This window comes from Thrips palmi, unplaced genomic scaffold (assembly GCF_012932325.1).
Source record: "Thrips palmi isolate BJ-2018 unplaced genomic scaffold, TpBJ-2018v1 HiC_scaffold_15, whole genome shotgun sequence".
Lineage (NCBI taxonomy): Eukaryota > Metazoa > Arthropoda > Insecta > Thysanoptera > Thripidae > Thrips > Thrips palmi.
Genome location: NW_023144624.1, coordinates 10,666,353 through 10,782,200, shown reverse-complemented (window position 1 = coordinate 10,782,200; position 115,848 = coordinate 10,666,353). Strand labels below are relative to the sequence as shown.

Sequence of the window (115,848 nt, the reverse complement as noted above, 5' to 3'; positions counted from 1 at the left end):
TGCATTATTTTTTTTTTTGAGAGTTGTCCTGTCATGATTTTGAGCCAGGCTTCGTGCTGCTCAAGTTCCGTCCCGTTGGCGTGTTCCGCAGGATGCTTGTGCAGTGGCTGCACTGGTAGAACTCAAGCGTAGTTTTACGCCTTTTTTCAAGCGTAGTAGAACTACGCTCGGCTTCAAGCGTAGTAGAACTACGCTCGGCTTCAAGCGTAGTAGAACTACGCTCGGCTTCAAGCGTAGTAGAACTACGCTCGGCTTCAAGCATAGTTCTCCATTTTGCCCCTCTCCCGCCTATCTAAATGCATGGGAGAACTTCTTCTCTACGCTTGACGTCAAGCGTAAAGTCTTCAAGCGTAGTTGTATGCTTGAATCAAGCATACAACTACGCTTCAGTTTTACCGGTGTGGTGCTGCGGCTAGCGCTGTCGGGGAGCGTCATCAGGGCACAGCGTCCGGGCAGCACTAGGCACTATATGCGCACCGCTGAGTGCACTTCCGCGTTAATCGAGGTCGTTACGGGGCAGGTGAACGCCTCGGTGAGAGCGCGGCGGGCAGTGCGCCCCTTCACGACGCGCGGGAGGGCTCGTCGCGCCGTCTCCCTCGCACCCTGACGGACGCGCCGTGAGTGCGAGAGAGCGACCTCTCTCTCGGAGTCACCAGTTCGCTGGCGGCGGTTGGGGCAGGTCGTCTGCTCACGCGCCGGCCGCCGCGAAGGGGTGACGCCGCTGGCGGAATCGCCGTGTCCACCGAAATTACGTCTGTCGGGGTTGTTTTTGTGTTGGTCTTCTTCCCACCCAAACCACTGAAAAACTCTATACCATATTGGACAAAATTCGTGAATTTCATCCAAATCTTTAAAAAATCAAACACAAATGTTTGAGGAAATATATGTAACGTGAGCTACCTTCTTTCACTCCTTGAATTTAACTGAAACAACATAACACCGCGTAAACATTGGATTTATTTTATTTTATTGTATAGCGAGGCACCGCAGCGCGCGCAGCTTAGAGAGAGAGATAATGTATTCGGCATTGATATAAAACCTCCGCGCAATTATACGGCCGGATTGCGACACGACCAGGTCCGCCGCGAGGTCCGCCCTTAAATAAGCGCTATCTCATGTATGCATACGAACCGCACACATGTTGGAAGGAGACGCAAAATGGAATAAAAATAATCGCGGTGTGCCAGTCTGTCGGGCACACATGCACACACGCACACACACACACACACACACACACACACACACACACACACACGAGCGCGCGCGCACGCACGCACACAAACACACACACAGCGCACCGCCCGTCTCCAGCGCGCGCGCCCCCATCGCGGCGGCAGCTTTTTTCCGTCCCCGCTCTGCAATAAAATGCCCGGAATGACACTGGTTGGCGCCATTTTTAATTGGCTGCTTCCCAAGTGACCCCTAAAGCGCGCCGGACGGACGGGACGGACGGACGCGCGGGGCGGACCGCGCCGTCTCGGCGCGCAGACCGATGATTCCGGAGAGTCGCTTTTGGTCGCTCTGTCTCTCTCGCACTCACGCGTGGTGTCCCGTGTAGGTGCGAGAGAGACGGCTCTCGGGATCTGCCTGGCTTTCCCTTTTGGCCTTCCGGCCTTTGGGCTGCGCAGGCCGCGCCCTCAGGTGACGCAGTGACGCGTCGATAAGGACGCCGCACTTTATTTGGCGTGACGCGCTTTTATTGCCAAAATAAAATAAAAACGACGACGACGACAACAACAACAACAACAACAAATGACCGCCGCACCGGAAGAACGACGACCAAGACGTGGGCATGGGCAACCTGTCGTCCTGGGAGAGCGAGAAAAAAAAAGGCCGTAACTGTCACACGGAAGTCGCACACGGTTGCGTCTCTCTCTCTCTCTCTCCTCTCTCTCTCTCTCCAGGTTAATTACCCCGAGGACTGCAGCGAGTTGATAAAGCCAGGAGGACTGCAGCGCACTTTGCCGCTTCGCCGCGGAACGGCCCAATAACGCGCCGCAATTAAACGCGTCATAAAACGGCGACCCGAACTTTGGCCCGCACATTCCGGAGCTCTTTTTGTTGTTGTTTTTTTTTCATCCTGTCATTTGCGAAAGTGTACTTTAGTTGTTGTCTTTTTTCAGGACGACGGAACTAAGATAAAATTGGAGGCCCGCGCGACAACTTACTCATCTGCCCTATCGCCAGGAGGGTGGGCTACGCACGAGCGCGCGTGTTGTGTGTGTGTGTGTGTGTGTGTGAGAGAGAGAGAGAGAGAGAGAGAGAGAGAGAGAGAGAGAGAGAGAGAGAGAGAGAGAGAGTCGCGCGCACCGTTTTATGCGGCCCTATGCTAAACGGGCGGCCAGGGGTGTGGGAGGGAGGGAGGGAGGGAGACACACAGTGGGGCGGGGGGAGGCTGACCTTGTCGGCGGCCAAGTGGGGCACTCCACTCCGGCCAGGTACACGGAGACCGCGCCATGTTCGCGACACCTGCGAGTGACGGGGGTGGGGCGGGGCGGGCCGACAAGGCCGACATGGTCCAGGTGGACATGACCTTCCCCAGGTAGGGCGTACGTCATCCGCAGCGTCAGGTGGGCGTGGCAGCGTCACTGTTAAAAAAAATCTGAAAATTCAGACCACTTTTGTCAGACTAGGTGGTCTGAATCTATTTTTCAGACTTGTTTCAGACTGCTTGTCTGAAAATTTTGCCTTCCGGTATGAAAATTGCGACCGGATCGTCTCAGAACCTGAATTCAGACCAGCGCAGTCTGAAAATTTAGATGGTTAAGTCTGAAAATTCAGACCAACCCAAGATTTCGTTTGTCCGCTAGATGGCGCGCATGTTGTGGAACATACCTACTTCTGTTTAAAAGGCTTCTAATGTGAAAATATATTGGTTCAAAAGTTTCGAATTGATAGGACTTAATCGGCCATATGAGAACCATTCTCTGCAGCAAGATTTATCTCCCTAATATGGGTGGAAGTTGAACAATTCACATTCTAATTTACCTCTCGCGGGTGGCTCCGTGTCGCCATTTCCTTGGGTGCCACAGGCCGGCCTCTCGAGAGTCAGGGAAAAGGACAGAGGACCTTCTCCCTCATCACAATTTTTACTCAATGTTGTCCTCTCTGGAGGTTCACACACACCTGAGATTCTTTCTATGTCATATTGAATATGTCACGAACCTTAAAGTTCACAATCTTCGTACAGGACTGAATTTTCAGACCACAAAACTCTTAAATGTAAGACTCTCGAGTTCTGAATTTTCAGACCATCTAAATGGTCTGAATTTTCAGACCTCAAGTCTGTTAATAACTTCTTACCAATTTGGTCTGAATTTTCAGACTTTTTTTTTAACAGTGGTGGCAGCCTCGAGTGCCGGGGAGGGCGAAGAGGGAGGGGGCGGCGGACAGACATCGACGCGCTAGCGGAAAGAAAAGGATGGAAATCCATCCACTTTTTTCTGGATATTTGTTGAGCGTCGCACCGTGTTGTGTGTTATATACTTCTTTCGCCGTTTTCTGTTTCGTTTTTTTTTTCAGGCCGCTGTTTTCCGGGATTGCTGGCGACAACGACTCCGGAAATCCCAACCAAACAAGGCCGCGATTGGCCGCCCGGAGCAGGCCTGGAGCACGGGGAGAGTGGAAGCTCCGGGGGGGCTTGTTGTGGGCCAGCGCCGCCGGGCTGCCGGGCTCCGCGCCGCCACCTTCCAGCAAACACGGCCGAGTCGCCTGGCAACATTAGACAAGTCAATATGACGTTTGGCTGGCCAGAGCCGCGGCCCGCCCCGCCAGGCACGTTCCCACCTTCTTGTAGCGTCTCGGGTCGCCGCCGTCCTGGGTCTCAGTGCCGCCCTCGGTGCCGCCGGCCGGGCGCTCCGTCGCTCTGTCTCTCTCCCACCGCCGCCACGAGTGCGACAGAGACAGAGCGACGGAAGAATAACCGGTCCGCAGACGCCCGGATGCAACGTCCACGCGGCCGCACGGCGCCTGTGGCTCCGGGGGTAGGCAACCCGCCGACAGCGCCGTCCCCGGGACTGCCTGCTCGCCATTACCATTACCATTAGGGGCGCCTTGGCCGCCACCGCACAATGGGCCAGAAGACCGGTGGGGCGGCCAAAATGCTTGACGCGTTTTGAGCTCCAGAGTCGCTAAAAGGGACTCGAACCGAACGTGTGACCCCACCAATGGATTCCTCGTTCGGAGAGCAATCCATCGGTGGGGTCACACGTTCGGTTCGAGTCCCATTTAGCGACTCTGGAGCTCAAAACGCGTCAAGCATTTTGGCCGCTCCACCGGTCTTCTAGCCCACTGTGCACCGCGGCCGTCGTCGCCGTCGCCAAGGTGCGGCTGGAGCACCTCGCGGCGCCGAGGACTCCGCCGCCGGTATTTCCGTCGCCACGCGTCGCCGACGTGCGGGCCGCGGACGCCGCGGACGCCGCGGACGCCGCTTCTCCGTCAACCGGGCCGTTCCTCTCGTTTGTCGTCGCACTTGTTCGCCACCTTGGCCGTCGCCACATTTTTAGAACGGCGCGGCGGCGCGCGTCGTCTCACTCACGGAGCAGCAGGTGGGATTTATTCAAATCGCCGTGAGCACACTCTCAAAAATAAAGTAGCGTGGGACGAAAACTCGCGCCGCTGCTGGCGCCGCCGCCGTCGTCGTCAGCCACCTCGGGCCTCTCCCTCTCCGCCACCGTAAAGTACACTACTTTGGAGTCACCTGACACGGCCGGCTGGAGTGCTCTGTCCCTCCCCACACTTGTCTTTCTCGGCTTACCTCGCCTGGAAGTGACTACCTTTTCGACTTGGACCGCGCCGGGGAGCCGCAGCAGCGAATCAGAGTCCTGGAGGGAGGGCGCTGCAGGCCGACCCGCAAATGGTTCCGAACGGTGCCGCTCCGTCTCTCTCGCTCTCACAGGGCGTCCCGCATGGGTGCGAGAGAGACGGAGCGACGGAGGAGCTCTGCGGCCTGGCTAGCCCGGTGCCAGGCCGGCATAGGTGTATGATCCATCATGGCCTGACAAGTCGACCTCGTGACTTTACTCCCCCTGCTGGCAGCCTCGCTAGCCGCCCCGCCCGGCCCGGCCCGGAGGTTCTTTCGGTCGGCCTCACCTTTTGAGGCCCACACTACTCCCCACGTAAACATCCTGTTGACGGTCGGGGCCGCGTCGCGATTCAGAGAGCCCAGCTTTGCTGCGTCGCAATGATGGATCGCGCGATTTGTTGTGCACGCACTATGCGCCCGGCGTTACCACGCCCTCACTGGAGGAGCAAGAGCGCATCCGTGGTCGCCTTGTTTGGGTGGAACGGAACGGGAACCCACGGGGTTTTGCAGATAGACTCGTTGGCCGGCAGTGCGGCGCCGTGTAACTCTGTAGCACTTGCTGGGTGACACCACTGGTTGTGTGACACTACTCCGTGAAACTGCTGCGTGTGACTCTGCCGCTGTATGACGCTGTTGTGTGACGATGCTGTGTGACACTGCTGTGTGACGCTGCTGTGTGACACCACACCGCTGTGTGACGCTGCTGTGTGACACCACACCGCTGTGTGACGCTGCTGTGTGACACTGCTGCGTGACGCTGCTGTGTGACACTGCTGTGTGACACCGCTGTGTGACGCTGCTGTGTGACACTGCTACGTGACGCTGCTGTGTGACGCTGCTGTGAGACGCTGCTGTGTGACACTGCTGTGTGACGCTGTCGCGCCGTACGTTACAGGCTGGAACGAGATGGAAACGTAAGCAGCAGCAGGACAAGTGCCCCGCCTGGGTCGGACAGCGGGTCCAGGTAGCGAGGCACTGCGGGGAGGAGGGAGGGAGAGAGAGGGGAGGCGGGCGGAAGGGTCGCAAGGCTTGGAAATGATGAATGGCCAACTTTCTGCGTCCGTCCGGCGGGTCCGGCCCCCGACTGCCCCTCGCCGTCATCCTGGTCCAGGCCCTGCTCGGCCTGCTCCAGGTGGCGGCCGGCGGCATGGTCGTGGCGTTGTCAAGAGCGCCTGCTTGGAGGAAGGGGACGTCCAGGAGGGCACACACACACACACACACACACACATACTCACAGCTACTCCCTGCGCGCATGCAAAAGCGACCCCTAAACCAGACGAGGCCCGGCCAGACTCGCAGAAGTGAACCTCCAAACTCTCTACGGTTCACGGCGTGAGCGATTCACGCCCTGCCGCCCGGCCGGCTGCTGTTTTCGCCTTCATTTTATTTACCGCCGCGTGTGGCGAGGTGGAGGCACTCACCTCGTCCTCACCTAGGGCCGGGCTAGGGCCGAGTAGGGCCGAGTAGGGCCCTGCTGGGACACACAAAGTCTCCTGGAGGGCCGCGCTGGGGCCGCCGGACCCGCCGTGCCCTGCCGTGCCCTGCTGTGCCCTGCTGTGCCCTGCCGGGCTGCCTTCTGCCTGACAGTCGCCCTCGGCCCTCCCACTGGATTAGGCCATACTTACGATGTGGTGGCTTTTATGCCCCCTGCCCAATTAAGGGGGTAGGTGTGGCGTGGCGGGGCTTGGCGTGGCGGGCGCGGCGCGGCGGCGGGGTGAGGATCCCAGGTGGGTTGAGGGGCTGTGGGTTCTGCTTTTTGTCCTCGCTGGAGCGTGGCCACCCCGGCGGGGCTGCCAGCACTGCCAGGGCCGCGCGCACCCACGCCGTGGCGCGCCACGCCGCCACGCCCCGGGGATAAGGTGGTCGACTTTAGTGTTTGACGGCCCCTCCGGGGCGCGGGCTGCGGCACCGTGGCCGCCCTGGCCGCCCCGGCCGGGGGTCGCGGGGGTCAAGGGGAGTGGCTCGTGGGGAGGATCTCCACACAATCTCAGGTGGCCATTTTTTGCTCGGCTGAGTGTCCTCCCCAGCGTGCTGCTTCCTGGGGGCTTAGCGTGGGCCTCCCAGGGCCGACCAGGGCTTCCCGGGGCTGCCAGGATGAAGCTTGCGACGGCATATTAAGCCTGATCCGTTGCCTGGCAGCCTGTCCGGCGTGACGGCCTCCACGGCCTCCACGGCCTCCAGGTTCTCCTCCGTCTCCACGGCCTCCACGGCCAGAATGCACACGGTGAGGCGCACTCATCGCGAAGATACTCTGTATCGGGACGGTGCGTCGGGAGGCTCGGCCGGGGCGGGGCTCTCCGCCGGGGCGGCGGCGTCGAAGGCCGTGCCTGGCGGTGCCTGGCGGTGCCTGGCCGCGCCGGGAGCGGCCTTATGGCTCCCCGGACACCTCTTGCCGCTCCTCATTGATTAAACGGAGCCGCAGGGAGAGCGAGGGAGAGCTGGCGGCGTCCGCGCGTCCGCCAGGAGTGCCGGCCGGGCCAGGTCTTCGGCCTCGGCAGCGCCGCCCCTGGCCTGGGCCGCCCCTGGACCCTGGACGCCGGCCAGCAAGGTAGGGTCGGCAGCCAGCAGGGCCTTCATTAGGACCTAGCGTTATTCCCAGGTTTACTCGCGGGAAAGAAATTAGGATTCTGATGTCGTCGCAGTGAGGTAGTTTTTGAACTCCTCCCACTTCCAGTTTTAATGGCAAAGATGACGTCAGCTCCACCGCCGGCATGAGCGGGCGACCCGCACTTTGGCAACACTGGACCAACTCAAACGAAGGTCCGCTTCACGGTGTAGCTGCGTCCGGCATTGTTCCATTCGTTCCGTGCAAAGCGGGCGGCAGCGAAACGGCAAACGGTGCCCCGCGTGGCCGCGCGCACCGCGACGCACGGCGCCGCGATGGACGCCATGATGGACGCCGACGCGGCGTGATTTAGGGGGCCGTCGCTTAATTATCAATCCGCTTGAATGCGCAGCCCGATTGACACGCCGGCAATAGAATTAAGTGGCTTTTGTTGGGCGGCGTGTTGCAGAGCAGTCCGGCCGAAATCGGGACCAAGGTAATGGCCCTCGTAATGAACAGTGAGGTACGGCCACCGCGACCTGGCGGGGCGGGGCGGCGCGGCGCGGCGCGGCGCGGCGCAGTTGGGACGAGGTGGGAAACAATTAATTCGCTATCAGTGATGAGTGGGGCTGGGCCCCGCTATGCGTCACCGTGCCAACGCCGCTAGACACATCGACGGTCGCGTCACATCGATTCGCGACAAACGCGCGCGTTGTTGTTTACTGATGTCCTCGGGTTCAAATACGCACCGATCCGATTTTGTTCATTTTTACCGAGGGGGCAACCACTCGAGAAATCCTGTGTCCCCTGCAGCCCTAGAAATCTCTGGAAATCTGGAATATTTCCCCCAAAAGGCCAAATACAGATACGTAGTTAATTTAGGCTGAAAAATGGACGAAATCCAACGAAATCTCTTGTGTGAAGCGAAATCTTGTGTCCCCAAATTTCGTACGTGGTTGCCCCCTCCATTTTAATCCTTAAAATCAATTCATCCTTTTGATTTCCCCTGTAGCAAAGGGTCACTTGTGATCCGATCCGAGCTGTTCAAGTCAGGTGAATAATGGGAGGTGCGCTAGGTAACCCGGTGGCGTCCCCGCCGAACGCTACCGACAGGTTTATTGGATCGCGGCGGGGCGCGGCGTGCCGAGGCGTGCCGAGGCGCGCCCTGTGCCGCGCGGACGCGAGCCAACTTGCCGGTATTAAGGCGGCCATTAAGCGGCGAGATGCAGCCGTCGGTGCGCGGGCCGACAGCGGGCCGACAGCGGGGCGACAGCGCCGCGCAAATCGGCGGGAAATTGTCAATTGCGTTCTGTAACGCGAGGGGCGGGGCGGCAGGTATGACAGTTATACGCGCTCAGCCGTTTCCCGCGGCAGTGCCCTGCCAGCCACGCTGCCAGCGACGTGCAGCGGGCGGTGCAGGGCGCAGGGCCGCTGTGGGTTTGCATCGCGCACACGGGCAGGGCGCCGGTGGGATTTTCGCGGAAAAGTTTTTTTTGTTTCTTTCGCCTGTGTGTTCGCTGCCTCAGCATTGCTTCCCTGTTGCAGGAGGCGCTGCTGCTGCTGCTGCTGGAGGCTGGCTGGAGCGGGCCGCGGGGTTCCTCGAGCATCCTCCAGCGGATATCGGCATTCCAGCACCTTCAACCTGTCAGCCTTCATTCGACGCCCACCCCGCCAGCCCCGCCAGCCCCGCCAGCCCCGCCAGCCCCGCCAGCCCCTCGGCTTCGCCCTTAATCTTTCCTTCTCCTGGCTCTCCTGGACGGCGCGGGACGCCTCCTTCGATAGTTCGCAGCAGACGCCGTCTAACACCTTATGAGTAGATTTATTTAATAAGGACAGGTCCTTACAGTGACCCCTTTCGATTTCCGCGCTTGATGGCTTGGCAGATTGCTTACCTAAGTAGATGTCCAAAAATAAAATATTAGGTCGGTCGAAGCCTTCTTGGCCGAGTAATAGGTAACTTTGTTTTTATTTCTGAAAAAAGCTGGGTATTTTGGGTATTTTTTATATGAGACGTAAATTTTGAGCCAGGTGGATGAAAATTTGTTTTCTGGTGCAAAATTAAATAAGGAACACGTTGGTGCCCTCGGAATTGATCTACGACCAATACTTTCGGAGATATCGGCCTCCAAAGTTGAAAAAAGGGGCCAAAATGAAGCAAAATACCCAAATCTTGGGATTTTGGCAACCATTGGACCTTTTGACACGATTCAACGCTCATTTTGTAGAAAAAAAGACGCGGAATCCAATGAGCATACGCGCAGGTCTGTACGACGAACCGTTCAGGAGATACGCGGCTCTAAAGATAGCCATTTTTCGTGGGGTGCCGAAAATGTTGTTTTTGCACCTTTTCAGACTGTTGAGCCCACAGAGACACGTATCCTTCCTTTGCGAAGTGCTCGGCTCAGGGGAAGGCGTTTCTTTGGCGAAACGCAGCACCCCACTGACAGATTAGAGAGAAGGCGGGGCTCCCCGAGGTGCTCAGGAAGAAAAACACCACTGAGGGTGCCGTGGATGTGGAGAACCCACCATCCACGCAGTACATAAGCCCGTCCCGATTCAGCCCCGATGACATGTTTCCGGGCCAGAGCCCCGGCCGAGCCCGACTGGAGCCCCGACTGATTTCCCGATGGCCCGAGACTCGACCTGAGCCCGTTGAGCCCCAACCTGAGCCCCACTTGACCCCCGCGCCAAAAAAAGTAGAAATTTTGACCCAAAATCTTCAAAAGAACAGTTCAAACACAGAATTTTTTTTGGCGTGGGGCCCAAGAGGGGCTAAAACCCGGGCCCAGGTCGGGGCTCTGACCATCGGCGCTCGAGTCGGGCTCGGCCGGGGCTCACCTTCACTCCGACGAAGTCGCGGTCCATAGGCCCCGCCCCGGCTTGGCCCCGGGCCGGAGCCGGTCGGGCCGGGCGACCCCCGGTCGCCCAGGGCTGAGCCAAGGCTTGGCCGGATTCCTATAGGGCGACCGGGGGTCCCCCGGGCCCCGACCGGCTCCGGCCCGGGTCTAAGCCGGGTCGGGGCCTATGGACCGTGACTTCGTCGGAGTGAAGGTGACCCCCGGCCGAGCCCGACTCGAGCGCCGATGGTCAGAGCCCCGACCTGGGGCCCCGGGTTTTAGCCCCTCTTGGGCCCCACGCCAAAAAAACTTCTTTTTTGAACTGTTCTTTTGAAGATTTTTGGGGCAAATTGCTACTTTGTTTTTGGCGCGGGGGTCAAGTGGGGCTCAGGTTGGGGCTCAACGGGCTTAGGTCGGGTCTCGGGCCATCGGAACTCAGTCGGGGCTCCAGTCGGGCTCGGCCGGGGCTCTGGCCCCGGGAAAAATGTCATCGGGGCTGAATCGGGACGGGCTTGTGTACTGCGTGGATGGTGGGTTCCCCACATCCACGGCACCCTCAGTGGTGCTCTACAAATCATTGAGTGTACATAGTATGCTCTAACTGGAGCATGCCTGCAAGCACGCTCTAGCTAGCGCATGCCTGCCAAGCATGCACTAACTGCATACATGCCATGTACACGCTTCCTGATGCAAAAAACTCCCTATCCCTTATGGAATAAAGGTCTCCTTCAGTTAGCGTGTACATGGCATGCATGCACTAGTTAGTGCATGCTTGGCAGGCATGCGCTAGTTAGAGCGTGCTTGCAGGCATGCTCCAGTTAGAGCGCACCATGTACACTCTTTGATTTGTGGAGTGTTTTTCTTCCTGAGCACCTCAGGTAGCCCGCCTTCTCTCTAATCTGTCAGTGGGCTGCTGCGTTTCGCCAAAGAAACGCCTTCCCCTGAGCCGAGCACTTCGCGAAGGAAGGATACGTGTCACTGTGGGCTCAACAGTCTGAAAAGGTGCAAAAACAACATTTTCGGCACCCCACGAAAAATGGCTATCTTTAGAGCCGCGTATCTCCTGAACGGTTCGTCGTACAGACCTGCGCGTATGCTCATTGGATTCCGCGTCTTTTTTTTTTACAAAATGAGCGTTGAGTCGTGTCAAAAGGTCCCAAAAGTTGCCAAAAACCCAAGATTTGGGTATTTTGCTTCATTTTGGCCCCTTTTTTCAACTTTGGAGGCCGATATCTCCGAAAGTATTTGGGCGTAGATCAATTCCGAGGGCACCAACGTGTTCCTTATTTAATTTTTCACCAGAAAACAAATTTTCATCCACCTGGCTCAAAATTTACGTCTCATAAAAAATACCCAAAATACCCAGCTTTTTTCAGAAATAAAAACAAAATTACCTATTACTCGGCCAAGAAGGCTTCGACCGACCTAATATTTTTTTTTTGGACATCTACTTAGGTAAGCAATCTGCCAAGCCATCAAGCGCGGAAAACGAAAGGGGTCACTGTAAGGACCTGTCCTTATTAAATAAATCTACTCTATATTGCCGGAGACGCGCGGCGCGTCGACGACGAGGACATGGCGGACAACTTTCCGTGCATTCGCTGTCTTCGCTTCCGATCCCCTCCGCAGCGATCCTGTCCTCGTTCTCCGATCCCCTCCCCGCCGCCCCGCGCCGCGCCGCCCCGCCGTGCACCTCGCTTCCGAAAACACACGTGGATCTACACATGTAAAGCGAGCCGTCGGGGCGCCCGATCAATCAACGTCACAATAAATCAATTAGAGAGAGACGGCGGCGGCAGCGCGGCGCGGCGCCGTGGGTGCGACGAGGACGCCGAGGGGTGGGGCCGGGAGGCCGAGCGGGCCGAGTGGGGCGCAAAAACAAAACAACCACATTAGCGGGCGATCTGTGACGCCAAGGAGCACACAGGATTTGCCTCCGGGGAGGGGCGAGGCGAGCCTGGCTACCCTGCGGGAAAAGGCGATACTCCCTGCCCGGTTTTGTTTTAGTGGAAATACTTTTTTGCCGAAAGGGGAAAGTAGGGAGGGGAGTGCACCTTGGGAAGGGCTGGCTGCCCCTTTCCTGTCCGGCCGTCCAGGCGGGCAGGCGGGCAGGGGAGAAAGAAATTGATAAACTGTCAACATTTATCTCGGCCCGATGTATTTCACGGCAAAGCAGAGAAAAGGTTGTGATACAGTGTGGGCGTGTGATGGGGGAGGGGGGGAGGAGGGTAGAGGAAGGGGGAGAGGGGGAAGCATCATCAATAAAAACAGGCTTAGCGGCGTCTGAATAACGCGCCGGCCTGCAACCTGCGCGGCAAGGTGGCGAGGTGCGCCGAGCAGCGCGGAGTGGCGGCGGCCGCCGGAAATAGAAAGCGAGAGGGAGAGAGACAGAGAAGTATAAAAAAGGTGAAATATTGGCTGTCCAGTTCTCACGCCGCCCCGCATCGCCAATCGCTCGTCGCGTTCGACAGCGCGGATTAGAGCCAGGACGGCCGGCCCGGGGGTCGTTCCCGTCGCTCGTTCTCTCTCGCACTCGAGGGGCGTCCCGTATGGGTGCGAGAGAGACATGGCGCGAAGAACGCGACTTGGAGTCGGCCTGCAGGAGCACGGCGGGGCGCGAGGATCAGGTGGACGGGGAGGACGGCGCAGGGATTAGGAGCCCCAATGAGCAGGATCAGGAGCCACTGGGCGTGGGTTCGAGTCCCGCCGGGGCCCGTCAGCCGCGGAACGCTTTGCTTTCTCTCTCACTCTCCTTCCTCTCGCGTGCTTTGATTGGCACAATGAGGGGCGCGTGTGTTCTCGATCTTCCAATTTCTGTAGTTTCACTCACAAACAATCATTTTGATTTGTTTTTCTGAAAATTTGGTTGTTTTATTTTATTTATTTTTTTGGACGAGGACGACATATTACTACTCTCACAATTAACTTTTTTTTGTCACCGGGCTCAGTTACAGTGTATCTAAACTCAAAAGAAGTGTAAATTTTGAAAAGAAAAATTGTCGATGAAGATTCAGAGTGCACAAGGCGAGACAACTACCAAGAAAGAAACAGGGAATTCACAAAAAGGCCGTTGGGTGGATGAACTTTTCCCCCTGCGGCCCCCCTTTCTCCCCGCCGTGCCAAATTCACCGCAAAATTAAGGAAATTGAAAATTAGCGAGGCGACACTCCTCGCGTCGTCGCGGACGGCGTCCTTTTTCTTCCGAAACACCGCCCGAGTCAAATTTGTTGTCCGCCCCTGAGTGATGATGACACTCCAAAGGCCATAATCGCTTTTTCAAGAGCGCCGCCCGGCAGCAGCCCGCGGCAGCCCGCGGCCGAGGCAGATCAGGTGGAGAGATTGATCGACTAATTATGCCTTGTAATTGCAGCGCCATGATAGCGCTGCACAAAAATTACTGTCACGACAGCAGTGACGCCGTGTTTTTGTTGCGACCTTTTTTTGTCCTTCTCATTGACGGCGAGGTACCGCTGGTTTCGGCCGCCCCGCTCCAGGTAACGAGGCGCTGCAGGTCCGGCCCCACACCGGAAGTGCCGCGCGGCCCGGACACCGCTTCCGGGCCCGCTGCATAAAGGGGGTGGAATCACATATGGAAATCCACGCCGAGGTGCCGGGCCGCCGGGGCAGCCAGGCCAACCGGGCAGACGGGGCAGCCAGGCCAACCGGGCAGACGGGGCAGCCAGGCCAACCGGGCAGACGGGGCAGCCAGGCCAGCCGGGCAGACGGGGCAGCCAGGCCAACCGGGCAGACGGGGCAGCCAGGCCAGCCGGGCAGACGGGGCAGCCAGGCCAACCGGGCAGACGGGGCAGCCAGGCCAGCCAGGCCCAGCCGGGCAGACGGGGCAGCCAGGCCAGCCGGGCAGACGGGGCAGCCAGGCCAACCGGGCAGACGGGGCAGCCAGGCCAGCCAGGCCCAGCCGGGCAGACGGGCAGCCAGGCCAACCGGGCAGACGGGGCAGCCAGGCCGGCCGGCAGACGGGCAGCCAGGCCAGCCGGGCAGACGGGGCAGCCAGGCCAACCGGCAGACGGGCAGCCAGGCCAGCCAGGCCCACCGGGCAGACGGGGCAGCCAGGCCAACCGGGCAGACGGGCAGCCAGGCCAGCCAGGCCCAGCCGGGCAGACGGGGCAGCCAGGCCAACCGGGCAGACGGGGCAGCCAGGCCAGCCGGGCAGACGGGCAGCCAGGCCAACCGGGCAGACGGGCAGCCAGGCCGCCGGGCAGACGGGGCAGCCAGGCCAACCGGGCAGACGGGGCAGCCGGGCCAGCCAGGCCCAGCCGGCAGACGGGGCAGCCAGGCCAACCGGGCAGACGGGGCAGCCAGGCCAGCCGGCAGACGGGGCAGCCAGGCCAACCGGGCAGACGGGGCAGCCAGGCCAGCCGGGCAGACGGGGCAGCCAGGCCAACCGGGCAGACGGGGCAGCCAGGCCAGCCGGGCAGACGGGGCAGCCAGGCCAGCCGGGCAGAGGGGGCAGCCAGCCCAAACCGGCAGACGGGGCAGCCAGCCAGCCGGGCAGGCAGGGCAGCCAGGCCGGCCGGGCAGACGGGGCATGCAGCCTCCCAAATGACGGCTCCAACCGCACTGACGAGGAAGCATTCTGCTACTACACTACTACACTTACTAGCACCGCGACAGTTCCGTTCGACCTAATCTCAAATTTCAGGAGAATAAACGACTAAGTGTCTTATAGGCACGAAGTATAAGAAATGCTGGCCTTGTATTCAAACCTTCTGTCGAAACGAGAACGAGAAACGCAATCGACTTGTCACCGGGATTTATTCGTTAAATCAAGAGATTTTTATTTCGGGTGGCGTGGCGGTGGCGGTCCGCGAGCCGCAAGGTGGCGCCGCCCCGGCTAATGGCCGAGCGAAGCTGCGCGATGCGAAGCGGGAAAGCCGAGGACGCCGTCGTCGCGAGGACGGGACGGGCGAAGATGGAAGACTCTCTCATCCGGTGATGAAGTATTATTCTAATTGCGGTTCATTAAGGTGCTCGGCGTGGTGCTGGGCGGGGCGGGGTGGGGGGGGGGCGGGGTGGGGCGGGGCGGGGCGGGCGGGGCGGGGCGGGGCGGGGAGGGCGGGGGGGAGGGGCGGGGGGGCGGGGGGGCGGGGCGGGGCGGGGCGGGGGGCCGCGCATGAAACTACTCGGCGTCGCAGGTCGGCCGGAGCGGGGCGCGGGGTGCCGCCCCAGAAGCCGGGCGAGCGCGCGCGTCTCCAAAGGGGACTTCTTCGCCGCGCTGCCAAACTTTTAATGCATAATTATTTGGATACGGTGGCGACGCCGCGGCGAACATTGCCGTGACGAAGATTGATGGAATGATGAACACAGGCTCCACACACCTCGCCCCGTCATTTCATTACCACGCGACTCACCATCCATCTGCCACGAACCGCCGAGCGCGCCTACCGCCTCGCGGCGCCCGATTCGCGGAACGCCGTGACACACTGCGACACACTCCAAAAAGCCGGGAAGCGCCGTGGAACGCCGCCGGGGAACGCCGCCGGGGAACGCCGCCGTGGAACGCCGCCGTGGAACGCCGCCGTGGAACGCCGCCGTGGAACGCCGCCGTGGAACGCCGCCGTGGAACGCCGCCGTGGAACGCCGCCGTGGAACGCCGCCGTGGAACGCCGCCGTGGAACGCCACCTTGGAACGCCAAGGAACGAAGCGGGCGGGCCGCACCAATCCGCCACCGCCATGTTGATCTTCGCATTGGTGATCGCTAGGAGCCTCATGTGCGAAAAAGAAAAGATGGAAAATTCGATTTGGAAATGGAGTTTTATGCCCTCATCTCTCACCGTTTCGAGCGTGCATGGTGGGTCACTGGATGCAAAGCTCAAAAAGTTTGCTTGAGCTGTTAGCCTATCTGAAGCATGCCCACGCACAGTCACCTGAAATCTCAAACTTTTGCGTTGAATGGCGGCCACTGCTTGTAACAGAAACTGAGTCTTTCCCAGCCGATCGAAAGCCAGGTCCTCCAGCCTGCTGCTGCTGGAGGTGACGCTGGCTGTGGAAATGACCTGGAGCAGTGCAGGGCCCTGCCTAGGCCTGCCTGCCTGCCCGGCGTTCCGGCGCGCCCTGTCGGTGCCAAGTCAACTCATGATCCGTGTGGAGCACGACGTGGAGCACGACGCCGAGATAAGAGGCTGAACGGAACACAAGGCGGAGAGGAGACACGGCGAACACGTGGCTGCAGGGAGGAATTACAAGATTCGAAGGGGAGCGCGGCAGATAGCCGATAAGGACTCACTAAGGGGCGGGCCGAGGACCGGGGGGGGAGGGGGAGGGGGGAGGGGGTCCTGGAGGGGACGCAGGCAGATTAGAGCCTGGCCGGGCGGATCGCACAGTGTAATCCGCAGCGTCCTTTGCTAATCACAGTTGGCAGTCTGTTCTTGCGGCGGAGCGGAACGGCGGAGCGGCGAAGGGCCGGACAGGTGGGGTCGGGGCCCTGGGCCTGGAGGGCCTGGGAGCGGAGGGCCTGGAAGTGGAGCCCCGGTGGCGGTCCCGGCCGTCCCGCTGTCCCGGCTGTCCCGGTGCGGCGCGACTGCGGTCGACCGAGATTCAGATTCGAATTCGGCGGCGCCGAGGACGACGAGGACACAAGGACTCCCTGCGCCGCCTTCCAGACTGCACTCGATCCATACCACCGCGAGGCACCTTGCGCGTTTCACATGACTCTGCCCCCTCCCTTCCCTTCGCTCCCCTTCTCCTGGCCGGCCCTTTCTCCCTGAGCCGCAGCGGCAGATAGGCTGCCAGCAGTGCCGGTCCCGCCAGGCACGCCAGCCCTGCCAGCCCTGCCAGGGAGTCCTCGCCGCCGGATTTCCGTCACCCACACGATCGGCAGACACCCGCGCCACCCCGGCACTCCCCGCGCCGCCCCGCGCCCCCGCAGGTCCCTGTCCAAAACCGCGGCAAAGTCCTCCGCCCGCCTGGCAGCCCCGCCACACCCCGCCACGCCGCGCCACGCCCCGCCACGCCCCGCCGCCCTTACACATCTGTATACGGCTAGCCAGCCGACACACGACACCTCCTCGCCCCCGCCCCCTTCCCCAGCTCCCTGGTCCTTCCGGCGTCCTTCCCCTTTACCTTTGACACACACGTCGCGCGCAGGGACGGCGGCGGCGCCCCGGTTTGGCCGAAACACAAAAAACGCGAGTCTGAAAACGCCGAGCCGAGCCGAGCCGAGCCACGCCGGGGCGGGCCGAGCCGAGCCGAGTGCAGCGCACGTGAGCCGGATGGCCGAGATGGGCCGCGCCGTGTAGAGTGCGCTGCCGCACCGCCAGGCCGCCACAAACGGGATAACGACCGCATTGACGGACGCGCCGACACGCGGCGTGGCGACACCTCGACTGGAGCGGGGGCGGGGCGGGGCGGGGCGGGGCGGGGTGCGGCTTGGCAGTGGCGGCGTCGCGAAGGTTCATCAGTCCCTCTTGTGGCGCGCGGACGACACGGGGCTGGCCAGGAGCACGTGGCCCCGAAGGGTGGCGAGGGAACCTCAGAGGGTCCTCACCGTCCTCGCCGTCCTCGTCGTCCTCGTCCTCCTGCGGGGGTTGGCGCCCCACCGCCCGGCCCACCTCGCCGCCGGGGTGGCCGGGATGGCCGGGCTTAGCCGCGGACTAAGACTGGCATTAGCCCACCTTGCGGACAGCGGGCCGGGCCCAGCCAGGCCCGCACCCTGGCCCAAGGCCGGGCTCACCGTAATGTTACCGCCCCGCACACTGCCAGTCTTCCACTCTGCCAGTGTAGCGCCAGAGACAGCGCGGTCCGGGGTTCGAAGACCGACACGGGCCTCCGAACAACGGGGTTCCGTTCGCCCCCGAGGAGATGCAAACAGCATTACGTCAGGAATCAGTGGCAAGCCGCTGGCGGGGCGTGGCGGGGCGGGGAGAGGCGCCGACGCCGTCCTTCTGCTCTACCCCCCGCGCGCTCAACCCCTTTCGGGCCAACTTCTAAACAGATTATGAACTTGTTAAAGTGGGCTGGGTCGCACGGCGCGCACGGCGCGCGGCCCCGGCGCTAATGATGCCCGATTAACCTGTTCTCCGGCGAGGAGGCCGAGCAGCCCGAGGTGCGCGGCGTGGGGCGCCACTTGAGGGGCCATTGTGAGCGCGCCCCCCGGGGCCGGCGGCGGCGGGGCGCGCGAAAACAAACCAGGAAGCGAGAAATCAGCACCTCGGGCGGGGCGTGGTGGGGCGGCGTAGGTGAGGTGGGCTGGGGTGGGGTGGGGTCGGTGTGCAATCACGTGTTGATGCCGCGCCATGGCGCCGGCCACCACCTCTTGATGTTACGGCCCAGTAATGCTAAACTGGAGCCTGCCCTGCGGGGCTGATGGTATGGCTCTGTACATCCGCGGCCAGGCCATGGCTGCCGCGGCACCGGGTAAGGGGAAGGGGGAGGGGGTGGTTATGGCGCCCACTTACAAGTGGCCATGACGCGGCGGCGGCGAGCTCCAGGCCCTCCAGGCAGTAAAGGTGGAATGGTAAGCAATGCTGAGGTCAGGTACTTACACGTGCCCCGGAAACGCGCGACCGCGACCGCCGCCGCACCGCGCCACGAGGGCGTCAGCCAGGATGGCGGTCGACGGGCACCTCTCGAGCAGCTTTACGACACCTGCTCTAATTATTGACCCGAGGAATCACTTGGCGGCCCTGGGGCCCTGCGCGCGCCAAGGGAGGCCAAGGGACGCCGAGGGACGCCGAGGGGCAGGACCCTCCTCGACGCCGTGCTCGTCGTCACGTGCCACGCATCACGGCGCCCACCCCTTACCTGGCACCGCTTATCCCGGAGGGGCGAAGCGAACCGGGCGAGCCACCACTGTACCAGGCCCTAACATACTACAGCCAATATATATTGGGACCCTTTTTTTGGGGGCGCCGCCGCGACGACCCCCGCGCCACCTGAAGGGCCCCGTGGAGGGTCTGGCGCCCCTGGAGGGTCTGGCGCCCCTGGAGGGCCTGGGGCGGCCGGGGGCCGTTTACCTGGCACACACCCCGGTCGTGCCCGGGCATGGCTCGCCCTTATTCAAATCCTTTTCTTGCGCGCGTTCCATCGGCCGTCCGGGCCGTCCTCCGCTCCGTCCTCCCGGGGCAAGTCGTGATTCCGCGCGCCGTCATCCACGCCCCGCGCCACGACGCGCCCCCATGCCGCTGCCCCCTCCACCCGCCCCTTCCGCCACACCGTGCCGCTCCCCCCTCGTGTACCTGTCAGGCCCAGTCCACACGTTTCAGATCTGTCATGCTCCCCGGATTAAATCCAATTTCACTGTCCGTTGCCCACTTGGCTGCCACCTGCTCTCGTGTGCCGCCCCGCCCCCCTCCCCTCTTCCCCTCGGCCAGTGAAAGGCCCCGCGCGCCACCTCATGCCAGCCAGCTAGCACTTCCCTGATGTGCATCCCCGGTGCTTGCGTTTGACAGGGGCCCGGCCCGCCCGCCTCGCGCCAGCCAGCGCAGCTAGCGCCAGCCTGTGCGCGCACCGGGTCCGGGTGCGGGGTAGGGCAAGGGGAGGGGACCCTGTGGTGAATCACTAACCAATACGTCCCTGGCGCTTGCCGGCGGCCCGAGCATCCTAATGACAGTTTTTGCCGTGAGACCGCGCCGTGCTCGCGGGCCTGCGCGCACCCCACCCCCACCCCCGGCCCGTGACACATACCATCAGGTGGCATGTCGGCTGCAACACTCACACTAATTACGCGGCGTGGGCCTCGGCCGGCTGGATGGACCACTTTCAGCGCCCCGCCATGACGGTGTGGCGGCGCGGTGCCGTGGGCCGCCCCTCCCATATTGGGCGGACAGCGTTTCATTTGTTGGTCGTCGCGCGTCGCGGCCCGGACAGCCTGCAGGCCGACGATTCCGAGTGGCGTTGTTGTTGTTCGTACCGCTCTGTCTCTCTCGCACTCCCACGGAACGCGCTCCGTGCGAGAGAGAGAGAGAGAGAGAGAGAGAGAGAGAGAGAGAGAGAGAGAGAGAGAGAGAGAGAGAGAGAGAGAGAGAGAGAGAGAGAGAGAGAGACTCTTCGAAAGCAGCCAGCAGGGCGGCCCGCCGCGGACAAACCTATAAAGCGACACACCTAACACGTGGGCCGCACGGCCGCACCGTGTCGCTTTCATTTTGGCTTTATTCGCTGGCAGCGGGGCGGGGCGGGGAGGCTCGCTGTGGAAAGGGGGAGGGGGGGCGTTGGCTTAAACCGGGGTGGAACAGGGTTAAGTGTATATGAGGAACGCCCGGGCACACGCCGCGGTTCACTCTCGAAACCTTACAAACTATTTTTTCCGATTTTTTCCGCGCAAAGAAAAGTCGTTTGATGTAACAAATTGTTTTTAGCATAATACATAGGCTTATACTTTTTCGTTCTATACGAACTAACTAATTCCTCGCAGTTTGTATTCTCGAATGTTCTCGAATATGCTTTGCAAGGTTCGAGCTCCGTCTCATTTTGAGTTTATTTTCGCAAACTATAATCCTGCCATTGTTGCCGTTTTTTCGTGTTTTTTTGCATTTTAGCCGAGGCTTGGACAACATTGACGTTGAATAGGTGAGGTTAGATCAGGTAACGTTGAAACAGAGTGTGTCTTCCTGCGCAGCTAGCCTACTGCTGCCCCGGCTGGCCGCTAGCTGGCCGCTCGGAGCGCCTGCGAGGTGGGCACTCCTCGTGCTGCCGCGTGCGGCGGGCCGGCCTACCCTCTCCAGTGCAGGCGCGCGGGCTAGACGCCCAAAAAACGGGAAAACGTCCACGCGAGGCGCTTCCGTTTCGAAAACACGGATCGGCATGAGAAATGCGACCCCCTGGCAGGGACGGGCGATTTTGCAATTAATCGCAGGTGCAATGCGATTTTTTCAAAAAATCGCGATGCGATTTTGGTTTTTGAACCTTGGCGATTAATCGCAAAATCGCAAAAATTCGCAAAATCGCAAAAAATCGCTAAATCGCAAAAATCGCACCGTGCATGGATTTCGCGACCACTGCACCGAACGAGGCTGGCGCGTGTTGTCGTTGCCACTAGCCTGCCATTTGACCACTCAGGAATTTGTTTTAACATTTTTTTTTAGGTTTGGGCCATAATGGGTAGTACATAAGTTTTGTTGTTTGCGATTCTTGCGATTTTTGCGATGTTTGCGATTTTTGCGATTTTGCGATTAATCGCATGAAATCGCGATATGTGAGAAATCGCAATCGCGATACTAAAATTTGGAAATCGCCCGTCCCTACCCACTGGCCACGCTCACCGGTTGGGGCCGCGGCGTTGCGGGCATGGCTCGGTAGCAGCGACAGCCCGCGGGACAAATCACGGGCCGCCAGGTTAAGTGCTTCGCCGGCAGGCAGGCGGGCAGGCAGGCGGGCAGCGCCCCAGCGTTGGAGCAAGCGCTGTCGTAAACATTCGCCGGAGAAAAATGTGTGTCAGGACCCCCGTGATATCAATTAGTTATAGCCACCTGATACTTTATGGCGACACGACGAGCAGGCCGGAGGGGAGGGGACATGTGTCGGGCCGGCCGTTTTGTTGTGGGCTTGCACATGTCGAACGCGGATTCAAGGAAAAAACAAGTCGGCAATTCGTCACGGCGGCCGAGCAGCGGCTCGATCGCACAGCGGGTACACTCGTACAACGGCCGCGCGGATTAACGGAATGCAGTGGACCAGCTGGGTGGTTGAGCACAGGGATGGCCTTGGGACTGGGAGCCACCCCTCCGCGGTTACCGCGTTACCGCCATCCAAACAGGCCCCAGTCAGTCAAGAGTCGAGCGGTTGGCTGCCTGGTTGGCTGCCTGGTTGGCTGCCTGGTTGGCTGCCTGGTTGGCTGCCTGGTTGGCTGCCTGGTTGGCTGCCTGGTTGGCTGCCTGGTTGGCTGCCTGGTTGGCTGCCTGGTTGGCTGGCTGACTGGCTGCCTGGTTGGCTGCCTGGTTGGCTGCCTGGTTGGCTGCCTGGTTGGCTGGCTGACTGGCTGGCTGGCTGGCTGGCTGACTGTCTGTCTGTCTGTCTGGGGTGCAGTCGGGGCTCTGAGGGTCTGGTTCCGAACTAGTTTGTTCGTGGCTCGCCCGGTCGCCACGGTCGCCAGGGCGCGAGGACTGCTGTATCCAAGGCTGCAGCGCCGCGACCGCGAGCGGCTCCTGACCCACTTTCACCTGACTGCAGTGTATCGCAGGTCCGCCCCGCCCGCCCCGCCCCGCCTGGTCGGTCCAGCGGCAGCAATCTATTAGCGCAGATAAGTGGAGTCGCAAAGTGGATGCGACATTGAGTAATGGCGGGCGGGGGCGGGGAAGGGTGGGAGGGGGCGGCCGGGGGCGGCGCACCGACATCTGTGTTGCTGGCTGAGCCCGTCTAATGCCTGGCGGCAGTGGACTAGACCTGTCCCGGTGCGTCGGCCCTCGCGGCGCACCGGTGACATCACCTCCAGACACACGAACACGCGCACGCACACCTACACACACAAACGCACCTCTTTCGGTGTGCCGGCAGGAACGGCCCCGTGCGCGCGGCGGACGGCTCGGCTCGGCACGGCTCGGCACGGCTCGGCTCGGCACGGCGCGCTGCAGGTCATTATTTCGTATTTTATTTTAAATCCACTGCAGGTGGCGCCACCTTGACGTATCTTTCCCGCATTACCGGGGGCGGCTCGGCGCGGCTCGGGCGGGCAAGGACTGGAAGCACTGCGCGTTGCTCCTGGCGACGATACACACGGAAACGAAAAAAGTAAAAGAAGGAAGTTGAAATTGAAGCGCAGTAAGTCGACCGTTTTGAGGGAAATGATTGAAAAAGTGGTTGGCCGTCGCAACTTGCTCCGGAACAAACACTTGGCGGTGCCGCTGCGCTGCGCCTGGCCGCGGCTGTGACTTTCCCCGTGCATTATATTCCGCTAATTGCCAGTGTAATTTAGTTGGCCGTGACAAAGTGCATTACCTTTCCTATCCCTGCGCTACACTGTTAATTAATTCGCGTCGTAATGCTGGCGCCAGCGGCACGGCGCGGCGTGGGGAGGGGAGGGGGGAGAGGGGGCGGGGGGAGTCTGGGCCTGATCCCATTTTAATAACAATGTTTCTCACTTTTCACTCCTTTCCCGTTTCCGAAACATTAAAACGCGCGCTGGTGCAGACCGACCTGGCGCCAGGGCCGCAGCCTCCACAGCCCTGCCTGCCTGCCTGCCCGCCAGGCGGGCTTGGTGGCGCCACAGCCATACACACCTCGCTCTGCCCGGTCGGCCGGCGGGGGAATTTGAGGTGGATTACAGCGAGGGTGTACAGTGCACGGTGCACGGCGCCACCACCCGCGACACCGGTTCCACGCCACTGCCTTCATGGCGCTCACGGCCAGGGGGATGCGATGCAGGAGGCCGCGTGCTTCACACTGTGTTTGCGCCGGGTTTCTCCGCACCTCGGAGACAAGAGTCAAAACAGGGTATCTGCCTATGGGATCGACGGGCACGCCGTGACTTAATCCTGACGGACGGCGCCCCTCCCCTCCCCTCCCCTCCCCTCCCCTCCCGTCCCGCTGGGACGTCACCGTCACCCTCGGCGCGCGGATTACAGTTTTACCAGGTAGCCGACGCGGAGGTGCGAGGCGAGGCGCTCCCCGGGGCCCAGTCCACTTTGGCGCACGGCAGCACACTGACTGATTCCGAAAGGATCGTTTCGTCGCTCTGTCTCTCTCGCTCATGGGGCGCCCCGTACGGGTGCGAGGGAGACAGAAACAGTCTCCACCGGGACCCTGGGGCGACGTCGCCAAGTGAAAAGCCGAAAGCCGAGGCGCAAAAGAGAGCCGAAGCCGGTAAATGAGGGGAGGCTGGAGGGCGGGGCGGGGCGGGGCGGGGCGGGGCGGGGCGGGGCGGGGCGGGGCGGCCGGTGACAGAATTAAAGGTAATAAGTGGCGACGAGGGGCGGGGTGGGGTGAGGCGGCGCGGGGCGGGGTGGGGCCGACACACGGCGAGCAAGGCGGTTAAGTCCCTGAGCCTCGAGGTAAGCCCCCCATCCCCCTCACCTGGCCACGCTGGCCGTGCGTGGCCGTGGCCGTGTCCACACTGCCCGCGCGGAGGGGCTGCTCTGCAGCCACACCACCAAGCCGATGATCACATGGATGCCGTACTCCAAGCACGTATCGGCACAACTTTTCACAATTTGCAAAAAATTAATCCGTGGGTTATTTTGACGTGGAGTGTACAGCAAGGGCCAAACGGCACACGCCGCCGCGACGCGACGATACGCCTAGCCGAGCGATTCAGAAGAGTCGTGTCTGTTTCTATCTCTGTCGCACTCGTGGGGATCTCCATAAGGGTGCGAGAGAGACGGAGCGACAAACCGATCCTCTGCATCGCTCGGCAGGGCGCGGCGAGGCGCGGGGTCCTGGGAGGTCCTTTCCCTTTCATGCTAATGGACTAACAATATACGATGGCGCGCCATTTGAATTCTCGCAAAGCCTCGCCCGGTACAGAACACCTTAATTGGAAATTTCTCGAGTAACGAGAGGGGGCGGCGGACCTGCGTCGATTGTTAAGTGCTCCGCTATCGGCCCGCCGCACCCCGCCCCGCCCCGCCCCGCCCCGCCATGACCGCGCTACCCCCTCCCCCACCCCCAGGACTTGCAGTGGGGCAGTCGCACGGCAAAGCGCTGCAAAGCCAGCTTCTGCGAAGGGCATAACGCACCACCGCTTTCCCCGCGTGCAAGGTGTTGCCGTGCACCGCCGAGCCCCACACCTTAATGCCTTGACGAAAAACTCGTAAACAAACTTAACTTTTCTTCGTTTTGCGAAGGTTTTTCTTTGTGCCTCACAATGACAATCCAAAGCAAGATGCATATCATGGGGAAATTTCGCTTCGCACGTATGATTGCGCCGAATTCTCTCAAATAGGTCAAATTTCATGGTAAGACAGAGAGAGAACGCTCCGACGCGGTCCGCGCGGTTCAACCTGAGTTAATTGCTGAGCGAAGCGAAGCACCCTGTTTGGGATTTTGAATAGCTCATTTGTCCGACCCCCCCCCCCCCCCCTGATACCTTTAGTTTACAAGAGGTATCTTCCTCTGTTTATTTTTACTATATTCATATGCGTATACATAGTCGAAGCTCCATAGTCCAAGCTCTATAGTCCAAGCTCCATAGTCCAAGCTCCATAGTCCAAGCTCCATAGTCCAAGCTCCATAGTCCAAGCTCCATAGTCTAAGCTCCACAGTCCATATTCTATAGGCCAAGCTCAATAGTCCAAGCTCCATAGTCGTACGCCAAGCTTCATAGGCCATTTAGTTTGAGAATAAGATCGGTCGAGAGTAGGGAAAGATCTGTCACGAGCCCGTTAGGTTAGGATTGGTTGGACCATTTAGTTTGAGAATAAGATCGGTCGAGAGTAGGGAAAGGTCTGTCACGAGTAGAGAAAGATCTGTCACGAGCCCGTTAGGTTAGGTTAGGTTTGGTTGGACCATTTAGTTTGAGAATAAAATCTGTCGAGAGTAGGGTAAGATCTGTCACGAGTAGAGTAAGATCTGTCACGAGCCCGTTAGGTTAGGTTAGGATTGGTTGGAACATTTAGTTTTAGATTATTAAATAGCCTTCCGTCGATTCAAGGAGAAACCAACCATTGCTGAATTACAATCCTTTGCGCAAAAGCATACTTCCTGGCTATCACCCCCCAAAAAGAAAAGAGGCTCATTTTCAAAATAAACACATCCAAATTTACTACTGATGAAAATGCATTTCCATCTCCAGCAGAATCCAGCTCAGCATCGAGGCCGAAGGCCTTCCCCTGGCTAGTTAAAAATCCTGAAAGCCGGGGCCGGGATGCTGCTGATGGTCCCGGGGGAGCAGGCCCTGTCGCCATCCCCCTGCCCCTCCTGCACTCTACAAAAAATGTCCTGTCAACGCCGTTAATTTATTACCAATGTTTGCTGTTATGCAATTCACGGCGTTTGCTGTGAACTAGTTCACGGCGTTCACTGTGATCTCGGTTACGGTGTTCACTGTGATCTGGCCACAGTAAACGCCGTGAATTCGAGCCTGATTTGCAGTGCTTCGGTGCTCAGCGGCGTCAAACTCACAGTGTTTACTGGGGACCAGATCACAGTGAACACCGTAAACAAGATCACAGTGAATCCCGTGAGCAGATCACAGTAAACGCTGTGAATTGACCTACAGTGAAAACTGGTAATAAATTAACGGCATTCACAGGACATTTTTGGTAGAGTGTGGTCCTGACCGCCGAGACTCCCCTCCCACCACCAATCGGACGTCCTGTCATCCTCACGCTACCTGCGGCCGCGCTACCGCCCCCGCGGCGCCGCGACAGTGCCGCCGAAAGTGGGCCACGGGCGGAAAAAGGGGGCGGGGAGGGGGAGGGAGGAAGGGGGCAAGGCCGCGCGGGGCCGACGGGGCGAGTAAATCTGTCGCCGAGTCCGATGCTAAAATAATGGCATCAGGCGGATAGGTGGACGGCCAGGGCCGCCGGGGCCGCGCCCATCCAAAGGTTGAAACAACAGCGACGCGGCCGGCGCGGGGTGGGGTGGGGCGGGGCGGGGTCGGGCGGGGCGAGGCGGGGCGGGGCGGGGCGGGGCGGGGGGGGCGGGGCGGGGCGGGGCGGGGCGGGGGGGGGCGGGGCGGGGCGGGGCGGGGCGGGGCGGGGCGGGGCGGGGCGGGGCGGGGCGGGGCGGGGCGGGGCGGCATGGGGTTCCAGAGGGCTCGTATTTTCAGAGCAAGCAAAAGCTGAAAGCGAGGAGGGACACGGTCAGATTGCCGCCAAAGGGAGGGGAGGCCGCGCCGCCCCGCTGCCCGCTGCTCGTTTGCATACGTGGATGCAGAACAATAATCACCGGCACTCTCCACAGCGAAGCGCCTACACCGTTATAGGTGGTCACGTTCGTGGGGCGCGGCGCGGGGTCGAGGAGTGCGCAGTGCTTGTTTGTGTGTGCGCTGTGTCAGGGCCGAATGCGCGCTCCGAAATCGTTCGGCTAAAGGGTTAAAACGGAACGTGGGCGTGTGATTTAGGCGTGGCTTCGCCGATGCGGCTGGTCAGGCGCCTGGGAGGTAGGCAGCCACCCTCCCTTACGCACCGGACCGCGGCGGGCTTGCCTACCTCCCAGGCTGTTGCTGCCAACGCCGCGATAGGTGCGCGCGAGCGGCGCCCCGTTCGCAAATGAAGGCAAGTGGTTCGAGTAACGGACAAGGAAAGTAAGTATTGAGCCATAAAAATGATGGAGAGCGAAAAGAAGAGGAGATCTCTTTATATCTCGGTGCTAGATTTATACGAGCCGCTATGGGACAAGCAAGCTGAGCTTGAAGGGAGGCGGGGGCCTGGCTGGCTGCAGAGTAAATCTGGACGCCGAGGCGCCGAGGCGGTGGTGGCCGTGATACCTCGCCAGCCTCTCGCCGCGTCCTCGGTCCTCCCGTCCTCCCCCGCGATATGGCCGGATATCCGGTTTTACTACCTTGGGGCCTGCGGGCCCGGCCGCGCCGCTCCTGGGACAGGGCCGCCCCGCCACCGCGCGTCTCCACGGCAGCGCGGCCAGGTGGGGCACGCCCTGCAGGGCCTGCAGCGCGGCATCATCGCCGCGGCCGAGATCAGCTGTAAAGCGGAGGGGAGGCGGGCAAGTGCGCGGGGAAGGCCGCGGAGGCGGCGGAGAGGTGTTTTTGCCGACCACGGAGCACGGCGTGGCCGCGCCGCCCCTCGCCGTCGGCCTCCCCTCCTGGCGCCTCCTGGACGGCGTGACTGATAGCCCGCGCCACGTGACGTCGTCTTGGGTACCCGGCGGGGCCGAGGCGGGGCCGCTGTGATGGGGCCCTTAAGGGAGGGCCGCAGCCTGGGGCTTGTGGGCCTCGTGGGCCTGGGGCTGGGGGTGGTCAAGCGGGCCGGCGTGCAGGTGGGGTGGCGTCGCCGTGGCGTCGCGATGCCCGCAGTGTATTCATGATGGCGGGCCAGGCGCGGCCGCGCGGGACAGCGCTGGACAGGTACGGACAGCGTGAGTTACGGGCGTGTCGCGGCCAGGTCAGCTGTCCGTCAGCCCGCCGCCCACCGCCATTCACGTGGCGCGGCAGGGCGACGCTGCGAATACGCGGAACGAAAACGAGCAGCACTGCCGGCTTATCAGCAGCGCCGGCAGCGCCAGTTCGTATTGACTGCGCGCTTCTACGCACGCGGGGCCACGCCACGCCACGCCACGCCGCGCCACGCTACGCCAGCCGGCAGGACGGCAGCAATAAGGATACAGGATGCGGAAGGATGCAGGGGGAGAAAAATATCCTTATCTCGAGTCTGTCTACCGAGCCAGCCGCCCTATCAGGCGGCCCACCCAGCCCTGCCCCGCCCCGCCCCGCCTCGCCCGCGGCCCGGCGACCCCCACCCCGCCCTGCCGCCGCACCCCGCATCGCTTTCTCTCTCGCTCCTTCCGCCGTGAGTTATGAGTCAGGGGTCAGCAGTCATTCCACCTGCGTCCCGCCACACCACGTGTGTGTGTACGACGCGTGCACTTGTGTTTGTGTGTGGGTCTCTGTGTGTGGGTCTGTGTGTGTGATGGTGTATGTGAGAGAGAGGGGCTAGGATTAAAAGTCGATGTGAAGTTGCGAAAAGTTTGGTCCGGTCGCGCCCCTCTGGCTGACAGCGGCTGACACCTTACTCCCGGTCCGCCCTGACACTCGGCCGCCTCACCTCCAACGCCTTTCCACCTTTATGGCGCCGTTAAACACGAGGCCTCCCCGCGCGTCGTGCGTTGCGTGCCTCGCCTCGCTCCGCATCGCTCTGCATCTCGTGCGTGCGATTGCACCGTGTCCGTCAAGCAGCACGGCCAAGCCTTTCTCGCGGCCCCGCGCATCCCGACGCATCTCCGCCCCATCATGCTCCCCCCGAAGCAGGAAGAGGGAAAACGTGCGCGCGCGATGGTCAGGGCGTCCGTCCCGGCCCGTCCCCGTTCGCCCCTCCGGCCCGCAGGAGCCCGCAGCGCTCCGCAGGGTCGCACCTCCAATATCTATAAAATAGGATGAAATTGATAGGGTGGGTGAGAGCGGGGACCGGGCGCGCTTGCCGTGTGGTCGTTCCTTGAAATGCCTTCGATTTCTGGACAACATCACCCGAGCATCAACTCGCCGTCCCCGCTCCTCCCCCGCTCCCCTCTCAACCTTAAGCTGCCCCGTGACAAGCGACGGTCCTGAGCGTCAGGGGGCGGGTTCAAATCCCGGCAGCCTCTTTCTTGTGTGTTGTTGTGAAATTGCCTTATTTTTGTTTGCCCCTTCCGCAGGTGATCCCAGTGAGTTGCCTCAACCTGGGGCCGCACCCCGACAGCCTGCCCGGGGATGGCGGGGGCGCTGGGAGGGGCGCTGCAAGGGTGCGCTCGTATTCTGCTGCACTTGCACTACTTGCTTGCACCGGCTGACTACACACCTTGGGCCGGCACGCTGCGCCCACCCCGCCGCCCCGCCGCCCCGCCGGACTCGATACCATATTCAGAGGAATATGCCGACTTGCTGAGGTAGGTGGACGGCACGGCCGGCCGGCACGGAGCGAGGCTAAGACGCTGCGCAGGGCGAGGAGGGCCAGGCAGGCCAGGCCAGGCAGGGGACAAAGAAGAGGAGTCAGCAGAAAGTGCTCGGCCCGGTGGCCGTGGGCCGGGCCGGGGCACGTCGGGGCCGCCCTCTCAAGGGCTGCCGCGCGGAGGGTTGCCTACCTCTCAAGCTCCAGGGCGGCTGCTAGGTTCTACCTCCGGCCAGCGCGAGCGCCCGGAGGGGTGGTTTCGAACAGTGCTTTCTCCGCTCTGTCTCTCTCGCACTCGTGTGACGCACCGAAAAGGGTTCCACGTGGAATCGGGGGCAGACACGGAAAAATAATGGGAAAAATGAGACGGCGGTAAAGGTGGGCGCGGTAGGGCTTTCGGACACCAAGAGGAGAAGAGCGAGGGAGAGAAAGAGAGAGATAGCCGTCGTCGACTTCTCCGCCGAGCGGTCATTTTTCTTGTGAGAAGGTGAGAATAGGTGCGGCGCCAACAATGGATCCACGGAGCCGCGAGGCTGCAAGAAAGGGAGGAATGGCAGCGGGAGGGGGGAGCTGACGGACAGGTTGAGGGGGCGGGGGCGTCGCGGGGCCCTCATATAGTGCGGGGCTTTGCCGAACAGAACACTGGCGGCTGCAGCGGGTGGATGAGGCCAGGAGGGCCGCCAGGAAGGCGGCCAGGAAGGCCTCCAAAGGCCCTCCGAACCTGGAGGTGCCGGAGACTGGCTGGAGGGCTTGGAGGCGCGGTATTGCCGCAATGAACCTCATTCCGCCGGATTGACCCAGGGCGATGCAGGGCGATGGCACGTTACCTCCCCCACCGAGGCGGGGCGGGGCGGGGCGGGGCGGCCGGGTCCGCGGCGTGGCGCCGCCAGTCGCCAAATGATACAAATAAAAGAGGACGTAAAACGGTGATTTTTACTTTGTGAGGGGTCGTCGTAACTTAGCCATTCCCCCTCGGGCCGTCCCGGTCCCCGTCGCGGTCCTGCTCCTGCCTTTCCCTTGCTTCCGCACAGGGCAGAGGGCCGTGCCACGCCGTGCCGTGCCACGCCGTGCCGTGCCACGCCAGGAGGCCGCCGGGACAAAAATACAGCCGCCGTCATTCTGGAACATGGCGCGACCTGGGTCGTCGTCGTCGTCCTACTTCTCCTCCTCCTCCTCTCCCGGTTCCTGCACCGGCCCGAGATCGTCGTGGGCATGGACAGCGTCGCCGTGATCCACCCGCCACCGGGCGTCGACGCCCAGCAGTCGCTGTCGCCGCTGTCTTGCTCGCACCTTCTCGGAGCGCCCCGCGAGTGCGAGAGAGACAGCGCCGAAAACGACCTTCGGGATCAGTCTGCAGCGCAACGTTGTCGCGTGTTTACTGTCGTCATTGCGATGGCCGGCCGGCACAGGAAGTGAGTGTTTCGCTGACGCTCGCAAGGCGGGGCGGGGCGGGGCGGCGGGCTGCAGAACACCGTCGATGCTGCAGACGCGTGCCCCGCGGCGGGGTGAGGCGGGGTGAGGCGGGTGCAGGGCCACACGGCGCTGTCAAAGTTTCCCGGGTCGTTCCGCTGAAATCGCCCGTGCCGTAATGAGACACGGAAAACGACACGAAGTCGTCGGGAAAGCTTGGAGCGGCGGCGCGGTAGCGGCCCTAGCCAAACACACGCCGGGGCTCGCCGGGGCCGGGGCCGGCGAGGGCGGAGGTGGCAGAGGTGGCCTTCTTGAAGGAGCCGGGCACTGCGCGATGGCTCTAGCGGGCGGTAGCCCCGGGCCCTGGCGCTGCCGTGGCGCTGCGCTGCCCTGCCCTGCCCGCATCCTGCCGAAACGGATTTATCCAGGTTTGTGCTCCTTTTTATACGAACGGGCAATACGGGAGGGAGGCCAGGCCAGTCGGGGCGCCCCGAGAAAGGGGACGCCGACGGCGACCGCCCTCCCCTTGCCCACCTTGGAGCGGAGCGTTCCAGTCTCATGCACATTCTATTAGCACAGGTTGGCGGCACGGCGCGGCCACATCGGCCACATGCTCGCTCGGTCTCGGTCGGCGGTGGAGAGGGGCGGTGAAGGGGATGGGAGAACCTGTGCGTCGGGGAGCAGGAGGGGCTGCAGGACAGAAAACTTCCCCGCCCCGCCCCGACCACCACGCCCCGCCACGCCTCGTCCGGCGTTCCACTTCGTTAAAGGCCCAGCCAGATGCATTAGCCGGGCCGCCACTCCGGCCGTGCTGCCGTGCAGCCTGGCTGCCCGCGGCTTCATGTTTCCTAATGCAGGTGGATGCTTAAAGTGGCCACGACCTCCGCGCGTCCCTGAGGCTCGCTTGGCCCCGTCGTTAGAATGAGAGAGGAGAAGAAGACGCACATCTTGACGGCTATTTTGACGACGCGACCTGGATTACCAGGCTTATCGCACACAGCAATGCAGGGACTAGACGTTGGCGCTGGCGCGCTGGCGCTGCTCCCCGCGGTACGGTAAGCTTTATGCGTCGTTATCCTGGCGTTACTGCCGGGCCGTCCTGGCCGTCCGTGCTCGCTGGCCGCCGCCGCCGCGGTCAGTGTGTCAGCGCGGCGCCAGGCCGGCCGGCGGACGCACGGGCGTGCTGCACCTCGCCGTCGTCGGCTCGCCGTGGGCGGCGCGGGGGTCACGGGGCCTCACCTCGCCTCACCTGCCGAGAGCCCCGCTCACGGCGCACTGAGGCGTTGCGGCGTGCTGAGGCCGCTGAGGCCGCGCAGGGGCGGCGGCGTGCCGTGCCTGCCGTGCCGGGGCCCCTAGGGGTGCTCGCACTGCTCGCGGCACGCGGCGCGGACAGGTGCGCGAGGCGGCGCCGCGTGCCACACGGGGTATCGCCGCGTCTGCGCGTCCCTGGCGTCCCTGCGGCCGCGGGGTAGCGCCGCCGCGCCGTCGGGGTGGTATAGCTCGCTGGCGGCGACGTGGCCCGCGGGACTTGGCGCGGCGCGGCGGCGCGGCTGCCGCACTTCCTCGCAGATAGCGGTGGGATAAGCCGGCCGGCCACTGGCCTGTTGAGTGCAGACGCGGCGGCGACACGCGGCGGCGACACGCGGCCTAATTGCGGACAAAGGTGTAGGTCACTCGGCATTCCCCACGCTCCCCTTCGATGCTAGATCGCCATTCCGTGTTCAAACAATGCCTTATCTAGGGCCTGCGGCCAGGCTGGCCGTGCCGGACCACGCCCGCGATACCCCAGCGTTTGAGGCGGGCGCCGCCCCGCTGCCTCAAGGCACCTCAAGGCACCTCAAGGCACCTCAAGGTGACGCAGGTTTCTGCGTCAGGCACAACGGAAGTGACGACGCCATTGATTGCCATGATAAGTTTGTGGTGATCCCTGGATTAACACATTCACGACCGTCCGGGAACACGCGTTCCCGTACGGGAAAAAGTCCAGACGACCATCCGGGAACACCGTCCCCGGACAAATCCGATTTTCCGATTTCGCCTCACAGAATTGTCACGATCATGAGACATATTTTTTTGGAACCGCCTCAACGAAAGACGCAAGTTACTTTTTGAACGGACCTCATACGATGAATTTGGTACGGGTACATGATTCCCGGACGGTCGTCAGAGACATGTCCAGTCCGGGAACACCGTTCCCGTACGTAAAAGCGGCCCAGCAGGCTAAATGAGGGTATTTTCGGAATCAGCGGATCGAGCCCAGGCCATTCGCACACTTTTCGACTTGGTTTGAGCTGTTACAACCAACTCGATTTTGACACGGCCCGATTCTGCTGCATGTCAAGAAGGCCGCGTGGAAATCGGGTTGGTTGTAACATCTCAAAACAGGTCGAAAAGTGTGCGAATGGCCTGGGCTCGCTCCGCTGATTCCAAAAATACCCTCATTTAGTTTGCTGGGCCGCTTTTACGTACTTTTTTACTTTTGAAAAGAGATTTATTGGCTTTTTGTTTCAGTACATTTTACATATGGTTACAATTGGGTTTGCCTGCGGCTTTTCCCATCTTATCTTATTCTAGGTGCTATTCTGAATTTCTGTTATTATGATTAAGTTCTTGGTTAGGTTAGGGGAAGCCCCTTGGGGCTTTTTTACTCAGTACGTTCCCGGACTGGACATGTCTCTGACGACCGTCCGGGTACACGGTTCCCGGACTCAAAAACGGCCATATAAGCTTCAAACTGAGACTTCTTGCGTTTTCTTCCTTATTTTTGAAAAATAAAATGATTTTGGTACTTATTTTGATCGGGAACCGTGTTTCCGTGCTGCGTTCCCGCATCTAATGTCGTTGGCGTCCACACGGGAACCCTGTACCCGTGAATGGGCATGGCCCTCGCGACCGTCCGGGCACGGGGTTCCCGGAATTTTTTTTTTTCGGCTGGTTGGTTTTGTTATTGCATGATTCGTGCTTATATCTAGTCGCGAGGTCTGGGAGATGCATGGTTTGGTCAAAGCAGACTCCGGTCCTGAGCGGAAGTTTGCCCAAAACGAGTCCGGTCGTGAATGTGTTAAATTCCTCGAAAGTGGAACATTATTCCCCATGTCATTTCTGCCCATATACGCGGCTGGGAAACGTCGTAGAGTTGATTTTATCAGAGGACGCCTCTTGTGCATGGAATTTGATAGGAAAATGGTATTCATTCGGGATTAGTGAGTGAAGGCAGCAGACCCAGCAGGACACGCCCGCCTCGCGCCGAGTCGGATATCTTCGAATGTAGCGGCGGCGACACTTAACTGTCGAAAGATTACCTCTGGGAACGACAGACTCACGCCCATCACTGATGCCCCCTCCCTATCCGACGTTCAGTCCTACGTCAAGCACCACAATTCTCACCATGACCTTGGCATTTCTCAGCTGAGACATTTCCCATGAGCGCCAACATTTTTTGTTCTAAAAATACGGCCGAAAAAAAGACGATTTTCATAGGAAAATTGGTCAAAAATCATAAAAGACTGACTGTTCAGTTTCAAACAGTTGATTTTCACTGGGTGAAACTGTGCGTGTCGGAACTTAATAAGTCATACATTCGTCAGCAACGTAACTTCAGAGTTTAATATTCATTGCGCAAATAAACTGAGACAAAATTCCAGCAAAATGCGGAGACGAGACACGCGGGCGCGCGGGGCGTGAAGGTGGACTTCCCCGAAACAGTGGCGAAACAGTGGCGAAACAGCCTCGGCCGTCCGCGTGTCTTGCGGGCGGCGGGGAGGCGACCGACGGCGTCGGTGCAGTGCGAGTCATCGCGTCGCGACGCGTCGCCTTTCGGCCCAGAGGCATTTATCGGGCGATGAGCGTCGCGGGCTGATGGCTGATCCATCCTATAAACGGCCGCGGCTCGCGACGCGGCGATAACGCCAAACTCGTTCTAATTACTCAACTTCCACCGCGCCTTACCGGCGATACGGCCGTGCCGCACGGCGAGGCGTCGACTGGCGATAAGATACCTGGTGGGCCTGGAGCTGCGGAGCTGCGGGGCCCAGCCGCGCCGATTCCAGATCACTTGCACGCCGGCCGCCGCGCGCGCCGCCACCGTCCCCGTCGGTCCCCGAGGAGCGCCTGTCGCGCGCTCTGTCCCTCTCGCCCTCAGCGCGCTCCATCTACCGCCCGTCCGCAACGCAAGGTTTGCTCTCCGACACTCTGCAAGAAGAGTCTCGCGCTCGGACTCACTTTGGCACGGTTGTAGCGCCGTTGACGGCGAGGGGGCCACCACCCTCGTAAACCTGTAGACAAATTGGCTGGTAATTTCCGGTAATCCATTATGCTGTAATCACGTAATCCCTCTCAAAATTCTGTCATTTTCAACGTTTTTGAGTCATTTTTCAACGTTTTCAAACCAATTTTCCAAAATTTCACGCGTAATCCCTGGTAAATTTCCTGCAATCCCGTAATCTTGTGTACGCGTGAAATAAGAGTGGTGGTCCAACCCCCCGAAAAGTTCGTTCTTGCCAGACACTGTAGCTGGTTGGTTTTGCTGTCCTGCTGAGAAAGGGTTGTGTGCTGTCTGTGGCCGACAAACTCTTGTTTGGGGGTTTGGGCGAGGTAAGGCTCCTTTTGGGCGCCTAGAGCGCCTAGAGCACTCACAGGACTCGCGGAAACCCGTCGAGGGCAGGTCATGGTTACAGCTCCCGCCACTTTGCCTCTCGTTCGCGGTCTCTCGTAACAGTTTGTTTGCACTCGACTCGAGAGAAGAGCCTTATCTTGTGGCCGGGTAGACAACCTGTGGTCTGGGAAAGCGCATTCTTTCTCTCTATTACATTTGGAAAGTTTTCCTTTTTTTGCTGTTTTGTGGGCTTGTATTTCAGTTTTGGATTCTTCTTGTGCTGCTGCAGGATCAGCCATGTCCGTCCTCGCGCCGTGGTCACTGGTGGCCTTGTGCGCCTGGACCGCTCTAGTGGCCGGCAGCCCCACGCCCGTAGTGCCCGCAGTGCGCCTCGACGACGCGGTCACGTCCCCGCCGAAGAGCCAGGGCGGCCCCCAGAACCGCCTCCCCCTGGTACGTACCCGTCGGTCCTGTCCCCATCGCGCGGTGCCCACCGTGGACGCCCAGCGACTGAAGGATTGTTTCGTCGCTCTGTCACACCCCTTTGTGATAGGGACGGGACACTGGACACCATGAGTGTGAGAAGCTCTGGACTAGCCCCCTCTTTCCCTGCTTGCACGCAGACGGTGTTCCCCAAGTCGTACGTCGTGGACCTGGACGTGGACCTGGAGGCCGGGGACACCGGCACGTTCTCCGGCACCGTCACCGTCACGCTGCAGCCCGTCAAGGAGGTCGCCTTCCTCACGTTCAACGTGGACCTGGACGTCATCACCATCACTAGTGCTTCGCTCAAGCAGACTGGCAAAGGGGGAGGAATCACCTTCCCGACGCAGGACCAGGCCGTCATCGAGCAGGACAAGGGCCTGCAGATGGTGACGCTGAGGTGGAACGAGGCCATCACCGGCAGCGACATCCCCATGTCCCCGGCGGAGACGTACGAGTTGAAAGTCGTGTACACCGGCAAGCTGAGGTCCGACATGTACGGGTTCTACAGGAGCAGCTACAAGAACGCACAGCAGGACATGTGAGTACATTGTGCCCGCCCTTGGGACGGCGAGATTCGGTTTGTGCCCTTCGCAGGGGCAAAATTTTAATGCCCTTCCAAAGGCATTACCTTATGACCCACTGAATGGGCGCAAGGCGCCTACTTGACTGACTTGGCGGTTGCAGACGCATGGCGGCCACGCAGTTCGAGCCGGCGTACGCCCGCAGTGCATTCCCTTGCTGGGACGAGCCCCACTACAAGGCCACCTTCCAGGTCAGCATCACGCACGCCACCAGCCTCACGGCCCTGTCCAACACCGCCGGCACCAGGGCGGACATAGCGTGAGTATCCACCGGCAAAACGCCTTCCGCGGCCAAATCTCAGTCCACGTCCCCCAATGATGACCCAAGCCCTTTCCGTCGATTGCAGCGGAAACACGGCGAGGACCAAGACGACGTTCCAGGTTACGCCCCTGATGAGCTCCTACTTGGTGGCCTTCGTGGTCTCCAACTTTGTCGGGGTTGCCGGGGTCAGCCCCACGACCGCCACCACGACGGCGGCGCCTTCAGGCGCCACGACGCAAGCGACGCCCGGCGCCGTCACGGCCAGGCCGACCATTCCGTACACGATCTGGGTGCGGCCCGGCCAGCAGAACCAGGTGCGTGGCATGGCGTCCCTTGCCGCCAAGTCCGACCTGGAGCGGGAGTTCACGGCATTGTTGTTGTTCTCAGGCAGCGTTCGCCGCCACGGTGGGCCCAAAGTCCCTCGCCGAGCTGGAGAAGTTCACCGGCATTCGGTACGACAGCATGCAGTTGGGCAAGCTGGACCTCATCGGCATCCCGGACTTCGCCGCCGGCGCCATGGAGAACTGGGGCCTCATCACGTTCCGGTGGGTGCCGCGGCACTGCCATGGCATTGCCGCGCGGAGGCGAGTGTTTCCTCCCAGATTCCGTTGTCGGCACGCTGACTCATTCCGCATTCGTTCGGTTCAGCGAGACGGGGATCCTCTTCACGGACGGCGAGACGACGGAGGCGTCGCGCGAGAGCATCGCCCTGGTGATCGCGCACGAGCAGACGCACATGTGGTTCGGCGACCTGGTGTCCCCCGACTGGTGGGGCTTCGTGTGGCTCAACGAGGGCTTCGCGCGCTACATGCAGTACGTGTCCATGGACCTGGTGGAGCCCCAGTGGCGCCTCATGGACACGTTCACGGTGCGCTCGCTGCAGGGCGCCCTGGCCTTCGACGCCCTCAAGAGCTCGCACCCGATGTCGGCCACCGTCTACACGCCCGACGCCATCCAGAGCATCTTCGACCGCATCTCCTACGACAAGGGTGGGTAGATGACCTCGGGCTCTGCAACCCTGCACCGCCAAGTTCGGCTCGGCCGTAACTCCGCTTGGCTTGTCTCGCAGGTGCGTCGGTGCTGCACATGACCAGGAACGTCATGGGGGACACCAAGTTCAAGGCGGCGCTCAACGATTACCTCAGCAAGAAGTGAGTCCTGCTCCAGCGCCGCCCGCGCCCCTATTTCAAAGTTTCCATTCTGACGCCGTTTGACGGGACCGACAGGAGAAACGACGCGGCCATCCCCTACGACCTGTTCAGCGCCTTCGATAGGAGCCTCGGCAGCGACAGCGGCCTTCCGCGGGGACTCACCATGGCCGTGGCCTTGGAGGCCTGGACGCAGGAGGCGGGCTACCCCGTCGTCACGCTGCGGACGGAGAACGGCAAGACGACGGTCTCGCAGGTGTGTCTCCCTCCTCCTCCCTGGCTCGGCTCTGCACGGACTGTCTGACATGTTGTGCAGTGCAAACATGGCAGTTACCGGGCCCGAACCGGCATAGGATCAGTTTTGGTCAAGCCTTTCAAGCCAAGTCAAGCTGATCGCGCGGGCTGGGTAGGCAACCCTTCCAGCAGCGCGACACACTCTCAGACTTCTGCAACGGACCAATCCAACGTTCGTTGCACAAGTTTCTGAACACTGTGCATGACCCCCTCCTCTCCTCATCTCCCAGGAGCGGTTCCTGTCCTCGCAAGGGGAGTGCGTGTCGACCAACACGCGCTGGTGGGTGCCCCTGACGTACACCGTGCAGAGCGGCGACTTCAACGCCCCCAAGACCGTGTGGCTGGACCCGCGCGTCGCCAACACGACCCTCGCCGACCAGGTCACCGGCTGGGTCGTGGCGAACATCAAGCAGACAGGTGCGTGGAGTAGCGGCTGCCTCGCCTCCTCGCGGGAGGCCAAGCCTTGGCCGATGCCCTGGCTGCCCATCTAACGAGTCATTCCCTTCCTGCAGGATTCTACCGGGTCAACTACGACGACGCGAACTGGGCCAGGCTGGCAGCCCTGCTGCAGACGGAGAACAACCAAGTCCCGATCCTGAACCGCGCGCAGATGCTGGACGACGCCCTCAGCCTGGCGCGCGCCGGCCTGCTCAAGTACCCCGTGGCCTTGAACATGACGCGCTACCTGAGAACCGAGACGGACCCCATCCCCTGGACGGCGGCTCTCGGCCACCTGGATTTCTTGAACAAGATGCTGGCCGGGGACGCGGGGCAGACCGCCTTCAACGTGAGTGCCGGGGGGTGCAGCGTGGACGGCGACGGCGTGCTCTCTGCAAGGTGGCTCTCTGCTCTGGTGGACTTGACTCGACTCCTTTGCGCAGAACTACGTCCTCGGGCTGATGGACGCCGCCTACAAGAGCGTGGGCTTCGCCGAGGACGCCTCCGACAACCACCTCAAGCTGACGTTCCGGCCGACCGTGCTGGGCCAGGCGTGCCGCCTGGGCCTCAAGGACTGCGTGGACAGCGCCAAGACGGCCTTCACGTCCGTCCTCGGCGGCACCGCGTAAGGAGTACTGCCGTTTAGGCGGCCATGACTCATGGTGCTTGGGCTTACTTTCTTTGACTGAAATCGAATCAAACGCGTGATGGGAGCGACGAAGTCGTGCCCTCCCATCCCGGGCCCGGGCTGCCGTGTCAGGCGCGGAGCCAGGGGAGGGGAAGTGGGGGTAAATTACCCTTCTTGGGTACTCGGTAGGCCGCCTAGAAGGTAGGCCAAAAGCACTGCTTTGTCCCTGTAAGTGGCAAACAGTGATACTTTTATCCCCTGCTTACAAAAGTTCCGGATCCGCGCTTGCGCCGTGCCGACTGTGTCCCTCGGTCTCGGTGACCGAGTTGGTGACCAACTTGGTGACCGAGTCGGTGACCGGGTCGTTGACTGCCTGATGCCGCCCTGCAGGATCCCGGCCAGCCAGCGCAGCACCGTGTACTGCATGGGCGTGCGCTACGGCACCACTGCCGACTGGGACACGCTGTGGAACCGGTACCTGAGCACGACGACCACCGTCGGCGAGCGCAGTCTCATCCTGGGGGCCTTGGGCTGCTCCAACGACGCCAACACTATCGACAAGTACCTTGGGTACTCCTTGGACGCCAACATGGTGCGCGCTCAGGACGCGTCCACAGTCTTCAGCTCCGTCCTCTCGGGCGGAGACGCCAACCTGGACCCCGCCTTCGACTACTTCATCGCCAACTTCGACAAGATGAACACAGCGTGAGTGTTGCGCCTGTTGATGGGAACCCTGGCCACCCAGCGAGTTTTACAAAGACATCTGCTCATTCTGCCTAGGTATGGCGGCTGGAGCTCCATGCAGAACGTGGTCAACGGTCTGGCCAGCAGGATCGTCGACGAGACGAGACTGAAGAAGGTCAGTGCAATGCCAAAAGGGAGTAGTTCGTTTTACGTTGGGCAAGAAGAGGAAAGGAAAAACAATGCTTCAAGGACGCGGCCGCCGGGGGCTCCGTTGCCTGCTACGCCTTATCAGAAGCCTCCGGTGGCGGTGGCCATGATTTTCTTTTCCGGCCTTAGATCAACTCAACTACTCTATGGCGAGAAAGGACGCCGATCACGACAAGGCCGCAGTCGAATAACTTTTCCCTCTCGTTGCAGCTGGAGGACTTCTTGTCGTCGAAGAGCAGCGCCCTGGGAGTGGCCCAGGCGGCGGCGGAGCAGGCCCTGGAGACGGCGCGGGCCAACCTGGCGTGGAGGCGGCAGCACCTCCAGGCCGTGTCGGGCTGGGTGCTGAGCGGGGCGCTCTCTGCGCTGCACCCTGCCCCGCTCATCCTCGCCCTCGCCCTGGCCTTCCTCCTGCTGAGAAGCTGATTCGACCATTCCCTTTCTAAAGAAAAAAAATGTGTTTTAATTTTAACTGTGTAGATTGACTGTGTTGATTTTGATACAAATGTGTGAAATAAAATAAGTATGCCTAAATCTTAGTCGCATGTGACTAGCAGCGCCACCCCAGGAACACGAAACGCTCACCGTGACGTCGGTGACAATATGACTGCATTCAGTCAAAATTTCGACCAAAATAAGTCGTTCTGACGGTCACATTGACGTCATTTTGACGGTTAGATTGACGTCATTTTGACTTCTTTGACTTCTTCTTGAGTGTTTCGTGTTTGAGCTGAGAGGAGCCATCCCGCGTCGCAGCCTTTAAAGTACCTTGACTTCAAATTAAATCTTTTTTTTCTCTTTTGAAATAAAATGAATCTAACCGGTAACTTGGGCGGTTGCGCACCGGGCTACCAGGCTGACCAAACTTTCAATTCCCCCGCCGGATGCCGGCCTTCCCCGTGTAGGCAGTCTCGACTGCGAATAGACGACCTTCTCGTCCTCGCCCAAGCACACTATGCGCACGTTGCGTACGAATATCCTCAAAGGTTAGGTTTCGTGTGTGACAACAACAGGAATGCAGAAGAAATTCTGATGTGGTGTAAGTTACGACGACAACTAGGTCATCCCTTCATGATCCAAAGGACTTGCGTTTAAGTTAATATATGTGGTTTAATGTGTTTAATAACTTTGCATCATAATTGAAGTTAAACTTCCAAATGAATTCGATCTAATCCTTCTTTTTGTAATTTCATGGCATTTGTTATGGCTCAATTTTTCAGTTTGTCTTCTGTATCAATCTTCTGCATAGCTGTCAAAATGACTACAAGAAAGAGAAGTGGCTCTGGCTCTAAATGGCAGCTCAAAGAAAAAGTTGTTCAAATGTATGAGTGCTTCTTCAAGGTAAGCCTCAAGTCACTAATAGAGAAATAATCCTTTTTGCTCAAACTGTGTTTGTTATTTTGAAAATTACCTCTTCTTAGGGAGAAGATCCTGCAAAAACCAATGTTAATTTTTGGGACGAATTATTCCTTCTGAAACCAAAGGTACAAGAATGTTCGATCCAGTTCGTGGTTGTAATCTAATAGTTTTTAAAATTTCCTGTCCTTGCTGTCATTACTATTGTTTTGTTTTGAAGGATGAAATTCGTGTTTCAGGTATCACAATTGGAAGCTGAAATCCAGAAATTGAACCTGGATCAATTACTTCTGTTGAAAGACAATATTCACACTCTCTTTTATCAGTGTGTACAAACGTTAAGCCATGGTCATCACATCAGAGTTGTATATGCTTTACAGGTACGTGGTGCAAAGCAACCTACTTTTCTTTGAATTTGATCATAATATGATGAGCTTAGCTCCTCAGTTAGGCATATCTTTCTTTTCCCTAGACTTTATGTGCAATCATTGATGCCATATATAAGAAAACTAGTGGTGTCTCTGGATTTGACATAATAAACACTTTAATGGGCTTTGATCAAGCTGAATTGCGCATGCAAGCCTTAATGGACCATCTTAACAACTTTTTAAGTGGTATTTGCAATTTAAACTCTTAAACATATACTACTTGGCTTTAAAAATTTGGCCTCCATCTAATTTGATTTCTTGTTCAGGCGAATTCCCAGCAAGTCTTAAAACTCTTTGTCTGAAGCTGTTACTTGTTCTGATTACTGGAACAGAAAATGTTAGTCAGAACACATTGCTTGAATATGTTATGATCAACAGTGTATTTGAAAGTCTTATCCAGGTAAGATGTCTGTGTTTGGTCTGCTGCTATTCTCTGGATTTTTTTTTTCCTGATAAACATTTGAAAAATTTTCATTTATTACAAAAAACAATGTTTTTGATTTGCAGCTTCTATGCAATCCTCAATCTCGAGCAGCTCATGGGCATGATGCTGTTCTCCTTTTGACACTCTTAGTCAATTACCGCAAATATGAAGCTGCGAACCCTTACATAGTCAAGCTGTCTATTTTGGATGATGAGCTAGCCCTAAATGGATATGGGCAGGTTGTTATTTTGTGTTTGTTTTCAGAGTTGTTCACTTTATTACCTACGGTATCATTTTCCCTTTTTTTTTTTTCATTTTCAAGGTTATTACTGCTTCATTATCAGAATTTTGCCACCAATATGCTGCCCAGCACCAAGAAAACCAGTCTGCTGGATGGTTGTCGTCCCTCACCAACATGGTGGGAAGCATGTTTGTGTCTGAGGAAGGTGGTGTCAGAACACAACAGATACGGTAATGAAGCACGTTTAATTGTTCATGTATGTGTTTGAGATGTATATTCATTTCATGTGTGCTATTTCAGAGCGAATAATGCAGTTTTAGTGGCACTTTATGAAGGAGTGCATTTGAACCGCAATTTTATCACAACTTTAGCCCACACTCAGACAGATGGTAGTCTTCCACCATCACCAAGCAACACGCTCCCAGCTCAAACACCCCCTCCATCTGATGCAGCTGTTCCAATGCCTGCCTTTGATGTTATGGCAGAACCATCTAATCTTCTAGTAACATTCTTTCAATATTGGTATGGTGTGAATGAGGGTTGATTTGGCAAGCTTCAATAGTTTATTTTGTGTACACTATTTTATAAATGTTTTGCCTTTGTTGACAGTTCCATAGTTATGCAAGATACTAAATGTGAATCCAGCATGAACAGTGTCAAATTGTGTTTCCTTATTTTAACATGCATATCTGAAGACCAGTATGCAAATTCACTAATGCATGATGTGAACCTTACGTTCAAGGTGCTTTTGCATCGTTTACCTATGAGACATCGTAAAGTAGCACTTGACAGAACCTCACCTTCTCAACCACTTTCAGCAACATTACTGGGTGAGTTGTAACATTTTTATTTGTGGATCAATAGGGATGATTTTAATAAATTGAATCTTTTGGAGTTCTTTTCTTGCCAAATAGTCCTTAATCACTGCACGAGTTAAACAAGTTCTTCTATCTTGCTGCAGATTTGCTTGTTGAGTTCATAATGTCTCATATGATGAAGAAATTGCCCATGGAATTGTATCTCCTCTGTATTGGTGTGGTACATCGTCTTATCTGTTACCAAAAGAGGTGTCGTGTTCGTCTTGCTTATCAGTGGAAGGAGGTATGGTCAGCTCTTATAAGCCTCCTGAAATTTTTGGTAAACAATGAAAACCATCTAGCCAGAAAGATGAATATTTTCCACCTTGCTGTTCAGGTAAGCAATCATTGTCGTGATTGTTACTTTTTAAAATTGTGGCTAGGTTAATAAGCATTGTGTTTTCTACTTTTACTGTACATGGATTCGCTCTCAGGTTGTTAATATTTTTAATCTATTCATCACATATGGTGATACTTTCCTGCCTTCTCCTGGAAGCTATGATGAACTGTATTATGAACTGATCAGAATGCAGCATGTGTTTGAAGATTTATATTCAATGGGTAGGTTTTACAGTGTAAATTGTACTGAAGTAGATACAGTATTGCTTGTGTTGTTACTAACCGAAGGATTTTTAGCTTTAAGGTACTCCAGTTCTGACAATGATTTAAAGGAACATGCTTTGAAGCTAACAAGTAGCCTGAGCAATGTCAGGTAACATTGATCACAATAGATCATACAGTAGAACATTTTTCTATGCTCTTCAGTACTTTCTATTCAGTACTTACTATTTTACTTATTTTTTGTTTGCAGAGCTATAATTAATCATTTTTCACCCAAAATTGAGGCATGGCTAACCAATCAGAGTTTGTCAACTCCTTCTGAAGATCAAATATTGGAAGTAGTTCGAAAGAACTATGATAGCCTTACGTTGAAACTCCAAGATAGCCTGGACACATATGAGAGATACACAGAGAAACCAAGACATGCTCAATTTTTCACAGCAATGGTTCGAAGTGTAGTCAATGATACAAGACAAAGTATTGATTTTGCATCCATGGATCTTCAGAGCATTCTTCACGAATTTTCATCAATTTCGTGAAATGTTCCACAGTTCCCTAGGTCAATCTATTTTTGTTTAGACTAATTTTAGAATAAACTATACATGATTTTGTTTGTTTTTGAAATTATTTTTGTTTAGGATGATATTTGTATTTTAGATGAACTGATTTTAAAAGGCTGATTGATTATTTTCATTTTGAATTGCTGGTCTTTGTGTTATAAAAGATATGTGAAAATGTTTCGACCTAAGCTATTGTGTTCTTCAAGATATATTATCAGACATATCTGTCACCTGAAGATGGCTTTTATTCTTTTATTACATCACTGGAAAGATTAGCTAGGATGTCGACCTGTTGCCTATTTCTGCCTTAACTTCAAGCTTTGATTAATTTGTTTTGCTAATGATAGTTAATATTTTGCTTCTCTTATGTATCTACTGTTCTGTACTTCTTTCTTGCTATATATGCGGCATAGTCTGCCTGGTCCCTCTCCAAAAAAAAAAAAAAATGCAAACTGGCTGCAATGGACTTCATTGTTCTGAATTGATGTTCCCCAGTCATGCATTGTTGGGCTTAACTGCCTTTGTTTATTTTGGAACATTTCAAATCTTATGCCTGTAATTAGGAACAAGACTGTATTCATATAATTTAATTAGTATTAAGTGAATCAGAAAAATGTATGTGCATGTTTCATTTTAAATTTTATTTTATTGTCAATAAATAGCTATGAATGCCTCTGTTCAAACTATTTGTTCCTATTTACCTGTCTGGTGTCATAAAATATTAGCCATTTCCAGGGAACATCCTTCAAGTACAACAACTCTTTCTTTTTTTTTTTGGGCCCAAACAACTACCAAACTTTGCCCATTAAGGAGGCCTCAACATGTGTTCAAAATAAAACTCTTGACATAAAAATTAAATAGAAACTATTTATTACTTGAAATTTACATCTTCCATAATAATTTTACAGAGAAATTCATTAGATTATCAAAGTTGAGCTAAGAAAAATAGTACTTCATAAACACATAAAATTGTATTTGTAATAAACATTAAATATCTCTTACAAAGTTTCTGGTCATGCAAAGATATTACAGTTCTTCAGGAATACTAACAATAATAGTTGAGGACAGTTCATCAAGGACATGAGTAGCCACTTCACATTCTTCTTCACCAGTAGTAACTTCACATTCTTCTTCATTTATAGCTACTTCACATTCTTCACCACCAGCAGCAGCAGCATCCACCTCACACTCCTCTTCAGTTATTTGGCTATGTGCATGCATGATGTGATTAGTGAGGGTCCGTTTTGTCTTAAAATATACAGCGCACTCTTCACAGTGGAATGGAAGCAATGAGTTACTGTGTTCTGCTTCATGGTCATCTCGTTCCCGCACTGAGCGGAAAGCACGGCCACAGACATTGCAAGAAAGCCAATTGGAAACAGATGAATTTTCTTTCTTCTTTCTTTCACTTTTCTCTCCATGTTGTTTTCTGTGCCTGGACAAAGCTGTGGTCCTCAAAGTTTGACCACAAATATCACACACTGAGTAGTGACATTTGTGATGATATCGAACATGTTCATCATGTTTCTGTCGACGAGTGAACTTCCTACCACATTCTTCGCATGTGTAGGTTTTCTCAAAGTGTTCATCCATATGGTAAGTTAAATAATAACGCCGTTGAAATCCTTTTCCACAGACTTCACACATAAAATTCGTATCGTCAGGAAAGTGCAATCGCTTATGCTTTGTTAAGTACTGATTTTGTGTAAAAGCTCTTCCACAAACCTCACATTCAAAAGGTCTCCAATCCAAATGTTCAAGAATATGAATTTCTGCTTTGTAATTCCATCTAAATTTTGCCGTAAGACAAATTTTACACTTGTACTCAGTATCTGATATTTTTTCAATGTAAGGTGCTACATCCTTCTTGTAAGGAGCATCAATTTTGTAGCCATTGGTCTTAGGTCTGTACAGGCCATGACGTTTCATTGTTGACACAGAGACTGGTTTGGCAAATTTCTCCATCATAACAGCATAATTTGGATCATCTTTCTGAATAATGTGCCTTTGAGAGGCAGATCCCTTGTGTCCCTCTTTGCGAGTATCCCTCTTTTTATGGGGTTTAGGAAGACGTAACGTCCTCATGCTATTCCTTACGGCACTACGAGCCCTTTTCAGTTTTGACCATGTAGAGGAGCGACTCCCAGCCCGATCCGAATTAGTTGGGGCCCATGTAGGATCATCAACATCCTCACTGTCTACTTGGAGTTCCACTTTAACAGGCATATCCAAGTCTAGGAATATCATATTCTCTTTACCATCACTTCCTTTGATCACCACCTGCAAAATGAAAAGACGATACACTTACAACGGTGCCAATCAAATATGTACTGAACAAACTTTAGAAGATTTTGTTAGACCCCACCTTTTGACTTGCACCACTATCAACCGGCGAATGCTTTCGCTTTTTGGCTCTGACTTTCCTCATTTTATAACCAGTCATTGGCAGTGTTGATGGGTGCGTCTTTGGTGAAGACTGTGAACCACTTCCACCAAGTACAGCAGAAAGAACTGATTCAACTGGCATGTCTCCTGCATTCTTAATAAGGTACACAAGCTATGATAAGAGAGTAACACACACAAAACATTAATCATTTTGAAAGAGGCACTGTATTGAATACAACTTAAGTGGCATCAACATACCTTAGTGTTTGTTTTAGAGGATGTGATGGAGGCAGTTTCCTCATTTATTTCTTCCTCCGTATTTTGAGTTGAAGTCATTTCCTGAAGATCCTCTACTACTATTGAGATTGGACTAGACATCATTCTCTCAGCTTCAAGACTCCTACAAAATAAAGTTGAAAGTTAAAAATTTCTTAACACTCAATATAGAAAACTGACCAGGAATAAAAAAAGCTAAATCACTTGCTCAGGCAAATATTTGTAATCTATGTTTTGCAATTTTTGATAGAGCCTGCACTGAAATATTCGTTCCTTTCTTTTTGTTGAATACAAATGAGGCGAGACAAAGAGAAGGGTTGATTCTCAAAGAAAGTCAGTTTTATTTTGTAACAAAAATGGTAACAGTCACTTGAATTTCTTTTTTGGTACAACCAGCAATGAGATAACAAATACAGCAATGTCTTAAAAGAAAGTTCATTAGTTTGTAACACTGGTCAAAATATGCAGATAAAGAAAGCAATGTCTTAAAAGAAAGTTCATTAGTTTGTAACACTGGTCAAAGTATGCAGCAAAGTTCATTTCATTCAATCAGTTTTGGTAGAGAGATCTTTAGCAACTTTATTCACAGTTAGTGCTGGACACTTTGCAGTATGCTTTTTCAAATTGGTTGTAGTATTAAATGCTAAAGAGCAGTATCTACAAAGATACAGACCCTGAGATGCATGTCTCTTTGTATGCTTAACAAGTTGCCAGTGAGTATGGAATGAAGATTCACACATAGTACATTTGAATTTTTTAAAAGGCTCATGCCGCATGCGATGGTGGTTAAGAGCAGTAAGCCCGGCGTAGGTTTTACCACAAATATCACAGATATAAGACTGCATACTTAATGGACATATGGATCTATGAACATTAAATGCACTTTTACTACTAAACATTTTTTCACAAAGATCACATTTAAGACGAGGGAGCCCCTTATGAGACTGCTCATGTTCTAACAATTGATATCGTCTCGTAAATTCACGATTGCAGTCTTTACATTTAAATTTGTTGTTTGAATCGTGAACTTTCATGTGCCTTGTGAGGTAATACTTAATACTAAAGGTTGCTCCACATACAGCACAGATGTAAGGTTTTTCAGTAGAATGGTTGGTTTTTATGTGCCTCTGTACCTGAAACTTAAATCTGAAGCTTTTGGAACAGATATGGCATTTAAAACACTTGTGTGAAACTTTCTTGATGAACTCATCTGTGGGGTCAGGAAGAAGCTTCAGCCAGTTTGTTTTCCCATCATCAATTATAATATCAACAGATACTTCTTTTATGTCACAGTCAACATCTTTAGAGCCTGAATCAGAGCTATTAACCAAGGCAGAAGCTTTGTCTGACCTCTGTGCATGCTCAACGGTTTGAATGGGGGTAATAATACCAAGTTCTCTTTTGAACAGAGAGTGCTGAGAGTTTTCAGTAGGTGGGCATGACACACGTACAGTTGCAACATTAGGGTCTAGATCAAGTACTGGAGATATTCCTAGACTTAACTCTTCAAAGTAAGTATTACATGAATTTAAAGTCCTTGACATTCTCACGGCTGAATCAAGTTCCTCAGGAATTTGAACTTGGAGTGGAGTGAAAACACGTTGGGGCATGTTCATATTGACACACTCCGATGACGACAATTTCACTTCATTCAAGTGGGTAGGAATGGAAAACCTGCCACCTCCATTCATTTGATCACTTTCAGATGCAATACCAAAGTGTCCTGATCCTGGTAAAGACAGTGAGCTACTGATAGGAATACTACAGATAGGAGATTCAAAGTTTCCAGTGAATTTCACGTTCATTTGTTCACTAGTTGAAATATTCCTTGTGCTATCAAAGCTATCAGAGACATGACCAGATGAATTTTTAACCACAGGTACAGTACTTGGAAGGGACACAAATTGCATTGGTGTTTCAAAATTACAAGGGTCCACCCGCCGTGTGGGCAAATTTACAACTGGGGTATTTAATTCACTTCTGTTGCCACCACCATCATTGCTATTTTCATCCCCATTGAGTAACTGTGATATTTCCCAGCTCCATGAATCACAAACAGATGACATTGGACTCAAGAGACTATTTGGTAAATCAAGGGAACTGGTTTGGGACAAAGAGGAGGCTCTTCCACTGGGAGTTACCCCTTCACTGCCCAACCCCTGTTGCACCAATTGTTGAATTATATCTTCCTCCTTACTTTCTGCACAAAATGCTTGACGAACTTCATTGTGAGAGAAGAGATTGATTAGGTCATCAAAACTGATATTTTTCTCAGCAGTAGTTGGAGGGAATACTATTTTTACTCCACCCATGTTACGTTGAAATTTGATTTCACCAACTGCCCCAACAATGCTAGCATTTACAGACAAAATTGTGGCTGAATCATTCAAATCCTTGTTTTCCACTTCAGGTACAGAATTGCATCGAATACTAGGATCACAACATATAGATCCAATACCTTGATTACCAACATTTATACTGGGAGTACAAGATTGGCTTAAAAGGGGTTTTTGAAGGTGGGGAACATAAGATTCAATAGCAGATGGATTTTCTGTGAGAGAAACATACGCTTCTTTAGAGGCTGGGTTCTCAAACTGGGAAGAAAATAGTTGTGAGTTCATTAATTTTTCAAACTGTGGATCTACTGAAACATCCTTAACTGGAGTTTGCAGTTGAGTGATAACTGGCCCTACGTCACCAACCACAAGATTATCAGAACCAGGCCTAGTTTCAATGGAAGTGGATGTAAGTGCTGCTGATTCCTTAATGGTTTCCTTCTCAGCAATACTTTTAAGGAGGGGTAACTGCTGATCTTCTGGCAGGGGAAACCCATTCATATGAATGCTGCCACCTTGATCCAGCGAGAATTCTTCTCCTTGTAAATTAAAATTTGGAGATGTAAGAGGCTGGGGCTCTGAACAACATGACAATTGGGACACTGTTGGTTGACTATCAGTTTCACCACAAAGTAGAACATCCATCTCTTTCCTGAATGTTGGGCTGTTCTTTTCAGAATCACCAAAGATGGAAATGCCTAACGAATTTTCGAGGGCGGTTTGATCTTCATTGTCTACGGACTCATAAAGATGTAACTGCGGAAGTGACGGATGCAATGGTTCAGGGTCCTTCGCTATCACACTCCTCTCTTCTTTGTCATTGCAGTTTGATGCAACAGACCTGAAAGGAGACAATTTAATGTATGTATATATAAAGATATTATTGTTTTCAAACTGCACAAACTGAAGAAAATGAATGCATCAGCAGCATTTGAACTGAAATGTTGGAAGAGTAAGGAAGTTTCAAGCAAGTTCAAAATGCAAAATAAATAATGCAATTGACATTGGGAAATAATAATTTAATCTAAGGCACCTTTTTTTTTTAGAAAAACAATTAGAACAAATGTGGAGCAAATGAACCCAGATTACATAATAACAAGAGGGCTCAGTCTTTGCTGGTTTACTTTCTTTTCTTAGATTTAATCATACATACATTCAAGAGACATTTATTTATTCACTCAATTCATTCAGTCCAAATCATCTGAGCCATCTGATTCATCCTCTTCGTCCTCTTCATCTACATGATATTTGTAACTTTTCTTTTTAATTGCTTTCAAAGAAACTTCTGCAGCCCCCGTTTTGTTTCCTTGTTCTTGACAAACCTTTGAATGATTGTGAAGAAATGCAAATGTTGCAAACTTTTTTCCACAGTGACAGTGCATTAATCGTCCCATGTTATGAACTTGTCTGTGAGCTCGTAGCCTACTCTTGGAATTGTATGTTTTCCCACATTCAGCACATTTAAAGCCCCCAACGTGATTATTACGGTGCTCATTTAAACGGCCAACACCAGCAAATGACTCTCCACAGATATCACAGACAGCTGTCTTTTCCATATGAACATCTAAGAAATGTTTATTACAGTTGGCTTTTGTATAGAAGCCCTTGCCACAAGCATCACATTTAAAGGGAGGTTCTTGTGATGTGTGACGCATTTCATGGCCTCTCATGACAGCTAGAGACCTGAACTTTGCACCACACACGCTACAAATGTAATCTGGAGATCGAGTGTGTTTAACCTTCATATGTTGAGTTCGTAAAAAGTTTGTGGCAAACTTTTTACCACATTGAATACATTCAAAATTACATTTCTCAATAAAATGTTTAGAAATGACATGATATTCACATCGTTTTTTGTTTGAAAGAATGACACCACATACTTTACATCTATACTGAGGAGGATCAGTTGATAAATTCTCCACATGGCTTGCTGCCTCTGGGCATGCTAACTTATTGAACTCTTTAGGGCGTGCTCTCACCGCAAGAATTTTCTTTTTCTTCCTCTGTTGGCTAGTCCGACTGCTTTTCAGTACAAATACATTTGTTTTCCTACTATCAGGTGTTCCACCGGTTGATGGATTGGAAGACACAGTCACAGGAGAGGGCAGTCCAGGAGGATAGTTACTAACAAACAGGCCACTTGATAATTTCACTGGTGGACTACTGGATTCTGAGAATGTCATACTTTCTTTAACAGAAACTTTGGGTAAATCTTTGTCAGATTCAGGGTAACAGATCAGAATTACAGGAGGAACAGGTATGAGATCCAAAGGTGTCTTCTCAGCATCATCTAATGGAACTAAATCTCCATTGTTCAATTTGATAAATGGAACAGGTTTCCTCTTTAAATTTGAAGGCTTGTTCTTTTTACTCAGAGTAAGATTAGTTGCTTTCTTGGCGACATCCACCTTTGCACCCACAGTTTTGCTTTCAGGCATTACAGAAGGAACAGGTATTTTATCAGAGGGTGTCTTTTTAACATTATCTAATTCAACTATATCTCCATTGCTTAATTTGATAAATATTGATTGTCTAGAAAGGCTACTTAAATCTGAAGCAATATTCTCTCCTAGAGTGGGCTTAGTTTTTCCAGTATTAATATCCACTTCAATAGCCATAGTCTTATCTTCAGTCATAATAAATGCTCTTCCCTTGGCTTTGGGTTTCGAAGTCGAAGTCACTGCCTGACTCTTCAGAACCTTGACTTGGTGATGAGGACTGAAAATATTCCGTTGCTCTTCACATGATTCCTTAGCAGTTGATACATTTTCAAGCCTGGTTGATCTTGTTATGGTTTTGCCTTCTTCTGTATGGGGTCTAGTGGAACAAATTGGGACTAAGCTGGGTGCTGATATGGCAACTTTGGATATGTCCACTTTTGAGTTTAATAAAGGCTGATTGACAGTTCTACTAATTGGAACAAGAGAAGGTGTTGGTAAAGACTTGAACGTCTCAGAGAAACCTTTCATTGGAGAGGATAATTTGACAATAGGCACTAAAGGTGGGGCATGCTGAGAAATGCTTTTTAAAATTGAAACAAGAGGAGGCCCAGTCTTCGAAGCTATGTGAGAAATTTTGACAAGAGGTGGAGGTTTGAGGATCACAGCAGATGTAACATTAGTATCAATCTGCTTCTGATTGGTCTTCTCTATGGAATCCAATTTTGCCTTGTCTATTTGTAAACAAAATGGCACCTGAGCTGGAGCCAAGTTGTCTTTGGCAAGGCACTGATTTTCAAAACTCAAGTGTTTTACACATGTTTGCATTGAGTCCTCCTTCTGTTCAGATGTCAGGTCCCCCAAAGGAAGTATTTTCTTTCGCTCACTGGCAGCCAATGAACTGCAAAGGAAAAAGGTATTACATGGAAATGTGTGATAATATAGTTTCTTTTCTATCCTAATTATTGTTGTCCTAAGATAAGACGAAGGTCCACGAATGAAAGATCATTTTCAGCAACACTTCTCCAACTAGAAATGAAACTGTCACACTATTTTCTTGAAAATAGATTGATCTATTTGTGTTGGGAGAAAACCCTAGATGATGACAATCAAAACTCATAAGTACATGATGGCTGACCCTCAAAAGACTCAAAAGACAACAGTTCTGATAAATTCTCTATCTCTGGGTGATCCTCTCCAAAACAAAGTGAATGATCTATGAAAGCTGCACACTTAACACAACACATCACTTCATAATGTGAACAGTACCTTAGTGCATTAGTGTTACTATAAAAGATGTATAAGATAAGAAAACCAATATTGTTACAAATGTTACTCTGAAGTAACATTAACACATTCCTGCAGTGCATTCCAAGAAAACCCCCAAACTGAAATAAAGTTTATAATAGCAAAACAAGTTTTGGAAAAACAACAAAATCAATGACTGAGCAAGGTTTTAGTTTTCATTGTATAAATTTGGTCAGAGAATCCAATTCCTCACAGACTTCAAAATTCAACTACCGACTTCCGACTTAAGATGTATAAATTTCTAGCTTACCTTTCTTCGGTGTTGTCTTGATCAATTTCAGTTATCATATAGCTTTCATCTGCTTCTTCCACTGCTCCCGCTTCTACTGCTTCAACTACTTCCATATCTTCCACGCCATTATCTGGTCCTTCTTCTTCATAGTAGTAAACTTCCTCTGTTTCGGCTTCATAATTGTGTTCATCGTCATGATCATAATCATCATCATTAGTAGCCTGAAACACATCGTGTACAATAAGTAAGACATCAACAGTGTAAGAGCCACATTATAGGAAGATATGAGGCTAAAGCACAAGTCGACTTAGAAATTTCAAGGTTTGAAACACAGAGAGGATGCTAATAAGTAAAGACAGCAAAATATGCAACACTTCGTAAACATACCTCCTCATCTTGATTACCCTGAATTGACTTTTGCATAGCACATTCTATTGAGAGAAATTCTTGTAGTCTATCTTGCGTATCATGACATTGTTGGTAAAATGTGGCGTACCCTGTAAGTTTATCGTGACACAGAGTGCAAATTCCAGTTGGCAAACCATCGCCTTGAGTTATCTGAAAAGATAAGCAGTTGAGATTAGAGAGGAATCAGATGAATAATTGTAAGCCAAACTGGTTTCATATAAAAGGTGGTTAATTTTTTTTTTTTCAAAATTGAGTAAACACAAATATACCATGATGCTTTGAGAGGCAAATAATTTTAACCTTACATTCAATCGTAATCTAAAATTATATAAAGCAGACAGCTTGAAGTGAGGAAGAACATAAAGACCACATTACTTACTGCTATTCTGACGGATTGTTCGATTTTGAAGAGAAGCTCTTCTTCCTGGCGCTCGTCATCGAACAAATCAAAACATTCTCTATCGTCTTCGCCACAGAGACGGCATAGATTTGACAGACCCTCTTGAACGAGTTCCTGCATCTTGAATAATTTGCCCACCAGTACAAATAAAGTTATTCACATTTTCTCAATATTTTCTCAAAAGGATGACTAAACTTTAAAAAGAAAATAAGTCACATATTTCAAAGATCGCACTAGAATCTAGCAACAAACATACGCTGAGCGCCCTGAGTGCATCTTGGAGAACAGGGTGCCCTGCGAGAGGCTAGGCTAGGCCCGAACCGCCGCGCCGAACCGAGACCCGGGGAGTAGAGACCCGAGGCGGGCTCTAAATGCAGGGCCGCTTTGTGGGCACATTTTCAGCCTTGTTAAGCTCTAGAGGGGCATCTAGAGGGGCAAAACCTTGGGCTTGGATTAAAGCTAGATGCTTGAACTATTACCCTGTGGATTTATTTTAAAACAGGGTAGAAAATATTCGCACTCTCCTTACAAAGTCATCACATCACCTTTCGGTGATTCGAAGTCACCGCCTGCTAACGGCCTGTGGACGGCCCACTTTGTAAGGAGAATGCAAATATTTCCTACGCTAATGTCTTAAAATAAATGCACAGAGTCATAGTTCAAGCCTCTAGCTTTAATCCAAGCCCAAGTTTTTGCCCTTCTGGAGCTTAACAAGGCTGAAAATGAGCCCACAAAGCGGCCCTGCAGATAGCGCCCGACGCGGATCCTCGCCGCTGCTTCCTTTTTTGTCATTTCCAGGTTTAAAACCGGCTAATCCGTGATAAAAGGTGCTCGATTTACTCAAAAATGTCTTACTGATTGCGCCTCAATATATATGTTTGATTACATATCCTTTAATTCTGAGTATTTTCGTTTCTTCAAACTCCTACCGACCATGGTCAGAACGCCAGACCGAGCGTTCGTTCCCGAGCCGAAAAGCTAGCTCTCCTGCCAAGTTACATGCTCTCTCTGCCTGCAGCAGAGCGAGCGGGCCCAGTGCTGTGAAAATGGCGGCCAGCATTGCCGGTGTGTTCACTGACGATCTCAAACATGCTATTGAAAGTTGTAAGATCCTTGTTGTCGGCGCCGGCGGGATTGGATGTGAAATTCTTAAGAACCTCGTCTTGTCTGGTTTCAAAGATATCGAAATCGTAAGTCTCAGTTCATGACAGGAACCTGTTGAAAGCTACCCCTCAGAACCTCACTCATGACGTTTGTCTGTCGACTTTTTCTACAGCAGCGAGATTATTATTATTGTTAATAAACGCTTTGTTCCTGTGTTTTCAGATTGATTTGGACACCATCGATGTGAGCAATCTGAACAGACAATTTCTCTTTCAAAAGCAACATGTTGGCAAGTCCAAAGCGCAAGTCGCTCGCGAGAGTGCTCTCAGCTTCAACCCTGATGTCAACATTGTGGCCCATCATGACAGTGTCATGAAGTGAGTTCATCGTCGTTCATTCTTCAAAATCTGAAGTTTAACATTCGATTTTTTTATTTTTAAAAAAATATTTGTTTTGTGAATTTAGTTAACGTTTCATTTCTTGCAGGCCTGAATATAGTGTAAACTACTTCAAGCAGTTTAAGATGGTATTGAATGCCTTAGACAATAGAGCTGCTCGTAATCATGTGAATCGAATGTGCCTTGCTGCCGACATTCCTTTGATTGAAAGTGGAACAGCTGGATATGATGGACAGGTAGGTTGATTGTGTCAACTAATCAAACTTTTTAATTTACAAAATTGAATTTTGTCTTATTTGACATTTTGTCTCAAGGTGGAATTGATCAAGAAAGGGATGACCAAGTGTTACGAGTGTGAGCCAAAGGCCGCTCAGAAAACTTTCCCAGGGTGTACAATTCGCAACACTCCTTCTGAACCTATTCATTGCATTGTTTGGGGTAAACATCTCTTCAAGTAAGTTAGTGCCAATATTTGTCCTCCATGGTATTCATGTAGCCTGGATGAGCTCACGTGGTTTTGAACAACTCCTGTAAAATATTGAAGTTTGCATTACTACGGCCTGTTTCAGTCAATTGTTTGGAGAATACGATGCCGACAATGATGTTTCTCCAGACACTGAAGATCCAGAAGCTGCTGGTGTGTTCAATTTTTCTAGTGTAAACACTTTTGTTGTTGATTTCCTCACTGACTACTACACTATTTATCAATATCAGGTTCAGCTGGAGAGTCCGCAGCTAAAGGCAAAGCTAATGAAAAGGGTGACATTGAGCGAGTCACTACAAGGCAGTGGGCCCAGCAGAGTGGTTATGACAGCTCAAAGCTTTTCCACAAACTCTTTCATGATGATATTGACTACCTTCTTAGTATGCACAATCTGTGGGAGAAACGTCGCAAGCCCACTCCTCTGAAAATGGACCAACTTCCGGATGCTGGTAAAGTGAAAAATCTGGTCCATTCCTGACACACTTAATTTTTTTTTTTTTTGTGTTATACCTTATGTGTTTTGCACCATAGTTGCAGGTAGCAGCAAAGATAATCCTGCTGAAGGACTCAAGGATCAACGTCCATGGAGTATTGTAGAGTGTGCCCAAATTTTTTCTCGCAGTCTCAAGGAGCTAAAGAATAAATTTGAGGTAACAATCCACTTCTTTGTTTCAAATGTTTGTGCCTTGCCCATCACTTGGACACTGCAGTCATATTTTTCTCAAATGTTGTTGTTTATTACAATCAGCTATCTTTTCATATATTTATTTATTTTTAAATCTCTTGCCAGGATCTTCAATCGAAAAACAAGGATGATCACTTAGTTTGGGACAAAGATGACAAAGATGCCATGGACTTTGTGGCTGCCTGTGCCAACATAAGAGCATACATTTTTGGCATTGCCCAGAAGACAAGGTTTGATATCAAATGTAAGTATACTTTGATAGCACCATTCAACATAAAACCCTTTTCCCATATTAAGTATTATTCCTTTGTTTGCTATGTTTAGCTATGGCTGGCAACATCATCCCTGCCATTGCGACAACCAATGCAATCATTGCTGGTCTGGTTGTACTTAATTCGTTCAATGTGCTGCGAGATCAGCTAGAAAGCTGTCATTCAGTTTATTGCCGGTTAAAACCAAATCATAGAGGGCAGCTCATTGTTCCAGAACGGGGTCTAAATCCTCCCAATGAAAAATGCTATGTGTGTCGTGATTCTCCTCAGGTATGATGGGCTTCTTTTGTGTTACTTTCAATGTTCTCACTGCACACTTTCTCTTGACTTTAAGTCTCTTATTGCATTTCTTACATTGCAGATTTCAGTTTGTGTAGATGTTAACAAACTAACAGTGAAAGAATTGGAAGAGCGAGTGTTGAAGTCTTTACTGAATATGGTGCAGCCAGACGCTGTTAAAGACTCAACAGGGGATGTTATCATCAGCAGTGAGGAGGGGGAAATGGATGGAATCCATCACAAAACTCTTGCAGAAATGGGAATTTTGGATGGCTCTGTCCTTTCAGTTGATGACTTTGTTCAGACTTATAGCTTGAAAGTTATTGTGAATCACAGGTAAACTTCTTTTACATCAAACTATTTTTCACATCTAAAACATTAAAGTTCCTTTTTGTTGTTATTTCCACTTCAGCTACTTAACATAACGTGATATTTTGACCACAGGGAAGCTGAGCATAACAAACCGGACATAGAGCTTATTGGTGATCAAAGTAAATGTCAGCCCAAGGAGGAGGGAGAAAAGACCAATGGTAAGTTGTGTATTGTATTTATATCATATCATGTCTCTGTCTTTATTTTGGGGGTAACTAGCAAGGTGAAAATTATTGGGTGGAAATCTGACAAGAGTTTTCAGATGTATGGTTGTGCTTATTGAGCAATGTTTGTCTTCGTTTTGTTATATCTTTTCCTTTTTCCTCACTAGGGGCATCAGGTGATAAGGCTGCAGAAGAGGAGGATGACCTTATGTTGATAGATGAAATCAATGAAACACCTTCAACTAGTGATCGTAAGCGAAAGCAAGACCCATCAGAAGAAAGCCCAGCATCTAAGAAGTTGCGTGCTGCTGGTGCAGTTGATCATGATATCATTGTCCTGTGAGACTTTTACAGCATTTGAATTTTGCCATGTGAGTGCAACTTTTCAAATACTTTTAATGCTCTCTTGCGACTGCATTTTTTTCTGTTACATTCTTTTTCATATAATTGCAGATCTGACGTTTTTATTCTTTTGGTTTTCCTTCCTCACTCATTCTTATTGTTAAAAATAAAGCTACACGGCAGCATGTTGCTATCATGATATTGCTTGCACTTATTTATGCCCTCCTGAGGGTTAGTAATCAGAGTGAAATCTTGTTTTGTTTTATTAAGAAAGCCTCAATAAATTACCTTAGTACTGAAGATTTGGGTGTCAGTTAATCTCAGCTTTCCTAACAATGTCAAGCACAACTTTTATTTCCTAATTGTGTAAAAAAAAAAAAGAAGACAATACTGTACATTAAAATACATAAACAAAGCTAAAAATCAAAACTTAAATCCCCCAAAACCCATTCAGAAATGCCAATGTGGATCACTCCATGTCTATCAATATTTAGAACATTCCATCCACAATGCCTAGTAATGATATGAAAGACTAATTTGAGTATGTAGCAAGAATGTTGATTAAAGATTAGAAACTAATGTAGAGATGCCTTATACACTAGATGTCTGTATAACTAGGCTCATTTTATCCTGTCATATCCTCAAATAAGCGACTTAGTGCAATCACATAGTTATTAAAGTAAAAAATTAATTTGATAATGAGCTGAAGTAAAATACATGTACCAGTCAGCAAGCTGAATTTCTAGTCATCAGTATACATCAGTCCAAATTATAAATGCAAGAATGACAACTCAGTCATCCAATTATCAAATACTGACATCATACTTTGTACTTTGGGTCATTAAAATAACTTACTTTCTAATCTGACTCGATACCAAAAGCAAGAAATAATACAAATCATCTGCTCAACTGAATGCATAAATTAATTACAGGTATCGTCACTGGTTATAGAACAAAACTTTTGGATACACTCCACTTAACATGTTTGCATGTTCACTTACAGCTTAAAATTTGTTGGCACATCAAGGTGGCATAACTTAAAATAACATCAAGTTTCCTGAGAGAGAAACAAGAAACTAATGTATGGCACCAGTAAGCATTTCTAATCAACTTTTTCTCAGAGTATTTTTTTTTCTTTTTTTTTTTACTGCTCTGACGAACGTACTTGAGGCAATTGAGAACATAGAGATAAAATTCAACAATAAAAGGTAACTTTAAATATAAACAATATGTAATAATCATAAATAAATATGATAAAAAAATGAGATTTCGATAACAAAAGGACAGATTAAAATTAGAACACGGCTGAATATCAAATAAAAATTATTGAGAGAGAACATTGACTGTACTGTAATCTATTGGTGAGAACCAAGTCAAATTGTAATAAAAAAAAACTTATACTGCTCTCATTTTACGATTTCAGGGACACCAAAATTATTGTTACAAAAGATCTAATGGGCTTCCTGGCATCCCTGTCACTTCCCAAATAGTAGCAGCCAATCTTCTCGAGTGTTCCAAAACACAAGATGATGTTGCCAAGCCTAAATGAATGCACATCAGCTCAAAACACCGAATTTTGCTCGGGGATGTTTTGGGAAAACAGCATTCAATCAACTTCCTGAAAAATAAAATTTGGAAAGATGATAAACTTATATTGTAATTTTTATTAAATTACCTACTTTCTTCAAAAATAAAATAGGGATACTACAATACTCACTGATAGAAATCCCCACACATGACACCAGGCATAGGAAAGTTTTTAAGTGCAGATGTGGGAAGAACTTTAGGTTTCAGTGGAGAACCCTGCAAAGTAATTTGGTATTAGAGACTTGTTTGAAGAAATTGAAAAAATTTTTTTTTTTTAATACTGATACTTACAGAGGCATCTTCAAACCATAAAAAGTAAGCATAGTTGAAAGTGGTGTCCTTCCACATCAAAGCAAAATGACCATCTTGCAGATGTGCTCGACTCAATTCCACCATCCACCAGATCTAGCATGATCATAATGTTAATTTTATAAAAATTCACTCATGAATATTGTACTGTACTTCATGATCACAGTCAGTTACAAACCTTCTTTTTGGTGAGAGTTACTGTCTCTTGAGCAGAAAAATCCAAGGACGGTGCAGTTACTCGGTGATTTGAGCGGTCAACATATATGAAATGGACCAGACCAGGAAATTCTTCCAAATACTTGTTGATGGTTAGGGAAGCTCGCGTGTAGCTTATTAAGGACATTACCAACACACACAAAAAAGACATTGCACTATAACTAAAATACGCAAACATTGAAATAAATGCTTCCTCAAGACCAATTTTAGCTAGCTGGTTACTAGTGATAAGGAATACCTGGACTACCTGATGGTATCATCCAGTGGATACGGAACTATCTTGAAGACAGATACCAATACACCCAAGTAAATGGACTGGATAGTGAATTAACGCTTATAAAATATGGAGTTCCCCAAGGTAGCATCCTGGGCCCTCTGCTCTTCATTATATTCATTAATGACATACAGGACCTTAAACTCCATGGCAGAATCACCCTATTTGCTGACGATACAAGCCTGTTTTACCTTGGCCATAATCTGCAGTTACTTAAAATTCAAATGGAAGAAGACCTTACCACTCTCACTAACTGGTTGAGAAATAGCCAACTGTTTATTAATCTCAAGAAGACTACATATATGATCTTCTCTAAACCCAGTCAGAGAAGTGGTATAAATTTGAACATTAAAATCGGTAATGAAACAATCAACCGAGTAGATAGTGTCAGATTTCTGGGACTCGTAATTGATGAGACTTTATGCTGGGATCACCCACCATATATCCACTGTAGCAAGAAAAATTGGATCAATGAGTGGAGTTCTGTACAGGCTCAGAAATATACTCACAAAAGAAAACCTGAAAACAATATATTTTGGTCTAGTCCAAAGCAACCTAGCGTACATGAGTCTGATCTGGGGCACTGCCACAAATAGCCGGCTGAATCCTCTCCAACGACTTCAAAACAGAATCATAAAACAAATATTTGGCCTCAACTATAGATATCCGTCCAGAAGCCTCTACATTGATCTTCAGTTAATGCCTATCAGAAGCCTTACCCAACAGTCAGCAGCTACCTTTGCCTATCTTGTAACAAACAGGAAAAGGAACAGTCAATCATCCTTCCAACTGAGCTACCAGATCCATAATCATAATACCCGGAATCAAAACAAGCTGCGACCGACGCCCTCCAACTCAACCCGTTATGGACTGCTTTCCCTGAATAATTATTGCATACATGTTTATAATGGACTACCCGATATCATCCGTGAGGAAGATGATACGAAAAAATTCAAGCTCAAGCTAAAGAACTACATACCTATGTAAAGACCCAATTCTCTAGTCAAACTCTCCTGTACTATTTCTGCATCTCATCCTATCATGCTAAAAAAAAAAAAAAAAAAACCACTGCTGTTGTCAAATTTTGTACTATATTTGCTATATTTGTTATAAATTCTATTGTTGTACAAAGTTTAAATTCTGTTATGCTTTTGACCGCCATGACTATGTCAATTGTATCGCGCCCTTATGGAGCTTGCGCTCTTGGGCATTGTTTTGCCAATAAAAAATGAAATGAAAAATGGAATAAAATTGCAATAAAGGATATGATCCTAAAGTGAAATTGCAGAGAGCTTTCACTTCAAGAAAGCTACTAAAATCATGCAGACCTTTCCGCACATGTTCTGCACCAGACTCTACTCCAGAAACAGCAGCGTGCAATGCTATGGAATCAAGACATGTTCTCCATAGCAGCTCACACAACAATGATTGAAATCCAGCAGAGCTAGACTCAATTCTAAGCAGACAGTCTGGAAGTGGTGCTTTTATGTATTCAATGTACTTCCTGAAATACAAAACAAGGGTTTGAACTGATAATTTAGTCCAATGCATGGGAAAACCAAACATTACTTCAAAAGAAGATCATAAACGTACCTTCGCATAAAATCCCAAAGTCCTTGTAATTTAGAACTGCATGACTCTATGGAAGGTGCAGTCATTTTCACTTTTTTCAGACCATCAAAAGTACGTTTCATGGCACCATCAAGAGCTTCAAATGCAAGTTTGACACCGTCTGAGTCCTTCTGGACTTGCAATGTTTGCAGTACATTAAGTGCTTGCAGAGCATCTGACAGTCCATTGCACAGAGGTCCCATCTGTGTCTGCACCATGAGTAAAAGTGTGACACCAGGGGCCATAGTAGCCATGTGCACTGCATAGGGAACGCCACTGAGCAAAACCAAATGGCTGATTAGGTCATGGCTGACTGTCACTGTGACTGGTGAGACTGATTCATTCAAAGCAGAGGATGGAGATCGCCTGTTTATGTGTGGACTTGCATTGGGAGTACTGGCAAGACTTCCAGAGGGACTGTAAAACTCATCACTGCTCTCACCACTTAGTCCACTATCACTAGTTGTTTTAGGTTGAGATTCCTTTTCTTGGACACATTCTGTGAGGATATTTAGAAATAATAGGTCTGCAGCAGACAGGTCTTGAGTATTTTTGCTGAAATCAAAGAGCACAGGTGTTGAAAGCTGATTCATTAAACACAGGTAGTTACAGTCAACTTATGATTGTACCTTGAGTAGAGTGACAAAAATTTATTACGAACTAATATCATTGCATGCACTCGCTGCAATTCATCAACACTGCGCATCTTGTCAACAGCTGATTGCAGAGTTTTGAGGGTTGCTCCACTTAGTTCAGCATTCACTGTCAATTGTTCAACTGCTTCAACAAGGAGCCATTGTTCTGAATCCTGAAGGAAAACCCATGAGTCTAGCAGCTGGGTCAGAAGATCCGAACGGCTCTGACTTATCTTCAACCTGTAAATTGACCAGTATTGAAGCAACTGCACCAAAGTTGAAAACTAAGTCCATGACATCAAAGAAAGATACATACAATGAAACATCAGGTCCACAGAGATGTTTAACAAAGGATATACAGACACCCAAGGTTCGCTTCAGCCAATTCACCTCCTCAAGTCCAATGTGAATAAACAGATAGCCCATGTACTGAGAGACAAAGAGGAGTAAGTGAATGTTTATTTCTTTATAGCCAAGATAATAATGCTGCATGATAGATGAATACAAACCTCATCAAAAACCATGTTGGTTCCATCTTGGCATTGAATGAACGTATACGAATTACCAAATTGACAGCTCATCACCCGTTGGGATGTAACCATTGGAGAAAATAATTGAATTATGACATTTGGACTTAATGTGCAATCATCTCCTCCAGATTCCTGCCAAATGAAGATACAATTGTGAAATGGTTATTCTTTTAGTTTAAGACAATTGTGTGATATTGGGTTGCATGGAGAAAAATGCATCGCCAGATTATGTAATCAAAATAGGTATGACAGATGCACATGGTCACAGTCACCATTAGAGTAACCAAATGAGGACAATTGAAGGGGAATGCATTAGACGGGGCTTATAAAACAATTTCCCTGCATATCTTAAACCTTTAACAGCAAATTAGTTCAGAAAGAACGCAATACAGACAATGTACTCTTAAAATATAACCGACACCATACGAATTCACACTCTTGAGAAACAACTTATTTTTTTAAGTACAGCAGTATGGCAAGAAGATATCAATTGCGCTTGCATAAATAACAGTAGGTAAACTACAAAATCAAAATATGACTTAACCTCTTGGGGCAACTAACTTACCGTTTGCGGTAGCAGACCTTGATTCGTTGCCAGTTTCCGGACATGTTGAATAAATTTTGAGTCGCATTTCGTAAATAAGATGTCGTTTAAATGGTCGAAGATGAGTATGCATCGCATGTTTGTTTTGTTTATAACGTCAACACCCAAGGAATGAGCTCCCCTCTTTCATAACAGACAGCCGACGACGAGACGAGCAAGGTGTGTCCGTGCATTCCTCGTGCATTCCTTCTTCCCTTCCCTCTTTCAACAATGTTACTCGTTTTGCTATTGTTCTGGATCATTTAATTTTCAAAAAGCCGTTGTATGAAACAAATGAGAACTTTTGTTTTTAAAAAAATATTTACGTTAAAGGTGGACTTTTCTCCGTGGCCAAACTAAAAGAAAATATGCACAAAATTTTCTGACATTGGTTCAAAGAGAGGCGGCAAAGTAGACGTTCGCCGCATCTGCTGCCAACGTAAGAGATGTTGTTCATTTCACTAGCAGTTCATGCTCAGCAAAAGTACTGACAGATTACATGACCTTAATACTTAAAAATAAAAAATCTTTAAAAATAAATTTTCTGCATTGACAGTTATGTTAAAATGTGTGCGCTTAGATTCTCGTTTTTTTTTCTTTGTTGGCTTGAAAATTCCCAATGAAAATTAAACCACAACCACAACAAATATGGTGCCTCTCAGAGGTGACTTTTGACATATCGACCGAGAAAGATTACCCTAAAACAGCCGAAATGGTCGAAAGTGCGTCTCAAGATTCGAAATCTCAGCGGCATGAGCTGCTGTTACAAGAAATTGAGGGCATAGACGAATATTGGGGGCCCACTTTCAGGTGAGAACCTGTGGATGAAATGCCTCCTCAGCCACCACCCCCTTTCGCGCCGTCCAAGATGGGCTAAAATCAATACTATGGTTCACCCCCCGCACCTCACCCCTTTACAACTTACAACCCCACATCTTCCTCTTCCACCCACCCCCAAAATCTGCCACCCACTGTCCCTACGTCTCGCGGAGCTCCCCTGTTTCTGAGAGGCGACCTGCCTGGTTCGTCTGCTGTGAAACCAACCTGCACTTTGCACCTGTACCTGACACTTTAACACCTAGGTGTCAGTCTAGTCTTGAGGAGCCTCTTCAATACAGTTTGATAGATAATTTGACCCTTTTTCGATCCTTGCTATTCGTGAGAGTGACATTACTTTGGTTCTCTCAATAATAAAAATAAACGAAATAGTGGGACACGTTCAAACGTTCAAACATGGCTCGATCTGGAAGGAGACCAACAATTTTCAATCTTAGCTTGCAGCCTCAGTTTGAACATTTGTTGTCAGAGTTAGAAACCAATGAAGTTAGTGGTGTTTCTGTTGTAATAAGGTGAGATTGCGTGGTTAGGGGCCACTATTCTTTTCCGAAAGCTACGAAAATGTAATGCGTTGAGAATGTGTAAGCCCCACCAATGCAAGCAACTCGACTGAACTGAACTGAATTTTATATCTGCCGTTCATTTTCAGGGCAATATATGATGGAGATGAGCATCAGAAGTTCATGGAATGTCTTAACGCTCGCATCAAAAGCCATGACAAAGATATTGAACGTATGTGCAATTTTCACTATCAAGGTTTCATCGATTCAATTAGAGAGTTGCTCCAAGTACGAACACAAGCCCAAAAGTTGAACGTATGTATTATTTCATCATTTCTAATTTCTGTCACCATTTTGAACTCTTCCACTTCAATTTTTAATCTTTCTGTTATCTTTCCAGGGTGAGGTTGTTCACCTGGATGAGGAGCTGCAGAAGTCGGCGACCCGGGTTATATCAAAAGGGGAAGAGTTAGTTCAAGCGAGACGTGTTGAGAGCAATATTGCTTCTGCAATTGATAGTTTAACCATTTGCCTTCCAGTGCTCTCTACCTATGCTAAACTTCAGCGGCAGATGGTTGATAAGAGGTAAGCTCGAGCGATGTGTGATGAGACAGAATTTCAGAATTGTGTAATGTTTAATCTGTATCAAGTATCGCCTCAATTCTAGGTACTACCCAGCACTTAAGACCCTGGAGCAACTAGAACATTTGTATCTGCCAAGAGTTGCAAATTATCAATTTGCACAGCAAATGAGGGACAGCATTCCTAAGTAAGTTCAAATTCGTCTTGATAACAATGTTGATTTCTGTCAATTGAACATAAATTTTGTATGTTTTAGGTTGCGAGAAAACATTAAAGATGCATCAATGTCAGATCTGAAAGACTTTTTGGAAAACATCAGGAAATTTTCTCCTAAAATAGGAGAGGTAGCCATGAGACATGTAAGGGGACCTCATGCCATTTCCTGCTTTAGCATAAATTCATGGTTGGTTTCCTAATACACCCTTTCTTCATTTTTAGACGGCAGAACAAATGGGAGGGGATCCAGGTATTATTGGTGGTAAAAAGAAACGAAGTGCTCCACCACCACCAAATCCCTTCACAGGTTTGTTTCTTATCTTCAACTGTATATTAAACTTCTTTAGCCAACATGATGGATGATTTACCTGGTAATTTGTTACTTTTAGGCAAAGTTGAAATTGATGAAGAGGATGATGATGAGGAGGAAGACCTTTGTGCACAGGATCTCATTGACTTCTCACCAGTATACAGATGCTTGCATATATTTTCTGTTCTGGGGTCCAGGGACACTTTTGAAACATATTACCGACAGCAGAGGAAACAGCAAGCTCGATTGGTCCTGCAACCTCCTACTAATATGGTATATATATAAAAGTATACAAGTCTAAATTGCAAATAACAATGGTAATTGAAAACATATTAATGTATCTTTCATTGGTCTTTTGACAGCATGAGTCACTTGAGGGTTACCGTACTTACATCCATGGCATTGTGGGCTTCTTGGTAACAGAGGACCATCTTCTGAATACTGGAAATGGCCTTGTGAGCCGCTCTTACCTTGATGAGCTGTGGGGCATGGCCTTGAGCAAAATTGTGAATGCTCTTCGAACTCATTCTGTAAGTCCTTTTTTTTAATTTTTGTGTTCATAAAACAAAAAACTGTTTCCGGAGTAAAAATATTTTATGCCTTCTGTTATTTTACATGCTCCAGGCCTACTGTACTGATGCCACTCTAATGTTGAAAATCAAAAACCTGATAATGTTGTTCCTCACCACATTACAGGTGAATATCTTAAGTTTGTCTTTATTATTGTTATTAATATTCTTGTTATTTCTTCTTCTTGTAATTTATTTCTTTATTTCAGAACTATGGCTACCCTGTCAACCAGCTTTTAGAACTGTTGACAGAAATTCGTGATCATTACAATGAGGTACTGATGCAAAGATGGGTTCAAGTTTTCCGAGAAATGTTGGATGAAGAGTGCTTCCTTCCCCTAGAGGCATGTATCTGATAAGTGTATACTATTTCAGCACCAAAATAGATGAACTTTGGTCCTCTAAAATTAAGTTTTGAATTGCATTCTTTCAGGTGGAAACCCAAGAAGAGTATGATAGTGTTTTAAGTTCATTTCCCTTTCATGATGAAGCACTGGAAGTTGCCCCCTTCCCAAAAGTACTTCCATTTTCTTCCATGGTCCCAAAAGTTTATCAGCAAGTAAAAGAATTTATATATGCTTGTCTGAAGTTTTCTGAGGATCTTCATCTCAGGTACAAACCCACCATAATTTAAATTTTCCCATAGAGAAGTGTAACTTTTTTGTAATTAAACCACTTATTTTACAGTCAAGGGGAAGTTGATGATATGATTAGGAAGTCTACCAATTTGCTCCTCACTAGAACTTTCTCGGGGTGTCTAACATCTATTTTCCGGAAGCCAAGTCTTGCTCTTTTGCAAGTTGTTCAAATAATCATTGATACTGGATATCTTGAGAATGCCACTGTTTTCCTTGAAGAATTCGTCTCTAATATGACTGGGTAAGAAACTTGTTTGGTGATAGGAGGTGATAGGTGATTTAGAGCATTTGTTGAGGGATTAGCTAATGGTGTTATCTTTTTCTTAGGTCAAATAGATCAGATGGCCATTTGACTTTACGATCCCAAGGTCAATCAGCTATGTTCAGAGTTGCCCGAGATGATGCTGAACATCAAATATGTGACAAACTCAGAGGAAAAGTCAGTGAATTCCTGGAGCTTGAGAATTATGATTGGCTCTTGGTTGAGCCCAAAGGTCATGCTTCATCATTTGTAACTGATCTCATCGCATTTCTTCAAAGCACCTTCCTGTCATTTACTAATTTACCTGTAAGTGCTCTCAAAATCAATTTAGCTTATCTTTTAATGTCATAATTTTTTACTTGAACCCTTTACTGTCAGGATGAAGTTGCGCAACAGGCATGTTGTGCAGCTTGTGAACATATAGCAAATTCAATCATGGGCCTGATGCTTAGCGATGATGTGAAACAAATATCTATGGGTGCTCTTCAGCAAATTAATTTGGACACAATTCAATGTGAACGTAAGTTTTTTCATGCTACATTGAGAGGGCCACAAAGAGACATTCTTTATCCCAGTGAGCATTTATCACTTTTTTATTAAAGAAATAAGTGAATCATTTTTTTTTTTCAGAATTTGCTGCTTCTGAGCCTGTTCCTGGTTCAGAGGAGGGTGTACTTCTCCGCTATTTTGCGGATCTTAGGCAGCTGTTGGACTTGTTTATGACTTGGGATTGGCCTACATACTTCCATGATTATGGTCAAGAAAACAGCAAATACCAACTAGTAAATCCAACCACTGCTATTAATTTACTTGAAAAGTATGTTCACTAATTACCTCAAACATTGATTGTTTTACTGAGGGCTGTTTTGTATTTATGCGGTTTTCTCCATTTTAGGTTACGCGAAGCAGACAAGCGCACTATGTTCTCTGTTTTAAAGAAAAGTGAAAGGGATAAGAAGAAGCTCTTAGAAACAGTTTTAAAGCAACTTCGTCAGCTGGCACAAACACAACAGCAGCAGCAATCTCAGCCACAACTAGCCCCATCTACACAGCTACCTCAACAGCAGCAACAACTTCAAGCTCCAGTTCAGTGACGGCGGCTTAGCGCTGTGTAGACATTGCCTGCCCAGTGCTATAAATCAAGCTGCCTCAGCCAGAGTGAACCCAGTAAATATTAGATGATTATAATTAAAAAGAATAAGAAATCGAGGGGTCTGCTGTCCCTATCTTGGATGATTTGTGTACAAGGCTCATACTGCCTTCATACAAAAAACATTTTTATCTTGTCAGCAAAAAGTATGTTTTCCTCCAAGTAGCCATATCCACTTGTGTGTCAATTTGGCATTTTGTTGAATAATGTGTGAACCCCCTGAGTGACCATTCCTGGTAGACTTAGATATTAGTTGCCTTTCGTGAAATTTTAAATGTGTCAAGTGTGATATTTTTTATCTCTCTTGGATATTTCCTAATAGCAGGGTAATCATTGATGAAAAGCATGAGTTATTTAGCATAGTTCACATATCTGAACTATTTCCAGTCCTTTAAAGATGTCTTGATGGGTAATGAAGTTCTCTCTTTTTGGAAATTTATGTAAGACTACTTTTACATTAGTGCCTTACAATTGAGTTTTAAGTGCTTCATATTAATTTTAAAATAGTTTTCATATTTATTATTATCCCATAATCAAACAATATTGTTGATTTTTGTATAGTCTATTTTCTGACATTAAACATCTTTCAAATGTCTTCCAAAGTAAAAATGTCTTGAATTATAATACTGGTGTTAACAAAGTCTTAAGAAAGAAAAATCATACTGCCCAAAGAATATTTGAGAATGTTCATACTATAAGTATTTCTTAAGATACACTTTTATGCTACACATAAGTTATGTACATGACACTCCTTCAAGTGAAGTCCTCTTACTGGCTACTGTAAAAGGTACTTCCCTCTCACGAGGTTGGTCCAGCTAGCACACTACAGTCGGTTCTGTTTTGGTGACATGAGACGAGTCTTCGACAGTTACCTCGGCCAAGTCAGGCAGCACGTCTTTCGAATCTGCATCCTGCATCGACAAGGACACGAAGATAGAAGGTTGCGGCCATGGCGAATGTCGTGTAAAATGTGTAGTTGTATAGCAAACCTTGTCGCCCCGTTCCGCGCTGTCACCTCCAGGACCCAGACTGGCGCCGTTGTCCCCGTCCGCGGTCGACAGCAGCCCCAGCCCCAGACTTTGCCCCAGGCTGTCGCTGTCGCCCAGACTCTGGCACGTGCCGATTTGGACGTCGGACGACAGGTCCGACAACTTGATCTCAACCACCTCGGCGTCGTCCACGTCGGGGAGCTGCTGGCCGAGTCCGAGAGGCTGCATGCCCGAGGCTTGCTGGTACAGCAGGATAGGCGCCGACGACTGGGACGAAAGCGGTGGGGGAGCCGGGGCAGCCGTGGCCCCGTGGCTGGCTCTCCCTCGAGGCGGGTACACGTCGCCCAGGTCCACTCCCATCTGTTGTGGCACGGCACACCGCAAGTACATGGTGAGTCAAGACGAATGCAAATCGGATTGGCGTGCGCTGCCCAGTGCCGGCAGGCCCCAAGGCCTTGCCCCACCTACTTGCATGTAAGGCGCCCTGACGGGGGTGCGGTAGGGCGCGGCCGGGAAGTGCGGCGGGGCCATGGCCGCGGAGGTCGGCGCGATGGGGCTGTAGGACTGCGAGTCCAGCTGCCGGAATTGCCGCGCGAACAGAGCCTGGTCCAACGAGCGCTTCAGGTCGCAGCGGCACATCACTGTGGCACCATGTCATGACCATGTGGCAACGAGGCGCCGCTTTAGACGGAGGCGGAGGAAATGCCCAGACAGTGGCTGGCTGACAGAGTAATACCAAAGATCCGATGGAGTGTCTTGGTGCTGAAGTCGGGGAACATCTTAATGAGCCGGTACAGATCAGGGTGCATCATTTGGGGCTGCGCCTGATGCTGCGCCTGGTGCTGGTAGGGGTGCTGGTAGGTCTGGCCGGGCAGGTTCGCGGACGGGTTCAGCGTCCTGTGCCCGCCACTGGGCGGTGTGTCTTGGACCTGAGGCAACGGCGGTAATGGAAACACGTGAGTGAGTGGCACCGGTATCGGAACTGGCGACGCTGACGATGTCGGAAAAAGAGTCAAACTTACGACGTGGACAACTTCGCCCGAGCTGGTGACGAATCCTTGCACGACGAGAGGCTGGTACTGCTGGTATGAGCTGGAGCCACCGAAGTTTGCACGGGGCAGCCCCGGCATGGAGGCACTCTGCTGCTGGTGGCCCTCTTGGTGGCCCTCATCCACCACCACCGTCTCAGATATCACGCCCTGTAAACGCAGCGGTGTTTACATTGCCGATGCCCGGGTCAACTATGTCCCAAATTCCGAAACTAAGTTCCTGTTATGGGCCATCACCTGGAAGTCTTGCAGTCCCTGTACGAGAAGAATTTCCCCGTCGTCATGCAGTACTTGCCCCTCTTTCAGTTCGCATTGCTGATCCTATGCACGAGGGCAAAATTTGGGTTGGAAATAGCTCCTTTCTGTCTATGGTGAGCCCTCTCGGCTCGCCGATGGGACTTACAGCGTAGATCGCTCCGCACGGCGGACCAGCATCGCTGGAAATCTGCTCTACCTCGGTCCCGGTGTCCTCCACGCCGGCCTCGATGACGGCATCCATCGTCTGGTGCAGGGGGCAGTTCGGGGTGACCACAGGTTGCGCGTCACTGATGCCACATCCTGACGATGGCGGCACACCACAGGGCACCACAGCGTCGAGGGCGCCGTGGGGCTGACCAAAACAAGGTCTAACAATTACGGTGGGGAGGCAACAATCAGCAGTACGACCCCAACCGCACCTTGCGCGAGGGCTGTGGCTGGCTATCTGGCTGGGACTCTGGGACAGCCCATTCGCGCCTTGGCTTGAAAAAGGCCGCGTGTAAACTCTTCAGACTGCATCTCTAACGGAGGGAAACCCAAATCGGTCGAGTGGAACCCCTGCTGCTTCCGTCCGCAAGCTGCCGTAAGTACCGCAAGCTAAGCAAGGTAAGTGAGGGCGGAAGCGCCAGTGGGAGTTGAGATAGGCAGACCCGCACGGCAGCGCACGGCAGCGCAGCACGCGCGTCACTGCGTGGGACTTCCCCGCGACCTCCCTTGACGGCACACACCATGCGCACTCGGCCGCTCGCCCGCGCGGCGCCGTGTAAGAAGTCGCGTCCATTTCTTGATTTGTTTCCCACTCTGATGTGTTGCTGGTTTCTGTCGCCCCTGGGGGCGGCAGGCGACTCACAACACGCGGTGTCAAAAAAGACGCAAGTGCAGACTTTAACCTGTTTCCCTGTTTGCCCCATTTTCACTGAGAAATAATAAAAACTCTTTGATTTATCATACAAGATGTATCAAAAATTTATTTGAAAAAAAAATGGAATCCAACAAATTTTTTTAAAATAGAAAAACACTGACTGAGAATAGGAAGCATCACAACAGTTACTTAATTTCTGAAGAGCAGCAAAGTTCTGAAACCTTTTTTTGATAACTGTCAATGGCAATGTGCCATTGGGTCAGAACTTCTCTGTAAAGTTCCTGTAATAAAAACAGGAAAAACATTTAAAACATGCAACTCTCAACAATTTTTTAAAATCAAAATAATTGTTTGACAAACCTCTGCTCCCTCTGGACTAATAATTCCAACAATACTGATGGGAACTTTCCTCATTAGAGCAAAACCTAATTGACGCCTTCCTACAGCAAATACAACAGGAATTTGTTGAGTCCTGCCTTCTTCTCGAATCTGAATCACAGTTTCATCAAGACCACCTTAAAAAGAAGAAAAACAAAGATGTAATCAAAGTTTTTTTTTTTTTTTTTTTTAATCCTTAAGAACAAGAAATAGGTGGCAATGGTTTTGAATGCCTCTACTTACCAGGAGATTTAACTGGCTCCAAATCAGGAGCTATCACAATAAACTTGAGCTTTTTCAGCATAAGGTACTTCTTCACTTCACGTATGCCAAGAACAAAACGTCGTTTAGCATGAGCACGGATGGGATCCTTTTGATAATGGCGGTCTTGAAATCCATGAATTGTCTTCAACAAATTAGTGACTGCTTCATCTAATGCCTTGCTTCTCATATTATCACAGTAGCTGCAAGGATACACACAGTAATTTACTGAAAACCAAAATTGATGTAGGCACAGAGTCACATATTCAAACAAAAATGTACCCACTCTCTAAATTTTCTGCTGTGAAAACCCAAAGGGATGTTGTTCAGCTGGAATTTTGCAGGAACAGTATTTGCCACTTCTGGAGGACCGGAATTATTTGACAAGGCAGAGTTTACAAAATCACTGATTTCTCCTCTAGTATGAGAACAATCACTAGCTTTGAGCAGCTGACTGCATTGGTCAATGCTTAGAGAAACAATTCCGTCACAAACAGAAGTGACTGATGGTTTTTCTTTCTCATCAGGCTCCAAACTAATCTCTTTAACTTGACCCCCTCTTTGCTCTTGCTTCTTGATTCGTTCGTTCAAAATTATGTGCTTCAATTTAGACATTTTTTTCCTGGGACCTGCTTCTCTGTGCTTTCCTCTTTTACGAACTGGGTTTGATGAGTCCAAATAGTTTGCACCTAATGTTTTTCTTTCATGATCTTTGTTTTTAATTTTACGAAGATTTTTTGGTGAAATTCTGATGCATGAGTCAGTTTTCTGAAATAAAAGAAGAAAAGTTGAAATAGGTGGCTTACTAAGTTTCAATGCACAAATGATTTCAAGACTCACTTTTATGATGTCAATGATGTTGACAGAAATAGGATCTCTCCGACGAGGCTGTTTCTTTTTGAACTTTCGCCCACTTGAAGTAGTCACATGGCAAAGTTGGAGTGAAGTATCATCACATTTCTCCCCAATCTGTGCTGGTGTGTCGAATTCATACCTCACAGTGCATTTTGGTAGAGCTTTGAAGGCAACTGCCAAGTCTGGAAAATCCTCTTCTAACAATGCTGAGCTTTTACAGGAAACTGACTGTTTCATAGGCTCTGATTGCAGCCACTCCTCTTTCTTACTCCCATCAATGACAGAAATACGAGAGTCTTGGGGTTGAATTCTGCGTAGATTCTTCATCTTTTTGTGATTTTTGCCTGTTATCAATGATCTTTCGGAAGATTCAGATTGGTTGTGTAGGGGATGAGAAGCACTTAATTTTTGCAAGGTTCCAGCACCAGCATCCTTTTGATTTCCAGGGACCTTTACCTTTAAAAACGTTAAGGTCCTTCCTCCAGATGATTGACCTTGCACCTTCTGAGCAAAGGACTTGGTAGTACCATCCTTTATTACACACAGCCTCTGACCTTCTACTTCATTTGGGCAAGACGTACAATCTATCAAACTATTGACACATTCATTAATATTTGTAGAGTGAAGGATATTAGATGAGACATCTGAATTTAAATTCTGAGGATGGGAAGCTACTTCATTTCGGCCAAAATCCATTGTGGCTGAAGCGTTTGCACTGGAAGGTTGCCCATTTGAAGTTTCCTTTCTTTCCATGTCGCAGTAGGATCCTTTGAGTTTCGTCTTGCTTGTTCTTGTCTGATTGGAAACCACTCATGACAACAAACCTAAACAAACAATTGACATGGAATCATTGTTTAAACAATGAAAAAGAGTCCTTTCCTTTAAATCATAAAGGTTTTTTCTATGTCTTACCAGTGAGTCCTTGTTGCTACCAGAAGGAAATGACAAGTATTTGAGAAAGTGACACTTAGTATTCGTGATGGCAACTCAAGGCGACATGAGTGTTGAAAGAGCGGAATCTATCGGAATATGGCCACACTCGTAATATTCAGACGCCGAAATTATCGTCACGCTTTGGTGAAAACATTTACTACACAGCATTACTCCAAAGCTACATCTACTTGTTTGTTTGTATTTGTGTTGATGTCGTGTCAACAGTCGCCACTGCCACTGCAAATAAGTAGTCTAAGGAAAAGAAGAAGCGGGCAGTTTGAATCGAATACACTTCGTGGGGTTGCTATGACGTTTCGTCATCTCTCCACAACGCCGTCCTAGGATTTCCCTGGTACTATATCGTATACTTTTTGTGTCACATAGATCATTTATAACAATCACTCTGAATTTATACGTTTGATTTCCGAAAGAATAATTTTTCCACCCCTTTCCAACCCCTGGAATTCCCGGGATGGGTTTCATAAACGAAAGAAAAAGAAAAGAAAAAGAAAAGCACCGGATCGGACCATTTTTGCACCCTTTTGAACAGAAATAAATTTGGATCACTACCCCAAAGAGTTAATGCCATCACGGGGCCTATGACCCTGTTTTCGTCGTAAGGTTCTTGTTGTGTAGCCGTGTCTCGACTGAACTGAAGTGAAGTTGGATTATCTGGTTAAATCCAGTTTCAGCCCGTTGACCACAAGGCTGCGACCGGCTGCAGTTCGCCATTTTGCCAATTGCCACGAACAGCTACGGACGAACTTCACATAGTGAAATTTGTTCTGTTTCTGTTTAGTGTTTGTAGCTTTAGAATTAGGGTAATATTCACAAGAGAAAGTCAAAATGACTTCCCACGAAGAAACGTCTTCTGATCGGAATGTTGAAATATGGAAAATCAAAAAACTGATCAAAAGTTTGGAAATGGCTAGAGGGTAAGTCATGTGCTTCTGCTAAATTTATTTGTTAGTTTTGTGCGCTACTGAGTTGAAGGATTCTTTATTCAGGAAGTTCTCTGTCATATACTGGCTTCAACCTCAATTTTTTGTGTGATTTTGTTGCTGCTCGACACTTTACTTTTAGGTTAGGTCGTTGTCATGGCCAAGTCACGCTATCCATTTGTCACTATTAAAGCTTTAACCACAAGATTTCGCTATCGACACTCTGTGGCTCACTTTAAAATGTTCGTAACTGGATAATTTTAACTTGTTCCTGAATAAATATATGCCCATTGTATAGCTCACTGTTCCTACATCCCATATGGATTAGACTGTTTCCCTAGATAAAAGTAGCTTCTCAGAAATGATCTCTCATGTGCAAGGTTCTTTCTATTGCGTTTGATGCCATGCTGTCTTGTATGATTTTAGTCACTTGTTCCCATGCTATATAATAATACATTATTTGTGTAAATGTTTATATGAGATTATATTTTAGAAAGTTAATTTCTCCAACCCCTAATCCCACTGTTAAAACTTCCTTTTCTTTGTATGTTCCACATTTGGCTTTATTGCCCTGCCCAGTTTCACACCTGTTATCAATAATTTTATTTCCAGAATGTCGTTGGAAAGTTAATTGATTTAAATCTTGCTTACAGGAATGGAACCAGTATGATTTCCCTCATCATTCCTCCAAAAGATCAGATATCACGAGTAAGCAAAATGTTGGCCGATGAATTTGGAACTGCTTCAAACATCAAGTCCAGAGTTAACAGGCTATCTGTTCTGGGTGCCATCACATCAGTACAGCACCGGTTGAAACTTTATACAAAAGGTAGATATCATCATGGGATTTTTATTGTGTTTTACAGTTGTTTGTAAAACTGTGTTTACTACTATTTTAAATTTTTGTTTGCAGTGCCCCCTAATGGATTAGTAATTTATTGTGGTACAATTGTTACTGATGAGGGTAAAGAAAAGAAAGTCAACATCGACTTTGAGCCTTTTAAGCCAATCAACACATCCCTGTATCTCTGTGACAACAAGGTAACTTTTCTATTTATGCACTTTTCTGATATTTTTTACAAGATTTTTCATCTTCTAACAATTTTACTTATAGTTCCACACAGAAGCTCTGACAGCACTTCTTGCGGATGACAATAAGTTTGGTTTCATTGTCATGGATGGTAACGGTGCATTATTTGGTACACTTCAAGGTAACACACGAGAAGTACTTCACAAATTCACTGTTGATCTTCCAAAAAAACACGGTGAGCTTTTTGTGATTTAAAATCCACTCTTTAGTCCATTTTTTATTCCCCTTGTCGTGCTAACTAATGTGTCTTTGTAGGTAGAGGAGGTCAGTCTGCATTGCGTTTTGCACGTTTGAGAATGGAAAAACGACACAACTATGTCAGAAAAGTTGCTGAAGTTGCAACACAGTTGTTCATCAGTAATGATAAGCCGAATATTGCTGGTTTAATTCTTGCTGGTAGTGCTGATTTCAAGACAGAACTTAGTCAGTCTGATATGTTTGATCCTGTAAGTATGAGTCAACATAAATGTCTGCTCTTCTGGGATTGATATTTGTAATGAATGGTAGGTGCTCCTAGGAAATGCTTTATCTTTTTTTTATGATTTGTAGCGCCTTCAAGCAAAAGTGATCAAGCTGGTGGATGTATCTTATGGTGGAGAAAATGGTTTTAATCAAGCCATCGAACTTGCTGCTGAGTCATTGCAAAATGTCAAGTTCATTCAAGAGAAGAAGCTCATAGGTAACATTCATACCACAAAACTGGCTGAAACCATCTATGTTTGCTTGTGTTATAAATTTTTCTGCTATTTTCTCAGGACGCTACTTTGACGAAATTAGTCAAGATACAGGAAAGTACTGCTTTGGAGTAGAGGATACATTGAAAGCTCTTGAACTTGGTTCTGTTGAGATTCTTATATGCTGGGAAAATTTGGATATCCAGCGTTATGTTCTTAAAAATCATTCAACATCAGAAGAGAAAGTACTTCACCTCACCCCAGAACAAGAAAAAGATAAATCTCATTTCACAGACAAAGATGTAAGCAATATTTACCAACTCCTGAACAAGGCTGTTGTATTTTTTATTGAGTCACATTTAGTTTAAAACATTTTTTTATTGTAATTTTATACATTTTTGGTTGTTTTTCCTGATTTAAATTCTACTGTTTGCTTTGGTATTTATTCCAGAGTGGAGTCGAATTAGAGTTGGTGGAGTGCCAGCCCCTCTTGGAGTGGCTTGCTAACAACTACAAGACCTTTGGTGCAACCTTGGAAATTATCACTGACAAGTCTCAAGAGGGTTCTCAGTATGTCAGAGGCTTCGGTGGTATTGGAGGTCAGTACATTCTTGAACTCTGCCACGCCCCTGATTTGACTTCCAATGAGCACATGTTCCTGAACCTTTCAATTTGATGCCAATTTTGAAATGTGAAATATGTACTCCTCTTAGTGCTGATAGAAGTAACCTTGCTTCTGGTTTTGAGTTGTGTCCATGGCCTTTACTCATAATACACTGCAGCTCATCTCCTCTCGGCATTTCTAAAAATGTTAAATCCATTTCTATGATCCACCAATATCATCCTAAGACCTATCACTGTGCTGGTGCATTAACTCTAATTTTTGGGGGTTTATTGACATACTTTGCTACATACCAAGATTGTCTTAACTCTCCTCAGAAGGACATCGGTTCCTGTGGTGTTCTTGCTTCTGGTCTCTATTCAGTGGTTTTGCATGGTGGTCTGAATCTCATCTTGTTTTATGGTCCTCTGAAGGCGTCTTCATCCCATCTTGTTTCAGGAATACCTTTTTGCATGTCAGTTTGGGTTTATTATTAGATAATGTGTCATCCAACCCTTCTTGGTTTTGAAATAGGATAGCAAATGTAAAAGAAAACATGGGCTAAGCTTTGCTGTGTGTTTGTTATAACCCAATCCAGGAATACTTCGCTACAAAGTAGACTTCCAAAGTCTACAAGCAGATGAACCTCTGGAGGACGTTGACTTAGATGATTACTAAACTAAGTCTCATCTCGTCCATTCTCAGAACGAATTGTATCATCATCAGGTAGAGCAGTTTTGTCACTCACTTGTGACACTTGTGTAGCTTGGTGTTTTTAGAAGTCTAGTGGTCTAGTCCATTGATGCAAATAGAGTGAATTATCTTCAGAACTATAAGCACTCCATTTGTTTTGTTTAGTTTACTAGTTTTGGTAAATGAGACTCTTTTGTTTTCAGTTTTATGCAGTTTGTTGAGTTTGCAGCTGTTTTATTTAATTTTTTATGTTTTGATATCTATGGTGTAGTGGTCATCATCTTAGGTTGCTGTTCTTTCGCCATTTATCTCATTGGTTGCTCTTTGAATCTGAGTCTGACTTGTATTGAAGCCAGAATAGTTCTTCCATATACCCTATAATGAATTGCTTACTCAAGTTTGAATTGCTCTGAATAGTTTCCTGGTTAAATTTGGTTTCCTTTGAGTCACACTGAATGAGGAAATGGTGCAAAGAAGCGTGGTTTTAAGTTCTTAATGAAATATCTGTGTGTTTGGTGCATAATGTGAAGTGACTACTCTTCCAAGGGGTCGGTTGTGTTAACTTTACCATATGACAAGTCTTCTCTTTCATAAGTGTTGAAAATCAATCAACTTTTAGCATGAGATAGCATGAGCATGTCCTGTCTCTTACACATTCTTGTTGTGCATGGCTTCCTTCATTTTCCCTTAATTAATTTTTAAAACAGAAAATTTTCTTGCCTTTAGAATTTTTTTTTAACCATTGCATGTTAAAATATTGTTTTTCACTTTTTCCTCTTGTGCATTAAAAAATAATGCTTCTTTTGTTCATTTCATGTAACTAGCACCATTTGTTTGCCTATTTTGTACATGATATATTTTTTTTCTAGTGATATTTGGACACGTGTGTATGCACACACACACACACACACACACATATATATGTATGTGTGTTTGCGTGTGCGCGTGTGTGTGTGTGTGTGTGTGTGTCCGTATCCAAATGTTGTGATAGAAACTTGGAAACTCTTAGTGATAGTGGAACCCCACAAATGTAAAACATTAAAATTGTTTGCATGACAACATGACTAGAAGCCGTTGCTTTTACATCTAAAGTAAACCTTGACTACATTTTATTTTTGGTCAGGTTTGCTTTGTGTGATGGGAAGAGGGTGTATCTATCATTATCATTATTATCCACCTTTTCTCAAATTAATTTCAAGTCTCTTTTGTAAAGGAAAAGTTGCTCAATGTCAGCTTTAAGTTTCTTTTTAAGTGTCCATCAAACATTGGTACTGTTCTGATATTTTGGTTTGCATTACAGGGCTACTTCGTTACAAGGTGGACTTCCAGAGTCTCCAATGTGAAGATCTAGATTATGCGGAAGTGTATGATCTTGATGACTATTAAGTGGACTCATTCTTCTTGTGAACTTATTGGAGAGGTTAGACAAGAGCATCTCTTAACAAAGTCCCATCACAGGTCGTTCCATTCTGATTTCTTACTTTTTTTTTTTTTTTTTAAAATAATATGGCCTGAGTGCAGTGAAGTGAACTTTATCGGTGTCATAGGTGATGTGTGTCAAATATATCTTATTCAACACATGACAATTGATATCTCAAGTGAGTCTAATAAAATGAATTTTGAGGCAAATAATCGACCCAGTATTGTTGTCACAATTTCTCTAACTTTGCCAGGGGATTATTTTGGATGCCATCCGTCCTGTGCGGTTTAGTTGAGCACATTAAGATGTTTGATGTTTTCTGTTCAATCATTCTTCCCAACCATCACAGCATCAAGGCCTTTACAAGACTGACATCTCTGCCTTTTACCATCTTGCACAAATTCGCCATACTATTCAATGCAAATAAAATTGGTTACTTAAATTTTTCTCTGAAAGAACTAAACTGAAGTTTACCAAAGGAACTTAACTTCCTTTGTTACTTAATATTATAGTTTCCATTTTCATAATCATTCCCTGGAAAGTCTCTATATTTGTTGCCCCAGTTCAGACCCATTAACTAATTTCCCTTAGAAACTGAAAGCTCAAGCAATGACAGTAATTGTTAAATAACTGGTCCTTCATGGGAAATTTAAGGCACAAATTTGACCAACTAACGTGTCAACCATAGTGAACAGTTTATTTTAGTGTTGTCCTAGCTGTGCCAAAGTTAACCATGTAAGTGGTCTGTTTTTATCTTCATAAAAATTTATTTTCATTATTTGTGCTTTAAACACATGGTTTCTAAGGCCCCCACATTTCTTCATCTAAGTTGGTGACTGGATTTAGTGCAGATTTGTTTTAATTCTTGTCAATCCCTGTTACCTCAACTTAAATCCTGGATCACCTCCTCTTAAACTTTGGACCTTATCTCTACTGTTAGTTTCTATTTATTTGTATCATCATCTTCATCCATACTGTCATTATGAGTTTTGTGTGAGATTTTTGTTCTGCTAAGAAAGGTTGATGTGTGTACATTGCCGAACACACTCAATTGTATCTGATGATAAGCACTTTACTAGTTTCTTGTAGATCAATTACTCACTATTTAGTCAATATTAAATCTAATTGAGTCTCTTACTCACATATTGTTGGCAAACCACTTATGAATGTAATGAAATATTTTATACATCAGCATAATGTTTGTTGAATTATCATTGCTCAAAGTAAATACTTTTCTTTTGCTGTTCTGCAAAAAAAAATAATTGTGTCTTTTGAACACTGTAGCAACTATAAATGGAACTTGAGGTCTGTCTGTATGTATGTAGCCTGCCACTACAAGTGCTTATTCTAAATTTTTGAATGGATGTTGATATTTTATTTTGAACTTACAAGCGTGTTTTTCAGCATATCTCGAGTGACTAAATTGGTTTTCTAGTTCATAAGCAAAGTTTCTTTTGTCATTTATTGACTGATGTCCATCTATTGAGACCCTGAATTTCTGAACTGGTGGAATGGATTAGTTGTTAACTGCCTTATGCAGTTGGCCTTTTTTTAGGAAGAAAATATCTTAATTTTTGTATATTACATTACATGGTTAATGTGCAGTGTTGCTTATTGCAATATAATTTTATTGCAGTTTCAAAAATTATGCTGTATCGAATCATTTGTATCATGCCTCTAAGCAATGCTAACTGAATGGAGAAAAATATTGCATCTCCACATTTAAAGCTTTTTGTGAGAAGTGCTTGATGGTGGATGTGGTGCTGTGACATAAGCCAGTACCATTGAGCTGCTTTTCATTGAAGACTGGTGTAGTCATAACTCATTTGCAGCAATTATTGGACCAATTTCAAGAGCATAAAGTTAAATTTATTTCATATTTTAAACCAGGGCTCACCCTTATTAATTGTTTGTAAGGAGTTAATGAACTATCAAGAAAAAGTAGCACAATATAGCTTCTTGGTAGAGAAATGATGTCTTAGCTAGTTTTAGTTTGACAAATGTTTCTGATCCATTTTATTATAGTTTTCCTATTTTGCTGGATGGATTGAAACAGTATTACATATTCGCAATTTCTCTTCCCAACTTCGAAATTGACAAAGGTAACATTACCAACTGAGCAGAAACTGATGAATGAAACTCTCTTATTTGGACCAGACTCCATAGATACACATACACTGGGTTGAACTTTGCCGTGGAGGCACAAATTAAACATAAAATGGTACAACTATTGGAGGCCAGGGAACTCTCTCGGTGTTGGAGTATCTTCAGATTTTGTAACATTTGTATTCCGTTTTGTTTCATTGATAATAAGGAGCTCTAAAGCTTTGCTGTGTGTGTGATTCATTGAAAGCAAATGGATTTTGTGATCTTACCGTTTCCTGCAATCGGGCAATATTTTCAAATTGTCATGGTTCATGTGTGAAGTTTATATTGATCATCAAAACTTCATGTTGCATCTATAAATATTGTTTTTATTAAAACTACTCAATAATTTAATGAGTTTCAATTTACTCTTGTGCATCCTCAAACTTAATTTACTACAGTCCGGGCTACAAAACAGTGCCAAACTCATATTCCACTTGAGTAGGGCTCTCTAGGGCTCTAGGGCAGCGTTGCTTAGCGAGAGCACAGGGAAGTCTCGCGGACGCTTTTCCCGCCTCCCAAACTACGTGATGCGAGTATGAAAAATACCCGCAAGAAAATATGAAAAATTTAAGTTTTGTCATCATACACAGACAGACGACATGGCTCATTGTAGCAGTTCTTCTCTCAATGTTCCAAACAAACTTATTTCAAGTTTATTCGCTCAGAAAAAAACAAATAGTTACTGCGACATTACTTTGATATTTGGGGAAGTGGAATTGAGAGCACACTCATGTGTTGTCGCCGCTTTCAGTCCCTTCGTGGACAATTTCTTGTCATCGGGGGAGGTTATGCCGCTGTCATCTTGTGCCACTCGAACTTCAGCAGGAACTATATCGTGCCTCATGCCCTGTAATGCTAAATTCAAGTGTCTAGATTGTGCAACGAAAGTAATTGACTTCATGTACCTGGGTAAGATACAGATCGATGATTTACATTTAGAGCATATCAAAGCAGTGAGTGAAAGTTTACAAGTGTCAGAGCTGCTCAAGATTTGCAGAAAGCATTCAGACCGGATCAAATCTTTGGATGACTGCCTGGGAACTCTGACCAGCTCTGAACCTACAACTGTTGATCCTGTTGAAGAGGAGCCAAAGGTCCTGAGCAAATCCATAAATCCTGAAAAACAGTTTCCTTCAACAACTGTGCAGACCTCTACGGATGGAACTACCCTTTCTAAAGACGTGACTGCTTTATCTGTCAATTCAGTCTCAGTTAGTGATGATATGGATGAGAGTGAATGGAGTGGCATGAAATGTCCTAAGTGTGAGTTAATTTTGATGAGCCTCGCTTTATATCAGCAACATTGTGGCACTCATTTGGGAAAGACATACACATCATGCTATGTTTGCAATTACACCAGTATTCGAGTACCTGATGTAATCAAGCATCTTCAAGAAATGGACCATGGTGAAAAAGTCTGTTCAATATGCCTATTAGAAGTCAGCTGCAGTCAAAGCCTGAAAGAGCACCTTCAAATTCATGAACAGGCTCAACCATTCTTTTGTTTGACCTGCAGCACCCGATTTCAAACAAGAACTGCTCTCAATTCCCACATTGTACGGCATACGAATGAAACTCCTTTCATTTGCAAGGAATGTGGAAGAGGTTTCAAGTGGAAGCATGGGCTTCGAAGTCACATGGTGACTCATTCAAAGTTGAAGTCATTCCTCTGTGATCAATGTGGATTCAGCACCGCACATTTGAGGTCATTCATTGATCATAAAGCAGCTCATTCAGGAGAAAAGTTTAAGTGTCCAAAGCCTGATTGCCAATTTAGCTCAGTGCGAAGAGCAAGTGTTAAGCACCATCTTATGACTCACTCTAAACAAAAGCCATATCAATGTGAGGTCTGTGGTCAAGCATTTTCACAGAACAAAAACCTCCGACGGCACGCTGCTTCTCATAATCCATCTGCTGATCCTGAAAAGTGTCCTCTATGCTCATATCAAACAAACCGTAGTGATAAGTTCAAGGCCCATTTCAAGCGATATCACAAAGATGGAGAAACACTCCAAGATCAACTTGGAACCAAGAAAAAGTCATCTTCAACTGCAAGTGCTGTAGACAATTCCAATGTGTCTTCACCGGAAAATAATCTACCTATTAAGAAACAGTCAACATGTCAACGAAGTGTTATCAGATATGGTCGATCAAATGGAACTCTTCCTAAAATCCCTGCTGTTAACCATTGTGAGGAAAGTCCTACTCCTAACCAAACACAGAAGCAAACATGTAAGACTCCTTTGGTGGTGGAAGAAATATGCGAACTAAGCCCCCTCAACACAGAATTAAAAAGTGGAGCAACTGAGACGCCGCTTTTGAAACTGACACCCAAGAAAAAGAAGTCACAGCATGACCCTTCAACAAACACACATCATGGCAAAAATTCTGAAAACATTCTCCTTCAAGTTTCTGACTCAATTACTGAACAATTCGTTGTGTTCAACACAAATGAAGCATTGTCTTCTTCTGATGCTCTGTATACATTATCAAATGGAACCTATGTAATAATGGATGTGGAAAATGTGGATGATAAGACAGTAGAACATAATATCAGTTAACATTCATACTGTGATTATGTGATTCAAGAATTCTCAAAATGTTTCTGAAGTAAGGACTTCCATGAGTCCAATTGAAATATAAAGTGGCCATGGGACCACGTTTCACGCCATTGATAACAAGAAAAGCAGGCAGAGGTCAATCTTTAAAAGAGACAGCTTTGACAAGTGGATGTGTTCAGTGATAGATTGAATGGGGCTGTTTAATCTATTATATGTTTCAAACGATTAAAAACCAGTGAACCGGAAGCGGATTTTCTGACCGAGACCTGTGAATCCTCAGAGAAAAAAGGGAAAAAAAGCTTGGAAAGAAACAGAATATTGCAGAGCAGCAGGATGTACGTAAATGGCCTGACTCACCATTTTGTTTTCATTTTTTTGCTTCGAATCAAGACTTGAAAATACAGAAGCAGCAGTAGGACTCCACGATTAATGATTAAGTTGGCTATTGTCGCGTGAGTCCGTGCTTTTTCAAAGGCGGTGTGTTTCGAAAGCAACACAGACGAAGAGAGAAATATACATCCATCTCTCTCTCTCCCTCTTACCTTCTCCTACTTACTTGTACTTGTCAGGTACCATTTTCGTCCTTTGCGTTGCGTTTTTGCTGTTAAGTGGACGGTTGTGACAGCGATTTCGCAGCCAAATCACACCCGCCACGAGAATGTCCAAGAGAAAAATTCCCCTGGATTCTGATTCTAACGAAAGCGACAGCAGTGACTCCGATGTTGATAAGGTGAGTATCGACCACATTATTCCCTGGGTCACCTTCTGAAAAGAATGAAAGTAACGTGTGTCAGACTCGCCGTTGCATTTGGTTGCCTATAATTTTCGTAGAGCCATGTTTGGTTGCATGTAAATGTGTACTTACAGTGCAGAGAGGTTGGGGATGACCGATGCTCAACGTCCCGCGTCTGCTGCGACGTATTTTATTGTCGCACAAAGATGCAATTACTCGCACGCCGTTGTTGATTTTTCTTTAAAATCAGTTATCCTGTCGTAAAATGCTTTCGGAATGATCTTGAAATGCTGAATCCGGAATTTTGTTTTCAAGTCATTTGGAGGTTATGTTTACAAGCTGCCTCATTCAACCACTAGATTGTCATGCCAATATATCTAATCCTTCTATTAAATGTTTCATGCATTTGTTTTAAATTCGCTTGTTTCATTGTTTTATCTCTCTTTCCCTTGTAGGAATTGCTGACCAGCCTTAAGAAGAAAGCCAAAAATGATGGATCTCCGAATGAAAGCTCTGGGCCCAAAAAGGGGAAAGTTTTCACTGATTCTGATACGTCTTCTGGGTCTGATGGAGAGTGGGACGCCAAAGGAACTAGTAAGAAGAAGAAACCAAAGGCTGCAAAGAGGACTGGAAAACGTACCATGACTAGATCTTCATCTTCATCCTCCTCCGATTCAGACAGTGGAGATGAACGCCCTACTGCAAAGGGGAAAACATCTGAGCCTGAAGAAGGTTTGTTGATATCTCTGTGTTTCATAACAAGTGGGTTTTCATTATCAACACGTCACAGGGGCTGTATCATTGATCAACTGAAGGAACCATCTTTAATTTGATCATGTTTGAGGTATGATTTTTTGCACAGGATTTGTAATGTAGAATTATTTTGACTTTGTTTGGCAGGTGAGGTGTCTGACAGCGGATCAGATTCTGACGATTCAGACTCCAGTCAAGAGGAATTCAATGATGGATATGATGAAAACTTAATGGGAGATGAGGAAGATCAAGCTAGATTGGCACAGATGACGGAAAAAGAGCGTGAGCAAGAAATTTTCAAACGTATTGAACATCGTGAAGTGATGAAAACAAGGTATTTTTAGGATTGCTATTTTGAATGGTCAGCTTGCTTTTGCTATCTGCATTGTATTCTTACTTTGAACTTGGTAGGTTTGAAATAGAGAAAAAGCTGAGGCTGGCCAAAAAGCAAGAGATGAAGAAAAAGAAAGACCATGACAAGAAGAAAGAACTTAAGATGGATCCTAAAGAGAGGAGCAAAGAGAGAAAGAAAACTGTTGAAGAAAATAGAGGGAGAACAGAAAACAAAAAGGCTGCTGCTATGGACATGTTGAAAAAACGCCGTGAAGAGAAACTAAAAAGAGGTAATTTCCTGGTTTTAACTATTCTTTTTAACTTCATTTTCGCTTTTCTCTCTTAAATTTATGAAACTGATTTCCTGCAGAGGAAAGTGAACGTCAGAAGAGGGTAGATGATGAAAAGAAACGAGAAGAAGAGAAAGGTAGGGGTAGTGACGATGACAAGGATGACCGGGATGGCGATGACTCTGATGGAAAGTCTGCTGGAGGAGGAAGCTCCCGTACCAAACTGAAAGCATCAGATATTTATAGCGATGACAGTGGTTCGGAAAGTGATAAGAGTGAGAAAGGAAGCCGGAGAGGAAGACGTTCAAGCAGTAGTGGTAGTAGCAGCAGTGGCTCTGGTTCAGACTCTGATAAAAGGTTAGTGGGCACTCCTAGGTGTTTACCCTGTATCTGCAGCCTTTCTCATAACTTGCTTATTATGACAGGTCAGTGTCCAGTTCCAAGACAAAATCTAAGAAAACTCAAGTTATAGCTAAGAAGGAAGATATCACTAAAATCAGATTATCCCGCCATAAGCTTGAAAGGTTTGTTAATTCTGTTTGAACATGTAATTTTTTTGTGTATTATTCTTTTTAAAATGATGAAATCTTTTTCTTTATTTTTTTCATTTATCTGAACAGATTTGTGCATTTGCCTTTTTTCAATCGAGTTGTAGAAGGATGCTTTGTGAGAATAGGCATTGGAAATCACAACAATGTGCCTGTGTACAGAGTAAGAATTTAGCTCATGAATTTGTCAATTTCTCAAAACTTTTGTTTTTCTCTTGTCAACACTATTTATGTCTGTCCTTTGATCATGTAGGTTGCTGAAATAAGTGGTGTATGTGAAACAGGGAAGATTTACCAACTTGGCACGACACGCACTAACAAAGGACTAAAGCTCAGGTTTGAATATGGGCTGAAAAGTGAAGTAATCCACTTTAAATTATTTATTGAACTTGCCCTGACAGTATTTCTTTTCTCCCACATTCTCATTAGACATGGAGCACAAGAAAGAGTTTTCCGCTTGGAGTTTATTTCAAATCAAGACTTTACTGATAGTGAGTTTAATAAATGGAGAGAGACCTGTGCCCTCCAAGCCATTTCCTTACCTACAATGGATGATGTAGAGAAGAAGTTGCAAGATATTCGTGAAGCAATGGTATATGAATTTAAGGAGGAAGATATTGAGAAAGTAGGTTCTTAGGTCCCATAGTTCTTATTATCATTGTAAGTTGTGAAATTTTGTTTCATTTATCATTTCTTGTTTCAATTTCAGATTGTGCAAGAAAAAAGCCGATTTCAGAACAATACATACAATTATGCCATGAAGAAAACACAATTAATGAAGGAGCGAGATATTGCTCATTCAAAGTAAGTTTCACACTGTTAATTGTGACTGAATGATTGATTGGTTGTAATTTACCCAAATGTTTTTATCTCAAGGGGCGATGAAGAAGAAGCCGCAACACTAGCACAAAAATTGTTGGAGCTAGAAGAAAGAGCTAATGAGCTAGACAAAATGCGTACATCAACCATATCAAGTATATCATATATCAATGACCGAAACCGCAAAAGAAATGTAGAAGAGGCTGAAAAGGCTATTTTGGTAATGTCATGTTTCATAAGTTTGGTTTGCATGGCAAAAACAACCTCCATGTAAATTTCATGTCTCATCCTTTGTTTTAGGCTGAACTGAAAGCTTCCAAAGGATTGAAAGTAATGGATCCATTTACAAGGCGACATACGAAACCTCGCATGGTGTTTAAAGCAAATGATGAGCCAGACACGGTTGAAATGAAACCTACTGAATTAACACCGGTGAGGAACCATCAGACTGATATTGTCTTTTTAATTTTCAATGTGGTGCCTAATTTATGGTCTTAATGTCCTCACAGGCTGTCAAAGACAAGCCCTCTGAGGAGAATGAAAAGGATAAAGACAAAGAAAAAAATTCAAAAGGGAAACCAGGTGGAGCCCTCATGACCAAGACTGAAGATCTGTTTTTAGCTCATGATTTTGATATAAGAATAGATCTGGACATGCCTGTTTCATGTAAGTACTGAGTGTTGTGGCTACCCTACATAAGATCTTTTCCTGTGGGCTTACATCATTCTTTCTTGTGTAGCATCCAACCCAGTGAGTGTTACTCCAAAGCCTGCCAGCACTGTGAAGGACACGGGTCCGAGAAGATCCTTGAACCTGGAAGACTACAAGAAGAAAAGAGGGCTAATCTAATCTGTTGATTCCTAGGCCCATTTGTAAATATTTCCTGATGACTTCAGAATTATGTTTTATGAATTACTCCCTTCTTATTGCAATGTGTAACCCAGTTGGCAATCATGTCAAATTCTCAGCTCTGTATGTTTTTAGTCATGCAAGACATGGTGCCCCCAAAACTGTGCTCAAAAGAGAATGTTTTCTCTATGTAATTTGGGCCATATGAGCTTTTATTTATTGAGCAGCCTGCACGTCATAGTTTAATTAGTTATAAGAAGACCATTTGTAAAGTGTTACAGTAAGTTAATGCAATTCGTAATGCCAAGCGTTCTTGTTTTTTTTAAATTATTATTATTATCATTCTTGTGCTTTTATTATGATTTGCCGTCAAGGTTTAGCACTCTAAACATGTACTAAGCTCAAAGCATTTGACATATAAATGATGTATGATTAACTTAGCATTACAAATATAGGTCAAAGAAAGTTTCTCTTATCGCTCAGTTATATAACTGTGCTGCATTAGAATAGAATGTTGCACTGTGGATGGATTGATTATCATAGGTACCTTTGTAGACATGTTAAGTCCATCTAAATAAATATGCATCAAATGCGTATACAATATAGTGACCCAAAATGTCAAAGTTTATTAAAGTCATTTATAATAACAAGACAATTGTCTTGAGAGAGTGTGACTCAACCAATTCATTTCATTAAAGTCACCGTTAAGAGATGGTTGACATTTCTCATGAGAAATGTAGTTACAATTGTGCTATTTCATGGCATAAAGATGGAGTGGCAAAAGTAAAACTGCCTTCGTACTAAAATTTGGGTGGCCATTAAATAGCTATGTTGTTGTCTGTTCTACCAGATTTAGTCTGAACATATTTTCTTGTCTTGAGACTTAATGACTCTCTGAATAATTGCCTCAAAATGGTATTTTGGGCAGATCAGTTGGGAATGTTTCATCTGCAATCTTCTTCATTGTTTACATTATTTAGTGCTGCAACCAGGTGTGCACTTCTTTGTTTTGTGATAGCTTCTGACAAGCATGGTGTTTCTTTTATTTATGTTACCCTTATTCAGAAAAACGTGAATTTTGCTTAGTTTAATTTGTCACATATAAACTGAATGAACTGAAATATTTCAATATTAGTATTGAGCTTGAGGAGGAGAAGGAAATAAAGATTTTACAGGCATCATGCATTTTTTTTTTCAATTTATCTATCTTAATCCAGTTTTTTGCAGCTGGATATGTTCTCCACCCAACTCCCGGTACTTCACCCGGCCAGCTTTGCACTGACGCACTGACTAGCACTTGAACCAGTTTGCATTCACTAAATGTCTCCTTTAGCTGTTCTCGGTCTTTTCCCGTCGTGACGTTCCGATGTCTTTACAAGGACTTATTCAGGAGGCTGCCGGTTATCAGCTGGCCGCAATATATATTTGAATTTGTTCGCGTTGGCGCAGATTACCCGTCCCTTACCATAAAAGGAAATAGACTATTTCAGCGGAGCCGAGAAGAAGAACAAAAGGCGAGCGGGTCACTTCCGGTTGGGTCACAACAAACAGACGACGCGTTGGTTTTCTACCTACCAGCGGTTCCAATAACATGTTATTTTCACTCGGATGAGTCTCAAATATTATGTGTAAGCTTCAAAAAGCCGTGTAACTTTCAAAAAGAGATTTTCGGCGATGTTTAAATCCTCTGTTGTCTGTTTGTTGTGACCCAAGCGGAAGTGGCCCGCTCGCCTTTTGTTCTTCTTCTCGGCTCCGCTGAAATAGTCTATATGCTCCTAACCGATGATTTGATTGGTGTACGCTTGACATAGTCATAAAGATACCCTATTTATGTATCCAATCCATTATCGTGGTTTTCCCTGCCTGTGTATGTTATTATTAAATCGAGTGATATTTCCCTAATTTTTACTGGGAATCGTCGTCTGACGCGAGTGTACAGATTAGAGTGATTCACAAGCTAAAGATACATTAAGCTTCAACAGATTCACGTAGTAGCCGACTCATGCTGAGAAATCGGTGATGCGACCTAGAGAAGTAGTGCGACACGAACTTCAAAAACATGTCGCGTTAAGTGAAATGACTCAAAATGTTCGCTCTGAGTCGATTCAACCCTGCTCTGTTAAACTTAAGGACGGTCAACGATTTTTTTCGGTAACACAGCACGTTGTGCAATTTTTGTGGAACGTCAAGCCAAGGGGACCCGCCTGGCTCCGCGCTCCGCCTGGTGGAAGTGCCGCCGTCCGCGCCAATGGGAGAGCGGCTTGCAACGGAACTAGAGACAGGCCAGGCGGAGTGATACAAGAAGCGGCCGACTTCGGGCCCTGATTCAGTAGTTGTCCTGCGGGTTGTGCTCTGGCTGAGGTAAACCACCCTGCCTTCTGCCGTCCTCGACCGCCTTGTCCCGTGTCGGTGTTAACGTTGTTTTGAACCAAAGTGCACATCTGGACTAACGCAAGCGGATACTAATCTATCACAATGGTAAGTGTGCGGGCCGCGGTTGACTCGCGTGTCGGCCAAATGGCGAAATGGAACAGGGTGTAGGGCGGTGTCACGTAGTGTCGCGGACCGGTCGGGTTCTGCAAAGGATAAGCCGGCTGTCGCCATCTTCTTCTAGCTCTGCATTTGATGTCTGGAAGTCTCGAACGGTGCAGGGCATGGCTCTAGCCGAGTTAATCCTCGCGAACTGAGTTAATTTTCCACCGGCTCGAGGGCCGGGTTCGTGCTTGCGACGTCTGGGGCGTAGTTTTGGTTTGGCCTCGTGTGAGCTTAGCACCGCCCACCCTCCCGGTGCTTGCTTGCTGGGCGAGAGTAGGCGGAGCTTCCTGATTTTGTCGATCGGTTTCGGCTTGCGGCTCAAAATTGATTCCAAATTGGCCCCAACCGGGCTTATGTGCGGCCCCCTATTGGAGCCGAGCCGGCTGGGGTGAGGGTCCCGGTCCCGGCCCGCTGAATGGGATGGGGCCTCCAGCCGGATCGGATCGCTCTGCGCTGTGTTCGCCACTGAGGGCGGCGTCCACACGTGACGCATCGGTGTAAAATGCCAGGCTCGTTTCCGCACTGCTGTCACTCGTACCCACTGATTCTGTCGAAATTTGGTGAACCCTCACCGCGCCAGCCCTTCATTCGAGTGTTCCTGCACTTGGTTCTATGCAGGTAGCTGCGCGGCTGTTCTAGTAGGCTGTCATCGCCGCTCGCTCCTCTTCTGGCAGCTGCTTTGATTTTGAAAATCGTCTGCATCTGTCAATTGCGACGTCGTTGTTGTTACAATGGGGCCGTGCGAATGCGGCCGTTGCACGCCTAACCTCTGACGCACCCCTTGCCGCCTGGCAGATGCGCTGTCAAACCCTTTGTGTGGCCCCCGGGCGGCTTTTAGCACTGCCTTTCTGTCGGTGCATGGGCCTCTGCCCTAAATCTTTGCACTTCCGCCCTTTGCGTCCTGCAACTGGTTTGCACAGTGACAGCCTAAAGTGACATGGTCGTTGACTCCACTCCACCTCCCAACAGCGGCGTAGTTGCCAACGCATTACTGTTCGCGGTTCGAACCGGCTCCATTGGGGGGCCGGAACGAAATTGTTTCCCATGTACTCAATTCCCAGGGGGCGCATGTGCGGGGATCAGCACTGCTTGCCGACGGTGGCAGTGTTTTCGTGCGATGGGGCGCCGCGAATGACAGGATGTGTTGAGGTTAGGGTTGTCGAGGCGGCGTTCGTGTGCCGAGTCCGGTCCGGATTCGGCCGGGTATGAATCATTGGCGGCCAAGGCCTGTGTCTGCGTGCCCCTGCCTGCCCCTGCCTTGGGCTGCCCCCGGCCCCGCCTTGTTCTGTACCCGTTCCTGCGCACGCCGCGCACGCTCGAACGAGCGATGTTAGAGGGTCTGTACAGTCCGCCGAGAAAGTGCACTCGGTCCGTCCCGCAGGGGCCGCAGGCTTTCGTGCCGCTTTCCTGCGCCTAGCACGCGAGCGTTGCGTGGCTGTACCGAGGGCATCGCGAATTTGGAGGGGAAAGCCACGTTTTGACGTCGGCGGTTCAGGCACGGCGGAGTCCTCGGGGGCTGAGGTCCGTGAAGGGTGGTCAGTTTCCTTATCTGTGTTGGCTGATGCACCGTCGTAGCGGTTCTGTCTTATCGGACGGATGTGAATACAGTACCCTTGAACTTGCAGGACTCGTGCGTTGCACCTTCACCATACGAGCTCTTTCGTGAGCGGGTTGTATTCCCTTCAGGGGAAGGGCTATTTCGGTAGCCTATAACCCTTTATTTGTTGAAGCGACGCTTGGTTGTTGTGGAGCTTTTCGTCTGGTCGCTAGAAATAGTTGGGGTTGGGTGTCAACCCACGCGGGCCGCCTGACGATGTGGGGCGGCTCGCCAGCGGCTTAAAATTTAGATCCTTTTTATTCATCTGCGAGGGAGAGGCGCGTCTTTGAATGGGTCATGCAGGGCGGGGCTGGTCCGCACGAAAACAGCTGCGGGGGGTCGCGAACCCGCGACCTCGAGGTGCTCAGTGCGGCGCGCTGACCGCTCGCCTGGGCCGCAATTAGGGTAATGAGGAGCGGTCCGTTTATGACCCAGCTCTGCGAACTTTGTGAGTCGTGCGGACGTCCGCCCCCCTGCCGTACGATGCCCGCTGGGCCGCCGTCGGGCCGCCTCGCCGTGCTAGACAGCAGCGCGGCTACGCGGCGCCGGGGCTCTCCCTCGCCGTGCCACGCCAAACTCCACGCCGCACCGCCAGAGCACCGCCACGCTTGGCCCCTATATTTAGCCAGTTTTAGCCCCACACGCATGGGCTAGGGTGGCCAGCCGGCACCACCCGGCGCGCTCAGCCGCAGGCTGGGGGCAATGGCTCGAACGGCTGTCGGCTAGGGTGGCCGGGGGGCTCGATGACGACGTGCAGGTGTGCCTGCCCGAGGTTTTCTGCATCGACGTCTTGGTCCTCCGTGACTCAGAGGCTCACGTCGAAGCCGACCTGTTGTCTTATCTGTGGTTCGTCTCGAAGGGCGGGCATGACGGTCGTGTGGCGGGGATGTGGGTGTGGCAGGCCGCGTCACCGCGTTTCGCAACGCGGCCGGCGGCGACGTCTCCAGCGAGTCTGGCTGGCGAGGCGCAAGCCGCGCAAGCACACTGCACCGCAAGGTGGAAGTGGGAGGGCGGCGCGACTCGCTTTGATTCCTTGCCAGATGTTACGGCGCCCGGCCTGGGCGGGCGGCATTTGAGGTCGCGACTTTTCAAGTTCACCGCACGCGTACCGCCGCGACCACCCTCTGATCCCGATCTGTGAATCGGCCACTCTGCCAGAAACTGGGGTCGGTGGAATGTCATGACAAAAGTGGGACGCAGGGCGGTCCATTCGGGTGTCGCGTCCGCCTCGTCTTGGCGGGAGCGTCGGACCCGCGCCCCGAGCGCTAGATGTCTGGGACTCGGGCGCGCGGAGACGCTTGGAGCTCGGCTGGCGTCATGTCATGGTCCGCGGCCCGGCTGGAGGGCTAGGCTCGGCGAGGCAGAATCCACCTTGTTGCCCCAAAAGCTGTCGGTCGGGACGAGCCGGCCCTAGCCGGCCCCGCAGCGCGTTCTTGCTCCCTTGAATTCCCTCAAATTGTTGCGGTGCCGGTTTGGGATCTGCAACGGGAGCTGGTCGGGTGTCCATTCCCCTCCTCTGCCACCGAAGGTCGTCGGTGTCTCATTAGAACTGGTTCCGCGAGGGGCCGAAGGGTGACGTTGGCGTGTCTTTGACGATGACAGCGCCGTCTAGCGGCAGGATTTAGTTTTTTGTGGCTGGCCGCTGCAGTGCCACGGTTGTTGCGGCGTAGCGGCGGCTCCCGGAGTGGCGCCCGGCCCGCTGCCGCTGCTGCCGCGCCTGCTTGGCCTGCTTCCGGCCGGTGGCGGTGGCGTCCAGTGCCGGCTTGGCGGCGACGGCTGGACTGCCGGACTCGCGCCACCTGCAGCCCGCCGAGTCGCTGCGTTGCGTACAGCCCGCTGTCAAGCCCGCTGCCCGCGGCGGCCGTTTCGGGCGCTGAGTCACCTCGGCACGAAGCTTGTTGGTCGCGGCCGCTAGCGTCGCCATGGCGTCGCGCTGGACTGGGTTTCGCCGCGTTTGCGCGAATCTGATAGGTTTCCCTCGGTTTGGCCTCCGGCGGGGCGGTGCCGGCGGGGCGGCCGGTAGCGTTCTTGCTGCATGGGCATAGGCTTCTTGAGCGGCGCGGAACGACGCCGGCCGGCCGGCTGGTGTTGCTGGGGAGGATGGGACGGGTCGGGTCGGTTAGTGAAAGTGCTTATTGTTCCTTGTTGCGCATGCTCGCTGATCCCCGCCCGCTCCCCTCCGCGACGCCCCTCCCCTCCCCTCCCCCTCTCCGCTACCGGCGCCGGATGCCCATATTTGGACATGGCTGCTGGCGTGTGGAGCGGCTGTGGTGGTTCCCCCTCCCCGGCCTCTGGTTGGGGTGGTGTTTTGGAGTGGGGTCCGGGACGGTCCGGGGAATGCAATGGGGGTGGCGGGCCGGGCCGGGCCGGCCCAGGAAGTGAACGGGAGGGCGCAAGTGCAGGTTGTTGATCCCGACCGTCTGACCGTCCAGCCGGCGAGGCGGCCTGTTTCGAATGGTGAGGCGACTCTGCGATCCATGTTCTAAGCCCTTTGGATTGGTGGGGGAGTCTTCAATGCCGTGCTGCCTTTTTTCAATACGGCTCTTCTGCCGTGGCAACTTTTTTGCCAAAAAGTGAGGGGGGTGCTGCTTCCTGAGGCTCGTCTGTAATTTTTGTTTTCCTGGCACCTACTGAAGGGTTGAACAGGGGACTGTGGACTGGTTGCTAACTGTCTTTCCTGCTTGTTTCAGGCATCTGGAGTAACAGTATCAGACGCTTGTAAAACAACCTATGAAGAAATCAAGAAGGACAAGAAGCACCGTTATGTAGTGTTCTACATTAAGGACGAGAAGCAGATTGATGTTGAGGTTATTGGTAAGCGTTCTTCTCAGCGTTAGTTCTATTTAATTTTTACAGAATGAAAGGCTATTTGCTTGATTCTCACATCTTCTCTCTCTTCAGGGGACCGCAATGCGGCTTATGAGCAGTTCCTAGATGACCTACAAAAGGGTGGTGTTGGTGAATGCCGCTATGGTCTCTTCGACTTTGAGTACACCCATCAATGTCAAGGAACCTCAGAGGTAGGCTTACCTCCTAAGCATTGCTCTTAGCTTTTTCCCCCTAAAGCTTTTACTTACGACTGAATTAATGTTCCAGGCCTCCAAGAAGCAGAAGCTCTTCCTTATGTCCTGGTGCCCAGACACCGCTAAGGTCAAGAAGAAGATGTTGTACTCCTCCAGCTTTGATGCCCTCAAGAAGTCCCTTGTCGGAGTTCAGAAGTACATTCAGGTGTGTTTTATTAGATTTGCTAGGATGGGTGAATTTGACTCTGTTACCATTTCCGTAATTCATGTTCTTGCTCTCCTGTTGCAGGCTACCGACCTGTCGGAAGCATCAGAGGAGGCAGTGGAGGAGAAGCTGCGTGCCACTGACAGGCAGTAACTCCCATCAATGCCAAAAAAAGAAACCTGAAAACAATTTTTTTAATTATGCTGGTCTTAGATGACTTGATAACTCGTTTTGGATATCATTTTTTATTGTAACTAAATGGGAACTTCCATGTGGCTCTCCCCCTGCGTAATGTAAAAGTGTGATGTGAATTTGGCAATGAATGTACCACGTACGTGAATGTGTAATCTGTGATTGCCATTCTCTTTTCAAATGTTTTTAATGTTCGGTTTTTCTAGTTTCTTAAATAAATTTAAGAGGTTTAAGTGTACGTGAGCTTTGTTTTTGAGTTCCTTTACTAAGCACATGGGAAGCTTTGGGAAGTTGAGCCTAGCCCTGTGATGTGAAGACTGCTGTTGGCGTTTAAAGCACAGAGGCTAAGGGAAGCACAAGCTCAATTTTGACAGTATTAAATCCTGAGCCCTACTTTGTCTGTTTCTTCCTACAAGTCTCATCACTGGCAGAAATCAAATGTTTTTTGAATTATTTTGATTTTGTGAGTCTTGCTTTGCACAAAAGTCAATTTGAAACAGCCTACTTTTAATCATCAAGGGCCATCAACTGAATGTTATCAGGGATTTTACATTTGGTGTTGTATTTTGGAGAGCATTTTAAGTGTAATTTATACGAATACAAAACAAGGTGTTCTTTTTAAATGACTGTGGAAATAGATGAACCAGGTGGATGTAAGATAATAAAAATATTTAATATGAAACTTAATTATAGCATTTTCAATTGAATTCAATTCTTTAGTACTTTAGCCAACCTCATCCCTGGCCTTCACTGTCAAATGCAAAATGCCATCCTTGCAATGTTCCACATTACCAGAGAATTTTCCTGCCTTTAATCTCTAGTTTTCTTAAAAGTTCCTGTGGCACTAGACTGCAATAACGGAAGTCTATGAGGTTGAGAGCTGGTAGACTAGGTGGGAGGTATAAGCGAAAACTTTCTCCAGTGAGGTTGGTGAGACCCCAAAGTTCTAGTGTGTGTAATTTCTTGCAGTTGTCTAAGACAGCGGCGACACCAGCGTCAGTAATGAGATCACAGCCCCTGATATTTAAGGAAAGGAGATTAGGACACCTGCAAGATGAAGTAATTTAGGTAAGGAGGTGACACCAATGTTTTCTAAACTGGATCATTTTGGGGCAAAGTTGTTTGGATGTCCTTACCTTTCAGAAATTGTTCGGAGACATTCATTGTCCAAAAGTCTACAGACAGCTATATTGAGATGGTGCAGCTTAGCTAGTGACATGCCTGTGAAAAATTCATTCAATGCCGATGGTGGTACATTATACAGACTTATTAAAGTTAGTTTCTCTAATGAAGGCAGCTTCATAAGTCCTTTCAATAATCCATCTGCACTGACTTCATCGCAGTCATTTATCTCTAGTTCTTGCAATCTGAAACCGCAAAAACTTGTAAAATGGTGATCCCAACATAAATTAATGTACCTAAAAGTTGCAACTCTTTGGCATACCTTGTGCAGTTGCTTAAAGATTGTAATACTCTGTCAGATAGTCCAAGAGGTCCAAGAAAGTGACAGTGGGTGAGCTTTGTAGACATGGAATTCAGTGTTTCCACTAGAGCAAGCTCGTCATCACCATCACAACCCATGACGCCTATGCGCAGAGAGGATACATCTGGACAGCTAGATAGTAAAGTTTGGAGTCCTGTCCAGCTTACCTTTAAAAGACAAGATTGTTAATAAAATTAGGATATTCATGTATGAAGTAAAAGAGAAATTATAAATTACTTACACGATCACCACTTATTACAACTGTTGTCATTGACCTCAAATTTCCAAGAGCTGAATAGTCATCTTGCCGTAGTCTAACATCTTGTAAAACCAATTTTTCTACTCCTTCAAAGTGTCTTAAAGGACAAAGAGGTGAACAAAATTTGAATTTATCCTTTCATAAAAGAGAATGAATTTAAAAAAAACAACTTACTCTGAAACATCTCTGTAAAATTCACTCCCAAGCCTGCGTCCACAGAGAAATAACTCTGAAACAGGGAGAACTCTGCCTTTGAGAGCTGAGAGTAAGGAAGATGTATCTGCACAACCCAATGGTGCAATTGTCAAACATCGAAGGCAAGGTGCACGATGGAATATTTCATCTCGCTCCTCTATCTTTTGATCTCCTCGACATAAATAGTCTTTAGATCTCCACAACGAAGGGGTGAAAGCTAAGTCTTGCCAAGTGGTACAGACTTTTGCGACACACGTGCATAATTCAGATGAACTTAAGAATGACAAGATGTAGATTACGAGTTCTTCTGGAAGATCTTGTATTGTAGGAAAAACCTCGGCTTCTTCAAGATGGTCAGCGTCCACATCAGACCTGATAATAGATCATAACAATGCATGGTTCGCAGGTTCAACAGCGTTTAAATCAATAATAAGGCATAAAAATTGCATTAGAGAACTACTGACATGATTTAATTCAAGACGATGTCGAAATCAAACAAAATATTTCGGAAACACTAATTTGAGATGGAAGATAGATTAAACACGGAACGGATCTGCACGGATCGCGTAGCAGACGCCAAACGTGTTGACGGTAATCAAGATAAATAAACAACAACAAAGAACAACAACAAATTGCTGACGTGTAGAGGTACCAACCTGATTTCTAACTAGTTTCTAGGGACATTTCGATTTCGTTTCCTTTCCCCAGTTGATCATGAAAATAATCAACGCACAGACATAAATGAAATTACAGCACTTAGTTAAAATGTATTTTCTTTACAACATGATGACATTACAACTTGGTAGAAATATTATTTTGTGTGACGCACATGAGATCGTCTGTCCTTTCGACAGTTGAATGCGACGTGTTGTGGAGTTGTCTGCTGACAAGTGGCATATGTTTGGATGCGATGTCGTCGGCTAAAGAAGCCAATTTAAGCGCTTTGTATGCCGAATTGAATAAATTCGGTCAAAATGGGGAGTACGAACGTGCTCTGAAGGCAGCAAACAAAAGTAAGGCTCACCAGGTCTTCCCTACTGATTTCTGAAGTGATGTGCCGAAACCTAACCTTGTGTCGAACTACTGGTTCATTTAGTATTGCATTTCATTAGTGATTGTACAATTTAATTTTCTCTGGCAAGCATCTTAATTTTTGTATTTTTTGCCCTTCCATTTAAATATTTATGCACGTGCTTAGCTGTTGGTTTCTTATTATGTCTCTTACCACAATGTGTTACCTGTTTCCTTTTTGTCCGTGCTTTATATTTAATTTAACATACGAGCTCAGAATTGCTTATCAAACATTTCTTCAAGTCTGCTGCATGTCTGGTTCAAAGTTGTTAAAAGAGACAATTTCAAATGCATGCCGTCATATGCATTAGTACAGTTCTCTTATTATCTCAATGTTCCAGTTCTCTCCAGCCAGGCAGATGAAGAGAAAGCATTTCATTGCAAAATTGTGAGCCTTATCCAGCTTTCAAAGTTCAATGATGCCTTAGGATTCATCAGTAAAAATCCTAAACTCTCAAGGTATTACATCCACATTCTCTTGTGTGCTATTTCTTTACTGGTATATTTTACAGATATAGTCTTATTGTTACAGTGACCTTACATTTGAGAAAGCATACTGCCAATATCGACTGAATCAACCTCAAGAAGCTCTGAAGACAGTTAATTCAGAGCAGCAGCTCAGTGTGAAGTTAAAAGAATTGAAGGCTCAAATTTTATATCGCCTTGAACAGTAAGTAGCATAAGTATTTATTATTTTCGTGTGAGAGGCTATTTTGATAAACCGTTCCCTTCTTTCTGCCAGGTATGAGGAATGCTTTGATGTTTATAGAGATATAATTAAGAACACCGAAGATGATTATGAAGATGAGCGTGAGACCAATTTATCTGCTGTGCTTGCTAACCTCTGCATTGAGGGCTCTGTAAGTGGTATTCTAGTAGGATAGATGTCTAGCCATTGTGTGGATTATCATATTTACCTTAATCTTGTGATTCCTTCAGGAAAAAGAACTGCCTGCACTTAGGGAAACCACTTATGAACTTGTTTATAACACCGCATGTCAGTTGATTGGACGTCAGCAATACATAGAGGCAGAAAAGAAACTGAGACTATCTGAAAAAATGTGCCGAGAGATGCTGGAAGAGGACGGATCAACTGAGGATGAAATTGAAGAGGAACTGGCTATCATCCGGTAAAATCAACATTTATCTTCATACCTCCTCTTTCCCTATTTTTTAATTTACATTTGTTCTTTTTAAATTGATAAAATTTTATTTGTAGGGTGCAGCTTGCATATTGTTTGCAATTGCAAGGCCGAGAAAAGGAAGCTCAAGGAATTTATACGGCTGCTCTTAAGAGGAAACCAGATGACATTAGCTTAGTTGCAATCGCCAGCAACAATAGTGTGGCTATCAACAAAGATCAAAATGTTTTTGATTCAAAGAAAAAGATGAAGAGTGCTTCAAGTGATGGCCTAGAACACAAGCTGACCTCAAGGCAGCGGAAAAATATCGCTGTGAACCAATGCTTGATGCTATTGTACACAAACCAGGTTAGAATTAAATCTTTTAAGTGATTGAATTAATAATAATATCTGAGCAATAGTGTTTTTGATTGCCTGTTTGATTTGTAGGGTGACCAATGTCAGAAACAATGTGAGCTAGTCTCAAGATTGTACCCTGATTTGACTGCTGACCTCTCACTTGTCCGTGCTACTCAACTGGCAAGGGATGGACGAGCTCGAGAAGCAGCTGCTATACTGGAGAAGGCAGCATCATCATCTCCTACGCAAGAACTCGAAATGAAACTGGCATCAGTTCAACTCCTCCTTGCTCAGGTGAGCATATAATTCACTACTTCAGTGGCTTAGCTTAGAATCTAACTGGAATCAATTTTGATTGGATTGTTTCATTTTTGCAGGGAGATCGTAAGGAGGCTTGCAACATCCTACGAAACTTAGGTGACTCCACTTTCAAGCCAGGCATAGTAAGTGCTCTGGTAACTCTCTACCTGGCTGATAATAATCGAGAGGGAGCATCCAATATTCTGCGAGATGCTGTTGAATGGTATAAGCGAAGCAAGGTGTGTCATACAGTCCATTTTAAAGAATTGATGTTTGTTGTACATTGTTTTTGTGTGTACGTAATCCAATTTTATTTTTTCCAGGATAAGGGTGACCTCCGTCTCCTTTGGAGACAGGCTGCTGATCTTAACATGAGAAGTGGTGCACCGAACATAGCTGCCCAAAGCTTAGAAGAGCTTTTGAAGCTCAATCCCGACAGCACAAAAACTCTTGCGCAACTGGTCATTGCTTATGCTCAGGTAAGTTTCTCTTTTTTATTTTGTAAATTATAGAAATGAAAACAATTTTGAATGATGACCTGTTAATAACGTAAAACTAATTAATATCTTTTGTTCTTTTGATCATGTCCCTGTAGTTCGACCCAGCAAAGGCAACTGCCTTAAGTAAGAAATTGCCTAACCTGGACTACCAAGGCCAAGATGTGGATGCTCTAGAATCCTCTAATTGGATAATGGGCACCAAGGTAATCAAAAAGGCCACCAAGGTTGAGCCTTCTCCTGGATCCAAAGCAGGGTGAGTAGTAAAGTTTAGTAAGCTGTGCAGTATTTATTATCTGACAAATGTGTTGAATTATGTTTCATTGTTGGTTAAAATGTCAAAATGTCTTCTCTGTTTTAGAACACCTGGAGATGAGTTGCTGCAGAAGAAACTTAAAAAGAAGAAGAAGAGGAAAGGAAAGCTTCCCAAACCCTACGAATCAGGTGTTTTACCTGACCCCAACCCAGACCGCTGGCTTCCCAAACATGAACGACCAGGATACCGCAAGAAAAGAGTTGATCGCAGGTTTAGGGACGCAGCCATTGGAAAGGGAACCCAGGGTACTGCTGCGGGAGCAAGTGACATGTAGTAAGTATTTAGTTGGATGTACAGTAATGTAGATGAATTGATTGATTCTCTGGAGAATAATTCTTCTCATTTATTTTTCCAGTGACATGTCAAAAGTTTCTAATCAGTCCAAGGCATCACCAGCTGCTACAAGCCCTATTGTGGAGCCAGGACCACGCCAGCAGCAAAGGAAAGTGCAACAGAAGGGAAAGAAGAAGGGAAAGGGTAAATGATGATGCCAGTCTAGGCACAACAATTAAAGACTTATTCTCCGTGTTAAACAACATTTTGCTCACTTTTCAAAAAGAAAGTTTTGTTACCAGTATTATCCATAACATCTCCAACACATGTTTTTCTCAGGTACTAATAACTTGAATTTGTTTAGTGAGTGCATATTTTTGTAATAAGAATCTAGACTGTATCTTCTTATAGTATACTTACCTTCAATGATGAACTATTATTGTAAATTTAAATCATGTTCATGTTATGGATGCGGAAAATTGAAGGATTAAAATTTCTCAGCAGAATGGATGTGGTTTGTTTCAATCAAGTTTTATACCCTTAACACCCCATTTCATCTTATATCCTACAATGTTGGGCCAAAGTCATTACTCACAACAGACATCTTGATTGCTTTGAGCAAGTTTTGCTTATTTTATTTATTGACTAGAACACAGTAGCATACACATTTTTTTTTTTCATTTGTTACATATATTGAAAAAGAAGAAACTTCATAGATTTTCATTGCTCACTTTCACTTTAAACTCACTAAGACAGGAATGAAGAGCTCATGAGCAGTTAGTTCAAAACTGAACTACACATAATGGTCACTTTTCAACAAAGGTGAATTTCAAACATGGGGCTAATAAAAAGTTCTAAACTACGTCTACATAGGTTCCAATTGAAGTGGACAGTTACAAATAAAGAACAGTGGCCTCAGTCCTGAGTTAAAATGACAAATCCGTGATTTCTGAAAGAACAAAATTGTCTCCGATTCATGTCATAAGAGCCTTCATTACATGTAAAAACTTGTAAGATTAAATCCAGTCTTACTTCCCTAAGCACACAAATTAAGCTGACACAGACTCAACATGTAAAAGAAGGAAAACATGACTCTACTACGATAAAAATTAACTTTACTCTCTTAACATCACAACCCTGCGACTAGAATTAACATTATTGCTCTACATGTATCACCAAAACTTACAAATTACCATCATAGGGACTTTTCTTTGGTTTCAAGATAAATCTTTCATTGGCTTCCCTATCACAAACAAACCACATATTTGGGAAAAACTAGCAAAAGATATCCATGACAATTTTCAGGGCTGGCTAAATGGAAAATTCAGTCTTGCCCACCAAAATTATAATCATTCAGACAAAAAGATTTTTTTTAAATTTCCAGACAGCTTGAAAAACACACATGTTCTACTATCTTTCGGAATTTGCACCGCCTACAAAGTTTTCATGGCCCTCTCTCCAGGGAAGTCCATCAATTCTTCTCAACGGCAGAAATTACATGGACTTCCATAAATTTAAACCCGGTCAGTTAGGCTGGGTAGAATTTGTCTCCTACAAGCCAAAGAGAACGAAAACAATCTTAGAGATCAAGTCTGAGTATTATCCCGTTTTGTGGTCACCGTGGTGAGCTAGCATGGAAGCCAGGCTGGACTCTGGAGACCCCGACAGGCACTGTCAGGCACTGCATGGGGTTGCGTGGGCTCCGACCGCCAGGACGATCCCGCACGCCTCCCTTGCTACTCCCCGACAAAAGCACGAGTCCTTGCCCCTTGCCGACGACGCGTTCAGGACGACGCGGAGGAGGCGGCGGCTGCGGCGGCGGCCTGCCCCTGCTGTTCGTCCAGGATGTCCTGTGCCGCGGCCGCCTCCTGCCTCTGCTGCTGCTGCTGCTGGATGATCTTGGCGGCGGCGGAGACGGCGGCGGTCTGGGCGAGGGCGGGGTTTCCCAGGAAGGCCTGGATGTCGAAGCCCGTGCCGCCCATGCCCGCCATGGCCTGCACGGGCAGCGTGACGGCGGCGCCGGCCTGCACGGCCTGCGCCTGCAGGAAGCCGATCAGGCGGCGCAGCTCCTCCAACGCGTTGGCCTGTGGCGTCACAACGCGTCACAAAGGCAACAGGCAAAGGCAACGCGGCCAAAAGTGTCCCATTCATAGAGTGGTGCGCGACTCACCTGCATGAGGATGAAGTTCTTGGCCAGCAGCAGGGTGGCGATCTTGGACAGCTTCCGCACCGAGGGCGAGTGCGCGTAGGGGATGACGGAGCGCAGCTCGTCCAGGGCGTCGTTCAGATCGTGCATGCGGCGCCTCTCCCGCGCGTTGATGTTGAGCCTCACCAGCTTCCCCTGGCGGGACTTGGACTTGCCGCCAGAGCCGCCCCCCGACGAGGAGCCGCCGCCGCCGCCGTGGGAGTGCCGCTGCTGGGGTGACCTGTCGACACGGCGTCGGTGTCGGGACCAGTCGGGACGGGGGGGCGTCAAGACAGTGTAAAGCGTCAAACACGCACGAGACAGGACAGGCACTCAGGGTTTCCTACTCACCTGTTGGGGTGCAACTGGTCGGGCCTGTTCTCGTCGGACTTGGGCCCCGAGTCCGGCACGTCCAGCTGCAGGTGGCAGCCGCCCACGTTGATGCCGAGGCCTCCGCCGCCGCCCGGAGTCGAACCGGCGCCCCCGCCTCCAACGCTGCCACCGGCGCCTCCTCCAGGCGGGGCCATCTGGTGACTCCCCGGCGGGAAGTAGAAGCCGCCGAGCCCCACGGCCCCCAAAGGGGTACGGCGCCCCGGCACCTGCGGCATCACCCCTTCGGGGGAGCCGTGGTGGGGCGGCGGGGGGTGGTGGGGGTGGTGGGGCCCCTCGGAGGGGTGGTGGAAGGGAAAGCCCCCGCCAGGCAGCTCCATCCCTGCAAACCGGAAACCGGAAGCACCTGAGTCACGACGTGTCCCCGTCATAGCCGAAATGCGCCGGGTCTCGGCTTTCCAGAAGATCATTGATCTGGCCAAAACACTATGCATACACAATGCACCATTCCAAACCCTCTTCCAATTTCCACTCTTGTTGCGACTCAAGTTTCTGACAGCTCCGAGTAGAAACAGAATTCACCTGGTTTAGCGCACAAGTGCACGTGCAGGTGCAAAGAGTCCCCCACACTTCCCCTCCCCTCCCCTTCCCCTTCATCTCGCGGACGCGACCGCGGTGTCGCCGACGGCGCGGCTCCTAACCTCTCCGCGGCCGCCCCGCCGCCCCCTTTGGCGTCTGCACCGCGGTTTTCCACCACGAACCCCTAAATATTCCCTGCCGCCGCCCGGCGAGAAGCAAATGCGACCGTTTCCTCGGAAATGTTGAAACCCTTTCAACTCCTACCCGGCCGTTTTTGCATCAGTGGCTGACTGTCACAGGAGCACTAACGAATACATCACCCAGCCGTCGGTTGACACCTCGTAAGTGTGACATTTCTCTCTTTCGCTCACACTAGCTGGTTTCTCACTTCAAAAGAAAAGCCTTTCGCCGAAATCCCTCGTCGGAGCAACGGCCGGGGAAGTCCGGGCGTGCGTCCGCACCGCGTTCCGGCAAGAAAGCCCCGGGCAAACGATTAATTTTCATTAAATATTACTCACCGCTTGTAAGCCGTCCGCAAACACGAATCTCGTCTGTATTTGGTTTCCCTTCCCGACGGGAGATGCTGCTGCTGCAGCTGCCACGGTGGCGGAGCGAACCTCCCCCTTTGCGAGCAGTTGACCCTCCCCCCGAGGGAGGGCGCCAGTGGTCCGCGCGGCAGCCCGCAGCAGAGACCGGGTTGGAGCCTCTGGAGCCGAGGCTGGAGCTGGGGACGGCTGGAACGGCGAGGCGGCGGCCTGGAACGCGGTTTATCAAACTCCGGCCGGCTGCAGGGCTGCAGCTCTATGCCGTCATGCCCACGAATAGAGTGGTTCCTCTGCAAGCCCCTGGGGCCTGGCAACCGGCATGGCGAGTGGATTTCGTGCCACGAATCGCGAGCCCATCCCGATGATCGAAATGCGAATCAATGCAGGACTAGCCGCTGGGTGCACCGTGGACCACAGACCACAGACCGACGTGCCCCGTAGAAAAGCTGGCTCTCACGGATATCGCGGGCTGGAGGCCTGTGGCCTGCGCGGTAGGCAACCCATGCTGCAAGGGCTGCAGAATTTTCGGGTCTAGCAGAGGCTCCAGCGAAAAGCTGTGTCGACTTATCACGCCCGCACCGAGAAAAATTAGGATGCCCAGACGGCACAGGAACATGGGGTTTGAAATTTAAATTTTGTTCCCGACCACCGTCCGAAACTTTTATGGTTTGTTTACATTGCCGGTGCCCCAAAGCGGCCCAGCCTCGAGACATCGCAGGCGTCGTGTTCCTACCGCCATTTATTAAATTTGACGGTGACAATTTTGAAAACGTAAACGAGAAAAACAGATGATTTTTGATTAAGAGTTTACGGATCGCACTTTATTTATTCACAAGGTCGCTGTCTGGGGCAGCGTCCCTGCTTTCATAATTTCGAGACAGCGAATTATCGATTGTTCCTCGGACATACTGCACGCCGTGCCGTGCGCTGCCCCGCCCCACCGCCGCGCCCTGCCGCGCCCTGCCGCGCCCTGCCGTGCCGTGCCGTGCCGTGCCACGCCTCAATCGAAAGGCTGCGCTTATTAAAAACGCAGCCGCCGTCCGCGACTGATCTACTTTGGGCTCGTGCTGCTGGAGCCTGGGCACGCTGGCTGGCTGGAGCGGGCTGGAGCACGCGAGCTGGAGGGAGGGGTGCGGAGGGTGGCAGGGACAGGGGAGCGGCGCGGCGGCGCGGCGTGCGGAGCGAAGCGATCGTCACAAAAGAATGCTATTATTGCACTTTGCTGTGGGATGGATAGAGACTAGCTGGATCAAGAACAATAGTTGCCATGGTGACGCGACGCTCCCTCTCGCCTTCTCCCTTCCTCTCTCTCTCTCCCAATTTCTTTCCATCTCTCTCTCCTCGTTCGTCCCCGTCATGACTGAACCGCGACGCGCGACGCGATGATACAGACGCGGGGTGAACTCCCCTCCCCGCGCCGGTAACTTCCCCGCCCGGCCTCGGCAGCCTCGGCAGCTTCGGCAGCCTCGGCTGGCGTCCCGGCCGGCCCGGCCGGTGCACCCTTCTAAAACACGAGGCGACACTTCACCGCCGGCCCGGCCCGGCCGGCCACCCCGACACATCTGCCGGGGTTTTCTGTTTTCTAGCACGCTTGCCGTGGCCTGGCCGTAAATAAAGAAACGGCAAATTGCCGTTGGGTGCGTCTGACTTTGCCCGCCGCGGCCGCGCCAGGCTTGGCCAGGCTTGGCCAGGCTTCGCTTGGCTCGCGACACCACCATGCAGCTTTGCAGCCGTTCCAGACGCCCAGAATCAGGCGGACAGAAGAGATTTTACAGTGGTGTGCGGCGTGCGGCGTTTGGCAAACATGTCGGTGGATTTGAATTTTGTTTTCGAAGCGTTAGAGCAGGCCTGCTTGGGCTGGGCATGCATGCAGGCCCGCCGAGAGCCGAGAGTGTGGGGGCATGCCTGCAGGACAGATAGGACGCATAATCGCCGAAAGTCCTTCGGAAAGCCAAAGTCCTCATGGAGCTCCCTGGCGGCTAGGGCCTAGCCCGGCCGGCCTAGGCAAAGGCTAGGCTACCCGCCGCGCTGATCCGCCTAGAGCAGGCAGGCAGGAATCCCTGGCCCCTCTGGAGTGCTGGAGCACTGAGCACTGGAGTGCAGTGTGTCGGGGGCTGCTGCAATGGGCTGCTGTATACACTGTACCCTACTCCACTGACCACTGGGACGTATGGAACCGCGCGGCCGAGGGGGTATGCACTCGCGTAATAGTCGGTTCACTCTATCTGTAATAGCACGCGTAATAATACGCGTAATAGTCGCGTAATAGTCGCGTAATAGTCGCGTAAGAGCCGAAATTGTCAAAATTTTATCAATTTTGGTGTGTTTTAGGCCGTTTTTAGCTAAATTCCGATTAAATTGTGGCGTAATAGAGCGTAATAGCGTAATAGTCGGTACATAGGTTCAGAGAGCGCATACCCCCTCGCGCGCGGCAGTGTGGCAACGTGCCTGTCAAATCTTGAAGAGGTAGAGTTTGAAGGTTTAAGGATGGACTTTCAACAACGACTCCGTCGAGCATGGGAGAGACCAGCGGGTTGCCTACCCTCGAGTCTGCGGGCGCCGCATGGGACGGAGCCCGACGGAGCGAGGCGCGGGGCGTCTCACTCGGACCGAATGAATACGTAAATTTAAGCCGCGTGCGAAGAGAAGAGGTCAATTCCTTGCCAACTCTTTAAAAATAGAATGATTTACTTTCCCACGCTGGCCCGCACCGCACCGTGGACCGTGGCCAGCTTGGACACGGCTAAAACAGCCCGCACCATTGTCGGGCGAAGGAGAAGGGAACTCGCAGAGGCTTTCCGAAAATGAGGCGTACCCGGGGCGGGGTCTCGAGCACTGCCGTTCCGTGTGGTCGGAGATCGGCGGACCCTCCACACGCTCTACCCCGGTCCAGGTTGGTTGGGTTGGCAGTGCTGCGAGGGAGAAAACTGGAAAAACACGCCGCGCCACTGGCTTGCATCGCGCAGTGCGCAGGGATGTGGAGAAAAAGAGCCGAGCAACGGGGGATCGAACCTCGGTCCGCGAGGCTGGAGTGTGTATCGCGCTGCTTGTCCTATCCGCTCTGCCCTCTGGCGTCCACTCGAGGGTGCTCGAGGGTGGCCGAGGCACCGGAACCGAGGCAAGGCGGCGCGGACTGCCACGGACCGAAATCATTTCGTGCGCAGCGCGAGCACTCCCCGCGTCTTGGTAGTGCCGGTAGTGCTCAGCGGGTCTGCCGTCTGATTCCGAACACTGCTTCGTCGCTCTGTCTCTCTCGCACCCCTACGGACCGCCCCATGAGTGCGAGAGAGACAGAGCGACGAAAGCAGTGCTCGGAATCAGACGGCTGAGGGCCTGGGCATGTCGGCGTCCTGGCCTGTCCTCCTTGGGCGTTGGGCGGCCAGTGGCCGGGCTCACCGGTGCTCTGTAGCGTGTGTCTCCCAAACCGAATCACCCGGCCATTTTACCCGCGTAGACCCGCGAGCCACGCACGGAACACTTTTTGAAACAAAAGCACGTCGTCCGAGCTTTTCGTGTATCGTGTGGCCGGCCGGTCGCACGTTGGAGAAGACAAATGTACGACGCGTTGGCCGACGGCACGCTGAAAACGTTAATATCAGTGGCGCATGCACCCCTGGAAGGTTGGCAAATTGCAATACATTCCGCGTGAATGCACAGGGCAAAAAGCATGGTTTGACTCCTCTTCCCGCTCTTGGAGAATTTCTGGGCGCGGCGGCGCGGAGCGGACGGCGCTCGGTACCACTCGGCTTGCCTGGGCTTGCCGGGGCTTGCCGCTCCGTGCGGCACAAGTTCTTCTTCTTCCTTTGTGCCGCGCGATAACGATGCCGACATTTCGTTTCGATTCTCCTTTTGCTTTGATCCCCGCTCGTCATGCAAACGCCGGCAAAAGGCGGCGGGGACACAACGCGTCGAGGCCAGCCGGGTCTGGCGGGGCGTGGCGGAGCGGGGCGTGGCGGGGCGGGGCTGGCAGGGGAAATATTTCGTTTTCGCTCCACTGCGAAACCTTGTTCTTGTTTTCGGGCCGCGTACCGTTTCCGACTTTCCGACGCGCACGACGACAACAAACGCTTTCCCTTTTCTCCCTCCCTCATCATCTTGCTTCAACAGCCCTCTCGAGTGGCGGCTAAATTCCTAGTTTACCCTCCCCTCCCCTCCCCGCCGCCTGACGGCGCCGCGGTTCTCCGCCTGACGGCCTGACGGCAGCGGCCCCTCCAGCGTAGCTCCAGCGGCCCGATTCCGAACAGCGCTTTGTCGCCGTGTCTCTCTCGCACTCGCACGGGCAGCCCCATGAGAGCGACAGAGACAGCGACGGAAGTAGACGGCACTGTTCGGAATGAGCTAGCCTCCGGGAGGTGGCCCGTCGTTTCATTCGAGCAGGCGGGGCAGGCGGGGTCGTGGCCGCCGGGGCGCGGCGACCGGCGACCAGGGCCGCGAGGGGCGACGGGGCGGGCGGGGCGGGGCGGGGCGGGGCGGGCGGGGCGGGGCGGGGCGGGGCGGGGCGGGGCGGGGCGGGGCGGGGCGGGGCGGCGCCCCAGGAGAGGGCGAGCTCGGCATCGGCCCGGTCGGGCGGCGCTTTGATCGCCCCTTAATTAGTCTGTGCACCGAGCGCCGCCGCCAAGCGCCGAGGCTCCTCACCGGCAAGCGCCGAGGTGGCCGCCAAGCGCGAGGAGGAACCGCGACACTACACTACAAGGTGTGGCCCGGCCGCAACCAAGTGAGCAGTTTGCGAAATTCGACAAGGCGGCGCCTCGGTTCGGCTGGGTTCGGCCGTGAGGGCGCCCTGGTGCCTGGTGGGCGGCCCAGAGGCAGGCCTAGGCCTAGAGGCTTAGAGGGGCGGTACGGCAGTGCGCTGCACTCTTTCCCGTGCAGCCCCGGGGCGGAGTTCCCGGTTCCCGGCAGTTCCCGGCGAGCGGTGCGGGCGGCGCGGGCGGCGCGGAGGAGGTGGATGAGGGCGAGGGGTAGCTGCCTGCCCGCCTGCCCGCTCCCACCACGTCCTCTCGCCGCTCTCGCCAGGCAGCAGCGTTGCCATGGCAACCGATCGATACGCTGCCTCTACGTGGATGCTGCACCGGACCCACCCCTACCTAGTCACCCCAGTCACCCCCACCCCCTCCCCGCTCCCTCCCCGCTCCCTCCCAGGCCGCTGCAGGCCTTGCCTGCCTTGCCTGGCTGCTGATTATGAGACCGCGAGCGGCAAAGTACTCCCAGGCTCCGCCACACTGCTCGACGCTGCTCGACACCCGTCGGCCGTTCCGATGCCGTTCCAACGCCGAGCTCGGCCTCGGCCCCGGCCTCGGCCCCGGGGTTGGCTCAGGCGACGACGCCACGACGCCGGCCACGGGAAGCAACAGATGCGATCGCCCGGGAGGGCACAAACAACGGGCGCGCTCCAAGGGGGATCAATTTACATCTCCGTGAAAAATATACAACAAACTTTTATTTTTGCAGAAAGACAGCGACCGAAGCTGAGGGAACTTTCTATCCGTGGTATCCAAGTCGGCTCGCCACCGAATGCTGGAAGCAGCGGCACCGGCTCTATCCGGTTTGAACCTGTCCTCCCGGATCCGGGATTGCCTGCTCGGCTTTCGCTGTGAGCCAAGCCCCCAAAGTAATTTCAGGGGAGTCGTGGAAACTTGCTGCAGTCATTGCGTATTACAGTTGACGAAGTTTCCGGATATGAATTGCCCCTGTACCGATTTAGCCAGACGCCTTGTTGAGCAGTCAATCACGCAACAACCACCAGCCAGACCGGGGTTGGCGGTCTGCGGTGGGAAGCCGAGCGGCGGAGCAGGGCGACTTGACCCGTTATGGAATTGACCTGGCATGCATAATCCAACGTCGCAGAGCACGCGTCGTCGCAGTCCCTCGAAGCGGGCTGAGCACTGTTTGTCTCTCTCGCACCCTCGCGGGACGCCCCATAAGTGCGAGAGAGACAGAGCGACGAAAGCCGAGCACAGAATCACTCTGCAGACCCGGTGGTGCTGTCAGCAGGCAGTGCCACTGTCAGACGCGCCGGCGCCGAGGCCGAGGCAGCCGCCTAGGCGTGGCAGAGCCGGCAAAGCCACCGCCAGTCCAATGGCCGGTCCCGCCCTGCCGCCCACCGACGGCATCCATTCAGTTTCCCCCCTCGCATTTTGGCGCATTCAGCTGCAGTCAAAGGCAGTCGAATCGGAGAAATGAGTTCCAATCTGCACCGTTTCCTCGGAAATGCATTCGGCTCTCGCCAAAACTCCAATCGTTTTGTCCTTTGACGACTGAAAGGAGCACCTCTCGTGCGCAGTTCATTATTTCGTGGCACAGACGAGTCGGCACGGCAGGGCCAGCCCTAGGCCAGCCGAAGGCCGAGGGGCGGATCGGCACCGCGGCGCTCTATGTAATTTGGTTGGCTGCACTGAAACTACAACGCGCCTCCCTTGCAACGTTCAAAACACCCCTTAAAATAGCTCACGTTTCCGAGCAAAACCACCAGTATGTGAGTGATTGCGGGATCGACAGGGACCGGCAGGGACTGGGAGGGGCTGGCGGGGAGACGCCGGCTGGACGGGGCGTAGAAAGTTGCTCCTTGGTCCGCAGCACCCGCTGCTCCGGCCATCGTCTCCCCTCCCCCCCCCCGGCCCGACCCCTTTCTTTGTACTATTAGCACGCGTCTAGTCTCGGCTTTAGTGACACATGTGCGCTTTACATAACGCTTCAACCCTTTCCCCGTCCCTCCCCGTCCCTCCCCGTCCCTCCCCGTCCCTCCCTCCCTCCATCCTCTCTCTCCCTCCCCATCCTCCACGCAAGCTGCACCGGCCGCCACGCGCCACGCTGTCCCTGCGCAGGGGGAACAAATAGGACCACCATGTGATTAAAAAAAATTGGGGAAAAAATAATGAAAGGAACAGGCGAGGTCCAGCTCCAGCAGGGCATTTTTCTATGTTGGCTTCAAAATGAAAGCATATACTGGTTGGGCGGCAGTCTCGTTTGCCGTGCGCGTGCACATCGTAGTCGTGATCGTGGGCACTCCGGTAGGTTTACCAGCACACTGATTCCGAGAGTCGTTTACGTCGTTCTGTCTCTCTCGCACCTATACGGGACGCCCCATGAGTGCGGGAGAGACAGAGCGACGGAAAGACCCTCGGAATGCCGCCAGCTCGGCAGTGGGCAATCTGCGTATGCCGGCGTATGCTCTCGAAACAGGGACTTTTTAAAAAGGAGCCGAGTCGTTTGCATTTTCTTCTCCAGAAAATTACGTTTGTTATGCGGCTTGTAAGGGACCGTTCAGAAGAAATGTTTCATTTATTGACAGAATTGAACCAGACGCAATGTATTTATTCTTTCGTGAGAACAGAAATGCGCGCGTTTGAATACTGTTTGACGTGCGTTTAAGTTTTTAAAGGTGTTGTTTTTGAAACGACCGGTTTGGGCGCACAGTGTTGTCTGGTGTTATCTGAGAGAATGGACTCAATCTCCGCATTCAACTCTCTCCGGGCTTTCTCGAGAGAAAATCTGAAAATTGCAGGTTCTGGTAGCTGGATATTTATTTACAATATTTTTTTGTACAGAACAGATAGTGCAAACAGCTGATGTCAAAAGAAGTACATGCATTTGGTTCTGAATGCGTGCAGGCAGAAAGGTCGAGATTTCGAGGAACTTATTGATTGAATAACATTGACTTTTTAAAATACTAGACCACGCACAATTGTTTCCACACTGCGCCACACATTTCTAACTCGCTAAAACATTTGCAACCTTTCGTCTTCATTTGGATACAAGCTAACTATACACAGCACAATGGCAGTGGCGTTCTAAAAATGGTAGTTATCTCGAATCATTAACCAATCCGTGAATAAACCGCAGAGCAAAGTCAAATCACTCAAGGATCTATGCCGCAATGGCGCGTCAGGGTAGTGCCCAGCCGGACTGAACCGCAAGCCCGACTCCTTTCCTGACCACCGAAACTCGACCTGTTCGTGCTTTCCACCCAAGGTCTCTACGCCCCCCCCAAAAAAAAACAACAAAAAAAACGGGGCGCTTGCGCTCGCGATTCACAACCAACGCAGCCAATTTTGTCCCAAAGAGTCGAATGCATTCACTGTGTGTTTTCCAGGAATTCTTTTCTCTTGACGGCCTGACGGCCTGGTGGCCTGACGGCGCTAGGCCCGCAGCCTTGCTCTGAGCCCTTTGTAAGGGCAGAGGGCGCAGAGGGCGCAGAGAGGGCCACCCTGGAACAATGCCCTTCAACAGCCCCCATCCGGACCGGAGGGACCACAGGGACCAGAACCACTCCAGGCTGCAGCGAAAGCAGCGATAGCAGCGGAAGCAGCCCTGTTTAGAGAATTAAATGCACCGCAACCCGGGAAAAAAGTTTCTCAATTAATGAGAACGCTTTGCGAAAGTTGCCAAGGTTTTGAGCTGGAATGAACGCGGCGAACGAACCATCGTTTGTTTCTGAGTGTGTGTGGAAAAAGTGCGTGTGTTAGTACGTGTGTGAAGCGTGTGAATGAGTACTACATGCATGCAAAACTTTGCTCTTAAAAACTCACGAAATATTACAGGCTACAGGTCTTTCTGAAGGACATTGTTGTCTTCCCAGGAACCAGGGCCCTTTCCCGCCGTGTTACAAGGTGATTTGAGCAATACAGTCGTCGGTATTTTACGAAGCAATACGCAGAAAGGACACTTCAGGTACGATAAGAGTGCGCGAATCGATCTTCGAAACACCTTGCGTCGCCTTGCGTGCCGGCGCTCAATCTTCGGCGGCCTTTTCAGCAGTCCTGGTGAGCCGGTGCATGGCGAAACAAAAGTGCGGGGCTTCCCAGCCGATCCCCGGAAGAAGAGATAATTTTTCGAGGACAGGTTGGGAAGCGCGACACTGTTGTGCCCTTGTGGAGAGGTTTGCAGTGCAGGACGCAGGGGCGGACTGTGCCCTCTTCCCCTTTGCAGGGCTGACTTGCCAAACGACTTGCCGCTGGCTTCGCGTGCACCCCCGAAGTGTCAAAGCGAGGAGGCGTTCGAGATGCACAACCACTGAATATAAATTCAGGTACTTAAGGTAAATTCACCTCATTTTTTTCTCTAAAAATTTGCACTTAGGGAGGAAATGATTCCTCCAGCGTTTCCAATTTGGGCTGATGAAGTCGTGTGCTGGAAGTCGGAGTATATCTGCTATCAGGCGGGCAGGCCCTGGGCAGGCCTCAGCCGGACGGAAGGTAGGGTTCTAAAAGCGTGAAAAATATTTGGAAAAATTGCGAAAAAAACGGTTTTTTTCGGTTTCTTTTCATCGCTTTACTTTTCGAATAA

General features: G+C 49.7%; 16 protein-coding genes across 26 annotated transcripts; 9 read left to right on the top strand and 7 right to left on the bottom strand.

The window, feature by feature from the left end:
- Window positions 1-35,035: 35,035 nt before the first annotated feature.
- LOC117640991 (aminopeptidase N-like) lies at window positions 35,036-40,878 on the top strand. Its single transcript, XM_034378073.1, has 15 exons — window positions 35,036-35,198; window positions 35,908-36,071; window positions 36,242-36,642; window positions 36,789-36,944; window positions 37,033-37,261; window positions 37,335-37,492; window positions 37,596-37,936; window positions 38,017-38,098; window positions 38,174-38,351; window positions 38,620-38,806; window positions 38,902-39,176; window positions 39,271-39,452; window positions 39,846-40,160; window positions 40,236-40,314; window positions 40,557-40,878. The coding sequence occupies exons 2-15, from the start codon at window positions 35,916-35,918 to the stop codon at window positions 40,767-40,769; spliced, it is 2,952 nt and encodes a 983-aa protein (XP_034233964.1). The 5' UTR covers window positions 35,036-35,198; window positions 35,908-35,915; the 3' UTR covers window positions 40,770-40,878.
- A 371-nt stretch (window positions 40,879-41,249) lies between these two features.
- LOC117640993 (armadillo-like helical domain-containing protein 3) lies at window positions 41,250-45,216 on the top strand. 3 transcript variants are annotated; one of them, XM_034378077.1, is made up of 14 exons: window positions 41,250-41,382; window positions 41,564-41,684; window positions 41,765-41,827; window positions 41,939-42,079; window positions 42,172-42,313; window positions 42,394-42,527; window positions 42,635-42,790; window positions 42,874-43,022; window positions 43,093-43,314; window positions 43,402-43,622; window positions 43,754-43,986; window positions 44,084-44,210; window positions 44,286-44,361; window positions 44,461-45,216. In XM_034378077.1, the coding sequence occupies exons 2-14, from the start codon at window positions 41,601-41,603 to the stop codon at window positions 44,747-44,749; spliced, it is 2,037 nt and encodes a 678-aa protein (XP_034233968.1). In that variant the 5' UTR covers window positions 41,250-41,382; window positions 41,564-41,600; the 3' UTR covers window positions 44,750-45,216. The 3 variants fall into 3 exon arrangements, with proteins under 3 accessions (XP_034233968.1, XP_034233969.1, XP_034233967.1); XM_034378078.1 differs by having other exon boundaries at window positions 41,328-41,438; XM_034378076.1 differs by lacking the exon at window positions 41,250-41,382 and having other exon boundaries at window positions 41,389-41,684.
- A 580-nt stretch (window positions 45,217-45,796) lies between these two features.
- LOC117641215 (zinc finger protein 43-like) lies at window positions 45,797-47,971 on the bottom strand. Its single transcript, XM_034378367.1, has 4 exons — window positions 47,946-47,971; window positions 47,414-47,555; window positions 47,136-47,327; window positions 45,797-47,050 (listed from the first exon to the last, which is right to left on the bottom strand). Exons 1-4 carry the CDS (start codon window positions 47,969-47,971, stop codon window positions 45,797-45,799), a joined length of 1,614 nt encoding a protein of 537 aa, XP_034234258.1.
- Window positions 47,749-54,879, bottom strand: LOC117640990. Of its 2 annotated transcripts, none has more exons than XM_034378070.1 (4): window positions 54,533-54,879; window positions 54,133-54,303; window positions 53,764-53,966; window positions 47,749-50,608 (listed from the first exon to the last, which is right to left on the bottom strand). In XM_034378070.1, exons 1-4 carry the CDS (start codon window positions 54,671-54,673, stop codon window positions 47,977-47,979), a joined length of 3,147 nt encoding a protein of 1,048 aa, XP_034233961.1. In that variant the 5' UTR covers window positions 54,674-54,879; the 3' UTR covers window positions 47,749-47,976. The 2 variants fall into 2 exon arrangements, with proteins under 2 accessions (XP_034233961.1, XP_034233962.1); XM_034378071.1 differs by lacking the exon at window positions 47,749-50,608 and adding an exon at window positions 50,766-53,106 and having other exon boundaries at window positions 54,533-54,869.
- Window positions 54,880-55,571: 692 nt separating this feature from the next.
- LOC117640995 (SUMO-activating enzyme subunit 2) lies at window positions 55,572-58,955 on the top strand. 2 transcript variants are annotated; one of them, XM_034378082.1, is made up of 13 exons: window positions 55,572-55,743; window positions 55,880-56,034; window positions 56,144-56,291; window positions 56,370-56,509; window positions 56,625-56,692; window positions 56,770-56,988; window positions 57,071-57,189; window positions 57,330-57,468; window positions 57,549-57,766; window positions 57,858-58,111; window positions 58,220-58,305; window positions 58,479-58,682; window positions 58,765-58,955. In XM_034378082.1, the coding sequence occupies exons 1-12, from the start codon at window positions 55,600-55,602 to the stop codon at window positions 58,652-58,654; spliced, it is 1,866 nt and encodes a 621-aa protein (XP_034233973.1). In that variant the 5' UTR covers window positions 55,572-55,599; the 3' UTR covers window positions 58,655-58,682; window positions 58,765-58,955. The 2 variants fall into 2 exon arrangements, with proteins under 2 accessions (XP_034233973.1, XP_034233972.1); XM_034378081.1 differs by having other exon boundaries at window positions 58,479-58,955.
- A 303-nt stretch (window positions 58,956-59,258) lies between these two features.
- LOC117640994 (Hermansky-Pudlak syndrome 1 protein homolog) lies at window positions 59,259-64,497 on the bottom strand. Of its 2 annotated transcripts, none has more exons than XM_034378079.1 (10): window positions 64,381-64,497; window positions 63,795-63,947; window positions 63,602-63,714; window positions 63,280-63,525; window positions 62,633-63,205; window positions 62,307-62,543; window positions 60,728-60,872; window positions 60,532-60,645; window positions 60,371-60,456; window positions 59,259-60,271 (listed from the first exon to the last, which is right to left on the bottom strand). In XM_034378079.1, exons 1-10 carry the CDS (start codon window positions 64,495-64,497, stop codon window positions 60,094-60,096), a joined length of 1,962 nt encoding a protein of 653 aa, XP_034233970.1. In that variant the 3' UTR covers window positions 59,259-60,093. The 2 variants fall into 2 exon arrangements, with proteins under 2 accessions (XP_034233970.1, XP_034233971.1); XM_034378080.1 differs by having other exon boundaries at window positions 60,728-60,848.
- Window positions 64,498-65,036: 539 nt separating this feature from the next.
- Window positions 65,037-70,057, top strand: LOC117640992 (exocyst complex component 6). 2 transcript variants are annotated; one of them, XM_034378075.1, is made up of 16 exons: window positions 65,037-65,208; window positions 65,885-66,050; window positions 66,136-66,320; window positions 66,403-66,504; window positions 66,574-66,676; window positions 66,756-66,840; window positions 66,923-67,116; window positions 67,206-67,373; window positions 67,468-67,539; window positions 67,622-67,756; window positions 67,846-68,024; window positions 68,100-68,291; window positions 68,378-68,618; window positions 68,691-68,832; window positions 68,943-69,129; window positions 69,208-70,057. In XM_034378075.1, exons 1-16 carry the CDS (start codon window positions 65,111-65,113, stop codon window positions 69,404-69,406), a joined length of 2,448 nt encoding a protein of 815 aa, XP_034233966.1. In that variant the 5' UTR covers window positions 65,037-65,110; the 3' UTR covers window positions 69,407-70,057. The 2 variants fall into 2 exon arrangements, with proteins under 2 accessions (XP_034233966.1, XP_034233965.1); XM_034378074.1 differs by lacking the exon at window positions 65,037-65,208 and adding an exon at window positions 65,632-65,747.
- A 93-nt stretch (window positions 70,058-70,150) lies between these two features.
- Window positions 70,151-72,118, bottom strand: LOC117640999. Its single transcript, XM_034378087.1, has 7 exons — window positions 71,904-72,118; window positions 71,738-71,821; window positions 71,474-71,650; window positions 71,188-71,380; window positions 70,920-71,092; window positions 70,452-70,811; window positions 70,151-70,373 (listed from the first exon to the last, which is right to left on the bottom strand). The coding sequence occupies exons 1-7, from the start codon at window positions 71,997-71,999 to the stop codon at window positions 70,278-70,280; spliced, it is 1,179 nt and encodes a 392-aa protein (XP_034233978.1). The 5' UTR covers window positions 72,000-72,118; the 3' UTR covers window positions 70,151-70,277.
- A 576-nt stretch (window positions 72,119-72,694) lies between these two features.
- On the bottom strand, window positions 72,695-75,607 carry LOC117640997 (selenocysteine insertion sequence-binding protein 2). Its single transcript, XM_034378083.1, has 6 exons — window positions 75,027-75,607; window positions 74,100-74,938; window positions 73,546-74,027; window positions 73,242-73,462; window positions 72,981-73,135; window positions 72,695-72,901 (listed from the first exon to the last, which is right to left on the bottom strand). Exons 2-6 carry the CDS (start codon window positions 74,865-74,867, stop codon window positions 72,806-72,808), a joined length of 1,722 nt encoding a protein of 573 aa, XP_034233974.1. The 5' UTR covers window positions 74,868-74,938; window positions 75,027-75,607; the 3' UTR covers window positions 72,695-72,805.
- Window positions 75,608-75,740: 133 nt separating this feature from the next.
- LOC117640998 (eukaryotic peptide chain release factor subunit 1) lies at window positions 75,741-82,527 on the top strand. Of its 2 annotated transcripts, none has more exons than XM_034378086.1 (9): window positions 75,741-75,982; window positions 76,642-76,817; window positions 76,902-77,029; window positions 77,103-77,253; window positions 77,334-77,524; window positions 77,628-77,757; window positions 77,834-78,054; window positions 78,204-78,351; window positions 78,952-79,096. In XM_034378086.1, exons 1-9 carry the CDS (start codon window positions 75,894-75,896, stop codon window positions 79,029-79,031), a joined length of 1,314 nt encoding a protein of 437 aa, XP_034233977.1. In that variant the 5' UTR covers window positions 75,741-75,893; the 3' UTR covers window positions 79,032-79,096. The 2 variants fall into 2 exon arrangements, with proteins under 2 accessions (XP_034233977.1, XP_034233975.1); XM_034378084.1 differs by lacking the exon at window positions 78,952-79,096 and adding an exon at window positions 80,347-82,527 and having other exon boundaries at window positions 75,744-75,982.
- Window positions 82,528-83,196: 669 nt separating this feature from the next.
- On the top strand, window positions 83,197-85,502 carry LOC117641859 (zinc finger protein 682-like). Its single transcript, XM_034379560.1, has one exon. It carries the CDS (start codon window positions 83,214-83,216, stop codon window positions 85,173-85,175), a length of 1,962 nt encoding a protein of 653 aa, XP_034235451.1. The 5' UTR covers window positions 83,197-83,213; the 3' UTR covers window positions 85,176-85,502.
- Window positions 85,503-85,686: 184 nt separating this feature from the next.
- LOC117641857 (RNA polymerase-associated protein RTF1 homolog) lies at window positions 85,687-90,683 on the top strand. The gene is made up of 14 exons (XM_034379558.1): window positions 85,687-85,905; window positions 86,364-86,640; window positions 86,809-86,995; window positions 87,073-87,284; window positions 87,365-87,641; window positions 87,710-87,808; window positions 87,905-87,995; window positions 88,086-88,168; window positions 88,262-88,457; window positions 88,542-88,636; window positions 88,709-88,871; window positions 88,952-89,083; window positions 89,161-89,317; window positions 89,391-90,683. Exons 1-14 carry the CDS (start codon window positions 85,834-85,836, stop codon window positions 89,498-89,500), a joined length of 2,151 nt encoding a protein of 716 aa, XP_034235449.1. The 5' UTR covers window positions 85,687-85,833; the 3' UTR covers window positions 89,501-90,683.
- A 1,071-nt stretch (window positions 90,684-91,754) lies between these two features.
- LOC117641861 (cofilin/actin-depolymerizing factor homolog) lies at window positions 91,755-97,290 on the top strand. 3 transcript variants are annotated; one of them, XM_034379564.1, is made up of 5 exons: window positions 91,755-91,978; window positions 96,323-96,446; window positions 96,534-96,652; window positions 96,729-96,860; window positions 96,945-97,290. In XM_034379564.1, the coding sequence occupies exons 1-5, from the start codon at window positions 91,976-91,978 to the stop codon at window positions 97,011-97,013; spliced, it is 447 nt and encodes a 148-aa protein (XP_034235455.1). In that variant the 5' UTR covers window positions 91,755-91,975; the 3' UTR covers window positions 97,014-97,290. The 3 variants fall into 3 exon arrangements, with proteins under 3 accessions (XP_034235455.1, XP_034235454.1, XP_034235456.1); XM_034379563.1 differs by lacking the exon at window positions 91,755-91,978 and adding an exon at window positions 92,633-92,653; XM_034379565.1 differs by lacking the exon at window positions 91,755-91,978 and adding an exon at window positions 96,069-96,089.
- Window positions 97,291-97,700: 410 nt separating this feature from the next.
- Window positions 97,701-99,591, bottom strand: LOC117641860 (dynein regulatory complex subunit 6-like). Of its 2 annotated transcripts, none has more exons than XM_034379561.1 (6): window positions 99,454-99,591; window positions 98,969-99,361; window positions 98,777-98,891; window positions 98,497-98,702; window positions 98,189-98,419; window positions 97,701-98,099 (listed from the first exon to the last, which is right to left on the bottom strand). In XM_034379561.1, coding segments are annotated over exons 1-6 (1,206 nt in total). In that variant the 5' UTR covers window positions 99,456-99,591; the 3' UTR covers window positions 97,701-97,840. The 2 variants fall into 2 exon arrangements, with proteins under 2 accessions (XP_034235452.1, XP_034235453.1); XM_034379562.1 differs by having other exon boundaries at window positions 97,701-98,069.
- A 252-nt stretch (window positions 99,592-99,843) lies between these two features.
- Window positions 99,844-103,437, top strand: LOC117641858 (signal recognition particle subunit SRP72). Its single transcript, XM_034379559.1, has 12 exons — window positions 99,844-100,002; window positions 100,402-100,519; window positions 100,593-100,730; window positions 100,803-100,920; window positions 101,000-101,190; window positions 101,280-101,550; window positions 101,632-101,835; window positions 101,919-102,080; window positions 102,165-102,320; window positions 102,437-102,594; window positions 102,700-102,927; window positions 103,010-103,437. Exons 1-12 carry the CDS (start codon window positions 99,900-99,902, stop codon window positions 103,137-103,139), a joined length of 1,977 nt encoding a protein of 658 aa, XP_034235450.1. The 5' UTR covers window positions 99,844-99,899; the 3' UTR covers window positions 103,140-103,437.
- A 99-nt stretch (window positions 103,438-103,536) lies between these two features.
- LOC117641084 (class E basic helix-loop-helix protein 22) lies at window positions 103,537-106,562 on the bottom strand. Its single transcript, XM_034378189.1, has 4 exons — window positions 106,540-106,562; window positions 105,464-105,824; window positions 105,098-105,353; window positions 103,537-105,011 (listed from the first exon to the last, which is right to left on the bottom strand). Exons 2-4 carry the CDS (start codon window positions 105,820-105,822, stop codon window positions 104,712-104,714), a joined length of 915 nt encoding a protein of 304 aa, XP_034234080.1. The 5' UTR covers window positions 105,823-105,824; window positions 106,540-106,562; the 3' UTR covers window positions 103,537-104,711.
- Window positions 106,563-115,848: the final 9,286 nt, after the last annotated feature.

Bases quoted from the DNA above. Each gene is read 5' to 3' on its own strand.
- LOC117640991 (XM_034378073.1), top strand. From the start codon at position 35,916: ATGTCCGTCCTCGCGCCGTGGTCACTGGTGGCCTTGTGCGCCTGGACC. The intron at 39,177-39,270 runs GTGAGTGCCGGG...TCCTTTGCGCAG, and splicing joins CGGGGCAGACCGCCTTCAAC to AACTACGTCCTCGGGCTGAT. The intron at 40,315-40,556 runs GTCAGTGCAATG...CTCTCGTTGCAG, and splicing joins ACGAGACGAGACTGAAGAAG to CTGGAGGACTTCTTGTCGTC.
- LOC117640993 (XM_034378076.1), top strand. From the start codon at position 41,535: ATGGCATTTGTTATGGCTCAATTTTTCAGTTTGTCTTCTGTATCAATC. The intron at 41,828-41,938 runs GTACAAGAATGT...TTCGTGTTTCAG, and splicing joins TATTCCTTCTGAAACCAAAG to GTATCACAATTGGAAGCTGA. The intron at 42,314-42,393 runs GTATTTGCAATT...TTTCTTGTTCAG, and splicing joins TCTTAACAACTTTTTAAGTG to GCGAATTCCCAGCAAGTCTT.
- LOC117641215 (XM_034378367.1), bottom strand. From the start codon at position 47,971: ATGAACTTTGCTGCATACTTTGACCA. The intron at 47,556-47,945 runs GTGTTACAAACT...TTTATTTTGTAG, and splicing joins TTTGCTGCATACTTTGACCA to GAGTCTTGAAGCTGAGAGAA. The intron at 47,051-47,135 runs GTGGGGTCTAAC...TTCATTTTGCAG, and splicing joins ATAGTGGTGCAAGTCAAAAG to GTGGTGATCAAAGGAAGTGA.
- LOC117640990 (XM_034378070.1), bottom strand. From the start codon at position 54,673: ATGCAGGAACTCGTTCAAGAGGGTCTGTCAAATCTATGCCGTCTCTGT. The intron at 54,304-54,532 runs GTAAGTAATGTG...TTATCTTTTCAG, and splicing joins AACAATCCGTCAGAATAGCA to ATAACTCAAGGCGATGGTTT. The intron at 53,967-54,132 runs GTATGTTTACGA...GATGTGTTTCAG, and splicing joins AGGGTAATCAAGATGAGGAG to GCTACTAATGATGATGATTA.
- LOC117640995 (XM_034378082.1), top strand. From the start codon at position 55,600: ATGGCGGCCAGCATTGCCGGTGTGTTCACTGACGATCTCAAACATGCT. The intron at 55,744-55,879 runs GTAAGTCTCAGT...CTGTGTTTTCAG, and splicing joins GTTTCAAAGATATCGAAATC to ATTGATTTGGACACCATCGA. The intron at 58,112-58,219 runs GTAAACTTCTTT...TTTTGACCACAG, and splicing joins AAAGTTATTGTGAATCACAG to GGAAGCTGAGCATAACAAAC.
- LOC117640994 (XM_034378079.1), bottom strand. From the start codon at position 64,497: ATGCGATGCATACTCATCTTCGACCATTTAAACGACATCTTATTTACG. The intron at 63,715-63,794 runs GTTTGTATTCAT...TTTGTCTCTCAG, and splicing joins CCAACATGGTTTTTGATGAG to TACATGGGCTATCTGTTTAT. The intron at 63,526-63,601 runs GTATGTATCTTT...GTCAATTTACAG, and splicing joins TGTGGACCTGATGTTTCATT to GTTGAAGATAAGTCAGAGCC.
- LOC117640992 (XM_034378074.1), top strand. From the start codon at position 65,632: ATGGCTCGATCTGGAAGGAGACCAACAATTTTCAATCTTAGCTTGCAG. The intron at 66,505-66,573 runs GTAAGTTCAAAT...TGTATGTTTTAG, and splicing joins ATGAGGGACAGCATTCCTAA to GTTGCGAGAAAACATTAAAG. The intron at 67,757-67,845 runs GCATGTATCTGA...GCATTCTTTCAG, and splicing joins AGTGCTTCCTTCCCCTAGAG to GTGGAAACCCAAGAAGAGTA.
- LOC117640999 (XM_034378087.1), bottom strand. From the start codon at position 71,999: ATGGATGCCGTCATCGAGGCCGGCGTGGAGGACACCGGGACCGAGGTA. The intron at 71,822-71,903 runs GTAAGTCCCATC...CCTCGTGCATAG, and splicing joins CGTGCGGAGCGATCTACGCT to GATCAGCAATGCGAACTGAA. The intron at 70,374-70,451 runs GTTTGCTATACA...TTGTCGATGCAG, and splicing joins GCGCGGAACGGGGCGACAAG to GATGCAGATTCGAAAGACGT.
- LOC117640997 (XM_034378083.1), bottom strand. From the start codon at position 74,867: ATGGAAAGAAAGGAAACTTCAAATGGGCAACCTTCCAGTGCAAACGCT. The intron at 74,028-74,099 runs GTGAGTCTTGAA...CTTTTATTTCAG, and splicing joins ACATCATTGACATCATAAAA to AAAACTGACTCATGCATCAG. The intron at 72,902-72,980 runs GTTTGTCAAACA...TTTTTATTACAG, and splicing joins TTAGTCCAGAGGGAGCAGAG to GAACTTTACAGAGAAGTTCT.
- LOC117640998 (XM_034378084.1), top strand. From the start codon at position 75,894: ATGACTTCCCACGAAGAAACGTCTTCTGATCGGAATGTTGAAATATGG. The intron at 76,818-76,901 runs GTAGATATCATC...TTTTGTTTGCAG, and splicing joins GTTGAAACTTTATACAAAAG to TGCCCCCTAATGGATTAGTA. The intron at 77,758-77,833 runs GTAACATTCATA...CTATTTTCTCAG, and splicing joins TCAAGAGAAGAAGCTCATAG to GACGCTACTTTGACGAAATT.
- LOC117641859 (XM_034379560.1), top strand. From the start codon at position 83,214: ATGGCTCATTGTAGCAGTTCTTCTCTCAATGTTCCAAACAAACTTATT.
- LOC117641857 (XM_034379558.1), top strand. From the start codon at position 85,834: ATGTCCAAGAGAAAAATTCCCCTGGATTCTGATTCTAACGAAAGCGAC. The intron at 85,906-86,363 runs GTGAGTATCGAC...TTTCCCTTGTAG, and splicing joins GTGACTCCGATGTTGATAAG to GAATTGCTGACCAGCCTTAA. The intron at 87,809-87,904 runs GTTTGTTAATTC...TTATCTGAACAG, and splicing joins TCCCGCCATAAGCTTGAAAG to ATTTGTGCATTTGCCTTTTT.
- LOC117641861 (XM_034379563.1), top strand. The intron at 96,447-96,533 runs GTAAGCGTTCTT...CTCTCTCTTCAG, and splicing joins GATTGATGTTGAGGTTATTG to GGGACCGCAATGCGGCTTAT. The intron at 96,653-96,728 runs GTAGGCTTACCT...TTAATGTTCCAG, and splicing joins AATGTCAAGGAACCTCAGAG to GCCTCCAAGAAGCAGAAGCT.
- LOC117641860 (XM_034379561.1), bottom strand. The intron at 98,703-98,776 runs GTAAGTAATTTA...TGTCTTTTAAAG, and splicing joins TTGTAATAAGTGGTGATCGT to GTAAGCTGGACAGGACTCCA. The intron at 98,420-98,496 runs GTATGCCAAAGA...TTGCGGTTTCAG, and splicing joins TCTTTAAGCAACTGCACAAG to ATTGCAAGAACTAGAGATAA.
- LOC117641858 (XM_034379559.1), top strand. From the start codon at position 99,900: ATGTCGTCGGCTAAAGAAGCCAATTTAAGCGCTTTGTATGCCGAATTG. The intron at 100,921-100,999 runs GTAAGTGGTATT...TGATTCCTTCAG, and splicing joins ACCTCTGCATTGAGGGCTCT to GAAAAAGAACTGCCTGCACT. The intron at 102,321-102,436 runs GTAAGTTTCTCT...ATGTCCCTGTAG, and splicing joins TGGTCATTGCTTATGCTCAG to TTCGACCCAGCAAAGGCAAC.
- LOC117641084 (XM_034378189.1), bottom strand. From the start codon at position 105,822: ATGGAGCTGCCTGGCGGGGGCTTTCCCTTCCACCACCCCTCCGAGGGG. The intron at 105,354-105,463 runs GTGAGTAGGAAA...CCGTGTCGACAG, and splicing joins GACCAGTTGCACCCCAACAG to GTCACCCCAGCAGCGGCACT. The intron at 105,012-105,097 runs GTGAGTCGCGCA...GTGACGCCACAG, and splicing joins AGAACTTCATCCTCATGCAG to GCCAACGCGTTGGAGGAGCT.